Here is a 144179-nt window from a genome sequence, read left to right as displayed (position 1 = left end):
CTGGAATACTCTCTTTCAAATTCTGAAGGTGGAATGGGTAAAATACAAGGAGCGGAAGGCTATTTACAATTTGTACAGAAACCAGATGGCTATTATAAGAGTCGAGGGGCATGAAATGGAAGCAGTGGTTGGGAAGGGAGTGAGACAGAGTTGTAGCCTCTCCCCAATGTTATTCAATCTGAATATTGAGATAGCAGTAAAGGAAACAAAAGAAAAATTTAGAGTAGGAATTAAAATCCGTGAAGAAGATACAAAAAACTTTGAGGTTTGCCGATGACATTGTAATTCTGGCTGAGACAGCAAAGAACCTGGAAGAGCAGTTGAACGGAATGGACAGTGTCTTGAAAGGAGGATATTCATCTTATATCAACAAAAGCAAAACGAGGATAATGGAATGTAGTCGAATTAAATCAGGTGATGCTGAGGGAATTAGATTAGGAAATGAGACGCTTAAAGTAGTAAATGAGTTTTGCTATTTGGGGAGAAAAATAACCGATGATGGTCGAAGTAGAGAGGATATAAAATGTAGACTGGCAATGTCAAGGAAAGCGTTTCTGAAGAAGAGAAATTTGTTAACATCGAGTATAGATTTAAGTGCAGAAAATCGTTTCTGAAAGTATTTCTATGGAGTGTAGCCATGTATGGAAGTGAAACATGGACGATAAATAGTTTTTGAAATGTGGTGCTACAAAAGAATGCTGAAGATTAGATGGGTAGATCACATAACTAATGAGGATGTATTGAATAGAATTGGGGAGAAGAGGAGTTTGTGGCACAACTTGACTAGAAGAAGGGATCAGTTGGTAGGGCATATTCTGAGGCATCAAGGGATCACCAATTTAGTATTGGAGGGCAGCGTGGAGGGTAAAAATCATAAAGGGAGACCAAGAGAGGAATACACTAAACAGATTCAGAAGGATGTAGGTTGCAGTAGGTACTGGGAGATGAAGAAACTTGCACAGGGTAGAGTAGCCTGGAGAGCTGCATCAAACCACTCTCTGGAATGAAGACTACAACAACAACAGGATTCGATACCAGCTTGTATGACAATGATGCATGACATGACATGACAATGATTCTAAGTACTTCAAGCAGTATAATAAACTTCATTAATACACTTGCCACTCACATGACCTTGCTTATCACATAATTTAAAGGCTCTATAATAAAGCTGGAAACTAAACGAAGTCGAATTTACTAGTGACAATGACATTTTCATCAAGTAACTCCAGTGATCGACATAACCGACACAGGTCGTAGAGGCATTAAACGGAGCAGGAGAATATAAACACAAAGGTGAAAGGGGAACTCTATGTCCTATATGGAGATCGTAAGATTTTTGGGACTGTCTCGGACGAGAAGACGGATGACGGTAGATGAAATCGTTGCAGAGGTTACATGTAGTGTTTTCCCCACGAACAGTCGGGTATTAATTACTTGAAACAGGGTTGATTTCAAGAGCTGCCACGGTCGGTTGCCCCGACAGACATCAGAGACTAACATTGTGTAGAGCCACTGTGAACTGGGAAGCGAGTGTCATACTTGGGTGTTCAGTGAGGAGTCTCATTTCTTTACGTGGCTGTGAGACCAAAACCAACATAGACGAAATGATCAGAAGTCACTAGATGCATCGATTCTCGTGACCAACATCTCTCCACCACCTGTAATAGTGATGTGTTGAGCTGTTAGATATGAGCTGTTAGTGATGACAACATTGAATTGGAAATTGTTGAAGGGAGGCTGAATGAACTCCATTATTTGGCGAGAATGGTAAACCCTTCTGTCATACCCATAATGACCTGGATGCCAAATGGCATATTCCATTGAAGTAATCCAAGACCTCACACAAGTTCACACCACAAGCATTTTGAGTTATTTAAGGATCCTTAACTGGCGTGCCCATTCACTCGATTTACCACCCACAGATCACGTCTGGAGTGCGATGGAAAGACATTCATTTTCATACTAGCAATCTGACACAGCGTAGGTTTCAAGCCAAGCTGAAAATTCCTTAACACAGCACTCACAGACTGTTGGTTTCCATCCCATAATGAACACTAGAGCATATTTGTACCTGTGGTTGTCACACGTCATAACGATGTTGTCCGCAGCTCGTAGTCTAGTTGCTAGCATTGATGCCTCTGGATCACGAGGTCCCGGGTTCGATTCCCGGCCGGATTGGGGATTTTCTATGCCCAGGGACTGAGTGTTTGTGTTGTCCTCATCATTTCGTCGTCATCATTCGTGACAGTGGCTAGATTGGGTTGTGTAAAACATTGGACTGTGTAAAAATTGTGACTTTGTACGGGCGCTGGTGACCGTGCAGTTGAGCGCCCCACAAACCAAAACATCATCACAACGATGTTGATGATGGACATTGATTCCAAATGGGATAAATGTTATGTCATTTAATATCCCTTATGTGATGAACATCTCCGGAAATACTGATGAATATCAGGCTTGTGCATCATGGTGTAACGTTTTCTACCCCCATCAGTGAATGCTTAGCGTTATGCACCGCCGCTACTGTCATCTAGGAGGAGACCAGACGAAAACCAGAAAATAAGCAGAGTTGTGTAGCAAACATTATTCTAAAATTTGCTTCTGTGTTGAAAATTATCTTTCATTTTACTCTAGGGATAGCAGTTAAATTGCCAAAATTGAAAAATCGCATGAAATCAGCGGGAGAAAACGCTCTCGATTTCCAAAGTACTACCAGCAGTCCAGCTAGAACAATGACTGTGTGTTGGGAGTTAAAAATAAGGGGTACAGTGGTAGAGTAGCTCGTCATGAGCCGCACATTTCTGGAGTCAGACGACTGAGGTGAGTCAAGAGCGGCGCCAGTGGGCAGTGGATGACTGGAAATGAGCGATCTGCAGTGATGAATCACGCTATACCCTGTAGCAATCCGACGGAAGGATTTAGTTTTGCCTGATGCCTGATAACATCACCCGCCTCGTGTGTAGTGTCAACAGTGAACTACTGTTGGAGGTTCTGTTATGTTATAGACGTACTTTCCGTGCTTGGGGTGAGTAGGAACATGCTAAACGCGGAAAGAACTGAACACATTTTATAGCTTTGTGGATTGCGTATAATAGAGAAACAGTTAGGGAGCGGTGATTATATTAGTATGAGAATATACACTGTCACAGATCAGCATCTGTGAGGCAGTGGTCTGACAATAACATTGGTGAAATGGAATGGCATGCCCAGAGTGACGACATCAAGTCGATGGAAATTTTCGGGTGAGTTAGACATCGACTTATTTCCAGACTCCTCACTATCTTCCCTGGTTCCTGCTCTCGAACAAGAAAGGGCTGCCATTCCTCCATATTCACACGTCTCGATGAAAGTGTCCACAGGGGAATTCATGCCGTCATAGTGGCGAAGGATGGACACACTCCATATTAATGTCCACTAATATTGTATGTGGCCTGATACTATTGTTCATGTACTGTAGCTGGTTGGCTGGATCGGTTCAAAGGTCATAGGAATTCAACAGCATACCACCTCCAATAGGGCTATGACTACTGAGACACTGTGGGGTCAAAACCAAATTTCCAGTTGATGACAGGTTTACATTTTTATGTGGTATAATCATTGGCCGTAACTTTGAAAACTGTGTCGATATTCCACTATTTCTTATTACTAGACATGAAAATTCTGTTATCAAATTCATGCCTCGTACTTCAACTATAATACAGTGAATTTTATCCTTAGTGGATGCTGTTGAACTCCGTGACTGTTCCTTTATAGGGTGTAGAAAAATTTCCGCTATTAATTGCAATAAGAGATTATTTATTCGTCACACAGCCGGTTCTGGGCTTTTGCCCATCCTTAAGTGTTTATACATTCCTGTACATGCTTATATTGCTTCGTCTTTATTGATCTCCAGCAATATAAACACGTACTTGAATGTATAAACTCCTTAGGATGGGCATAAGCCCGAAGTTGGCCGTGTGACGAATAAATAATCTTCTATTGCGACTGATAGCGGAAATTTTTCTACACCGCGTAACAGAGTTTTTGTTACCAGGAGTAATAAGATTCTTATCGCAAAGGCCAACCAAAGAAGGAAAATGGTTCTGGTGGAGAAAGCCATCTTCAGTGATACAGTAAGACGTCTGCCTACGGCTTATATTGGTCTGCAGAGCTGCGCATTTTCTGCCGCAAAAAGAACATGCGTGTTATGTTCTCTGTTGAACTGAAACACTGCATCTGTAGTGACATCTGTTTAACTTGCACGCCATTTCTTCTGGGAATAGAACAGGAAATGAGACTAGTCTCCACACCTGCGACAAACAGCCGTAGACAATAGCACTAGGTAACATCTATAGTGTGTTTGCATTTGTTATATCGAAGATCTATTTTCAGCTTGAGGACTTTATTACTGTCAACAGTTGGCAAGGCCCATAGAAACTGCATCGCATCTAACTTGATTCGCGTCTAATGAGCTGCAGATATCGTTTCGAAAGATGGTTTTGTTTTACACGTGGCTTAACAGAATTATTGAGACAACTGCAAATTCTTCCACGAGTTTGACGTCTACTCGCAGCTATGGCACTTAACTGATGAGCAGACTCAAAAATAGTGAGGGTACGTTTTGAAACATTTGGCTGGATAGATCAACATATTCAGCTGAGAGAATTCTTAAATGATAGACGAAACATCCCGTAGACTCTTTGCATCAAGTAAGGCAAGTTTGGTAGAGAGGTTATATCTCGACGTAAGCCTTAAAATATTTAGATCTTTATCGCCATCGCCTACTTTTGCCGCCCAGCTGTCAACCTTATGGTCTGTACAGCTTTCTAGTTTTAATCCATTGGATCCACCTTCTGTTTCATTTACCAACATATCGTCTTACTCCTGTGAGATTGTAGCTATTCTCTGGTATGGCAATAAGTGAACAGTTTGTTGCGGAACAGACAAGGGCATTACAAACTCCAGAAATCTCTTATACTTCTTAGCAGCTGTGACAGCAAATCATATGCCCGTACTCAGGAAATCAAAGCCATAGAATTTCTGCACAATGCCCATTCTTGAGTGTAGTCATGTGGAGAGGGTAAATGGCGACTTTCTGGAACTTTAAATCTAAGGAAGACAATGCTGACAGTAATCAGACAGGTCTAGACGCTCCAGGATTGTGGTCTCAGCACTTGACTTCCTTATCACGGGCTACATATTCTTTTTTGTGAGAGGCGAAAAAGAAAGCTTGTAAGCTTCAGGCCGGTAATGGAAATGAGCTGTTTTTTCTAGCATTGTCTCTGTCTCTCTTTTCCTTTCCGAATGTTTGATAGACACAAGAAGTCAGGTGTGTGAATGATGTATGATGTTATTGCAGTGATAATTAATAATGCTGTTGTTAGAGGAACGTGACCTAAATTGCACGCCCTCCACTAAAGCGAACCCCCTGGTTCTTGGTTCTGTATTCTCCAAAACTCAAGTGGGACCAATTGTAAATTGTAGTTTAGGCTTTCACCACTCTGCAGTGGAGTGCAAAAGTCACACGTTTCTAATTTTACTTATAAATTAGCCATTACGTGTTTTGACAAAAAAGGTTTTACACTCTCTTGGCTGTTAGTAGGTAAGCCTTTGAAAATAAAAAATTATTTAGTTAACAAAGTATAGGCCACAGTTGCGTAAACTGGCCCCTTGTAGTTCCTTGCCGGCCGCGGTGGTCTAGGGGTTCTGGCGCTGCAGTCCGGAACCGTGGGACTGCTACGGTCGCAGGTTCGAATCCTGCCTCGGGCATGGGTGTGTGTGATGTTCTTAGGTTAGTTAGGTTTAAGTAGTTCTAAGTTCTAGGGGACTTATGACCTAAGATGTTGAGTCCCATAGTGCTCAGAGCCATTTGAACCATTTTTTTGTAGTTCCTTAAAGTGGATCCCTTACTTTTTCATGTTTAAAGTCTGCCTGTATTAGTAAGCTCTCTTATTCTCTTGTAATTCTGTGCAGATTTGAAGAGGATAATAAGGAACATTGATCAAAGAAAGTGTTCTCAAATAACTAAAGTTATTGTTGTAGTTTATAAGAATAAGATGTGTTGGAAAAAGGAAAGTAAACGGTTTAATGTTTCAAAACCACCATTTCTGAGGTTGTCCAACAAAAAGTATGGTATATACGAGGAAGTAGAAAAATCAAAAAGAGGCAGACCTACAATTTCGGGCAAATATTTTGAAGACGAGCTTCTTTAGTACTGTTATAGAAGTGTCTTTCTTAGGGATTACACATAATGAGTTGTGAAGAATGGCCGTACAATTACAACACAGAAATAATATCGAACACCTGAGAAGCATATAGCAAAAGGAGGGGAGTGGGGGGGGGGAGGGGGGGAAGTGACTCCAAGCAGTCCGGAACACGCAGTCACCTAAACGACATTACGCACGACCTAGTTCCGTTAGCGAAATTGAAATATATTTTGATGTTCGGTAATATAACGAAAAAAGGATATGCACCATCGATAGTCAGCAAGGCCACCGATAGATTTGAAAAAAAAAAAATGGCTCTGAGCACTATGCGACTTAACTTCTGAGGTCATCAATCACCTAGAACTTTGAACTAATTAAACCTAACTAACCTAAGGACATCACACACATCCATGCCCGAGGCAGGATTCGAACCTGCGACCGTAGCGGTCGCTCGGGTGCAGACTGTAGAGCCTAGAACCGCACGGCTACTACGGCCGGCGATAGATTTGAACTACACTCATTCTCATAAATTAAGAATAACGCTGAATCATGGTGAAACAACGCTCTGGTGGGCGGTTTGCGAAGTATGACCATGCAGAGCATTTGACCTGCGGTCGTCGCACGATGGCGCTGGCAGCCGTCCACATACGCAGAGGTGTGTTGGTGCATGTCAGAGTGCGGTGCAGCGAGTAAGTGTGTAGACGTTTTCAGACGTGCTAATGGTGACTGTTTGTTGAAAATGGCTCAAAGAACACATGTTAATAACGTTATGAGGGGTAGAATACTAGGGCTACTGGTCAAACACAGCAGGACGTAGCACGGGCCCTCCGTGTGCCACAAAGTGTGATCTCAAGATTATGGTAACGATTCCAGCAGACAGGAAACGTGTCCAGGCGCTACAGTACTGGACGTCCACCGTGTACAACACCACAAGAAGACCAATATCTCACCATCAGTGCCCGCAGACGGCCACAGAGTACTGCAGGTAACCTTACTCGGGACCTTACCGCAGACACTGGAACAGTTGTCTCCAGACACACAGTCTACAGACGACTGAAGAGACATGGTTTATTCGCCCAAAGACCTGCAGGGTGCATTCCACTGACTCCTGGTCATAGGAGAGCCCGTAAAGCAGTACATGGTCACTGGAACAGTGGTCCAAGGTTATGTTCACAGACGAGTCCAGGGATAGACTTAACTGTGATTCTCCCAGGATTTTCATCTGGCGTGAACCAGGAACCAGATACCAACCCCTTAATGTTCTTGAAAGGTACCTGTATGGAGGTTGTGGTTTGATGGTGTGGGGTGGGATTATCATTGGTGCACGTACACTCCTGCATGTCTTTGACAGAGGAACGGTAGCAGGTCAGGTGTAGTGGGACGTCATTTTGCACCAGTATGTCCGCCTTTTCAAGGGTACAGTGGGTCCCACCTCCCTGTTGATGGATGATATCGCACAGTCCCATCGAGCTGCCATCGTGGAGGAATACCTTGAAACAGAAGATATCAGGTGAATGGAGTGGCCTGCCTGTTCTCTAGACCTAAACCCCATCGAGCATGTCTGGGATGCTCTCGCTCGACGTATCGCTACGCGTCTTCAAACGCTTATGACACTTCAGGAGCTCCGACGGGCACTGGCGCAAGAATGGGACGCTATACCCCAGCAGCTGCTCGACCACCTGATCCACAGTATGCCAGCCCGTTGTGCGTTCCGTGTACGTGTGCATGGTGATCATATCTCATTCCCATGTTGATGTCGGGATACATGTGCAGGAAACAGTGGCGTTTGGTAGCACATGTGTTTCGGGGGGGGGGGGGGGGGGGGGGTGTTCTCAACTTATCAACAATACCGTGGACTTACAGATCTGTGTCGTGTGTGTTCCCTATGTGCCTATGATATTAGCACCAGTTTTGTGTAGTGCCACGTTTTGTGGTACCACATTCTGCAATTATTTATCCTTAACTTATGAGCATGAGTGTAGAATCCAGTTAACAGGCAAGCTTTGATACTGTGTTGCTTTTCTGTTGTCTTAGTTGCTTACTTACATGTTCCATGGATCATTTTGCACAATAGATCGTAATGATGGGTAATAAGCCATTTTACATTCACATCGCAAATTACACACGGTTACACCATGAACATTTCTAAGATTTTTTTTTTTTTACCAAACGAAAAGAGATAGATATGAGTTATTAATTCCTAACCACCACCTTTTACACATTACAGTAATAGAAATTCTTCTGTGAAACAGAAGGAGTTGTCAAGGAAAAACTTTCTCAGTTTGTTACCAAATTTTTCTTTACTGCTTGTCAGACCTTTTGTATCAGTTATCACACAACATTATTCCATACGAAATTATTGGCTGAAAATATGGAAAACATGTCATCTACTGATTTGTCTCTCTCCAAGATTTGCAATGATCCTAAGCGCAAATGTGGCTGAACCAAGTTGTTTTAGGAGTTCCAAAAGGTGTTTTTTCCCAATTTAAATTTTCGTCGGTACAAACACCTAAGAATTTTGAAGTTTCTGCTCAACTTTCTATTTCCTCACCTTGTGTTTCACTCATCATTGGTGTAGTATATCTAGATGTACAGAACCGAATATGTTGTGTCTTTTTAAAAACATTTACAGAAAATGAAGCAATGATACTTTTTAGAACTTTGTTTACCATTTCTTCTGTTTCTGTGCATATGCTTGGTTTGATTACAATAGTAGTGTCATCTGCAAAAAGAACAAATTCTGCTTGTTGTATACTAGATGGGAGATCGTTTACACACATGAGGAACAGTAACGGACCTAAGATTGAACCTCGGAGAATCCCAGACATGATTTCTTCCCAGTCTGAATTATGTCCCTGGACTGTATTGCTTAAATTACTGAGTACAACTTTCTGCTTTATTTTGGTCAGATATGACAGTATCCAATAGTTGGCTATACAATCATTCCCATAAACATCAGCTTATCTAGGAGAATAGTGTGATTCATACAGAGAGTGATTCATAGAGAGGTCAGAGAAAATTCCAACAGGCGATATCTTACTATCTAATGGTTGTTAGATCTGTTGAGTGTTTAAAAGGAATTCTCAGTCGAGTAACCCTTCTGAAACCCAAACTGTGATTTGCTAAGGATGCTATTGTTGCTTAAGTGAAATACTATTGTAGAATACATCATCTTCTCAAAAAATTTTGTGAGTAATGTTAGCAGTGAAACAGATCGGTACTTATTGACATTCTCTCACTACCTTTCTTAAAGACGGGTTTAACAATGGCATGTTTCAATCTCTCTGGAAAAATATCTTGAGTTAGTGATGCATTACATATTTCGGATAAATCTGGGCTTATTACATGTGAATAAATTTTCAGTGCTCTATTGGAAACAGCATCAAAACCAGATGAGTTTTTAATTTTTGAGGGAATGTATAATTTTCTTAATTTCAGAAGGAGAAGTTGGTGATACGTTCTTTTGCTCTTGAACTGTATGTCCATATGCTTTATACTATCTTTAAGAAATGATTGTTAGACACATTTGATACCTGTGACTCATTATTTATAGCCCTTTCATTCAGTTCAACGGTGATGTTTTCTTGCTCTGTGGCTGTTTGTCCTAATTCTCGTTTCACTGTATTCCATGTAGCCTTAAGTCTGTTGTCAGAAGTACTGATTTCTGACATTATGTACATGTTCTTCGATTTTTCCAATAACTTTTCTTAGTAACTTCGAGCAGCTTCTGTAGTGTGCAAATACTGCAGGTCCCTACTTGTTGGCCGGCCGCGGTGGCCGAGCGGTTGCAGGCGCTACAGTCTGGAACCGCGCGACCGCTACGGTCGCAGGTTCGAATCCTGCCTTGGGCATGGGTGTGTGTGATGTCCTTAGGTTAGTTAGGTTTAAGTAGTTCTAGGGGACTGATGACCTCAGAAGTTAAGTCCCATAGTGCTCAGAGCCATTTTTGAACCCTACTTGTTCTTGCCAAAAGATACATTTCCCTTTTCCTTTCACAAGATACTTTAATCCGTGCTCCATGATTTTTATGTGGCTATTTAGTGTCCTTTCTGATTAGATTACGTGGCAAATTATTTTCAGATAATGACATGAAACTATCATGGAATAGGTTAAATTTTATGCCAGCATTTGTTTCATTATAATTCACATCATATGTCCTCTCCAGTGAACTATCCTTAAAAACATTTGTTCTGGAGCCATTAATTATTCTAACTGATTTATACTGAGGAGTATCCATACTGTAAGGCGCTATGCTACGTATTTATCCTAACTAAGTGTAGATCGTGATCATAGAGAGCATCTGTTACTCATGAAATTACACAATTTCAGAGACTTTACTGGTCTAATACAGATATTATTTTATGTATCCAGACTGAAGCTGCGAGTGGAAATTTATACCAAAGTCAGGAATCGAACCCAGGTCTGCTCCTTCCGACTATTGTGGCGGCAGTGAGAATTTGGATCAAGAAGGGAGGCGTGCCAGGATAATCCATGCAGTTACCTGAACCGCTGTGACAAGGTGGCTTAGTGGCTAAAGTATCTGCCTAGTAAGCAGCAGACCTCGATTCGATTCCTGCCTTTGGATAAAATCATTTGTTATTGGGTAAACAGTTATTTTCTTATTGTGAGCTTCATCAAAGAAAACATTATCAGTTACCGCCCTACCGTCTTTATCCACTCGTGTTGGAAAATTAATTACTGGGACGAAATTGTAGGATCCCAAAAAAGTTTTACAGGTCATTTTTCCTATGAGAATCTTTTAGAAATTCTACATTGAAGTCACCACAGACCATTAACTGCTCTCTGATGTCTGACAGATAGCACAGCAAAGAATCAGATTCCTCATAAATAGTTCAGAACTACACAGTGGGGTTTATATACAGTTTCTGTTAAAAGTGAACTATTTTTCAGTATTAATTCACAAACACACACTTCTAGGTGCTGATCATTGCAAAATCTACTTGTCTCATTGTTTTTGAATTTGTGTTCTGTCTTAATGTATGTAACAGCTCGTCCTTTTCCCATGTTATTTCTGCATGAGTAAGTTGCAGCACTGTATTCTTTTATATGTAACGTATCCAACCCTGTGGTTATGTGGTGCTCATACAGGTACAGGGTGTCTTTCTTTTCAGAGTTCTGTAAATTTTTCAGACAGACAAGAAGCTCTTCTACCTTATTACTGAATCCTCTAATATTTTGATGAAATATTTTTCTGTTCTTAATTAAGCATTTCGTGGGGCTGTTCTGTTATTTTTACTTCTTTCAAATCAGGGCGCCTGAAACGTGATTCTGACCTAAAAAAGGTCCTCTCCGACACCAGTAACCACAGGGAACTTGCTGTATGTGATGGTGGACCCCTGTATATCACCTGCAAGAAGCTCAGCCAACCTATTTTTCCCTCTCATATTCAGGTGTAGGCCTCATCTCCCAATTGCAACAACATGTACTGCACTCACATGGGATTTCGCATCAGTCAGCAGCGGCCTGCTCAAGTCTGTTCACACAGCTGACGGCGATGTTTACCCATAGGTGGTCATGGCGCTACAGGACTTCCACAAAACTCACATTTGTGTCTGTAGTTGATACTCCTATTTCATCCAAGTCACCTCTAATGTTGGGAATACTGTTGTTAGCCAGGCTGCTCTCTGCTCCACCAATTATAAAACCATGATCCTCTTTGTCGAAACCTTTGCACACATTTCGTATGTCCTCTGTCATCAGCCGGCCGTTGTGGCCGAGCGGTTCTAGGCGCTTCAGGCCGGAACCGCGCTACTGCTACGGTCGCAGGTTCGAATCCTGCCCCGGGCATGGGCGTGTGTTATATCCTTAGGTTAGTTAGGTTTAAGTAGTTCTAAGTTGTAGGGGACTGATGACCTAAGATGTTAAGTCCCATAGTGCTCAGAGCCATTTGAGCCACTCCTCTGTCATCTACCTAAGGCTAGCACTTGCCTTCACAACACTTGTGACCTACCCTGTCCCTGATTTATCCTGTACCATCTGGCCTACACCTCTTCCATAACTACTACCTAGCATCAAGACTCTATTCTTCCTACTCTCTTTCGGTATCGAGCTACATCGAGTTTCTTTGCTAGAAGTCCGCTGCATATTGTAACCTACAGATCAGCGTCTTCTCCTCCTACATCAGTTAACAAGTCGAATTTATTCCATACTCTTATCTCAGCTGCAGAAGAGATGCTATCCGTTCGCCCATTGTTTGTACCTATTACCCAGTCCCCGAGATCTTTGCCCCACTTCAACCTATCTAGTGCGGTCTACGACGTCTTGTCTCGGTTCGCGCGGCTGACCCCCGTCGGTGGTTCGAGTCCTCCCTCAGGCATGGGTGTGTCTGTTGTCCTTAGCATAAGTTAGTTTAAGTAGTGCGTCAGCCTAGGTACCGATGACCTCAGCAGTTTGGTCCCATAGTTCTTACCACAAATTTCCAAATTTTTTCCAGCCTGTCTGGTTCAAATTACGCGCGATCTAATTCAACCCGAAGGACTCAAATCTTTGCCTCCTGCTCAGCGATTCTCTTTTCTTTTTTGCGAAGCCTACAGTTCCATCGGAGAGCCTCGTTGAGTTCGCCATTCAATTCTCCAATGTAGTCACCCCAGTGAAATTCCAACCCACGATCTGCTCATACCATTCCCTCCTAGACTATCCTACCGACAACATCCTCACTTATGGCGCATTGCAACACAGATTACACGCTTAAGAATAGGGTTAAACCACTTACCATATTCTACACAACACGAATTTTTGTTATTTATGAGCAGCAAAAATTAGGCCTACAGGTAAGTGCTTCATGGGTTTGACATAACGTAAAAAGTTATTTATTTCCGCTTACAACAAGAACTTAGCACTCGCTCAACTGCAGTATTAGTTAAATTACCTTAACTACATTAGAATGTACACATTATCGTAAGCAAACTACACGTAAACAAGCGGCTAGTGCGAAAGATTCTAAATCAAACGCATCAAGATTTACGCTACTTTCTGGAAATATGAACTTAACAGTGAATGGACACGCTCAACATAAATTTTTGGGAAAAAAAAGAAAAAACAGAACAGTTAAGCTGGATTCGCTAGTTAATTGTGCCAAAAAGTGAGCAAATATTCTACTACAACCTGACCTTACGATCTTTTCGCTTTTTGTGGACTAATACTTAAAAGAAAGTGATACCTTTCACAGTAAGCTTAAAACACGCACTGATACACGTATTTAATGAGTAATTTGTACTAAACCAACTCTTATTACAACCTACATAATTTTTCTTTAGGAGAGCACAAAGAATCGAGTGTCTCACCTATCGCAGGGCTGCCAACCATGATTAGATTCAATTATTCAAAGATTTTACTTCAGATGTTTTCATTTTGCACTTAGCGTTGTACATCTATATCTACATGACTACCCTGCAATTGAAAATTAAGTGGCTGGCACAGGGTTCATCGAACCGCCTTCAAGCTTTTTCTTTACCGTTCCAGTCTCGAACAGTGCGCGGGAAGAACAAACACTTAATTCTTTCTGTGCGAGCTCTGACTTCTCTTATTTTATTACGATGAAAATTTCTCCTTATGTAGGTGAGCGGCAGCAAAATATTTTCACACAATGAGGAGAAAGTCGGTGACTGAAATATCATGAGAAAATCCTACCGCAAGGAAAAACGCCTTCGTTTTTATAATTGCTACCCCAATCCACGTATCATATCCATGGCACTCGCTACCCTACTTCGCGGTAGTACAAATCGAGCTGCCCTTCTTTGATCTTTTAAGATGTCCTCCGTCTATCCTATCTGATGCAGATCCCACACCTCACAGCACGATAGGATATTCAAGCGTGGTGTAGACAGTTCTTATGCAGATCTGTTGCATTTTTTTCAGTATTCTGCCAATAAATCGCAGTCTTCTATTTTCTTCACCCAGATCTATGTGGTCATCCCAACTTAAGTTATTCGTAATTGTAATCTCTAAGTATTTAGTTGAATGTACAGCGTTTAGATTTGTGTGATTTATCGTGTAACCGAAATTTAGCAGATTCCTTTTGGTCCTCATGTGGATGACAGCACGCTTAATTACTTAGAGACAATTGCCACTGTTCGCACTATACGGATATCTAGTCTAAATCGTTTTGCAATTTGGTTTGACCATCCGATAGCAGTCTAAGACGGAAAATGAGTGCATTATCTTGAAAAAATCAACGACTGTCATTCAGATTGTCTCCTAAATCTTTTATGTAGATTAGGAACAGCAGAGTGCCGGTAACACTTCCTTGGGGAACGCCAGATATTGTTTCGGTTTCACTCTATGACTTTCCGTCAATTACCCACACGTTGTTACCTTTCTGACGGGAAATCATGAATCCAGTCGCACAACAGGGGATAGTCCATAAGCATACAGTTTGATAAGAAGTAGCTTGTGAGGTACTGTGACAAAAGCCTTCTGGATATCTAAAAATATGGAGTCAATTTGACATTCCCTGTCAATAGCATTCATTACTTCCTGCGAATAAAGAGCTAGTTATGTTTCACAAGAACAGTATTTTCTGAATCCGTGTTGGTTGTTTGTCAGTAAATCGTTTTCTTGGAGATAACTCATAATGTAACTATAACTCATAGTACATGTTACAAAATCCTACTGCAAATCGACGTTAGAGGATTACTCCTTTTTCTATTGGTGCGATTTGTGCTACTTTCCAGTCTTTAGGTACGGATCTTTCAACGAGCAATCAATTGTATATAATTGCTTAATATGGAGCTACTGTATCAGCATATTCAGAAAGGAACCTGACTTGTCTACAGTCAGGACCGGTGGCCTTGTCTTTATTAAGTTGTTGATCCTGCTTTGCTACCCCGAGGGTATCTGGAATATTTAATTCGCCTTCTTTGGTGAAGGAATTTCGGAAGACGGTAGTTACTAACTCTGCTTTAGTGACACTGTCGTCAGTAATATCACCATTGTTATCGAACAGTGAAGATATTGGTTGTGTCTTTCCACTGGGGTACTTAACATAGAACCAGGATCTCTCAGTATTTTCTGCCAGATTTCCAGACAGAGAGTTTAGTTGTGGAAACTGTTCGAGCTTCTGTAAAACATCGAAAGTCTTCAGGGTTTTGCATGCTTTTAAATATGGCTTGCTTTTTTCTTTGCTTCTGTAGCGGTATTCTGACATGTTTAGTGTGCCATGAGGGGTCAGTACCCTCTCAAATTAATTTGTTTGGTATACGGAATGGACAGTGTTTTGAAAGGAGGACATAAGATGAACATCAACAAAAGCAAAACGAGGATAATGGAACGTAGTCGAATTAAGTCGGGTGATGCTGAGGGATTTAGATTAGGAAATGAGACACTTAAAGCAGTAAAGGAGTTTTGCTATTTGGGGAGCAAAATAACTGATGATGGTCGAAGTAGAGAGAATATAAAATGTAGACTGTCAATGGCAAGGAAAGCGTTTCTGAAGAAGAGAAATTTGTTAACATCGAGTATAGATTTAAGTGTAAGGAAGTCGTTCCTGAAAGTATTTGTATGGAGTGTAGCCATGTATGGAGTTGAAACATGGACGATAGATACTTTGGACAAGAAGAGAATAGAAGCTTTCGAAATGTGGTGCTACAGAAGAATGCTGAAGATTAGCTGGGTAGATCATATAACTAATGAGGAGGTACTGAATAGAATTGTGGAGAAGTTTGTGGCACAACTTGACTAGAAGAAGGGATCGGTTGGTAGGACATGTTCTGAGGCATCAAGGTATCACCAATTTAGTATTGGAGGGCAGCGTGGAGGGTAAAAATCGTAGAGGGAGACCAAGAGATGAATATACACTAAGCAGATTCAGAGGGATATAGGTTGCTGTAGGTACTGGGAGATGTAAAAGCTTGCACAGGATAGACTAGCATGGAGAGCTGCATCAAACCTGTCTCAGGACTGAAGACCACAACAACAACAACAACAACAACAATGTCTCTCAACAGCCATCGACAGTGTTTCTTTGAACTTAAACAGCTTACATATTCATATTTGAAGGAGTGGAGAGTGCCGCTTAGGAAGGCCTGAAGCGAATTTTTATCTGGTTTTATAAATAGGGTGAAAGGTCTCTGTTGGATTCCTTTCATGTTTAATTTACTAAATCTATTGTCATTTACGGCATAAATTTCTCTTCTACATTTACTGTGGCGTTTCTGACTATCTGGGAGGAGACCGAGTAGTGGAACGTGTTACTTTTACACATAAACAAGAACGATCTGTCACACTACTACACTTTAAAACACAGTTTATATGTAATTCATGTCACACAGTCTCATACGGAACTTACATCCGCTTTCTTTTATATACTGTATATGATAAGATACTGTCATCCCCCTTCCCTTCTGTGTGAGAGCATGAATGAGCAAATGTATTTCTAGTTGCATGCTTGAGGGTAGCAGACAAGCCTATCTGCTAGAGAACAGTAGGACCAACGTCGGAACAGGTAGCTACGCTTTCTAAAAGCAGAGAGGTTTCTATCCTTAGTATGGTCCTGTCCGTCCGTTGCCATGTTGGTATAGGAAGCTGCCCCTCTGGCCACTTCCGTTGGTATTTGTGAGCCACCCCTCAGGAAGGGACCAGGCAGTCGATCGGTGGCGAGCGTCTGAAGTGGTAAGATCTCCGGCTAAGCACGTGTCTGCTAAGTCCGTAGGACAATGGATTTCTTAAGTGCAGCCTAACTGAAAAGTTAATCACCTTTATTTCAGGTTTAGCTCTAAAATATCTAATGTTATCTTAAATTGCAGCGCAGTGTAATTCTCGTGTGAAGTTCAGATTATTTTCCGGTAGTTGCTTTGTCACTACTTTATGAGTAAAGTGGAACCACGTGTTAATCAGTAACTCTAACTAAGATCAATCTTAAATGCGAATGCTTGTGTGATTATAACGTCTCGTCTTGAAAATATTTTTCAACATAGCAACTTTTCTTTATGTTCAACCCACGTGGGGTGTACTTTGCGAGACCAGTACCACGTGCTTATATAAAAGTTTGACCCGTCAGATTAACAGTAAGACGTTAGTAACCAGTTCGAGGTTTTTCTTTTGTAAATTGCTTTTCGATCTAATTTATTTTAATTATCAAAATTATTGTGGAGTTACACTCTTTGTGTAAACCAAGTTGACCACGGGAAGCATGTGGTGTAATCATCAAAGTACCCCTCAGCTATTCTTTTCGCGAAGATTTCACGAAGAGTTAATATGAATTTAGTATACCAGTGTGTGGTAATTACATGACAGACAGGATTGTGCTACGAACGTACTTTCTTTGGGTGAAGATTTGAATCTGTTGGTAGTGGTTAATTTTCTGTTGCATATGTTTCAATGTTCTTTGTGTGTTGTTTTATGAATGCAGTGTTGTATGCAGTTTCCCGAGCTTGCCTCCATATTTGATGTGTTCCGTAAGATTGCAATCTCACATTTTCACAATCCTAAATAAGGCACCAGTTTATTTATGAATCAAATTTAATATGCTGAAATTTCAATGATCAATCTTAAAATAAATTTCCAAATATAAACTGATTTATTTATTTTCATTTAAATTCTCTTATATATATATATATATATATATATATATATATATATATATATATATATATCACCGGTTGTCGTATTGCCAGGAATATCAAACCGGCAAGCCATTTGAGGATAACTCAAGAATGTAACAACACAAAGGGCGTGGAGCCTTTTGACACATACTGTCCAGAGAAACTGGCAGACTTCAACGACGCCTATCAACATTTCCTGACGGATGCCTACTGTCAAGCGACAGTAAATCATGGTTCGATGTTCTCTGGTCGCTAAGGGTGGCACAAAAGAAGAGCCATTAAGTGTCATCCTTGCCCAGGAATATCAACCTGGCGTGTCAAACGAGGATACTGCACGAATTTGACAACACAAACATGGAACCAAATCGAGATGCACGTGACACGGGCCACCAAGAGAAACTTCATGAGAGGGCAGAGTCGGCGGGATCGCACGCAACAGATGGACAAAAATCCCTACTGACAGCTGTGGCGACGAACTCCCCTTCCCCAACCCTTATATTGTGCCTCGGAACAGTGGAACTAGTGAGTGTATCAGTGAACAGTGATTATACGGTTCTTAGTTCAATGCATATACGTGTGTTGCTGTCACAGAAACTTTGACTCGTGTGTTTTGCAGGGGTTCGATTTATTGGTGTTTATTAGACTGACTCTTGTATTTTGCAGGTGTTCTATTTATTGGTGTTTTTTTTAGATGTTGACTATTGTACTGTTTTATTGATCAATGTTTGTTCTTGTGTGATGTATTAGATTTGTGTTATTTTGTTTCGTAAATTCATTCAAGTGGCATTGCTTCGTTTATCAGTCAGATTGCTATTCATTCTCATTGGACTGTGATCGATTAGCCTTTGCATGGGGCATATTTATTGTGAGGAACCCCTTAAGGGTAACAATCACATAAGTATTGTAGTTTCAGTATAATGACACAGTGCTCATTGTTTGCTAACTAATTGAAATATAGTAGAGTGATTAAATTAGTGCCACATAGTTATTTTAATTCTACAAATTATTAGTTTTATAAGATATAGAACTTTTTTGCGATAACCACTTTGTAAAACATGTTTTTTCTCTTATCATTTTTTTTGCTTTTGCGAATTGTGCATTGTAATGTTCTGCTTTATAATACTGATGTTATTTCATGTTCTTTTTTAATTGCTGTGGCACCTTTGCTATTTTCATAAATTCTGCTTGTTAATAAACAGTCATAAATTTTCCTGTGATCAGTTGGCTCTTGCAATGAGCAAATACTGGTGAGCTCCATAAGGGTAACAACCAGAAATTGTTTTCATATTAATGACACAGGAGCCATTGTTTTTACTTGCTGACCGAATTAGGTCTACACTATCTTTTAAATAGGTGTCACAGATTGTTCTTTTTTTCTGTTTGAAATTAGTAGATTTTAAAGATTTGTTGAAATTATTGTGTTTTAGCAAGTAGCTGGTGACCTTTTGCCTTTTCTTTACACTTTTGGTTTAAGTAGGGTGTGAGAAGCCTGTGTGGGAATGTCCTAGCATGGCCAGAAAATTCCCTGTACAGTCTTTTCCCGGAGCGTTGGGGTTATGAAAGGTCTCTGTTGGATTCCTTTCATGTTTAATTTCTTAAATCTATTGTCATTTACGGCATACATTCCTCTTCTACATTTACTGTGGCGTTTCTGACTATCTGGGAGGAGACCGAGTAGTGGAACGTGTTACTTTTACACATAAACAAGAACGATCTGTCACACTACTACACTTTAAAACACAGTTTATATGTAATTCATGTCACACAGTCTCATACGGAACTTACATCCGCTTTCTTTTATATACTGTATATGATAAGATACTGTCATCCCCCTTCCCTTCTGTGTGAGAGCATGAATGAGCAAATGTATTTCTAGTTGCATGCTTGAGGGTAGCAGACAAGCCTGTCTGCTAGAGAACAGTAGGACCAACGTCGGAACAGGTGGCTACGCTTTCTAAAAGCAGAGAGGTTTCTATCCTTAGTATGGTCCTGTCCGTCCGTTGCCATGTTGGTATAGAAAGCTGCCCCTCTGGCCACTTCCGTTGGTATTTGTGAGCCACCCCTCAGGAAGGGACCAGGCAGTCGATCGGTGGCGAGCGTCTGAAGTGGTAAGATCTCCGGCTAAGCGCGTGTCTGCTAAGTCCGTAGGACAATGGATTTCTTAAGTGCAGCCTAACTGAAAAGTTAATCACCTTTATTTCAGGTTTAGCTCTAAAATATCTAATGTTATCTTAAATTGCAGCGCAGTGTAATTCTCGTGTGAAGTTCAGTTTATTTTCCGGTAGTTGCTTTGTCACTACTTTATGAGTAAAGTGGAACCACGTGTTAATCAGTAACTCTAACTAAGATCAATCTTAAATGCGAATGCTTGTGTGATTATAACGTCTCGTCTTGAAAATATTTTTCAACATAGCAACTTTTCTTTATGTTCAACCCACGTGGGGTGTACTTTGCGAGACCAGTACCACGTGCTTATATAACTGTTTGACCCGTCAGGTTAACAGTAAGACGTTAGTAACCAGTTCGAGGTTTTTCTTTTGTAAATTGCTTTTCGATCTAATTTATTTTAATTATCAAAATTATTGTGGAGTTACACTCTTTGTGTAAACCAAGTTGACCACGGGAAGCATGTGGTGTAATCATCAAAGTACCCCTCAGTGATTCTTTTCGCGAAGATTTCACAAAGAGTTAATATGAATTTAGTATACCAGTGTGTGGTAATTACATGACAGACAGGATTGTGCTACGAACGTAATTTCTTTGGGTGAAAATTTGAATCTGTTGGTAGTGGTTAATTTTCTTTTGCATATGTTTCAATGTTCTTTGTGTGTTGTTTTATGAATGCAGTGTTGTATGCAGTCTCCCGATCTTGCCTCCATATTTGATGTATTCCGTAAGATTGCAATCTCACATTTTCACAATCCTAAATAAGGCACCAGTTTATTTATGAATCAAATTTAATATGCTGAAATTTCAATGATCAATCTTAAAATAAATTTCCAAATATAAACTGATTTATTTCTTTTTATTTAAATTCTCTTTTATATATATATATATATATATATATATATATATATATATATATATATATCACCGATTGTCGTATGACTATTAAAAGATTATAATTAATGTTAGTCTGGTTGGGAATTCGGTAAGCTAGACTGGATGCCTGGTGAAACAGTTGCTCAGTAATGCAAGGTTAACTTCCCCAGACAGCTCACAGCTTTTAACCCGCTTTTATTGTCTAGCAGTACCGCTTACGTAGCAAAAATTAAAGTAGCAATCTTACAAGGGTTATTTTGCTTTTATCTTTGGTGAATTTGGACATTACGGTAGTCAGTCGCGCTACAATAAACTCGTGGTCACTAATCCCCGTATCAGTTTGTTATATCATCAAAGAGAGTAGGGAATTAATAAAGGAAATGAATTTCCTGTATGTGTCCGCGATCGTTGTGACACTGAACTTCGTTCTGCAAGCTATAAACCTATTGGTATCTGATGATGACAGTAGCATAAACAGCCTTTTAACTCACTGGCAGATATTTTTTTCTTTTTCTTTATTTTCCTCTTCACACCTGCAGACATTCCACTGTTACCTTGATTTCATTATCGCACGTTAGAAACCTGCGAAGAGACATTAGGAGACAAGGCTCGAAGAAGTTTGATTTTTACTGTTGTCGCTGTTCACTTGTCCCGTGGTTGAGTATTTACCACCAAAATGATTTCGTCCATGTTGTACTTTGTAAGAGGTATGCGCTGTCTACGATATGAGAATCGCTGACCAGAGAGCAGTGTTGACTGCAGTACGAACTGTGGAACTGTAGCAGTAGTTGCTGCTAGTCGCTAGTCTGAGGTTGTCTGCGCTTGTCTGCAGTCTGCTCTGGTCGGGAATCTGGAGATGGAGTATTATTGTATAAGGTAAAGAAGCAGCGTCGCGCATATCTAGTAATGTATCTGAACTGTCATCCAAATGTTTTAAAAATGTCCTAATAATTATTTTGGTAATATAAAGTATTTTTTTTAAAAAAGCATTCATTTCAAAAAAAAAAAATCTGTTGGTTCCTTTTACAAATCACAAATGTATAGGCCAGCATTGCACGAAGCTGTGCCGGAAAAATGTTAAGTAAGAGCAGATATATTCGCCGTTTTTATTGAGGTAAGAATTTTTGCTTTTTATTCAGAATGATCTTACAGGGCCACGACGCAGCTCTCCTGTCGACCAAATTTTACCAGGTTACTGAATTTATTTTTTTGTTATGAGGCTTAGGAATTTTTCTGTTTCGTGCTTACATTAAATGAGAAAAGAATTTTGTGGGTACATTAAATGGGAACCAGTTTTGTTCTGAGGTAACACTAAATTGGAATTACATTCATTATCAATTTAATTTTTGTGGGGAGGTTACAACTTCATACATTATAGTATAAAAAATAAAGAAGAAAGAAAGAAAGTAATTATGTTCTGCAGAATACGAAGCTAGAGGAAACCACATTTCTTTCGTAAGCATGAATTAGGAAAGGAGTTTCAGTGTTCTTCGATATGATTATTGTACCATCATTCCAAAAGTATACAGGGTGTTACAAAAAGGTACGGCCAAACTTTCAGGAAACATTCCTCACACACAAAGAAAGAAAATATGTTATGTGGACATGTGTCCGGAAACGCTTACTTTCCATGTTAGAGCTCATTTTATTACTTCTCTTCAAATCACATTAATCATGGAATGGAAGCACACAGCAACATAACGTACCAGCGTGACTTCAAACACTTTGTTACAGGAAATGTTCAAAATGTCCTCCGTTAGCGAGGATACATGCATCCACCCTCCGTCGCATGGAATCCCTGATGCGCTGATGCAGCCCTGGAGAATGGCGTATTGTGTCACAGCCGTCCACAATACGAGCACGAAGGGTCTCTACATTTGGTACCGGGGTTGCCTAGACAAGAGCTTTCAAATGCCCCCATAAATGAAAGTCAAGAGGGTTGAAGTCGGGAGAGGGTGGAGGCCATGGAATTAGTCCGCCTCTACCAATCCATCGGTCACCGAATCTGTTGTTGAGAAGCGTACGAACACTTCGACTGAAATGTGCAGGAGCTCCATAGCGCATGAACCACATGTTGTGTCGTACTTGTAAAGGCACATGTTCTAGCAGCACAGGTAGAGTATCCCGTATGAAATCATGATTACGTGCTCCATTGAGCGTAGTTGGAAGAACATGGAGCCCAATCAAGACATCACCAACATGCCTGCCCAAACGTTCACAGAAAATCTGTGTTGATGACGTGATTGCACAATTGCGTGCGGATTCTCGTCAGCCCACACATGTTGATTGTGAAAATTTACAATTTGATCACGTTGGAATGAAGCCTCATCCGTAAAGAGAACATTTGCACTGAAATGAGGATTGACACATTGTTGGATGAACCATTCGCAGCAGTGTACCCGTGGAGGCCAATCAGCTGCTGATAGTGCCTGCACACGCTGCACATGGTACGGAAACAACTGGTTCTCCCGTAGCACTCTCCATACAGTGACGTGGTCAACGCTACCTTGTACAGCAGCAACTTCTCTGACGCTGACATTAGGGTTATCGTCAACTGCACGAAGAATTGCCTCGTCCATTGCAGGTGTCCTCGTCGTTCTAGGTCTTCCCCAGTCGCGAGTCATAGGCTGGAATGTTCCGTGCTTCCTAAGCCGCCGATCAATTGCTTCGAACGTCTTCCTGTCGGGACACCTTCGTTCTGGAAATCTGTCTCGATACAAACGTACCGCGTCACGGCTATTGCCCCGTGCTAATCCATACATCAAATGGGCATCTGCCAACTCCGCATTTGTAAACATTGCACTGACTGCAAAACCACGTTCGTGATGAACACTAACGTGTTGATGCTACCTACTGATGTGCTTGATGCTAGTACTGTAGAGCAATGAGTCGCATGTCAACACAAGCACCGAAGTCAACAGTAACTTCCTTCAATTGGGCCAACTGGCGGTGAATCGAGGAAGTACAGTACATACTGACGAAACTAAAATGAGCTCTAACATGGAAATTAAGCGTTTCCGGACACATGTCCACATAACATCTTTTCTTTATTTGTGTGTGAGGAATGTTTCCTGAAAGTTTGGCCGTACCTTTTTGTAACACCCTGCATAGGACGTTTTTCAACACGAGAGGAATACGCTGACGTTCGTATCGCAGAGTGAAATATCTGATAAAGGCTGTACCTGTTTTCCCAACAGAGTTTCTTATTCGTCATCACATATTATTAGTCTTCCTGTTATGCTGCGCTGTGCTTTTCACTGGATATGTTCGCGTGTCTAATAAACAGAGTGGTTGTTCTCTTCGAGCAGGTGGTCCAAATGAGTCACCTTCGCGGGAACAGGTGACAGATGAATGGCGTCACCGTAGAGGAAGACAACAAGTAAGCTTCGGCCTGAGGTTCTGTCGACATCGACGTCATTGGAGAAGGAGCACTAGCTCCTCTGCAGCCCTGCTGAAAAGTCATTCTAGCATTTATGTCAAGTAATTTAGGGAAACATCAGGAAACTAAGATCAGAGTTTCCGGATACAAATATGTCATACGCTTCTGTTTGTTGTCTTATAAGTGCGTTGTTCCCGGTCTACGAAACAGAAGCAGAACAGAAAATAATTTCTAAATAATAATTCTGTACTGTCCAAGCAAACTATTTTATAATACCATAATATTATTGAAACCTCAGTGAAAAGAAAAGAACCAGTGAGTATTACACAGTACGTAACAGCGACACCAAGAGCTTTAAAACATATTAGGTCGTAGTTTAGCTACCTATACAACAACCAGAATCCATAATCATCGTAAAAACAAACATCTGCTAATTTATCCAAAGACTGGAAAGTTGCACAGATCACATCAGTATTCAAGAAAGGTAATAGGAATAATCCACTGAAGTACAGGTTGATACCTCCCCTTAAAAAAATTTATGAATGATTGTGCTGATAAACCCCTTACGTTATTTGTTTTCAAACAGCTGAGCAAAACTGAACGTACTCAGACATTTCTATCTTTACTTATTCTGAACAACACTAAACTGACACACAATATTTTTAGCGCAACGCAATCTGAGTTTCAATAATCCCTACAAAAGAATGGCCCTGACTAACAATAACCTATACCTTTCATGAATCACTTACCTCACAAAAATCTTCGTTACTCGAACTACTGCAATACAGCAAACGCCAATACTGCCAGCTAAATAAAAGATTCTAACTACTGAAGTCACTAACTACTGATAGGCATAGTTAGCAAATGAAAGATTTTGATAGAGAACAAACAATGTATTTACCTTAACAGTGTTCAAAAGTCATTATATATATATATATATATATATATATATATATATATATATATATATATATATATATATATATATCAGTTCATGACATCCAGTCTTACAAATTTACTGTCTCTGATGGACACACGTCCAGATCATCCGCTCTCAAAACTCTGCCATCTCTCTCCCAACATCCACCACTGCTGGCGGCTCACCTCCAACTGCGCAACGCTACGCGCTGTTCACATCCAACTGCCCAACACTACAATAGCGAGTATTACAACAATGCCAACCAGCAACAGACTGCACACTGCACACAGCACAGCCAGTGATTTTCATACAGAGCGCTAGGTGGCGCTACCAATATAAAAACCTAATCAGCCTACTTACAAGGTACATATCATTAACGTCGATATGCAGCAGGATTCTGGAACATACATTGTGTTCGAACATTATGAATTACCTCGAAGAGAACGGTCTATTGTCACAGTTAACAAGGATTTAGAAAACATCGCTCTTGTGAAACACAACTAGCTCTTTACAGAGGAAGTTTTGAGTGCTATTGACAAGGGATTTCAAATTGATTCCGTATTTCTAGACTTCTAAAAGGCTTTTGACATTATGCCGCATAAGCGGCTTGTAGTGAAATTGCGTGCTTATGGAATATCGTGTCAGTTATGTGACTGAATTCGAGATTTCCTGTCAGATCACAGTTCGTAGTAACAGATGTAAAATCATCGAGTAAAACAGAAGTGATTCCTGGTGTTCCCCGAGGTAGTGTTATAGGCCAACTGCTGTTCCTTATCGATATAAACGGTGTAGGAGACAATTTGAGCAGCCGTCTTAGGTTGTTTGCAGATGTTTCTGTCGTTTATCGTCTAGTAAACTCATCAGAAGATCAAAACAAATTGCAAAACGACTTATAAAAAATATATGTATGGTACGAAAATTGACAACTGACCCTAAATAATGAAAAATGTGGGGTCATCCACGTAACTGCTGAAAGAAATCTGTTAAATTTCGGTTACACAATTAATCAGTCTATCTAAAGGCCGCAAATTCAACTAAATACCCAGAAATTACAATTACGAATGATTTAAACTGGAAGGCACACACAGAATTGTTGAGGGAAGGCAAATCAAAGATTGCGTTTTATTAGCAGAACTGTTATAAAATGTAACAGATCTATTAAAGAGACTGCCTGCACTACGCTTGTCTGACCTCTTTTGGAGTACTGCTGCACGATGTGGTATCCTTACCAGTGTATCCTTGTGTTGCTGTCATGCAAAAATTTCCTAATTTCGACATAAATTAAGCTCATGAAAATTTAAAATTTGATCCGGACACCGCTGTTTGGTTCAAATGGTTCTGAGCACTATGCGACTTAACTTCTGAGGTCATCAGTCGCCTAGAACTTAGAACTAATTAAACCTAACTAACCTAAGGACATCACACACATCCATGCCCGAGGCAGGATTCGAACCTGCGACCGTAGCGGTCACGCGGTTCCAGACTGAAGCGTCTAAACCGCACGGCCACACCGGCCGGCCACCGCTGTTTCTGCAGTCAACTGGTTGTTACAGACAGCTGAAAACTTGGCAAAAGGTAATCATTCATTTAAAGTTTATATTTTTTCACATTATATCAAAAATGAAGTTACAGTATTGCAAAGTTGTCAAAAAACAGGAATATAACAAAGTAAAACGCTCTTAAAATAGATCATTCTCGGCCATTGTATCATTGTCGTGTGCAGTGGTTGGCCAGATAAATAGTTCATCAAAAGAACACTTTGAAGTTTTCAGGAATATGAATTACCGTCTTCTTGATGTCTTCCATTTTCTTGATGTTGATTGGAACTTTCCCTGATAGGTAGGCTGGAATACTTGAAGGAAAATCAATATCTACCTTCCGGGAAGCAAGTTTCAGCAGCTGCCAGCTGTGCTTTTGTAATCCGTCAATGAAAGTGTATGCTGCGATTACCCCTTTTTCTTTAGAGTTATAGCGCAACTCTGTCTTTCGAGTGAGCAAACTTGAATTTTCCTTCTTTTGGCACGGTCCTCCCTCGACATTCTCTGGCTAAATGGTTTTTTGTGTAATATTCCTTCCACCAACCATCAAAATATTTTGCGTCAATGGCTTGACGCTGTGAAAGTTGAAACTTCCTGGCAGATTAAAACTGTGTGCCGGACCGAGTCTCGAACTCGGGACCTTTGCCTTTTGCGGGCAAGTGTTCTACCGTCTGAGCTACCCAAGCACGACTCACGCCCCGTCCTCACAGCTTTACTTCTGCCAGTATCTCGTCTCCTACCTTCCAAACTTCACAGAAGCTCTTCTGCGAACCTGTGGCGAAGCCATGTCTCCGCAATATCCTTTCTTGCGGGAGTGCTAGTCCTGCAGGTTCGCAGAAGAGCTTCTGTGCAGTTTGGAAGGTAGGAGACGAGATACTAGCATAAGTAAAGCTGTGAGGACGAGGCGTGAGTCGTGTTTGGGTAGCTCAGACGGTAGAGCACTTGCCCGCGAAAGGCAAAGGTCCCGAGTTCGACTGTCGGTCCGGTACACAGTTTTAATCTGCCAGGAAGTTTCATATCAGCGCACACTCCGCTGCAGAGTGAATATCTCATTCTGGATGTGAAAGTTGTTATTGGACTGAGCACACAATTCTTAATATCCATCAGGTGTATATACCCGATCATTTTTACGTATTATCCTCTTAAAAGTACCAAAATCTCGATCGTTTGGAAGATGTGTGAGCTGTGGCCGGCTCATGCTATGCGCTGGATTAAACCTTCATTGCGATTCTGTCTTTAGTCTCCCGCGGTTATCGCGATTCTGCTGTTTTCCTCTCCTACCGTGGGTGGCAGCAGCGGTGTGTATCAATATTCGCACCTTGCACTATCTTTGAGCTGGCGCCTATAGTTTCCGGCTGGGCGGTGTGCGAGTAGAAGGTCGGTTGACGTGGAGCAGTTAGGAATTCTCGTCGGGGCGTAGTTTGGCCAGGACCCGCTGGCGGTCCCTGCGCGGTGTCGGAGAGTGTGGCGTTGTTCCCATTGCTATGAGGTCCGTGGCTCACCGACCCTGGATACGATAGTTGAGTTTTGATTTAACCTACCAGCAAGTCAAGACTGTTCACATTGTGTCGTTTGAAGTTCGTTGTCGGCTGTTGGGATATTCCCGCGCGCAACAACGTGCTTTTCAAGTTAGAACATTCTAGCCACCCTCCGGTGGAGTTTCACTGTATTTAGTTATTTGAATTGAAGTGCAGCAGAGGAATCTTCTGCCTTGTGACCGTTAACGTTCCGGTTACCTGCCCTGGGCGTTGACGTAAATTTCAGGCAGTGTAGTTTCCTCATCGTATTGTTGCTGTCCAGCACGGTGTGTGGTTTGACAGCTCCGTGTATGATTGTTTGTGAGCGCCAATATCTTCTACGTAGTTCCGTTGTACTCCCTGTTGTGTCCTGCTCGGGTGAAGTGGAAGTTATCTTGTCGGTGGATCCGCTGACTGTCGGTCGGTTGGGTTGTCGTCGGATCGTGAATGGTTGGCCCGACTGCCTGTCTCACCTAAGCGAGCGTTAGTGTTTGAATTACAGGCCGACCCCCGAACATCTGTGCGCCCTAGTGTGGACTGCCTTTTTTTTTTTTTTAATTTGTTCTTGTTGGTGGTACTTGTACGGCTTGTAGCCGGTTTTGTGTTTTAAATTAGACTTGTTTCACTCTTAAGGCCTTCAGCCTAGTTTGAAGTACTGTTTCACGTAAGCCCTTTGGCATATTAAATTTTTTTTGTATTTTTAAGGGTTCGGCCTTCAGCTGATTTGAACTTGTATACTTCAGCCTAACTAAATAACTGTTTTAAGGTACGGCTTGCCTTTTAAATTTCTGATCATGCTTGCGTTTTAAGTTATTGACCTTCAGTCGTTTTTAAATTAAAGTGGCTTTAAGCTGGTAATTAAGTCCAAAAGATTAACGCTGTGTGTTTAATTTTTTTTTTTGTTCTTTTAATGTTTGATCAAACAATAAAGTTGCATGTTCGAGTGTAATTGACAACCCCTTATTTTGGCTCCTTTCCACAATTTACTCTATCTGTCCTGTCCTGAGGGTTAAGCAGGGCATGAATGCCCTCGAACCGGAAAAAAATGAAAAATTTGTTCAAAACGTCCTGTATCTGCAAGAGCAAGGCAGAATCATCTTATCATGGTGTGATTCCGATTCTGTCCGCAGCTGCCATCGGAAAAGTAATACAGATTTTTAACATTTGATGAAATGTTAGTGTCAATGTATTTCAATAGTATGCTGCATATCTCATTGGCTCCTTTGTGGGCTACGCCTTGGTGGTACAATAATATTTCAGATTTCGTAGCTTTTCGGTTTTTTTTAATCCCAAAACAGTGCACTCAAAGTTGCCTCGAGTAAAATATATCCTGAACTGGGATCGTTGAAAGGGGGAGATTTTGCATAAACTCAAATGAAAGTGCGACTGCGTCTTCACATTGTGCTCATAATTTGGTGATGCTTTGAAGTTTATTGTAAAATTTCTTGGCTCGTCTTTTGGAGATAAGTTCAGCAAGAGCAGGTATCTGAGGGTACTTTTCTTTAAAACAAGGAATGTATTTTTTTTAACATCAAGGCGGGCACCAAGATAACTGATATCTTTGGTGCCATAGTGGGTAATCTTGGGGGAATGATGAAATGTGCTCATGTATTTTAGAGCAAACTTCGGCAAAAATCGTGTTCTTCCTGAGATTTTTAGCTCGTTTATCTTGAGGTGATTTATTCTCTATTATGAGATCAGTAAGCCTTCGAACCCTGCCCTCAGTAATGCCACAGAATGAAATAAACGCTTTCTTACATACCCTTTTCCTTATAGTCAGAACTGCTGCTGTTCCTCTAGGCTGTTCATAACGAGGCCTACGGTGCTTAATGGCACGTTTTTCAATCAGTTGTTGTAAGAAAATATCTTGCTCGTCTTTTGATTTCAACTAATTCAAATTAGCAACAAATTCAGATTTTTCATCATCACTAAACTTAGTAAAGCATCGTAATTTACAGTTACAAGCAGCACCCGTTCTAGATGAGATTAGACGCCTCTTCCAGTTGATGTGTTCAACCCCACGAACTTAGAGGTTCTAATGACGTTTCTTCGATGTTTTTCTTCATTTCTCCTCCTCTTCTTAGGAGCTGTTTCACGATAACCTTCACTGCTTATGGTACTCACAGACATATTAACATAGAACAGGAAACGTTATGCACAAACTTGGGACACGTTGAAAACAATCAACAAAACAGAGACTTCGATAAGAGCAGCTGTTTAGACTGCTAAACACATGGCGCGTGCTCGAGAAAAGGCGCAAGACTGGTCATGCGATCTAGCGGTGGGAGCAGAAACCACATCATGTTATTTCTGAGCCCAGCGTTCGAAAAAGATAGCCTGTACCCACGGATCTACTCAAGACTGACGTGGTTTTGCACTCAACACGCATCTTGCCTTTCTAAGCATCTTTTCATCGAGAATGATTTTTCGCCTTTTTGTGACTGAAGTGGTTTCTGCACTAACCAATTCAATTATTTGGTTGTCATACATCTGACGGTAGAAAAAGTTATAGTGATTTACTGTCTTTCTGATGAGTGCTACGTTGGAAAGAACTTTATTAATGCATTACAAACAGTAGACTCCTTTCTACTAACATTATCTTCGATCTGGCTTACACCGTTACGTAGTGGCGGTGGAGGAATGACTGGCTCTACGCCTCTGAATGCGACTATACCTCTCTTTCTTATTCCCATGATCACTATGCAATGAAAGAAAGTCTGCCTCGAACACTTGCTTTTAAATTTACTCTATTCCCTATGTTTTTTAATTCGCACAAAGATTAAGCAGTAATTGAGACAAAAGAGAGATTTTGAAAACTAATTGAAGTTTTTGGCGAATAAGAAAACTTTAAGTTGTTTTCAAAAACATCTGACTGTAAAAATGTTTATTCATAAAATTCGCTATAGCTACGGGGTCATTATCAAGTAGAGTATTTCGACAATTGTGCTTCAAAATGTGTCATAGCTTTAACAAGTATCGAGCAAATAAAAATGTCAGTGCCACCTTCATACGCTGAGCTTTATCATTTTTGTCATCTTTTCGTAAATAACATCAAACTACTACACATGTTCATAACATTAACCGCAAATGAATAAATATTTTACAGACAAGAGCAACCAGGTATCACTGAAAAAAATTATTTGACTGTGAACACCCATGGAATGCCAACAAACCCACGGTTTGCTGATGAGGCTGTAATTCTATCAAAGGCGGCAAACGACTTAGGAGATTATTTGAACAAAGATAGAAAACAGATTACTAGATGACCATCCAGAAATGTAAACCAACGGTAATGGAATCTAATAGAATCAAACTGGAAGATTTTGAGGAAATTAGGTCAGGATATTTAGCCGTGGTAAAAATTGCTGTTTTGAAGAGCGTGCCACAGCGAGTAGTGTGAAGCAGTCGCCCTCCGTTTCTGGCAGTGGCGCTGCTGTGGCAATCGCAGCTTTGGTGTCTCCCTCTGGTGGGAAAGGGGAAAGGTTGCCTGTTCACGTGCATTTAAGGGGCTCTATGAGCTCGCCAGTGGGGATGACATCACCCATGCCTCTTCCTTCCTTCAGAAGACCATCACTGACGCTGTGGAGGCTCATGTCCCCATCAAACTCATCCACCCTCACCATCCTACACTTCCTCCACAGGCCGTCCTTCTTCTGCGCGAATCCCGCAGGCTCTACCGCTCCTTCCTCCGCACTCGTGACCAGGATACTGTCACCCACCACCAGCAATTACAGCGACATGTCTGGAACCTCCCTACAGCAAAGAAACGCTGGGACTGGCGCCAGACATGCACACACCTCAACTCCACCCTCCCTGTCAACTCCTCCAAGTACTGGTCAGCCTTCCACCGCCTTTCTGGTAGCCATCCCACACCGCATTACCCCATCCTCCATGACGATAGGCCCTTTCCTGACATCCTCAGTAAGGCTAACCATTTTGGTTCCCACCTATCCGTGGTCTTCTCCATTCCTGACGATCCCCTTTCTGATTACTCCCTCTTCCCCACCGTCCTTGACCGCACTGACACCTCTGTCCACCCGCTCGCCCCTAGCTTCCAGTACTTGGATCGGTTACCTCCCTCAGACATCAACACTCCCATCACTGCACAAGACATCACACTCCGCTCCAAACGCAACACTGCCCCTGGTCATGATGGCGCCACCTACCGACACCTCAAGGAATCCCCTCCATCTTTTCTGTCTGTCCTTGCTACCCTGTACAATGTCCTCTTCTCCACTGGAATTTACCCCGACCTGTGGAAGACTTCCCGTGTCCTGCTGTTCTGATACCTCTTCCTATCGTCCAATCTGCCTCACCTCCGTGTTCAGTAAGGTCTTCGAGGCCATCCTCTCTCACCGTATTCACCGCCACCTTAACCAGCACTGCCTCTTTCCTCTTACCCAATGTGGCTTCTGGCCTTCCTTCTCCGCCGACGACCAGATCCTTAACTTTACCAATCTTCTTTCCCTCCAACTTAGCTCCCGTTGCTCCACTATCTTTGTTTCCCTTGATCTCCAGAACGCCTATGACTGTGTCTGGCATCCCAGGCTCCTCTTCAAACTCCAGACCTATGCTCTCCCCATCAACTTCGTCCATCTCGTTGCTTCCTTCCTCTCCCATCGTCCCTCCTATGTGACTATCCACAATTCCAACTCACGTACTTTTTATCCCTCTGCCGGCGTGCCCCAAGGTTCTGTCCTTTACCCTCTCTTCTATCTCCTGTACACTGCTGATATGCCCAAATCTTCCCCTCCTGTTCATCTTCTCCAGTTCACTGATGACACCACTTTCCTAGCCCTTTATCCTACCCTTCAACGGTCCGAACGTACCCTCCAAACCCACCTTGACCAATTCACCACATGGTGCAACCAGTGGATCCTCTGTGTTAATCCCTCCAAGAGCCAGGTGATCATCATAGGCTGCACCACCCGCTCCTTCCGCCTCCATGATTTCTACCTCACGATTTATGGCCATCCTATCCACCTCACTCCTACCCTCAAATACCTTGGCCTCACACTCGACCGCCACCTCACCTGGACTCGCCATCTCCTTACCATCCAAAACAAAGCTAACAACCGCCTCCGCCTCTGAAACTCCTGTCCGGCCAGACGTGGGGTCTGCATCCTTCCACCATCCTTCACACCTACAAATCCTTGATCCGCCCTATCCTCTGTTATGCCAGCATAGCTTGGATTTCCACCCCTCCCGGGTTCTATAACGCCCTCCAAACCCTCAAACGCCATGCACTCTGCCTCGCCTTCCGCATCCGCCTTCCGACCCCCATGCGCATCCTCTGCAACCTCATCTCCTTCCCCCACCTTCTCCCTTTCCTTGAACACATCTGCACACTATGTATTGTCCGCCACCTTGATCCCCCTCACCCCCTGGTGTCTCCCTTCCTCTCCACCCCCAACCAGTTGCCGCACCTTTACAGTTGTGTCCCACCCTCTCTCCATCTCCACACCCTTCATCTCCTTTCCCAACGCAACTTCCACCATCTACCCCTCCCGGATGATGAGCTTCACCCTGACATCTACCCTTCCTACCAACTCTAACCCCATCTTCCTGCCTCCTCCTCAGGGCTCCCTCTCCTCCCCCTCCCTCCTCCTGAGCGGCTTCCCCCTCCTACTCCCCCTCCATCTCTTGTGCCTCCTTTCAGTGTCTCTGCACTCCCTCCTGCCCTGTCTTCCCTCTTCGTCTCGCGCCCCACGTGTCTCCTGCCTCTTCGTATACCCACTGATGCCCCTCCTCTCTTCATCCCGCCGCTTCCCCTGCTGCCCCTTGCTCTCCCCTCCTTTTCCATCCTCTCTGTCCTTTCCCTCGGCAGGTCCCGCCTGGCAGTTTTATTCTTCGTCGTGTGTGTTCCAAGTGGGTTTTAAGTGTGTTGTTCTAGAGTGTTTTTACTACTGTGGCCGACTTTTAACGTGTGCATGTCCATTCAGTGTCTTCTCTCAGTTTTGAAGAATCGCCAACTGTGTTTTTTAACTTTCTGGTGACTTTTTTTTAAGTGTCCTCCATGAACGTCTCCGTGTTAGTCTATATTTTTTACCTCCATTTTCTCCCATTATTCTGTTTAAAGTTCCCCTATATCGCCTTATGTATGTACCATATTATTCTTATTTTATGTTCATGTCACTCAGCTGAAGAGCGGCGAATTCTGCCGCTGACAGCCCTCCCCTGCCCATATGGGCAGTCTGGGTCAGTCTCTCATCCCCAGCTTGCTAGTCTGTCTCTCGTCCGCATTTGTTAGACAGTTTCTGTCTGTTGTTCGGAGTGCTAGTATGTCTGTCGTTCGGATCAACCTTTAAAGCCGGCAAAATGAGAGCCTTTTCACCAGTAAGAGAACTCGGTGAGTGGTCGCCAGGTCGGGGCTCAGTTCCTGCATCTGAGTCGGCGCGTTAGACCGCCAGTATGCTCGAGTTTGCTCAGGCAATGGTCATTGGCAGTTGGATCGATCGGTTGGTCGGTCGCGCGCTGAGACACAAGATGACTTGTCCATCTTGAGCGTCGGGGCATGTGAGGTCGCCACGTGAGTCCAGTGGACCGCGGCGTATAGCGAGGTGTAGTGACTTCGCGGTCGACACGAGAGCAACAGGAGTCAACCTCCGACATCAGTCTGGCCGGTGCGAGCTGCGATGCCGTGAGACAGGATATCGGCGCGCCTTCCTGCGTCCGTTGAAGCGGCTGGCAGCGGACGGTTCGGGAGAGCGACTTGGGGGGTGCTGCGCCAGGTTTTCTCGAGAAATCGCAGTTTATTAGACGTTAAGCGATTGGTGATATGTTGTTTGATTTACTCTTGTTAAATTCTACTTGTTTTCTTGGTGAGGTCACCAGCCGTTTTGCTTTGGGGTCGTCCCACCATTCTTCTCCGTTTGCCTACCCGCGGGAAGGTGGTTGTTTATAAATTGAATGGTCCGTTTTTACCTTCTGAAGTAGGGGCGGTTACAGCAACCTGCAGTTCGGGTTGTTCGGTAATCTCCCTATCAATCTACCGTACGTCAGTAGCTGCCTCTGTCAGGTTTGTCGGATTCGGTGTGTTCACGAATTTATTGCTTGGAGTGTAACGGCCTAATACCTGATCTTTGGAAACTTTGATATTATTGCCTATGATCTTGAGAGGCGGTATCTGTGTACTGTAGAGCATCTTAACCACTGTTTGGCCAACCTTGCAGAATTTTATATAAGATTGCATTTCATGGGCTTTTATTTAAATGATCATTTTAGTGTATAATGTTGCCACCCTTTCACTTTTCTTAGAAGTTAAAATCAAGTGGCACCTTCGGTGGCAAGGTTAATATTTTAATTGTTAGTGTTTTGTACCATTTCCATCACTCCTATGGGGGGTGGGGGGGGGGGGGGGTGCATAGTTTGTGTGCTTGTGTAAATTGTTAAAACTCTTAGTTTAAGGTAATCTTGTGTGTTGCAGATTTGCACCAGAGTAGTCTTTCAGAGGCTGTTGTGAGCGGTCGTAACTATGGCCGTGTCAAAGGGAGTGGCAAGGTTCTCTGTCCGAAAGCTCACACAGTCAAAACTTGTTTCTTTCTGCCTCTGAATAAATTGTAACTTTAACATTTAGAGGGTGCTTTCTGATTATTAAATGTGTTTCTTTTAAAAAATGCTTTTAGGCACTATTAAAGTGAATAAAATTCCCATTTGTTAAAAGGAATTTGGTTGCGATTTCATCAGTTACTCCCTGGCAACTACTTCCGTGCTTACATAGTGTGATTAAATGTATTAATGTCCTTGATGAATCGCTAGTAAATAAAATAAATTCTTAAGAATATTCTTTGAAAATAAATCACGGTTCAGATATGAATCATTAAAAGTAATTGTCGAGTTATGTTATGTGAGAAGCAAAATAACTGACTGCTGCCGAAGAAACGAAGATATTAAATACAGTCTGATAATAGCTGGAAAAGCTTTCGTGAGGAAGAGGAATGTGTTAACATTTAATAAACTGAAAGTATTAAGAAATTCAGCTCGAGCATAGCATTATGCGGATGTGAAACTTAAGAACCGACGAGAAATCTGAATCAGCCCGGAGCAAACAGCGGAGGCTGCCATTTGTCAGAACATCTAGTTAGCAGGTCTGGTTAACTTGAGAGTAAATTTTAGCTTCCTACTGGTGCATCCTTTCCAGTTACTTACTATGCTATTATAAGAAGCGGTGAGTAACAAATGATCGGTCACTTACGAAAGACAGATAGACTTTGACACTGTGATATTCTAGTGTACTTTATATGTCATACAGAGAAAAGGTCCCTCAAATTTATAAGTAGTGGTGGAGTATTCCTACGAAAAGCCGGCCGTTGTGGCCGAGCGGTTCTAGACGCTTCAGTCTGGAACCGCGAGACCGCTATGGTCGCAGGTTCGAACCCTACCTCGGGCACGGATGTGTGTGATGTCCTTAGGTTTGTTATTTTTAAGCAGTACTAAGTTCTAGGAGACTGATGACCTCAGATGTTAAGCCCCATAGTGCTCAGAGCCATTTGAACCATTTTCTTCCTACCATTTTTTGGGAGGTCAAAATGGACATCTGATGCGTGGTACTTTTTTTCTTTTTTTTTTAGAGGACCAAACACCCAAACACAAGCAATTTGTAGCTTGTGCGAGTGGTTCTGGGTCATAGTCACTTAAAACTATGCTACGAACGTTATTATAATCTGGGGAAAAAATTGAAGCAAGTCTAGAAGTATGAAAAGGAAATCAGGTATGGGACTACACCAGCGTCGGCACATACCTTTAACTAAATGAGCCATCCCAGTATTAGCAAGGGTCATAGGCTGCACGACGCAGTATAGTATCGGCACAAATCATGGGCTAAATGGGTCAGTCCAATATCGACACGAGCCAGAGGCGAAACGGGTCAGTCCAGTGTCAGTATGATTCATGGGCCAAACGGGCCGGCCTGACATTGGCACAACCCAAGGGCTAAATGGGCCAACCAGGTTCAAATGGTTCAAATGGCTCTGAGCGCTATGGAACTTAACTCCTGAGGTCATCAGTGTCCTAGAACTTAGAACTACTTACATCTAACTAACCTAAGGACATCACACACATCCATGTCCGAGGCAGGATTCGAACCTGCGACCATAGCGGTCGCGCGGTTCCAGACTGTAGCGCCTAGAACCACTCGGCCACTCCGGCCAGCAGCCAACCAGGTTTCCAAATTGTTAACTTAGAAAATGGAGTGCTCTACTGTACTTTCGCACATGACATATGTGGATTTTAATAATACTGTTATAAAGCAGTACGCTCTAGAAAATGTTGTAACAAATACTGAGACAAGAGATGCAGATATACGCAAAAAGTTCACAAATTATTGGCTCAGCATGGACCAGAAATTAATAGCTTCTTGGAAACTAAACCACGACGCCTCTGTATCTATTTTTTTCCGCCAAACACTTTTTTCCTTGAACTGTGCTGTTTGTCATTAATTTATTTAATAAAAACGGTAATGCGACAATGGTGGCAGGTGCTATGGGTTTTAAGCACGACATTAATACCTTCCACTTGCCTATTTCACTACGTGACTCTGCTGGAAACACTTCTCAGGTACATGCAGCAAGTTCCGGAAATTGATTTACTCACTTCAGATACCACACTTATAAAAACATGGTCCAGTCACACTAATGTGACTACCGCCTACGTCCGACAACAGCGTGCAAGAACCACTCACAGATGGTAGGTAGCATCAATAGCAGTTGAGAATACATAAAGCTTGTCGGGGGGGCACACAAAACTGAGCAGTCGTCACCATAACGCGGAAACGGAGCGATTTATATAACATCCAAAAAGGAATGATCATTGGCTTTTGGGTCCAGGGTGGAAACATTTCTGAGCCTGCTAGGTATGTAAACTGTTTGAATGCCTCTGTTGTTGAAGTATACCATGTACGGCGAAATCGGGCTATCCAAAACCGACGCCGAGGTAGCTGTGGTACACCACAGGCCATAGAAGGCAGGGGTGACAACAACTGTGGAGATGTGTATGGGCGAATGGAAGTGCAACTATTAAGCAATCAAGCAGCTGATGACCCAGGTGAACCAAGGGGCTACCAACAGTGTCTTCTCAACGACCATTCAGCGAATGTTGCTGCATATGTAGGTCTGCTGCAGCCGCCTGGTTCGTGCACCATGCCGACCGATGTCGTTGGCGACGAAAGCAGAAATTTACTTGAGAATACTGCAAGTGTACGTCCACTAAGTAGCAACAGGTGGCCTTTAAACAGATGAGAGATGGTAGTTGACGTGCATGGTTTTAAACATCTGAAAGCAAACAGCTTGAACCAATCGTTGGAATGGTCGAGGGTTGAGGAGCGACCGTTATGCTATTGGGAATGTTTTTGTGGCATTCCCTGGTTAATCACTTCATTCTGGGAAGCTCAATGGATCAACACAAGCATGCATCTACCCTTGGGGACTATGTCTATCCGTAGATGCATCTATCAGCAGGACAATGCATGTGTCACATAGCTCACTGTGTATGTGCATGGTTTGAAGAGCACCAGGATGAGTTTACTGTACTCATCTGACCACCAAACTCACCGGATTTAAACTCAGTCTAGAACCTGTGGGATCAACTCGATCGGACTGTTTCCATCGTTGATCCTCATCCGAGAAAACTTTCACAGCTAACCACGGCACTTGAGTCAGCACGGGTCCACATCCCAGTCGGTACCTTCTGGAACCTCCTTGACTCTCCTCCTACATTTCTCACAGAGGTCTGCGCTGCAGAAGGTGGTTATTGAGGCTTTTGAAAAGTGGTCACATTAATGTGACTGGACAGTATGGCAATTAAAGATCGTACTGAGCAGCTGCACCCTTCATCTGACCTCTTCCGCGAGGGTACGAGCAGTGGGGATAATGGTCAGGAGACACTGTGTATGTAGCGTACGACAAGTTGAGAATTTAGGTTGGATGGGAAATGTGGTGGGGTAGCCGAAACGGCTTAGGCGACCACTCACGTAAGCAGAGTCCGAGTCTGGCACAATTTTCTTGCTTGTCGCTGTCCAATTCATTTCAATGCCCAACCGAGTGACGTGGCGTAGTGGTTAGGACACTAGATTCGCTTTCGAGAGGACGACGGTTCGAACTCGCATCCGGATTTCCTGATTTAAGTTTTCCAAGATTTTTCTAAATCTCTCCAGGTAAATGCTGGTACGGTTCCTTTGAACGGGCAAGACCGATTTTTATCCTCATCCGATGGGACCGGTGACAAGGCTGTTTGGTCCCGTCCCCCAAATCCAACCAACCAATCAATGCCCTGTTGTGGCTAATGTAGGAATTTCTGTTTCATCACTTAAGCAAGTGCATGCAGAAGTTTCTTGCGCAAGTTACTTCTACATCTACATCTACATCCATACCCCGCAAGCCACCTGACGGTGTGTGGCGGAGGGTACTTTGAGTATCTCTATCGGTTCTCTCTTTTATTCCAGTCTCGTATTGTTCGTGGAAAGAAAGATTGTCGGTATGCCTCTGTGTGGGCTCTAATCTCCCTGATTTTATCCTCATCGTCTCTTCGCGATATGTACGTAGGAGGGAGCAATATACTGCTTGACTCCTCGGTGAAGGTATGCTCTCGAAACTTCAACAAAAGCCCATACCGAGCTACTGAGCGTCTCTCATGCAGAGTCTTCCACTGGAGTTTATCTATCATCTCCGTAACGCTTTCGCGATTACTAAATGATCCTGTAGCGAAGCGCGCTGCTCTCCGTTGGATCTTCTCTATCTCTTCTATCAAACCTATCTGGTACGGATCCCACACTGGTGAGCAATATTCAAGCAGTGGGCGAACAAATGTACTGTAAGCTACTTCCTTTGTTTTTGGATTGTATTTCCTTAGGATTCTTCCAATGAATCTCAGTCTGGCATCTGCTTTATCGACGATCAACTTAATATGATCATTCCATTTTAAATCACTCTTAATGCCTACTCCCAGATAATTTATGAAATTAGCTGCTTCCAGTTGCTGACTTGCTATATTTTAGCTAAAAGATAAAGGATCTTTCTTTCTATGTATCCGCAGCACATTATACTTGTCTACATTGAGATTTAAATGCCATTTCCTGCACCACGCGTCAATTAGTTGCTGATCCTCCTGCATTTCAGTAAAATTTTCCATTGTTACAACCTCTCGATATACCACAGCATCATCCGCAAAAAGCCTCAGTGAACTTCCGATGTTATCCACAGGATCATTTATGTATATTGTGAATAGCAACGGTCCTACGACACTCCACTGCGGCACACATGAAATCACTCTTACTTCGGAAGACTTCTGTCCATTAAGAATGACATGCTGCGTTCTGTTATCTAAGACTGTGGGGAACTGTATCGAGCGCCTTGCGGAAGTCAAGAAATACCTGGGAACCCGTGTCTATGGCCCTCTGAGTCTCGTGGACGAATAGCGCGAGCTGGGTTTCACACGATCGTCTTTTTCGAAATCCATGCTGGTTCCTAAAGAGTAGATTTCTAGTCTCCAGAAAAACCATTATACTTGAACATAATACGTGTTCCAAAATTCTACAACTGATCAACGTTAGAGATATAGGTCTATAGTTCTGCACATCTGCACGTCCCTTCTTGAAAACGGGGATGACCTGTGCCATTTTCCAATCCTTTGGAACGCTACGCTCTTCTAGAGACCTACGGTACACCGTTGTAAGAAGGGGGGCAAGTTCCTTCGCGTACTCTGTGTAAAATCGAACTGGTATCCCATCAGGTCCAGCGGCCTTTCCTCTTTTGAGCGATTTTAATTGTTTCTCTATCCCTCTGTCGTCTATTCCGATATCTACCATTTTGCCATTTGTGCGACAATCTAGAGAAGGAACTACAGTGCAGTCTTCCTCTGTGAAACAGCTTTGGAAAAAGACATTTAGTATTTCGGCCTTTAGTCTGTCATCCTCTGTTTCAGTACCATTTTGGTCACAGAGTGTCTGCATATTTTGTTTTGAACCACCTACCGCTTTGACATAAGACCAAAATTTCTTACGATTTTCTGCCAAGTCAATACATAGAACTTTACTTTCGAGTTCATTGAACGCCTCTCGCATAGCCCTCCTCACACTATATTTCGCTTCGCGTAATTTTTGTTTGTCTGCAAGGCTTTGGGTATGTTTATGTTTGCTGTGAAGTTCCCTTTGCTTTCGCAGCAGTTTTCTAACTCGGTTGTTATACCACGGTGGCTGTTTTCCATCTCTTACGATCTTGCTTGGCACATACTCATCTAATGCGTATTGTACGATGGTTTTGAACTTTGTCCACTGATCCTCAACACTATCTGTACTTGAGACAAAACTTTTGTGTTGAACCGCCAAGTACTCTGAAATCTGCTTTTTGTCACTTTTGCTAAACAGAAAAATCTTCCTACCTTTTTTTAACATTTCTATTTACGGCTGAAATCATAGATGCAGTAACCGCTTTCTGCGCTGTTCTGCGTTAACTGTTTCAAATAGTTCGGGTCTGTTTGTCACCAGAAGGTCTAATATGTTATCGCCACGAGTCGGTTCTCTGTTTAACTGCTCAAGGTAGTTTTCAGATAATGCACTTAAAAAAATTTCACTGGATTCTTTGTCCCTGCCACCGGTTATAAGCATTTGAGTCTCCCAGTCTATATCCGGCAAATTAAAATCTCCACCCAGAACTATAACATGGTCGGGAAATCTAATCGAAATATTTTCCAAATTTTCCTTCAGGTGCACTGCCGCAACAGCTGCTGAGCCAGGGGGGCCTATCATACATTCAATTACCATGTTTGAGCCTGCTTTAACCGTGACCTTCACCGAAATTATTTCAGATTTAGGTTCTCCGTCGATTTCCTTCGATACTATTGCACTTTCTATCGCTATAAACACTCCTCCCCCTTCACAGTCCAGCCTGTCTCTGTGGTATACATTCCAATTTGAGTTTAGAATTTCATTACTGTTTACATCTGGTTTCATGCAACTTTCTGTCCCTAGTACTATGTGGGCCTTGTGACCGTTTATTAATGAGAGCAGTTCTGGGACCTTTCTATAGACGCTCCTGCAGTTTACTATTAGCACATTAATATTGTTATTCCTTGTTGCTTTTTGCCTACTACTACCCTGTCGCGTCTCAGGAGGCGTCTTGTAGGGCCTAGGGAGAGAATTCTCTAACCTAAAAAACTCACATGTGCACTCGACACGTACTCCGCTACCCTTGTAGCCGCTTCCTGCGTGTAGTGCACGCCTGACCTATTCAGGGGGACCCTACATTTCTCCACCCGATAGCGGAGGTCGAGAAATTTGCACCCCAGATCTCCGCAGAATCGTCTGAGCCTCTGGTTTAAGCCTTCCACTCGGCTCCAAACCAGAGGACCGCGATCGGTTGTGGGAACGATACTAAAAATAGTTGGATCAGATTCCACCCCGCGAGCGAGGCTTTCCGCCCTCACCAACTCCGCCAACCGCCTGTATGAACTGAGGATGACCTCTGAACCTAGACGGCAGGAGTCATTGGTGCCGACTTGAGCAACAACTTGCAGTCGGGTGCACCCAGTGCTCTCTATCGCCGCCGGCAGGGCCTCCTCCACATCTCGGATGAGAAACCCCAGCAAGCAGACAGAGTGAACACTAACTAGCCTTCTTCCTCGACCTTTCCGCTATCACCCTAAGGGGCTCCATCACCCGCCTAACATTGGAGCTCCCAATAACTAATAAACCCCTCCCCCCGTGTGACTGCTCGGACCTTGCTGAAGGAGCGGCCACATGTCCACTCACAGGCAGAGCGGGCGATGCCACACGGCCAGCCTCCACATCGACCTTCCGCCTCGTGCGCCGCGAACGCTGCTGAAGCCGCCAATCCCCTTGGGGAGAGGGTGGCCCAAACGCGCCAGGTACCCGCGAAGATGTCTCGACAGCAGGGACAATGGATGAAGCATGTAACACCTGGGGTGTACCGTGCGACGCACCAGACTCCCCACTGCCGCTACACTCCGAGGCAGCAGCCTGAAGACGGCTGACCGCGGCCATCAACACGTTCAGCTGTTCGCGAACAGTGGCCAGCTCCTCCTGCGTCCGTACACAGCAGTCACACATCCTAAGCATCCTAAGAAATCAGTTTACTGTAGAGAGCTAATCAACTTTTAACTAGACTGCTAATTCACTAAAGGCGGCTGATTGTTGACTAAACTGTGGTTGCTAGACACTTCTTGTAGAAAACAATGAAAATAGCACTACCTGTCTCTGGACTGTATTGAAAACAAACACTAGCACTACTGGCACTATGGTTGACTAAAGGGACTCTCTCTGGCGGTATTCAAAACAAACACGAAATCTATGGAACACTATTACTAGCACTCGACAATTAAAGCTTCCTAAAAGCAAAAACACACGAAAGAAGAAGTGACAAGTAAGAAAAATACAGTTAATACTAAAATTAACGTAGCTCGCTGCACAGCAGACGTGAAGCAGACGGCAGTTACGACGGCACTGACACTACTGGTTAGCACACTAGATTCGCTTTCGGGAGGACGACGGTTCGAACTCGCATCCGGCTATCCTAAGTTAAGTTTTCCATGATTTTTCTAAATCGCTTCAGGCAAATGCCGGGATGGTTCCTTTGAACGGGCAAGGCCGATTTTTATCCTCATCCGATGGGACCGGGGACATGGCTGTTTGGCCCCGTCCCCCAAATCCAACCAACTAATCAATGCCCTGTTGTGGCTAATGTAGGAATTTCTGTTTCATCACCTAAGCAAGTGCATGCAGAAGTTTCTTGCGCAAGTTACTTGTTGGTGGAGATTCATCGTAACGAGCTGGTTCTTTAGTTGGTAGTCTAGATTGGCTGTGTAGAGACGCGCGGGGTAGCCGTGCGGTCTCAGGCGTGTTGCCACGGTCCGCGCGGCTCCCGCCGTCGGAGGTTCGAGTCCTCCCTCGGACATGGGTGTGTGTGTTGTTCTTAGCGTAAGTTACTTTAAGTTAGATTAAATAGTCTGTAAGCTTAGGGACCGATGACCTCTGGAGTTTGGTCCCATAAGGCCTTACCACAATTTAAAAAAGAAAAGTTTTTTTCTGTGTAGGACCACGACACCCGGACTGCAGACACATCCATCGGTACATTCGTTAGTTCAGGGTGAAGCTCTGTTTACGATCGGCCACAGATGCAACAGGACCAGACCACGCTGGCAGACGTGGAGGCGACTCTGCAGCCGTACGTGGGCGGCCTGCGGCTGCTGGGCCAGTGGTCGCTGCCCGGTGGCGGCCGGCGCCTGGCCACGCTGTGCGCCGTGCTGCTGGCACACGGCCTCCTCATAACCACCTCCTGCCTCAACCTCCTCATGGACCCCCCGCGGGACCTGCAGGTGCTCACCGTCAACGCACACTCCACGCTCACCATACGGGGCCTCGCTGTCAAGGTACGCTCAGTCCCAGAAAGTCCGCACTGCTGGAGGTGACACAATTTTCTGAATTCCCGATATATCGACGTATTAATCAACAAATTGAGTGACATCGATACTCGCCGTATGAGTGGACGATTTGGATGGGACATACAATTCAAGGTTTATTTCCCCAAAACAATTAATTGTAATAAATTACACTGTGGCTTACAAATTACAGTGACACAAACAAATCAAGCTGCTTACAATATGAGGTAATAAAAATGTTATATGCCACAGGTGAACTCAGAAACTTTAAAACTGTTTACAATTTGATACATTAACAAATAATCATTGTGCATTGAACTACATACTTTCACCTAATACACTTAAATTTTATAATGTGAAGCACAAATGTATAATTTACAATTAAATTTTCAGTCGAAGTTACTCCTTCCTATACCTTCTTTAAAAGTTATAAAATTTCCAAAAGGTATCTCAATTAAAAATGCCCTAAAACCCTTAACACAACAACACGTACATGACTAGCTCAAATAATAAATATATGTACGGCAAAGCCCAACATCAACAGCGCAGACCACATTCAAACTCTAGCCAACATGGGCCGCTTGCCAGTCAAAACATGTTACGACTGCGGCAGCGGGCAAACTTACATAGGTAATAAAAGAACACAGGCCACCTAACTTATCTTACCAAAATCAGTTTACACGAAGGAACAAGAAAGGGGGGGGGGAATAATAAATACCATACGCAAGTGCACTTGCCAAACCTACTACTAAAATATACAGTATAAAAGGATCTCAATTAATGACAAAATCCGGGATAGGCCCGGCAATATTGCACCTGAGCGCTAGTAGCTAAAATAAGGTTGACAGATACCAAGGTCTGACATCATCTTAGGGCTAAGTGGCACAGCAAATAAATAAGAGTAAAAGAACAAGCAAATGGCAATGCCCAAGAATATAAATAGGATTAAGGACACATGAGGCTAAAATCAATTGTTAGCATCTTGGACATCGTCTTAGGCTTAATTGACACTACAAATAAGTAAAGGTAAAAGAACAGGCAAATGTCAATGCCCAGGAATTTAAATAAAAATAAGCAAGCACAAGGCTAAAAGTAATTGCTAGCAACTTAAAAAGCACACATAAAAATATCAGACTGCTGCCACATCACAAAACAGAACAGGCGCGCGCGCAGTCCCCAGCAAGCCACAAAACCAATAACACACACTCCAGCAACCGAGCCAGCCTGACGACAGTAATTTCAACTCAGAATCATGGCGTGTGAGCACACCGGGTCCACGCAAAACACACGCTACCAAATAATTCCTACCAACAGATACGCTCTCCCCGGGCGGGAAAACGGGGTCGACGACCAGGTACACACCAACAGAAAACTCGACACCTAGACTCCGGGCATAACGGAATCACGCAGCAAATATAAACAACAACTGCAGTAAGGTGAAACGAACCCCGCCACGCAGACCGGACAGAGCAAACACACAGAAAGCCTGTCCTGCAGTCCTTACAACTCCTGGGTGCGGAAACCCAAGCGATATCGGGCACCCTTCTCAGAGGCGGACAACCTCGAACGATCGTGTGCGGGTATCCATCAGTTGTCCACTACAGCACATCACCAACACGCCACACCGCCCAACGGCCAAATCAACGAGGCCCGCCAACAACGAGACCGCACCTCCGTGCCGGGGCGGAAGGCAAAAATACCACCAGCTCGGTGCGAATCCAACTGCCGAGCCGAGCGCGGGCGGCCCCCCGCGAAAAACGCTCCAGAGGGCAGCAGACGCCTCAGCGCCTGCGCAGGCCGAACCAGACGGAAACAGAAATACAAGTCGCTATCGATAGTGCCGGATACACAACGCGCCAGAGAAATGGCACACCGTGCATAATAGATAAAATAATGATGGTTCCGAAATTTAGTTAGATGGTATTTTCGATAAACACTGTCTGATCAAAAGTATCCGGACACGCCTATGTGATGCGCAAGTGGCGCTAGATGACACGAGATGCGGACCCGACAGTAAAAAATTGGCCAGGGGCGTGTAGGAGGCTCACTCTGAGTGTTCTGTACAAACTTAATTACGTACACAGACAGTTAACACACCCCAGAAATTGACAATCTCGGCGATTTTTACCTGTTACCGACGCTTACACTGGCAGGATATCAGTCCTGGGAATTCCAAGTCTTTTGAGAATGTTTTAAGATTAAAGTCGGATAAGAAATGACGAAAAAAATAGCGTTTTGTGTTATATAATTACCACTTCAAAATTTTCCGATATTTTTCCTTTACTTCTACTGTAAATCCTTGATTCTTCGCGTCTGGTCCCGGCGGAGGTTCGAGTCCTCCCTCGGGCACGGGTGTGTGTGTGTGTGTGTGTGTCCCTAGGAAAATTTAGGGTAAGTAGTGTGAAAGCTTAGGGGCTGATGACCTTAGCAGTTAAGTCCCATAAGATTTCACACACGTTTGAACATTTGATTCTTCCCAATTTTCATGATTCTAGGTCAACGGGAGGTACTCGACAGTTTTTGGTGAGAGAGTTTATGAGTATCAAAATATGGTACATAAATGACCATATATTTGATTGCATTGATTTAGAAGCTTAACGTTTTTACACCGTCAAGGGACCATAGACCGTAGTATGTGATATAAATTTCAACTTGATACGTCTACCCGTTTCCCAGAAAAGAGGTTTTAACAGACGGACAGGCAGTCGGATAACAAATGACAAAAAAGCTTTCTTTCGTGTGGTACAATTACAAACCAACGCTTTTGGTTTTTTTCCTTTACTTGTAGTGTGACATCTTGATTACTGCCAAATTTAAAATTCCTCGGTTAACGGGAAGTATCCTACAGGTTTTGACGAATGAGTTCTCTGGCCGTATTTTTTGACTGCATTGACTTAGATGCTTCAGTTTCCACCACAATTAAGGTACCGTAGCTTTTGGTATGTGACATGAAATTCAACTTGGTACGTCAATCAGTTACTGAGAAAAAAATATTTTAACAGGCGGACGCGTAGACCGACTGACAGATAATAAAGTAGATCTGTAAGCCTCCAGTTGAGGTTTCAAATCCTAAAAAGGAGATGGGGAGTATTGTGTTGTCAGTGGAGAACCAGTAACAGCAGAATAGGTCAGTCTGGAGAGAACAGTGTTTTCGAATGAAGGCTAGTAATTTGGATGTTACCTGAGTAACAAATACAGCAGGGACATTTCAGCTCTTCGAAAGCTGCTGAAGCCGAATGCTGGTGGTGTGATTGCGACGTTGGAACGACGAAGGAACAACCGCAGATAAAACGAGGGCAGCCAGATCTCATTTTCTGTCGGACAGGGACCGTCGAGTATTCTGCAGGATGGCTGTCAAAATCGCATGAAATGAGTGGAAGGAATCAGTCGTGAGTTGCAAAGTGCTACTAACAGCGCACCTAGCGTAATGAGTGTACGCAGGGAGTTAAGAACAATGGGGTACAATGATCGAGCAACTCCTCATAAGTCGCACATTTCGGTAGCCAATGATAAATGACGCCCCATCTAGTATAAAGAGCCGCCACTGATCAGTGGATGACAGCAACGAGTGATTTAGGATGAGAAATCACACTACACCGTGCGGCAATGCTATGGATGGGTTTGGATGTGGTGAATGCCTGGATAACATTACTCTCATCGTGTCTAGTGCCATCCATGAAATACGGAGGAGGTCGTGTTATTACATGGGGGTGTTTGTCGTGGTTAGGGTGTATCCCCCTTAATGCGCTTAAGAAAACCCTAAATACAGAAGGATATGAACACATTTCACAGCAGTGTGTGCCAAGTACAGTGGAGGAACAGTTCGGAGCCGATGACTGCTTGTATTTAGCATGAAAATTTCCCTGTCATGAAGCAGCATCTGTAAGTTTGTGAACAATGAGATTTTTCGAACGGGTTAGCATGTCCAGGATGCCGAACGGAACCCAATGGAACACCTTTGTGATGAATCATAACGTTGACTTCACTGCAGGCCACAGTATCATCTCTGATTTTGGCTCTTGAGAAAGAATGTGCAGCCATTCCACCACAGACGTGAAGACAGCTCATTGAAAGTGTCCCCAAGGAGTTCAAGCCGCCACAAAGACGAAGGGTGTACACACCACATATTAACCTTCACTTACAGATGCCCGAAAACTTTCGATCAGATACGGCATTTTCATTTTTATATAAAAACATATTTTAACGTTATTATTGCTCTTATATTAATGAAAATTTCAAGAGTTAGCTGATTGCATTAAACCCACTGTAACACAGATATCTGAGACAGAATAGTTTCTCTACACTGAGACAAGCCACGTGGAGAGGATTTAAAACGCAAATTCACAACAGCTGTAAAACTATTTATGAAAAAGAGAAATATTTATCACCTGATGTAAATTTCAATGTTAGGTATTTGCCTCGAGTGTACTATTATGGAGAAGTGGACCGTGGACGATAAACAATCCACACAAGAAGAGCATAGAAGCTTTTGATCGTGCTGTTACACAACAATACTGAAGGTTAAATGGCTTTAACAAACAACTATGAGGTACCGAATCGAACTGCGCAAAAAATACATTTATAGCACAACTTGACTAAAACCATGGATCGGTTGATAGCACAAGTTCTGAGACATTGAGGGATGGTCATCTTAGCAGTGGAAGGAGATATGGTGAGCGGGGTGATGGAGAGGGGGGGGGGGGGGACTGTTGTGGAAGACCAAGGGTTGACAGTTGTAAAATGGTTCATATAGCCGTACTCTGTGGTGACGAAAGTCATGGGATACCTCCTAATATCGTGTCGGATCTCCTTTTGCCCAGTGTACGGCCACATGATCACCTAGTGCCAGCTGCACACTATCTACGGCACTCCAAAGAGAGTATTATGTTTTTAAGGAGGAAACTATTTCGTGTGGCGGGATTATTTGGAAATCAGCAACATAAACAATGTTCCAATTTCTACTTAATATGTCAGTCCAATGTTGCCTCAAAGTAATTATCTTCAAATGTGATGTCAGTTTTCACACACAAATAAAATATTGTTGAGAACTGACCTACTCTTAAAAATCTGAAAATGTGTATATCGTATCATACTTCAAAACCGAGAAAAATAAGTTTTTGCTCTCTCACAGGACACCCATGGTGCTCTGTTATAAACATGTGTGTGACATCGTTCTTGTTCATATTTCGCGATTTACGCTAACAAATAAAAAATATTTACTGCCAATATTTTTGAGGGACCCGATTTAAAAGAAGGAAATCGATAAGATCCTACACTTTTCTTCTCAGTGATGACGCTGCCATCACTTTTAAAATAGCCTCTCAGCTCAACCAAACTCAAGTACTGTTTTCGTAAAACAGTGTCGGGTACACATATTTGAGATTTTTCCCCTATCTCTTCACAATCCGCTTTGCGGCTCAGAGCTACAGGTGCTGCCAAGTGATACTTCTATTGAACCAGGGTTCACAGTACTGGAAAAAGGCGCCCCCATTTTCTTGGTAGTGTTCAGTCCGAACACTTTTGCGATGTGAGATTACGTCTGAAGAAACTGTCATTGTATCCACACCAATCTCTCCCTACGTTATCATCGTCATATAACACGAAGGTGACACTACATTATACACGCATCCATTATACTCAACTACAGAATAACAGATAGGTGAAGCGTTAGATGTGAACGAACAGTTGTGACTCACTCTCGTTGCACATTTGACACACCACCTCTTAAATATGGGTAATCGTTATTTTTTTGATGTTCAGTAGTATAAACAACATTCCCTTATTGATACGAGATGACAAAATACGTAAATAATATATGCACATTTATACTGTGACGCTGGTCACTAACCAACACCATTAGTGATAAAAAAGGACACACAGACCGCTGCGTGTCATGCATTTCATAAAATACATAGCAGCTGTTTGCAGTCACTTCAGAAACTGTTGATAGAAAATTAAGAGGCATTGGAGAAACTGTTTCACGAAAATGTCCGATAATCAGCTTTCGATATAATATGAATATGACCTCCGACTTCTTATAGTTTAAGACCAAGGTTTGGTGCACATGTATATGTGGACTGAGCTTTGTTTTTAACTTGTGCAATGTCCTTGTAGAAGTCATGCAAGAATGAATAGCACCCAGTACGTAGTCGTCGACGGCGAGTGTTCATCAGAGACAAGGGTTTCGTCAAGGGTGCTCCATGAAAGCGTGATAGAACCGCTTCTAATCCCTATACATACGAATGACGCCACGGACAGGGTGAGCAGCAATGTAAGGCTGTTTCCAAATAACGCTGTGGTTCATGGGAAGGAATCATCGTTGAGTGGCTGTAGGAATATACAGCCTGAGTTAAAGCGTGTGAGTAAGCAAAAATAGTCCTGTACGTTCGAAAACAGCAGTAATAGGGTGCATCTTTACACGGCCACTTCGATAAAATATCTAGGCGTACGTTCCAAAGCGATATGACATTCAAGTCCAAATGCCTCATGTACTATGGGACTGAACATCTGAGGTCATCAGTCCCCTAGACTTAGAATTACTTAAACCTGACTAACCTAAGGACATCAGACATACCCATGCCCGATGCAGGATTCAAACCTGCGACCGTAGCAGCAGCGCGGTTTCGGACTGGAGGGTCTAGAACCGCTCGGCCACATCGGCCGGCAACATGACACGGAGTGAGCCTGTCAGGTTGGTAGTAGGGAAGGCGAATGCTCGACTTCGTTTTGCAGGGAGAATATTGGGAAAGTGTAGCTCATCCACAAAGGAGACGGCGTATAGAAGGCTAGTGCGATCCATTCTTGAGTACTGTTCGAATGTTTTGGATTCCCACCAGGTCGGATTAAACTAGGACATCGAAGTAGCTCAAAAGCAGGCTGGTAGCTTTGTACCGATAGGTTCTGTCAGTAGGCAAGTAATACGCAGATGACATATGAACTCAAATGGGAATGCCTGGAGAGAGGACGTTGCTTTCCGCAGGCCACTACGCGCAGATTTAGAGAACCTGCATTTGAAGCCGAGTGCAGAACGGTTCTACTGTTGAGATGGGTCGTTCGCGAACTAACAGATCCTAAGGAACAGTTCATAAAGATCAACGGAACGAGCGATGAACCAATTCTAAGGAACGGTCTTTCATAGTTCACTTCGGCCGCGGGAACGGGAAACAGTCGGTCTCGTTCCCGCAACGGTACGCCGGTCGTTCTCGTTCCAGCCTCGGTCCCGTTCCCATTTCTCTCGGTCTCGTTCGGCCGGACTCGTCCTTCTTCGCGTGGCCACTCGTCTCACTTCCACTGTTGACTGCTCATAGTTAATTCAGTATAGAGTTGTTCGTTTTGTCCGCTGCGCACACCCGTTCTAGATCTGTTTCATACCTTTTTTGAACTCTGAACTTCTGGTTCTTTTCGTATTCTATTGAGCGTGCATGACGGGTAATTAAAATGTATTTTATAATTACGCAAATTACATAAAATTACGTGATATGCATTACATACATCTTTCCAGGTAACAAAACGTCGTATCAGCTTACTTAACTATTTCGATAAACAGCAGAGGAGGAGGAGGAGATTAGTGTTTAACGTCCCGGCGACAACGAGGTCATTAGAGACGGAGCGCAAGCTCGGGTTAGGGAAGGATGGGGAAGGAAATCGGCCGTGCCCTTTCAAAGGAACCATCCCGGCATTTGCCTGAAGCGATTTAGGGAAATCACGGAAAACCTAAATCAGGATGGCCGGAGACGGAATTGAACCGTCGTCCTCCCGAATGCGAGTCCAGTGTGCTAACCACTGCGCCACCTCGCTCGGTGATAAACAGCAGAAGAAATACTTGTAAAAAGGCAATATTTTTTAATTACACATGCAAAGGAAGTCGGCACGGCACACACTAGTGACCATTTTCCGAATTGTTTTGGTCCAAGGTCAAAGAGTATGTTCATTGTTACGGAAGACAGATCGACTTACAACCGAATGAAGTCCGCGTTCCATAACCGAGTGTCTGGTGTCGCATTTTGTAAAGAGAATATGATAACTCGTACAATATTATTTCAGTGGTACAGGGTAACGCACGAAAAATCAGCCCCGAGTACTAGACCTCATCGTCGCCTACCAATTGTCATCTATTGTTTCGAAGTTGTTGTTTGCATTAGCTTATTTTTTATTTATTCACTGCCTAATTATTACATGCTTATCTATTCTGCTCCGAGCGGTCAACAAATCCTGCGTAATTGGCGAGCAGTCTGTACTCGGGGCCGTTTTTTCGTTCGTCACCTTATATTATTTCACTGCGATCAGCCACAGAACGCTGCAGTTGGCTAAACGAGAGGTTTTGCAGAATCACGAAAATTACAAGAGTGTGAGAATTCTGTTACGAATAAAAATACTGTACTCCAGAGCGGAGGCAAGTGCCCCCTCTTGGCACCTTCCATCTTCAGTCACCTATGCTACTAATTTTCAGTTTTTCATAAGAACCGCATACCAAGCACAAATGAACGGTGAACGAGTAAAAATGGTTCCCAAAAAAAGAGCGATCATCAGTGAACTAGTTCCCAAGGAATAACGAATGGTTCAAATGGTTTAAGCACTATGGGACTTAACATCTGAGGTCATCAGCCCCCTAGGGTTAGAACTATTTAAACCTAACTAATCTAAGGACAGCACACATCCATGCCCGAGGCAGGATTCGAACCTGCGACCGTAGCAACAGCGCGGTTCCAGACTAAAGCGCCTAAAACCGCTCGGCCACAGCTGCCGGCTAGGATGAACGAGTTTGCCCATCTACTGGCGCCACTGTAGTTTTCGCCTAGGGACAAGTCTAGTGGCTAGCGTTGCTTTCCCTGGATCACGGAGTCCCAGGTTCGATTCCCGGCCGGATTGGGAATTTTCTCTGACCAGGAACTGAGTGCTTGTGTTGTCCTCATCATTTCATCCTCATCATCATCATTCTTGACGGTGGCTAAATTGGAATGCGTAAAAATTAGACTGGGTAAAAACTGGGACTTCGTACGAGAGCTGATGACCGCGCAGTTGAGCGCCCCACAAACCCGTCATCATCGTCGTCGCGTAAGGACCATGAAGATAATACGCGAGAAATTAGGCGTCCTACGGAAGCTTTCAGACAGTCGTTTTTTGCTCGCTCTATTTGCGAGTGGAATACGAGCGGAAATGACTAGTCGTGGTACAAGGTATTCCCCGCCACACACGTACTATGTTTTGCGGACTATGTATGTAGATGTACAATAAAACAGGTACTAGTGACTAGTGAGTGCAGTTTGTACGTGGATTTCCGGCAGGTGGTGTCGTTCTCGCTGGACGGGGCGCGCCTGCGAAAACTGCTGCAGCTCCTGGGGGAGGCGCGCGCAGCCTTCCCGGACTCGGCGGCGAGGCGGCGCCGCTACGGCGACATCGGGTTCCGCCTCTACATCTTCCTGCAGGTGCCCCACCACTACCTACAGCAGTGCTTCCCAATCACACCACCGAGCGAGATCAGATACTACACAGCTTGTTACAGTCTTCAGTTCGAAGAGTGGTTTGATGCAGCTCCCCATGAAAGGCATTCCTGTGCCAGTCTCTTCGTCTATGAATAAGTACTCTAACTTACATCTGCTTGAACCTGAATACGTTATGCTCTGTTATGTTAACCGGGGACCTAGAAACGACGGAGAGGCTCCGTCCCCGCCGCAGCCGCAGTGCTCCGCAACCCCACCCCTCCGCCGCCCCACACCGAACCCAGGGTTATTGTGCGATTCGGCCCCCTGGGTCCCCCCCAGGGAACGTCTCACACCAGACGAATGTAACCCCTATGTTTACGTGGTAGAGTAATGGTGGTGTACGCGAACATGGAGAACTTGTTTGCGCAGCAATCGCCGACATAGTGTAGCTGAGGCGGAATAAGGGGAACCAGCCAGCCTTCGCCGAGGCAAATGGAAAACCGCCTAAAAACCATCCACAGACTGGCCGACTCACCGGACCTCGACACTAATCCGCCGGGCGGATTCGTGCCGGGGACCGGCGCTCCTTCCCGCCCGGAAAGCCGAGCGTTAGACCGCACGGCCAACCGGGCGGACGAACCTGAATACTGTACTCAAGCCTCCGTCCCTCACTTCATCACTGAACTGACGGTTCCTTGATGCCTCTGGATGCCTACTGTCAGCTAATCCTTCTTTTAGTTGGGCCGTAAATTTCTTTTCTCCTAAATCGACTCAATACCTCCTCACTAATTATTCGATCTACCCATCTAATATTCAGCATTCGTCTACAGCACCACATTTCAAAAGAGTCTCCTGTCTGGGCTCTTTAGGGTCAACGTTTGACTCCCATACAAGGATACACTCTGCTGTGTTTAACAAATACACTTCGCGTCCAACATGAAGGTGGCAGGAAGAGCACCCCCTACCATAGAAAGTAGTTGCTGCACTGAGTTGGCTTGCTAATCACGCCACAGTGCACGTCACAGTGCGAAATGGAACTACAACAAAACAATTTTGGGTACACAGATAAAAATATACAAATGACAATGCTTTGCAGGAAGATTATGTACGGTGTGTACCTTCAGTATGCTGGTGATGATGAGGCGTGGCAACGTGATTAACGTTCTCAAAACTAGTCTGCTCTCGAATACAGTAAATGTTGACTAACGTCAATGTAGTACGTAGGTTGGAACTTAATTAGTGGCAACACTGCTGTGGAGACCCTATGCAGTGGAATCTACTATTTGAAGATGGTATCCGGTCTTCCGAACATCTCCGAAAGAACAGATACCATCTTCATATAGTTAAGGCTAAGCGGCCATTGACCTTCTTCTTCTGTGCGGATGCAAACGTATTGCCCGAACTGTAACGGGACTCGGTAAGGTTATCTGCCGCGAGTAATGAGTGTAACAGGCAGGGGCACTACGAATGTAGTGTGTGGACATAAAGTTGGGAATGTGGGTCTCACGGACAGCGTGCAAGGGATAAGTCCCTGCAGTCGCACTATCCTCTGTGCCCTCTGTGGCGCAGATGGATAGACCGTCTGCCATGTAAGCAGGAGATACCGGGTTCGAGTCCCGGTCGGGGCACAAATTTTCGACTGTCCCCGTCGATGTATATCAATGCCTGTCGACAGCGTAGGGTCTTGATTTCATTATCACTGAATCTACTATTGTCGCTGATAGCACACGTTATTGACATACCTACATTACCCCCGAGCAAATGGACTTGCCCGTCCCACGTCACCGGCGTGCGCACCATCGAGGGAAGCACAGTCACAGTGTCACTATGTTTTCGAAACACGGAGTTGGATCAAGATTCAATGTGCCAGACGTCGTACAGCACGGCAGTGTCATCAGGGTCTTCAAGAGGCGTGCGGGAATCGGCATTGGCGTACAGAACGGTGGCGCGTTGGGTAAAAGCCGTCAACGAAGGTCGGCAAACTGTGGCAGACATGCATCGAGCAGGTCGTCCTAGCGTCTCTGAAGAAGAAGTGCATGCCGTTGCCGCGTTAGCGGACACTGATCGACGCCATACGATTCGTGAGCTTGCCCACGAAACCGGATTAGCGCATACGACTGTGCTTCGCATCCTTAAGGAACGCCTGGGCATACGAAAATTTGCATCACGATGCTTTCCGGATGACTTGATGGAAATGCAGAAATGGATGCATTGCGACGCTGCTCAGACTCGCCTGGAGCGCTATGAGCGCGAAGGAGAGTCTTTCTTTCGCCGTGTCATAACACTGGATAAGACATGGGCGACATCGTACGAGCCAAAACTGAAACGCCAGTTCAACGAGTGGTGTCATTATGGGTCGCCACGAAAGTCGAAAGTGCGTCAGAGCCCCAATATGCTGAAAGTTATTGTGTTTCTCGTGTACGACTGTGATGGTGTCCATCCTAACGCAATACGTTCCTCCACGGCAGACCTTCAATGGACAGTATTACTGTTCGTTTTTGGAGCGTCACCTGCGACCAGCTTTGCGAAAGAAGCGGCGACACTTTCTGCTCAACCCACTCATCATTTTGCACCACAATGTGCGGTCGCATACAGCGCAATCTGTGCCTGCTCTGTTCTGTCGATGGGACTGGGAAGTACTGTATCATCCATCATTTATGTCATTGTGACTGATTTGAATCCGAAGATGAAGGAACCACTTCGTGACATTCGCTTCTGAAATGTTCCAGAGATTCGACAGGCAGTAGACTGCTCCATTCGCACCATCAACAGAACAGGCTCTGTTAGCGGTATACTTACGCCTTCCACATCGTTGGCAACGGGATCTACACGACGCTGGTGACTACTTTGGAGGATAGTAACAGGTGCAAACATGTAACTCTTTTATATCCGTTGTGAATAAATGGTTGCCACTATTTAAGTTCCAACCCTCGTATGTCCAGTCTGGCTCTGCTGGCAGTGACAGTGTGTATGTCACCGTGGCATGCGAAAGAGACTGCGACACTGTGAGACTATGTACATGAAACGTATTCGCAGTTGCGAATACGAATAGTCATCAGCTTTATAAGCGAATAAAAATGAAAATTAGTGCCGAACCAGGACTCGAACTCAGATTTCTCGCTTTACGCGAACGGTCGCCTCAACCGCTTTGGCTGTTTGTGTACCATTCACGGCCAGACCCAAACTTCCATACGTCGACGTTCATGTGTCACAACCTGCACTCGCACACACATTATGTAATTCCCGTACAGGAGACAACACTTTAATTGGAAGTATCTTTCCGGTATCGGCGGATAAATACGATATTGCAGTGCCTTTGTGGTTAAGAACAACACGCTTGTCCGAAGGAACGTTGCGTCGTACAGCACTGCAATATCGTGTTGTGAGACACTGGGGATCCTCTGCAACGCCTGACTGAGTAGAGCCACTTGTTCGTTTCATTTGCGAACTATTTGTCTGACGTCACGTGCGATCAAGATATAGTCCCTGTTAGGTGAGCCCTCTGTGACGTCAGAGCACAACTATTGCAGATTGATAGAGCTATTTTAATGACGTATGGTCCGTTACGTGCGCCCTCTAAGGCGTCTGACCATAACTATAAGAGGCAGTCAAATGAAAGCGAGATAAATGGAAAAAAAGTAAGTAAACTCTGTATTATTTCTTAAGTAATCGCCATAAATGCTAATAAATTCATCTCACTGTAAGATAAGACGGTCAATGCCTTCATGGAAAATCGTTTTCAGTTGCCTACGGATCATGATTGTACCCAGGTGTGCACCTCTTCGTCCGAAGCAAATTGACGGCCACGAATGTCTTTCTCCCTCCCCCCCCCCCTCTCGTTTTCCGCTCCTCCCCCTTTTTCCCCCTAATCTGTCCAGGTCCCCCCTCCATCTGCCATTGGCTGTGGTGTGTCATCTTCGTGCCGACTTTTTAGTGCAGTGTTTCCAGTGAGTGTTAAGTGTTGTGCGTCGTTTCCGAAGAGTTGCGAACGAAAATCATACTGTCGCTGGGAGTGATTTTTATATCTCTTGCGAACAGAACCCAAACTGTCGCCGTGTTTTCTAATTTTCTGTCTACTATTTTATTTGTCTGCTTCCTGTGTATTTTATTAGCATCGCCAACCATTTGTTTTATGTTTTAACTTTCCACAATTTTCCGCCGTTTTACAATTTAAGTCACAGTTTCATCGCCTGCTTTTATGGTTTCTTATCTTCTTCTTGTGTTGTAAAAATTCTGTAGGCTGAAGATCAGCGTACTAAGATGCTGTCAGCCCACCGCCTCCGGGGGAAATCGAAATTCAGTAAGGAAAAAAATTGTTTCTTAAGGGATCCAAAAATACGGGAATCGCATGAGGAGACACCGGCCCTGTGTAGAGGATGTGTAAGGGTTTCCCAGAGAAACTTTTGCACCGTACTCGAAACAACCTATGTGCGTGCAGCAGAAACATTTTTGCATGAGGGCGTTGACTGCCTTGTCTCACAGATAATAAATAGTTACTTGCTTTTCTTCCATCTGTCTCATTTTCATTTGACTGGTCCTTATATGTGACACCACATTGGTGACTAGTCTTGCTGTGTGGCGTCCTCTGTGTGTACAGTTGTGTACCGTCTCTACCGGTCGGCACAGCACACTCCAAACTAATATCTTCAGAAAAGACCTCCTAACACTTCAATTTATTTTCGATCTTAATATATTTCTCTTTTTCAGAATGTCCGTACAACCTGGGAGGTCTAGGACTCTGAGATTTTTCGTAACATCATCTGGCAGACAGGAATTCTTCAGTAGCTCCATGCTTTTTCTGCTGTACATCAAAGTTCCGGTCTGTCCGAGCTCCTAGACCTCCCAGGTTGTATGGACTACCGAAGATCCATCCACAAGGGTAATGTTCCTTTGAGACCTATGGTCAGTGAAATTGGTTCTCCTTCCTACAAGCTGGCCAAATACCTAACAAAGTTGATGACTCCTATAGTCGGCCGGTGTGAACATCACATCAAAAACTCCCAGATGCTCATTGAGAAAATCAAACAGATTAGAGTTGGTCCAAATGACATTCTAGTCTGCGCGGATGTGGTATCGCTATTCACCAAAGTTCCTGTGGAGGACACTTTGAAAATGCTGGCGGATCTTTTTCTTCCAGAAACTATAAAGTCTTTCCGACATGTGATGACGATCACCTTCTTCTTGTATGGTAATAAATTTTGTGGAATGACGGACTGTATGGCGATGGGCTCTCCTTTGTCTCCATCACTGGTTAAAATTTTTTTGAGGAACGTGCATTAGATTCGGCTCCCTTCCGTCCATCCTTATTTTATCGTTATGTTGACGATACATTTATGATCTGGCCACACGGCGCAGAAGCTCTCGAACAATTAATGGAACACATGAACAGCATACATTCGAACATCCAATTCACTGTCGAGATGGAGAAGGAAGGAAGGCTGCCATTCTTAGACGTATTAGTACAACGACAGGCGGACGGGAGTCTCGGCCACTCTGTGTACCGTAAGCTGACGAATACCGATTTATACCTTAATGCACAGAGTTTCCACCACCTTGTTCAGAAGAGAGACGTTTTGAACACGTTGGTACATAGAGCAAAAACTGTTTCTGACGAGGACCACTTGAAGTCCGAAATTAACCATCTGAAGTACTTGTTCCGAAATAATGGGTATGGTGCACGCGATATAAAGGCAGCGTTCTCCAAGAAAAGGAAACGTGAAAATGCTGCACACTCACAGGATGAAACACCGATTGCAGTTCTTCCTTTTTGTGGCGCTATATCCAGCAAAATCGGAAGAGTCCTGGGTAGACGGAGTATAAGACCGATTTTTCGTCCTCCTAAGAAAATTAAGGAGATGATGATCACTGTTAAGGACAGTCTCGACCTCAGGGTCCCTGGATTTTACAATATCCGCTGCGAGTGTGGAAGCAAGTATATTGCTCAGACCATTCTTACCGTTTCCGACCGTTGTGCAGAACACCAACGGCATATTAAAAATAGAGAACTGGAGAAATCGGCAATTGCGAAGCACAGCCTCACTAACAATCATAAAATACTGTTCTATGAAACAAAAATTTTGCCCCAGGCCTCCACATACTGGGATTCTGTTATTAAGGACGCTGTTGAAATAAGAATGAGCGAGAAGAATTTTAACCGTGATAGCGAATACTGTCTGAGCGGTGCATGGAAACGAGCGCTCGATGCAGAGAAGCAGCTGAGGCATTCCCTCCAAGGTTTACGTTCCAACGGAATTGGTGGCGCCACCAGCGCACATATTGACACCGTCTGCGACAGCAATACGTAATCGCCGACCAATCACAAGCCGACCAATCAGAAGCCATCCACGGGCTATATAATGGCCACAACAGGAGCAGTGAAGACAGTCAGCCGCTGCTGACGATGACGATGGAGGCTATCATCGAAAGCTTGAGATTTTATCCCGAATTGACGCGGCAAGAAAACCGAAAATGTTTTACATACATACCTCTGCTGTCACAAATGGTTGCTGTACACTACCGGCCATTAAAATTGATACACCTCGAAGATGACGTGCTACAGACGCGACATTTAACCGACAGGAAGAAGATGCTGTGATATGCAAATGATTAGCTTTTCAGAGCATTCACACAAGGCTGGAGCCGGTGGCGACGCCTACAACGTGCTGACATGAGGAAAGTTGCCAACCGATTTCTCATACACAAACAACAGTTGACCGACGTTGCCTCGTGAAACGTTGTTGTGATGCCTCGTGTAAGGAGGAGAAATGCGTACCATCACGTTTCCGACTTTGATAAAGATCGGATTGTAGCCTATCACGATTGCGGGTTATCGTATCGTGATATTGCTGCTTGCGTTGGTCGAGATCCAACGACTGTTAGCAGAATATGGAATCGGTGGATTCAGGAAGGTAATACGCAACGCCATGCTGGGTCCCAACGGCCTCGTATCACTAGCAGTCGAGATGACAGGTATCTTATCCGCATGGCTGTAACGGATCGTGCAGCCACGTCTCGATCCCTGAGTCAACAGCTGGGGACGTTTGCAAGACAACAAACATCTGCACGAACAGTTCGACGACGTTTGCAGCAGCATGGACTATCAGCTCGGAGACCATGGCTGCGGTTACCCTTGACGCTGCATCACAGACAGGAGCGCCTGCGATGGTGTACTCAACGACAAACCTGGGTGCATGAATGGCAAAACGTCATTTTTTCTGATGAGTCCAGGTTCTGTTTACAGCATCATGATGGTCGCATCCGTGTTTGGCGACATCGCGGTGAACGTACATTGGAAGCGTGTATTCGTCATCGCTATACTGGCGTATCACCCGTCGTGATGGTATAGGGTGCCATTGGTTACACGTCTCGGTCACCTCTTGATCGCATTGACGGCACTTTAAACAGTGGACGTTACATTTCAGATGTGTTACGACCCGTGGCTCTACCTGTCATTCGATCCCTGCGAAGCCCTACATTTCAGCAGGATAATGCACGACGGCATGTTGCAGGTCCTGTACGGGCCTTTCTGGACTCAGAAAATGTTCGACTGCTGCCCTGGCCAGCACATTCTCCAGATCTCTCACCAATTGAAAAAGTATGGTCAATGGTGGCCGAGCAACTGGCTCGTCACAATACGCCAGTCAGTACTCCTCATGAACTGTGGTATCGTGTTGAAGCTGCATGGGCAGTTGTACCTGTACACGCCATCCAAGCTCTATTTGATTCAATGACCAGGCGTGTCGTTATTATGGTCAGAGGTGTTTGTTCTCGGTAGTGATTTCTCAGGATCTATGCACCCAAATTGCGTGAAAATGTAATCACCTGTCAGTTCTAGTATAATATATTTGTCCAATGAATACCCGTTTATCATCTGCATTTCCTCTTGGTGGCCAGTAGTGTAAATAGCATAGGTGTCTAAAGAAGTTCATACAAGCTGCACGGTGCATCACAACGTCAGCATGGATACGCTACCACGTCTTGGTAGAGTCATAAACCTTTCCAGTTACAGGTTTTGTCTGTGTTACAATTGAACGACACCTATACGTATATGTACATGGAAAACTGTAAGATTTCTTCACATATGATACACAGTATCGTCATTTCACCAGCTCAGCTACACTACCGTGTCGAGACAAAGTCATAAATTTTTCCAGCTTTACTGTATTTGTCTGTGTCTAACTTGAACAGCCCTTATATGTATGTGTAAAAACTGTAAGTTATTAGGTCTGATGTAAGAGAGATGTCGAATGTTGAAATCTGGACAGGATAAACGAAAGAATAAACAAATAAAAAATGTAGTTTTACGCAGGTAATAGGTTGGTAACACTGCTGTGTGTCGGCAGGTGTCGCACGTGGTTTGCTACATCTCGTGGGGCGTGGCGCCGCTACTCAGCTCTGCTGTGGCCCCAGCGACCAATGGCAGCTCCTACGAGAACCGGGGCCTCCCCGTGGCCGCGTGGTTACCGGGAGTGGACGTGAGGGCCTCCCCCACCTACGAGGTAGTCTACGGCCTGCAGCTGTTGTTCACCACCCTGACCACGCAGTCCACAGTGTTTCTGGACAGCACCCTGCTGGCACTCATGCTGCACCTCACTGCAGAGCTGGAGGTCCTCAACGACAACATGGCTGCAGTCCAAGTATCTGCTGAGGTGGCAATAAACAGTTATCGACACGGCAATGATGGTGACACCAAAACAAGTAAAATGAACAGACAGATCAAAACAAGTGGAGATGGCAGCACAGAGGAGCAGATGTATGAGAAGATAGTGGAAAATGTCAGACACCATCAAATAACTATAGCGTGAGTACTACAGGTAACTGCACCAAGCTGCACTATTAGTCATGGCTCCTATTCAGATGATACGATATGCCATACGACACGTCGTAATAAAGGTCTTGTGACGTGATGTTTATCCATACGACATCCGTGTTCCCATTGGAGCGATACAACAAGAACAAGACTGCACAATTCATGTTTCTTCCTTAGCTGCAATCAGAAGCTCTTCTGAAGATAGCGTTGTTGTAGTTTACCATTACTTCAAGCTCAGGAAACTGAAATAAAAGGAAGTACGGGGTTCACCCGCACAGTGCTGTAAATACCAAATATAGCTCGCCTGTGATTTCTCATGAGCTCTCTCAACACAAACACAATTTCCATTAATTATTAGTTCTACTTAATGAGTCTAGATAGTTTACACTTTTTGGTGAAAGTAGTATTAGCTACTCCGATAAAGTAGGGCTGTGTCAGACTTTTCGACTTGATATTTTTCCTGCTGAGTAGCTACTTGTTACGAGAAAGTAAGTCAGTGCAAGTGTTTCAGTGACGTTAAAAATGCCACTATAAAAAGTTTAGTTTTAGTAGGACCACCTAGTATGGTAGTTAATGCAATATCGTAAATGTATAAATAATGGATACAAACTAATACATTTGAGATAGAATTTCCACGGCTCATCAGTAGATCAAGCTGGTATACGATTCGGTTTTAGATGTGTTCAGAAGAAACATTACTGGGTTTGAAGTGAAATCAAACACCGCTGATTGTTTAGCAGTGAACTCTGCACAAGTGCTGATGTCCTTCCAGACTGTAAGCACATGTGAAGGTCTACGGTTCTTTGGTTTGAATCGACAGCGTAAGAAGAAAAGTAACACAAGACATCTCCGCATAGCAGACAACAGCTTCATGCATGGCGACCTCATCACAAGCAAGAGTATGCATCACGCAGTTTATTTGAGATTGAAAAGAGAGGTGTCTTTCCTTCCGGAATTAAAAACAATTTCATTATTTTAGCTACATTTCGTGTACATCAGTGTATGACCGCAAACCGCAAAGTCTCTAGCTGCCACATTTTTCACTGCAAAGTTTTCAGAATATGCGCAGTGATATACTTAATTTCGAAGTATCACAATAACTGTGGGCAGTTCATAATCAAGCTGTGATACGATAGTATAGGGTGCAAAAGAATTAATTTCTTTTACTGAATAGTTTCCTTGGAATCGAATGAGAAAGACTGCATAGCGGAGAGCACATGCTGACCTAAAAACGGAAGTTTTTAATTTTTTACACAAAAAATGATTTACTGAGAAACCAGAGAGAGATACCGGTGCAGCTTTGCTTTATTTACATAAAGCAGTTTTTTTTTCAAGCACATCAGATGACTTGAAATTTAGCTTTCCTCCCCCCTGTGTCGTAAGACACTGTTGTGTGAAGTAACCGGCATTCTGTGTTGCGCCGGGCGATACAACAGAGGTATGGGTGGATGTGATATGGCTGTCATCCATAGTGTGAATCAGTTAACTCGATTCCACTACGTTCCCATGCGCCCTACCAGTGTGGGTCGTTTCTGCGTCGTATCACAAGTCGCATGTCGTATCGTCTCAGTGAGAACCGAGCTTTCGAAATAGTGCACTGCAAAATAACAATACCGAACAAAAAATTTAGTCACCTCCAGAAGACGACATGCTAATGCCGTGTATTACCGTCTCTGACCTAGCTAATGACTTCAATTCGAAGAGAAAATGAGTCCATTAGTCTCTTCGAGTATGCCACTTCCAGCAGAACCTGCTCATTGATGATTAGATCCGACATAGCTGTTAATCTGTGGAGATGTTGATTGTTACGTTTTATTCGGTGTTCCTACTAGCGATAGAAATTTGCTATACGATGACGACTGCCTGATTTAGCAGGTTAGTAGAGCTTCGATAGGTTGCCTGAGTAAAACCAGGAATGTAAGCATGCCGCCCTTCTGTTGCCATCTTGGAAAACGGCAGTAAGGATAATGAAGATACAGAAGAAACGGCAATACTTGGCATCCGAGAATGTTAAAATAAACACCCTGGTTCACGTTCATAGCAATTTAAACGAGTAGGACATCAAGTCATCAAACGAAAGAAAGCAAAAAGAAAAACATCACAGAACCACCTCTTGCGTAAGCTATACTCCCCACAGACTGCCCGTTAAAAGCCTCATTGGCCTTCGGTGCATTCGCCACCTTCCATCAGCTGAAAAGTAGCAAAATCGCGACTTGTCGAACCACAGTAGATGCCTCCAGTCATATACCAAATCTTTTCCGTGTTGGTTATTCACTAAAGACGTACAGGCTTATGTCCTGTGTGAGTAATCACGCATGTCGAATTGCCCGACTGCAAACTCCACAGCATGCAATTCCCTTCGCAACGTTCTGTGGGAAATTGGTTGAGATGGACCTGTATTCACAGGCAGCATTAATCCGTGTTTAGTTTGAAATCAACTGTCACTGACATTGCGATACACTCGGCTCTGGTACTAGTAGATCACGACCTTTTCTTACGCCATGTTATTTGACCGAGTGGTACATCATTCCTTGCAGACAAGTTCTGCAGTCCTCGTTGACACACTAACTAATCGGGCTCCTTTCTGTTAATAATAGCAAATGTCCCATTTTACTGCAAGTTACATACAAAAGACAGACAAATACACTCATTTCACTGCCGTGATCTACTCCACGATGGAAGGTCAAATGACCACAACGTACCGGCTCTTCGCCGTCCACACCGCTCAAAACCGACTTACATGGTATTTTAAAGGTTAGGCTAATATTTTGTCCGGTGAAGTCATATACAGGGTGGTCCATTGATAGTGACGGGGCCAAATATCTCACGAAATAAGCATCAAACGAAAAAACTACAAAGAACGAAACTCGTCTAGCTTGAAGGGGGCAACCAGATGGCTCTATGGTTGGCCTGCTAGATGGCGCTGCCATGGGTCAAACGGATGTCAACTGCGTTTTTTAAAAAATAGGAACCCCCATTTTTATTGCGTATTCGTGTACTACGCAAAAAAATATTAATGTTTTAGTTGGACCACTTTTTTCGCTTTGTGATAGATGGTGCTGTAATAATCACAAACCTATAAGTACGTGGTATCACGTATGCTATGTATGCTGCTCGGTATTCTGGACGACATCATCCACGTGTCCGGACCGTTCGCCAGATAGTTACGTTATTTAAGGAAACAGGAAGTGTTCAGCCACATGTGAAACGTCAACCACGACCTGCAACAATAATGCCCAAGTAGGTGTTTTAGCTGCTGTCGCGGCTAATCCGCACATCAGTAGCAGACAAATTGCGCGAAAATCGGGAATCTCATAAACGTCGGTGTTGAGAAAGCTACATCAACATCCATTGCACCCGTACCGTATTTCTATGCACCAGGAATTGCATGGCGACGACTCTGAACGTCATGTACAGTTCTGCCACTGGGCACAAGAGAAATTACGGGACGATGACAGATTTTTTGGACGCGTTCTATTTAGCGACGAAGCGTCATTCACCAACAGCGGTAACGTAAACCAGCATGATATGCACTATTGGGCAACGGAAAATCCACTATGGCTGCGACAAGTGGAGCATCAGCGACCTTGGCGGCTTAATGTTTGGTGCGGCACTATGGGAGGAAGGATAATTGGCCTCCATTTTATCGATGCCAATCTAAATGGTGCAATGTATGCTGATTTCCTACGTAATATTCTACCTATGTTACTACAAGATGTTTCACTGCGTGACAGAATGGCGATGTACTTCCAACATGATGGATGTCCGGCACATAGCTCGCGTGCGGTTGAAGCAGTATTGAATAGCACATTTCATGACAGGTGGATTGATCGTCGAAGCACCATACCATGTCCCGCACGTTCACCGGATTTGACGTCCCCGGATTTCTTTCTGTGGGGAAAGTTGGAGCATATTTGCCATCGTGATCCACCGACAACGCCTGACAACATGCGTCAGCGCATTGTCGATGCATGTGCGAACGTTACGGAAGGCGAACTACTCGCTGTTGAGAGGAATGTCGTTACACGTATTGCCAAATGCATTGAGGTTGACGGACATCATTTTGAGCATTTATTGTATTAATGTGGTATTTACAGGTAATCAAGCTGTAACAGCATGCGTTCTCAGAAATGGTAAGTTCACAAAGGTACATGAATCACATTGGAACAACCGAAGTAAAATGTTCAAACGTACCTACGTTATGTATTTTAATTTAAATAACCTACCTGTTATCAACTATTCGTCTAAAATTGTGAGCCATATGTTTGTGACTATTACACCACCATCTATCACAAAGCGAAAAAATTGGTCCAACTAAAACATTAATATTTCTTAACGTAGTACACGAATATGTAATAAAAAATGGGGGTTCCTATTTTTTAAAAACGCAGTTGACATCCGTTTGACCTACGTCAGCGCCAACTAGAGGGGGCAACCATAGCGCCATCTGGTTTCCCCCTTCAAGCTAGACGAGTTTCGTTCTTTGTAGCTTTTTCGTTTGATGCTTATTTCATGAGATATATCAATGGACCACTCTGAATAGAGAGAAAGAGAGAGAGAGTGAAAGAGACAGACAGAGAGAGGTAACAAAAGTCATGTGATGGCGATGTGCACATATACAGATGACAGTAGTTCCGCGCCGGCGGCGGTGGTCTAGCGGTTCTAGGCGCGCAGTCCGGAACCGCGCGACTGCTACGGTCGCAGGTTCGAATCCTGCCTCGGGCATGGATGTGTGTGATGTCCTTAGGTTAGTTAGGTTTAAGTAGTTCTCAGTTCTAGGGGACTGATGACCACAGTAGTTAAGTCCCATAGTGCTCAGAGCCATTTGAACCATAGCCAGTAGTTCCGCGTTCACAAGGTATAAAAGGACAATACATTGGCAGAGCTGTTTTCGTGCTCAGTAAATTCATATGATAAGGTTTACGGCGTGATTATAGCACCACGACGCGAATTAAAAGACTTTGTACGTAGAACATTCCGTTTCAGACTCCATTAGGTTATTCGATATTGTGAGATCCACAGTGTGAAAATTGTGACCACAATACCAAATTTCAGGCATTACCTCTCTCCAAGGATAATGCAGTGGCCAACAGCCTTCACTTAACGACCAATAGCAGTGGCGTTTGCGTGAAGTTTTCAGTGTTAACAGGCAAGCAACACTGCATGATATAAAGGCAGATACCAATGTGGGACGTACGACGAACGAACCCTTTCGGAGAGTGCGGCTAAATTTGTCGTTAATGGGCCGTGGCAGACGCAAGTGCCATTACTAACAGCAGAGCCTCTCCTGGGCTCGTGACGATATCAGTTGGATCCTAACAATTGGAAAACCGCGACCTGATCAGGTGGGTCCCGATTTTAGTTGGTAAGAGCTGATGCTAGGGCTCTAGCGTGGCACAGATCCCACGAAGCCATAGACCCAAGTTGTCAACAAGGCACTGTGCGAGTTGGTGGTGACATCAGAATGGTGTGGACTGTATTTACATGGTCCTCTGCCCCAACTGGACCGATCACTGACTAGAAATACTTATGTCCGGCTAATTGGAGACCATTTACAAAACAACGTTGGAATTTTTACGAATGACAATGGGCCATTTCACCGGCCGACAATTGTTCGCGATTAGTTTGAAGAACATTCTCGATAATTCGAGCGAATGATTTGGCCACCCATATCGCCCGACGTGGATCCTGTCGAACCGAGATGTCAGCTCGTGCACAAAATCCTGGATCGGCAACACTTTCACAGTTATGGACGGCTATAGAGGGAGCATGGCTCAATGTTTGCGCACGGGACTTCCAACGACTTGTTGAGTCCATGACACTCCCAGTTGCTGCAGTACGCCCGGAAAAAGGAGGCCCGACACGATATTAGGAGATATCGCACAACTATTGTCACCCATGTGTCATGTTAATAAAACAGCATCATTGAATCGTTTCGGTCACTCACACCACTAAAAATATCTAGGTTCACTGACAAGTGGCGCAAATGCATTACATCACAGGCTCACCAGGTCTTTATACGCAAATACTGTACTTCTTTAGGGGAAATTACCTACCTCAGCCCAAATACCATCCAACAAACTGTGATTAAAACTGATACCTTATCACTTGTTTGACGAAATTAAAAACCCTACGAATGTCACCTACGGAATGTGGACGTACGTGGGGGAATTTACTAGGACGTAAGTGTATATGATAGAATACTGAGTTTAGGAGGAGTAATATAAAACGGAAATCATAGAAGCACACAAAAATTAGAATATTCAAATCAGATTTTTGAGAAAGTTGTGTATAGTGAACATTCAGAGAAAAGGTTTGTGCAATACAGTATAATAGGAATCGGATGTCGGACAGCAGTCATGCAGTCGAACGAATGAGGATATATACGAGGTGTCTTTCTTAAGATACATTAGGCGCAGATTCTCTGGTGATACGGCTGATATATGCATTTTTGATTTTATGATGTGCAGTTAAAGTTAACTCATACCAACCGTGTTTCCTATGATACTCAATGTAAGCAGTAGACGTCGGTTTGCTTACACAAAAAATTATTCTTTAAACACTTACTAGAACGGTACCAGATTATTCATGTGCGATGTTCGATTTGACGATGTGTTTTAACAAGGACAGCAAAACTCGAAGAACAACCAGTTCTCCAGCAGCAACGGAGTTGCGTTGCGACCCTCTACTTACTTGACCAGAATGTCTACTGTTCCTGCCAGTGAACTTCACTAATTCCCTTATATCTAACTTCGACCTCTCCATTTTTCTTTTTAAGTTCTCTTACCAAACTGTCTGATTACTCCTCGAACGCCAGATTTGTTTTTCTCGATGACGGCATCCTCTTGAATAGCCCCCGCTCAGAGATAAGAATAGTGGCTTCGTTTCCAGAATGCTTTACCTAAGAGGATTCAATCATTACAGTGGAGTTACATATCCTCGGGATATATTAAAATAGAAGACGAATAGGTAACTTTCTAAAAATAGAAATGGAGGGCAGCAGAGGATCACATTGGTAAAATGACAAGGCCTAGTAGATATTAATGGATAACGTAGGTGAGATTGAATTTGCTTGACGACCGGAAAAAATACGCAAATGCAACAAATGAAGCAGGAAAAACGGATTACATACATCTAAAACACGAAATTCACAGGAAGCACAAAATGGGAAACAGGAATGGCTGGAGGACATACGCAAAGCTGTAGCAACATACATGACTTGGGGAAAGACAGACGCCACCTACAGCAAAGATAAAGAGACCTTTGGAGAAAAGAGAAGCAAGCGTACCAGCACCAAGCGCTCAGATGGCAAGTCAGAATTAAGCAAAAAAGTGAAAGCTGAATGGTGAAAGGGATATACTGGATGGTTATAACTAAACTTTCCTTTCTTCAACCAGTGTAGACGGAAAACTATTTCCGGTATGGATACCCAACTTTATAGGAATGATGTTCGGGCTATATGCCGCAGGATTTGCGTTTTTAGTAGTGTTAGTGTCATGACTTGCCATTAGACACCGGTACTGGTTCGGTGATATGTGGTTGAAACGCATGCATCATTGTGCATTACAGTTGCAGACAGTCAACAGGGGGGAGGGGCTCTACAAGGTGGAGAGGCCTCTCGTAAATAAGGCTGTTTAATAAAAAAAAAAACAGTAATAGCGCAGCTGCTCGTCACGATTATCGACCCATTAAAGGAATATGGAGAGGTCCTCTTTCAGCACCGGAGAGAAAAAAAAAAAAAACGTGATTCGGAGTTTCGAATTAACTGGTGATTTGGGGAACTGTTATTGGCAAAGGTCGATGGCTCATTGTGCCACGAATTGTTGAAGAAATTACTGTTGCCATGGCTCAGAATGATGGCCGCAATGTGCTATCCTGAAGCAGTGCAAGAGCTGTGTCATGCCTGTTGAACGTTCCATGCCCCCCCCCCCCCCCCCGTTCGAAAATCGCTGCGACAGCTGTAAAATGGAATTTTTAGTGTAGTTTCAGGCTGTTGTAAATGCAGGTGGTTGTCAAACTATGTGACGTAAAGTTCATATAAGCGGAACAACTCTGAGAACAATGCTATAGACAGAGAAGGGGAAATACGTAAATATGAGATGGGAGCCTTGATACTGCGAGAAAATTTGACAGAATACTCAAAGACCTATACGGAAATAAGGCCCCTGACGTGGAGGAGTGGAGGACATATCTTCAGAATGCGCTTGTGACAGCCAAAATGGTTCAAATGGCTCTAAGCACTAGGTCTGAGGTCATCAGTCCCCTAGACTTAGAACTGCTTAAACCTAACTAACTTAAGGACACCACACACATCCATGCTCGAGGCAGGATTCGAACCTGCGACCGTAGCAGCAGCGCGGTTCCGGACTGAAGCGCCTAGAACCGCTCGGCCACAGCGGCCTGCAGCTTGGGACAGCCAGTCATGACGAAACTGTTCTACCCGGTGTGAATTATACAAAATGAACTAGAATTCCATCGACAATGATTCGGAGCTTGTTCATAAACATTTTCTGAATATTTTTATATAAGGGAGCTGGGGTCTCCTGTGTCTCATTACATAGTGATAATGCAATTAAGATTTATTCTGCTTCGTTAACAGAATTCTCTTTGTTTCTGCGAAAATACTTTTAAAACAGTGGAAAAGCCTGTAATACGCAATCAGCAAAACACAGTAGCACAAATGGATACGATTATTGATGGGTGCTTATGTACAGATGCAAAACCACTGTGATGTGGCTGCAGTCACTGCGGGAACAGATAAGCATAGTGTCGCCGTACGGCTTTTCCATCGTATTCAGTGAACGCGTACACGAGGCGCATATCGATCAACCCCTCATCACTTATTTACATGCTACTGTGTGTCATTGTTAAAATACAGTTAACACTGTCAGAAATACGAAGCCGAGACAGAAGCGAGTGGTACTGAACGCAAGTTGGCTTTACTGTTGTACGTGAATGGGTCAAGTTTGTTACCAAACAAGACACACAGCGCATATCTTCGACACTTGCAGTGTTGTGCAGAGATTTTCAGTGCAATACCAATATAAGCGATAAGAAATCAAACGAAATGTTATTAAAGATAGCATTAAGAGTAAATGATACGTTGGAGCAGATTTGTGCAGTGTTGCAAAACTTTTTAACAAGCATTTCACAACTGTTACTACAAAGGCTCGATTGTCAGATTCAGTAGTAGATGCTGCCATGGAGTACCTCAGCCCAATCATTACAAACAATTTCACTTATATAAATATGATCCTCACTACACCAGTAGAAGTAATGTCCACCATAAAATCTTTAAAATCAAAAAATTCTAGTGGTTAAGATAAAATATCTACAAAGTTAATTAAAGAGTGTGCTTCTGAGTTCAGTAACTATTTAAGTAACCAGTCGTTTATAAGTGGGACATTTCCTAAACGGTTAAAATATCCCGAGGTTAAGCCTTTGTTTAAGAAAGAAGATAAGGAAATACCGCCAAATTTCTGTACAGTTTTACTTTTTCGAGTATTTTAGAAAATTGTAGAAAGGTGACGTATAATCGGATTCTTATCCATCTGACGACAAATAAATTATTGTCAAAGTCGCTGTTCGAATTTCTAAAGGGTTCTGATACTGGGAAGGCTTTATACACATATTGTGAGAATGTACCGGGTGGTTATGATAAAACTGACGGTGTTCCCAGTGCTGGAGTGCAGGCTTTACACCTCCCAGGACGCTGAAACAACTACATCTACATTTACATAGTCCGCAAGCCAACGAACGTTGCGTGGCGGAGGTACCCTGTATCACTACTAGTCACTTTCTTTTCTGTTCCACTCGCATACAGAGCGAGGGAAAAACGACTATCTGTAAGCCTCCGTGTGAGCCTTAATTTCTCGTATCTTATCTTCGTGGTCTTTACGCACAGTGTATGTTGACGGCATTAAAATCGTTCAGCAGTCAGCTTCAAATGCCGGTTCTTCAAATTTTCTTAATAGTGATTCTCTAAAAGAAAGTCTCCTTCCATCCAGGGATTCCCATTTGAGTTCTCGAAGCATATCCGTAACACTTACGCGTTGTTCGAACGTACAGGTAACAAATCTAGCAGGCCGCGTCTGAATTACTTCGATGTCCTCATTCAATCCGACCTGGTACAGATCCCGTAACACTAGAGCAGTACTCACACCAGCGTCCTATATGCGGTCTGCTTTACAATATACCGCACCTTCATAAGACTCTTCCAATAAACTGAAGTCGACTATTCCCCTTCCCTACCGCACTTCTCACACGTTCGTTCCATTTCATATCGCTTTGTAACGCTACGCCTAGAAATTTCAACGACTTGACTGTGTCAGGCAAGACACTAGTAATATTGTAACCGAACATTACAGGTTTGTTCTTCCTATTCATCCGCATTAACTTACATTTTTCCACATTTAGAGCTAGGTGCCACTCAACACACAAAACAGAAATTTTGTCTAAGGCATCTTCTATCTTCCTACAGTCACTAAACTTCGACACCCTACCGAACACTACGGCATCATCAGCAAACAACCGCAGATCGTTGCCCATCCTGTCCGCCAAACCATTTACGTATACAGGGTGTCCCAGCTATCTTGTCCACCCAAAATATCTCTGGAACAATAACAGCTATTGGAAAACGACTTTCACCGGTATCAATGTAGGGCTGGGGCCCATGAATGTACATATTTGGAAACATTCTAAAACGAAAGCATATGTGTTTTTTAACACAAACTTATGTTTTTTTAAATGGACCTCCTATATTTTTTCTTCAGCAATCCATAGCATGACAAAGCACATACACAATGGCGTTGATTGCATCGCAATATTCCCATTACATCCCGAGATATTAAGACGCGAAGTTGACGCTTGAAACACCCGACATGCGCTGCTAGCGCACGTCCTGAGGCTCAGGCGTGAACCCCATGCTGTCCGTAATCGCGATGTGATTGACATACGTAATCACACTTCCATACTTATCAAGAGGTCCGAAACGAATAATACGCTCTGCTGCCATCCTGCATTAACGTCGTACATTCCAGCAGGTATTTATCCCATAGGCTAGGGGTGATGCGGTTCTGTAACATATCTGTGTACCGCAACGTTAGTCACGAAGCTAACTTCGCTTATCGATAATCCGTTACTAAAAAGGTAATGCCGTTCAACGTCAAAACTTTAATTCACTATAGATCTAGCGCAGGTGACAGTTAATCATTCACTCGTAATTGTAAAATTCATGTTGATGGTTTTAGTGAAACGAGCAAGTGGACTAAAAGTTTTACCGTTGTTTCGGACCTCTTGCAAGTATGGAGGTGTGATTACACATGTCAATCACATCGCGATTACGGGCAGCATGGGGTTCACGCCTGAGCCTCAGGATGTGCGCTAGCAGCGCATGTCGGGTGTTTCAAGCGTCAACTTTGCGTCTTAATATCTCGGGATGTAATGGGAATATTGCAATGCAATCAACGCCAGTGTGTATGTGCTTTGTCATGCTATGGATTGCCGAAGAAAAAATATAGGAGGTCCATTTAAAAAAACATAAGTTTGTGTTAAAAAACACACATGCTTTCGTTTTAGAATGTTTTCAAATATGTACATTCATGGGCCCCAGCCCTACATTGATACCGGTGAAAGTCGTTTTCCAATAGCTGTTATTGTTCCAGAGATATTTTGGGTGGACAAGATAGCTGGGACACCCTGTATAGAGAACGACAACGGTCCTATCACATTTTCCTGGGTCACTCTTGACGATACCCTTGCCTCTGGTGAGTTCTCGCCGTAGAGAACATACTGGGTTCTGTTACTTAAGAAGTCTTCGAGCCACTCATTGTCTGTGAACTTATTCCATTTGCTCGTACGTTCGTTAACAGACTGCAATTAAACATCGTGTCAAATGCTTTCCGGAAAGCTAGAAATATAGACTCTGCTTGTTGTCCTTCTGTGGTTCACCGCGAGACACCACACTTGCTAGGTGGTAGCCTTTAAATCGACCGCGGTCCGTTAGTATACGTCGGACCCGCGTGTCGCCACTATCAGTGATTGCAGACCGAGCGCCGCCACACGGCAGGTCTAGAGAGACTTCCTAGCACTCGCCCCAGTTGTACAACCGACTTGGCTAGCGATGGTCCACTGACAAACTACGCTCTCATTTGCCGAGACGATAGTTAACATAGCCTTCAGCTACGTAATTTGCTACGACCTAGCAAGGCGCCATTACCAGTTACTATTGATGCTGTAAAACATGTACCGTCAAGAGCGATGTTCACCAATTATGGATTAAAGTTAAGTATTCCAGAAGCTACGTACTATTTTTGTTAGTCTCATTTACCTGTCCTGTTCCAGACCTCACGCCAGCCTGCGTGAGCTTAAACGCGTGCCTATCGGCTTCCTCATAGTGGCTTGGCTGTCTTGCCAAGCCACAACACCTTCATCCATAGTTCGCAGCACATCATGTGAGAAAAGGGCAAGCTGAGTTTCGCTCGAGCGATCCTTTCTAGAACCATGCTGACTAGTGGACATAAGCTTCTCATTCTCAAGAAATTATAACTGAGAACATGTTCAATGATTCTGCAGCAAACCGAAGTTACGGATATCGGTCTGTAATTCTGCGAGCCCGTTTCTTTACCTCTCTTATATACTAGAGTCACCTGCGCTTTTTTCCAGTCGCTTGGGACTTTTCGCTGGGCGAGAGATTCACGATAAATGCAAGCTAGGTAAGGGGCCAATGCTGTAGAGTACTAACTGTAAAATCGAATTCGGATTCCATCCGGACCTAGTGATTTAGTTGTTTTCAAATCTTTCAGTTGTTTCTCTACGCCAGGTATGTTTATTACTATGCCGTGTTTACGAGAATGTGTCTGGTGGTCAAATGACGGTATGTTTGTACGATTGTCCTGTGTGAATGATTTCTTGAACATGAAATTTAAAACTTCGGCTTTCGTTTTGCTATCTTCAGCTGCCACAACAGACTGGTCAACAACGGACCGAATGGAAGCCTTAGACCCGCTGAGGGAATTTTCTCGAGTTCTTTGCCAGGTCTTTTGCTAAGGTGTGACGGTGGTAGTTGTATGCTTCGCGCATCAATTCTTTCAGAGACGCACGAATCTCTACTAACCATTACCTGTCGTGTTTGTGCGTTGTCTTTTGAACTGAGAGTGCAACAGCCTCTGCCTCCTCAGCATCTCCCAAATTTAGTTATTAACCCATGGTGGTTCTTTTCCATCCTTTATCCACTTACCAGACACATAACTCTCCAGACCATGAATTACAATTTTCTTAAACTTTGCTCATAATTCCTCTACGTCCATGTTACTGGCAGTAAGTTATGTCAATTCACTGTCTAAGTGAGATGCTAACAACTATTTCTCCGCTTTATCTAGCAGAAACACTCTCCTGGCTTTCTCGACTGATTCATTAACTTTCGTAATCATAGTTGCTATAATGACCAAATAATCGATAATTCCCGTTTTTGTAAGGACATTGTCGATACATTCGGCCTACATGTAGCTCCGATATCTAAGATATTTCCACATCGTGTGATCTGCCGAGCTGTATGCTCAAGACAGTTTTCAGAACACGTGTTCAAAAGTATTTCGCGTGATTGTCTGTATGTACCCCCTGCAATGAATCCATAGACATCCCAATCTGTACTCGGTAGGTTAAAGTCGCCTTCAACTAGTACTGCATGATCTGGATATTTCGGCGCTACTGACCGTAGACTTCCTTTGAATGACTCTAGAACTGTCACAGCGGAGTCAGGCGGCAGGTAAAACCATACAACAACTAATTTGTTTTCAATTAGACCTGCTATACGCTACCAGACAACTTCACTGTCACCTTCGACTTCGTCTTCAATAGAGACAATATTTTTGTCAATTTTGACATTCGAAGTGTCGTTACTCTGAACCTCGTCTTACTTGCTCCGTATCGATACTACCGTCAAGCCTAAAAAACCCTCATGTGCACTGCACTACACTACGCTACCAGTAGATTTGTTCATTAATAGATGCGCTCGTGGAGTATGCTGAAAAAAATAATACTTCCACTGGCTGTCACGAGGTGAAAATATGGCGCTGAAAGCAGTCAGAATGTGAAATGTTTCCTATCTTGACTGCAGTATGCTGTTTGTCGCTTGACAACGCGTTCTAATTTCTTTTGTGAAGTGACTGTTGGCGCAAAAGGTTAGGAAGGTTGAAATTTTTCGCACGAAATGCAATGGCTGTTGACGAGAAAGACCGTGCACTGCTGGTAAAGTCGTTTTACCAAAAGATCTTCAATAGCACAGAAACAGCTGCAAAGAGACCCCATCTCAACGAAAGGGCTAACGAATATGATGAAGAAATTTGAAGAAACAGGTGAATGAAGTGATGCAGCAGGGAGAGGGAGGCGCTCCATTCCCATGGCAGTTGTCGATGACGCTGTTTGTAGCTGTAGCCGACAGCGCAGCACATGCCTCAAAAACTGCAGCCAGTACTGGAGCTGCGTTACGGGAATTGTCTCTCCAATGGTGTCCCTGCAAGATTCAGAACGTAAACCAAATGAAGCGCTGAGATAGTCTACAACGCTGTGCCTTTGCCCTTTGTTTTTTAGCACGCATGGGAATGGATGACATGTGGCCGGGAATATTCTTGAATAAACGAGCCACGTTTTACTTTGAACAATGCCGTGAATGTACAGAACTGTCACATGTGAGGTTCCACTCCGCCACATGTTGTGCAGGAACATCTATTGAATTCAGCTTACGTGACTATGTGGTGTGTTTTCACAAGCTTCTTCATCCTCGCTCCGCTTTTCTTCGATGAGATGGCACCTCACCAGCTTGTTAGGTCTACAGTGACGTATGCACGTTGTAAGGACCTCTTTGTGCAACGTCTGCACGTTGTAAGGATCTTCTTGTGCAACACGTGATTCCAGTTTTCCAAGAAGGCAGCTGGGTCCACGCAATAATTTACAAGCAAGATGAAGCTACACCACATGTAGCTTGTGAAGTGAAAGATTTGTTTCGAGGATCCTTCAGTAACGACTACGTCTTCCCTAGGCGATTTGAAGATGGGTGGTCTTCCAGATCACCAAACCAAATCCTTGTGACTTCTGGTTGTGGGTATGTCTGAAAGATCACGTCTATCAGGGATGTATCCGGACACTTACCGACCTGAAGGACAGCAAACGATGACATAGCCCTCTTACTACACCAGATATGCAGCGAGCAACTGTCGACTATTCCGTATTACGGACGCAGCATGTTGCTGAGTCAGGAGACCATATTCAACACATGTTGCAGCTCGTGACAATATCCTAACAAACGTGACAGAATCATCGTTCTCCGGCACCAAAACCAAATTTAGATTGCTTACGGCAGCATGATTTCCCCTGGTGGCAGAAAGTGGAACTATCATTTTTTCAGCGTACTACGCGAGAGCACCAATTAATGAACAGACCTACGATGTTTCAGCGTCCTGTGATGTACACCGTCAGCAACGCAGCACTCGGAACACCACCAGTTTAATTGTAAACACCCGGTACTTATTCATTAGACAGTAAATAATAAGCAACTGGTATATCTTGCGATTTGAAAAAAAGAAGTTGATTGTGTAATGGTAATATATTTTTAAGTAAATTAGAATTTTACAGTGTAACAGGAAATGCTGCCAAATAGTTCAAATCCTATATCTCTGGCCGGAAACAAGGCTGTTATTCGCAAAGGGACATGTATTAAGCTATCGATCATCATCCAAATGGAAATTAATTAAATGTGGCGTACCATGAAATTTCATCGTAGGGCCTTTACTTTTTCTTATCGATTACCTTTCATCTCAAACATTACAAGATGCCAAGTCTGTTTTGTTTGCAGGTGACACAAACAATGCAATAACTAGAAAATCAACTGTAATCTCAGAAATATCTGTTAATCAAATCTTCTTTGTCACTGAACTTCAAATAACAGTCTGCATGCAGTCCAGAACTTGGAAGAGGCTTCCTGCCAGTATACACGTACAATATGACGACACATAGACAGAAGAATTTGATAGCGTTAAACCATTGGGAAAAACAGCCTAATAATAAATTCCACTGGCAGGAGTATTCTAAAGAAATCCAAACAAATCTCTATTTGCAATGCGAACTCTCTCATACATAGACGATATAAAAATAAAAAAGCTAACATAATTGCTCACTTTCATTCCAAAATGTCATACAGGATAATTTTTGAGGTAACTCATCAAGTCAAGCTAAAGTTAATCACGTCCAAATAGGCGTAATAAGAATTATTTCTTGTGTGAACTGAAGGACGTCTCGCCAAGGACTGTTTAGGTAACTAGGGCTACTAGCTACTGATCTACAACTAGTTTACTTAATTAAATTCAAAACATCTCTTTTTCAAACCAACAACTCATTTCATGGAATAAAAACTAGAAATAAGAATAACCTTCACAAAGATTCAAAGTCACTTTGGTCCAGAAAGAAATCTGTTATTCACGGACACATATTTTCAATAACTTGCCAGCAGCCATAAAATGTTTAGCCACAAATAAATTTCATTTTAACAGAAGCCTAAAGGATTTATTAGTGGCCATCTCCTTCTACTCCACTGACGAAATTTTTCACTAGAACCAACTTATGTATATATGTTACTAATAATAATTAAGTGAGTATTAGTGGAATATGACCCGTACAAATTCACTACAGTAAAGCTATGATTGTAAATAAGTGTGATAAAACGATATTTCTAGTTGGTAATGCACGCCTACATAGAGCCTAAGAATTATGATCACAAATCCAGTGCAGTAATGCAATGACTGTAAATAAGTGTTATAAAAAGATATTTCTATTTGACGATGCACAGCTACACTGTGTGACAAAAGTATTCGGACACCTGGCTAAAAATGATTTACAAGTTCGTGGCGCCCTCCATCGGTGATGCTGGAATTCGATATGGTGTTGATGATAGCTTCCACTTTCGTCGGCAAACGTTCAATCAGCTGCTGGAAGGTTTCGTGGGGAATGGCAGCCCATTCCTCACGAAGGGCTTCACTGAGGAGGGGTATCGATGTCGGTCGAAGTCGGCGTTCCAAAACTTCGCAAAGGTGTTCTATAGGATTCAGGTCAGGACTCTGCGCAGGCCAGGCCATTACAGGGATGTTATTGTCGTGTAACCACTCCGCTACAGGCCGCGTGTTATAGACAGGTGCTCGATCGTGTTGAAAGATGCAATCTCCATTCCCGAATTTCTCGTCAACAGTAGGAAGTATGAAGGTGCTTAAAACATCAGTGTAGACCTGTGCTGTGATAGTGCCAAGCAAAACAAGGGGTGCAAACCCCCTCCATGAAAAACACGACCAAACAATGACACCACCGCCTCCGGATTTTGCCCCCAGGGGCTCAGCATTCATTTGCTGAGTACGGGCTTGGCGACCCCGGGGTCCTGAGCTGGGGACTGGTCAGCACCGCGAGTCTCGTGTCACCGTAACCCACGGACATGCTTCAGCGACCACCGTATGGTGCGGCGGTGGAATGTTGTGTGCTGCGGGGAATGGTAATCTTGGCTTGACCGCCTGGATTGCGAGGAAGGCCAGCCTCTATAAATACCCCTCAATCATACGGTGTGCTCCGCGCCTGTGAGATGCATGGCTGTTGGGGTGGAACAGTCGCAAGCGGGCAACCTCTGGGGCACCTGCCACACCCCAGTTGTATAAGGCTTACTCAGGCACGCGAGGCTCTGTCTGAGCAGACCTTTAGTTCCCTAGCTGCTCGTGGGACCGCAATGGACCCTTCGACCTCTACATTTCCCCCTACCAGTGGATTGGGTGGGCCACTGGTAGGAAAACACACCCCATCGAAAAAGCGACTTCGTGCTGCGAGTCCTCCAGCCCTGGCGTTGCTAGAGATTTATCAGACTGTCGTAACAGAGCACATGCTGATAATCAGAATGTGTTTTTGATTATTAAACGAAAGGAGGGTAGCTTTGAGAGGGTTTCTCCCTTTTACATCCACAAGGGTCTTGAGGGAATTGCAGGAACACTGCAATCTGTGAAGCGACTGCGGAATGGGACTCTGTTAGTTGAGACTTCTAGTTCCCGTCAAGTCACTTCTCTTCGGAAAGCAACCTGTCTCGGAGAGTACGCTATCGAGACCGAGCTCCACTCCACTCTGAACTATAGTAAGGGTGTTGTGACATGTAGGGACTTGGTGGATATCCCCACAGACGAGTTAAAATCTGAGTGGGCTGACGAAGATATTGTTGACGTGCAGCATATTATGAAGCGAGTCGATGGGGACCTAGTCAAATCCGACTCGTTTATTTTCACGTTCAGTTGCCCAAGACTCCCAGAACATGTTAAAGCGGGGTTCTTACGTTTGCCAGTACGGCCATATTTCCCCAACCCAATGCGCTGTTTTAAATGTCAGCGCTTTGGGCATACTACGTTGGGCTGCAATGGGATAGCCACTTGTGGTAAATGAGGTCAGCCTGCCCATGAAGGAGCCGATTGTTCATCGCCTGTGAAATGCGTGAATTGCTCTGGGAGTCACCCTGTCTGGAGCCAGGTCTGCCCCATCTATCTCGAAGAACGGAAGATACAGGAGATTAAAACATCTAAGCGCATCCCCTATGGTGAGGCCAAGAAGCTCTTTATGGCCATGCAACCTCCTGTATTTACAACATCTTTCGCTTCCGCTCTGAAAAAACCGCTACAAATGGCCAGTGTTGCTACGCAAACGAAGGTTGCTAGTGTTAGCACTAATACCTGCGTTTGCCAGTGCACTTGTGCTGCTGCGGTTGTTTTGAAACCTGCGGCTCTCCCCGCTACGTCGGACAAGGCCGTGGTTGCTGACATTGGGGTACTTCCTGCCTCTCCCCAATATGGCGCCTTCTGCCCAGGCCAGTAAAGCTCCAACTGTTGACAAGGCTCTGCATTCTAAGCCCCCCAAGACAAAGACGCCGAAGGTGAAGGTTTTGCCACCTGAGGAGACTAGTCAGGGTCGGTCCGATGACGAGGCCATCGTACTATCTGACATCTCCCGTGGGTCGTCGTCAGAGCTGATGGACATTGATGTCGACCGGGGGCGATCTTCTCGCCCCAGGAATCAATCTCCAGCCAGTACGGGCTCTCCTCCAAAGCACAGAGGCAGGGTGAAAGTTCAGCCACCCTGATCACTGGCTCCCATATTACAATGGAACCTGAATGGGTTCAGGACGCATGTGACCGAATTACAACTCCTTGTACGAGAGTGCCCTATTTCGGGCCACTGATGCTCCTTCTTTACGGGGCTATACCGTATATCGAAAAGATGATCTGACGGGGGAATGGGCAAAGGGTGGTGTTGCGGTTTTTGTCCGTGACATGCACCCATCATCTGAGCTCCCTCTCGTTACAGACTTGCAAGCAGTTGCAGTTGACCTTCTTGTGGGTCGGAGGCTCACAGTCTGTTCAGTTTACTTACCACCTCAGGATGTGATAGACTCTGCGGCTCTCACAGACCTTATTAGCCAACTCCCCCGCCCATTTCTTCTTCTGGGGAACTTCAATGCTCATAATGTCTTATGGGGCTCTCCGACTACTTGCCCCAGGGGTCGCATTCTGGAAAGCCTCATGATGTCTGAAGAACTGTGCATCCTCAACTCTGGTGCTCCCACTCTTTTCTGTACTGCTTCTGGGTAGTCATCGGCTATTGACCTTTCCTTTTGCTCTCCAGCACTCGCGGCTTCTGCTCTGTGGGAGGTTGCTGCTGACCTCCATTCTAGTGACCATTTCTCCCTTTGGATTCGCCTCCTGGATGAGGCTGAGGCATTACCAGTGCCGCCCCGGTGGCACTTCTGCAGAGCTGACTCGACACTTTTCAGTCAACTGGCTGTTTTGGAACACCGTGCCAGCATCCACAAATGGGTAGACCATGTTACAGCCGTGATCTCCCATGCTGCTGAACTGTCAATCCCACGGTCATCCGGTCATCCCAAGAGGCGTCCTGTCCCTTCGTGGACCACTGAGTGCTGCTCAGCCATCCGAGCCCGCCGTGTAGCTCTGCGCCGCTTCAAGTGCCGTCCCTCAGCTGACAATCTTGCGGCCTTTCGGGTGGCAAGGGCCAAAGCGCGGCGAGTGATTAAAGATAGCAAACGACGGTCACGGCAATCGTTCTTGACCCCATATCCCGCTCCACTAGTTCTACGAAAGTATGGGAAGCCATCAGGAGGATTTCCGGGAAACTCAGCCAACTACTTGTCACGGCATTGCTGCATCAAGGATGTCTCCTCACGGCGCCGAGAGGCATTGCCCAGACACTCGCCATGCATTTTGCCGAATCTACCGCCACTATTAACTGTGATTCAGATTTCTGCCACTACCGCACTGCCATCGAGAGGGGTCACTTGGACTTCCGGTCTCCAAATTCTGAACCCTACAACTGCCCCTTCACAATGTGAGAACTGGATTCGGCGCTGGGTGTTGCGTGATGTCCTTAGGTTAGTTAGGTTTAAGTAGTTCTACGTTCTAGGGGACTGATGACCATAGATGTTAAGTCCCATAGTGCTCAGAGCCATTTGATTCGGCGCTGTCTGTGGCTCATGATACTGCGCCTGGCCATGATCAAATCCGGAACAGTATGCTGCAGCACTTGTTGCTGCCTTCCAAGGAAGTTCTCCTGAATTGTTTTAATATGATATGGTTATCCGGCACGTACCCTGACTCGTGGAGGGAGGCGATTTTGATTCCCCTCCTCAAACCAGTAGTTATCGAAGTATTGCTTTGACGAGCTGTGTCGGGAAGACGTTGGAACGCATGGTCAACCGTCGCCTTGTTTGGCTGCTCGAGACCAGGCAGCTCCTTAGCCCCTCTCAGTGCGGCTTTCGGAGATGTCGTTCCACTATAGACAACTTGACCCTGCTTGAGGCGGCCATCCAGCAGGCCTTCCTACGTAACCAGCATTGTCTAGGTGTATTCTTTGACATTAATAAGGCGTATGACACTACTTGGCGCCGCCTTATCCTCAATCAGCTCCATGAGTGGGGCTTTCGTGGCTGTCTCCCCATCTTCATTCGGTCCTTTCTTTCCCACCGCCTCTTTCGATATCGGATTGGTGGTGTGCTATCTGATTTGTACGTGCAGGAGAATGGTGTTCCTCAAGTAAGCGTTTTAAGTGTCACCCTCTTTGCCGTCGCCATTAACAATATCACGTCCACTATCCGGAGTCCTGCCCAGTGCTCCTTGTTTGTGGACGATTTTGCTGTTTTCTGTTCTTCCTCCAGTCTTGTCAGTGCTAGTCGGCGGTTGCAGCTTACGATAAAGCGCTTAGAGGCATGGACTGCATAGACGGATTTTACCTTTTCTGCAGACAAATGTGTGTGTGTTCATTTTAATCGTTCTCGACGTCTTTTTATCTCTCCGGAATTGCGTCTGAGGGACACCGTTCTTCCTTTTAGAGACACTGTGAGGTTCCTGGGCCTCACTTTTGATTCCAAGTTGTCGTGGTTGCCTCACCTTAAAGACCTCAAGGTGCGGGCCCTGAAGGCACTGAATATTTTTAAGTGTCTGAGCCATCGGTCCTGGGGAGCAAATCTGGCGCGTCTGCTGCAGTTTTATAGAGCTTTCGTCCGATCACGTCTTGACTATGGTTGCACCGTGTATGGGTCAGCAAGGCCTTCGTATCTGAAGATTCTTGACGCAGTACATCATGAGGGTATCAGGCTGGCCACTGGTGCCTTCCGCACCAGTCCCATCCCCAGCCTGTGTGCTGAGGCAGGAGAACCGCCGCTCGCCATCCGGCGGAAACTCCTCATGGTGCGCCGGTTGTGTCAATTCCTTGCCTATCCTCCCTCCCCTGCGTACCCTACCGTTGCCCTACCGCCTATGGAACGTGTCTTTTCCAGTCGTCCCAGGGCAACGAGACCATTTGGGATTCGTGCCAAGCCTTTGCTTGAGTCCCTTGGTGTGGAGCGTGTGGCCCCCCAACGACAAGGTTTTACCCGCCTGCCTCCCTGGTTGCTCCAGAGGCCCAGCGTCCTTTTAGACTCGTCAGAGTACCGGAGGAGCTGCACTCCTGCGTTTGTTTTTACCTCCTTATTTTCCGATATTTTACGCCAGCATCTCGACCATGTACCAGTATTTACGGATGGCTCTAAACAGGGGGACTCTGTTGGTTGTGCTGTTGTTTTCCCTCATCGAGTCGTCAAGTTAAGACTTCCTGCGGCGTTTACCATCTTTGATGCCGAATTGTTTGCGATCTTGCGGGCATTGGAGCAGATGAGATGTGTTCCCAGTCTTAAGTTCCTCATCTGTTCTGACTCCCTGAGTGCCCTTCAGACCATGCAACGCTTGTACCCAGCGGATACGGTCGTCCAGAACATCCATGATGCCCTACTCCACCTGCAACGGCAGGGGGTTTCTTTCTGCTGGGTGCCAGGGCACGTGGGTATTAGGGGAAACGAACTGGCGGATGTGGCTGCCAAAGATGCATGTTCCCTCCCTCACGTTGTTGAATGTGCCGTCCCCCTCCACGCTGTTACCTCCCTCCTGCGTTTTCGTGTTATGCGTCAATGGGAAGAGGAGTGGTTGGCAGTCGGTGACAATAAGCTGCGTCTGGTCAAGGCCACCACTCGGCCATGGCGTACGTCCTACCAGTCATGCAGGCGGGATGAGGTTCTCCTCACTCGCCTCCGCATCGGGCACAGTCTCTTAACACATGGTTTTTTACTCCGGCGGGAGGACCCCCAAATCTGCAGTGCTTGTGGCGTCCAGATTACTGTCCGCCACATTTTACTTGACTGTCTTTTATTCTCTGACCAGAGGGCGGTGGTTTCTTTGCCACCGGATTTGCTCTCTATTTTGCAAGACGACGCAACGACTGTGGTTAAGGTCTTACGGTTTTGTGTCCTGTCCAATTTGTTGCCTCGGAGTTTAGGGAGAGGGTTTTAATGTGCTGCTGGGTGACTGGCTGACCCAGGTTTTAGGTAAGAGGTCCGCCAGTCACGAATACCTCCTTGTTTCCCTTCGGTTTCTGTCCTCCTTTCCTTGTGTTTCATTTCCTTTTTTAGTGCGTTTCTTCTCCTCTTGCTTTGCCTCTGTCTGTGAGGATTTGGAACTGCATCAGGTCTGTGTCTTTTAGCCGTTCTCCTTGTTCGCTGTCCGTCTTAGTCCATTCACCGCATGTGTTCCTGTTTTTATGCGTTTGGGCGCTGATGACCACGCTGTTTAGCGCCCGTAAACCTCAAACACACACACACACACACACACACACGTCTCCGAATTTTACTTTTGGCACTACACACGCTGGCAGATGACGTTCATAGGGCATCCGCCATACTCACACCCTGGCATCGGATCGCCACATTGTGTACCGTGATTCATCACTCCACACAACGTTTCTCCACTGCTCAATGGTGCAATGTTTACGCTTCTTACACCAAGCGAGGCGTCGCTAGGCATTTACCGGCGTGATGTGTGACTTATAAGCAGCCGCTCGACCATGAAATCCAAGTTTTCTCACCTCCCGTCTAACTGTCATAGACTTGCAGTGGATCCTGATGCAGTTAAAAATTCCTGTGTGATGGTCTGGGTAGATGTCTGCCCATTACACAGTACGATCCTTTTCAACTGTCGACGGTCTCTGTCAGTCAACAGACGAAGTCAGCATGTCCCTTCACGTTTCAACTTCACTATCACATCAAAACAATGGACATAGGGATGTTTTGGAGTGTGGAAATCTCACGTACAGACGTATGACACAAGTGACACCCAATCACCTGACCACGTTCGAAGTCCGTGAGTTCCGCGGAGAGCCACATTCTGCTCTCTCACGATGTATAATGACTACTGAGGTCGCTGATATGGAGTACCTGGCTGTAGATGGCAGCACAAAGCACCTAATATGAAAAACGCGTGTTTTGGGGGGCGTCCGGGTACTTTTAATCGCATAGTGTACATATAGCCTAAAAATAATCGTATGCACTTCAGTATATTAAACATTTATATGTTTTGTGACAAGTTATTTATTAACTCTTTAAATTAAAACATGTTTAAGATTTCTTTTCACTTATTCCAAATCCATGAGGACTATTGCAGTCTTTGAAAGGTATTTCGTTTTTCTGACTTGTTCTGAATCCTGGAGGGTCTCCTCACTGTAGGTTTATAGAAACGAAAATAACATCTAATCTAATCCAATCTTTAACGAGCCACCAGAGATCCATTATACCAAAATACACATAAATTATCCCCGAAAAGCCTCAGAAATTTTGCCGGCCGCTGTGGTCGAGCGGTTCTAGGCGCTTCAGTCCGGAAATGCGCTGTTGCTACGGTCGCAGGTTCGAATCCTGCCTAGGGCATGGATGTGTATGATGTCCTTAGGTTTGTTAGGTTTAAGTAGTTCTAAGTCTAGGGGACTGATGACCTCAGATGTTAAGTCCCATAGCGCTTAGAGCCATTTGAACGTCAGAAATTTTATTGGTAGAGTTCTGGTTCACTCTGTATATGAGACAGAGTAAACTTCTCGGGGAAGTTCAATTTGAGTTCCAGAGAAATATAGGAACACATAGGTCAATGTTGACCCTACGTATTATCTGAAAAGATTGTTTGATAATAGGCAAACCTACATTTATATACCATTTGTAGATTTAGAGAAAGTTTTTGAGGATATTGACTTGAATACACTCTTGGAAACTTTAAAGGTAACAGGGATAAAGTACGGGTAACGAGAGATTCTTCACAATTTGCACAGAAGCCAGACTGCAATCATAAGAGTCGAATGACATAAAAATGAAGCGGCAGTTGAAATGGGAGTGAGCCTCAGTAGTAGCGTATCCCAGAAGCTATTCAGTCTGTAGATTGAGAAAGTAATAAAGAAAACTGAGAAGAAATTTCGAACGGGGATTAAAATTCAAGGACAAGAAATAAAATAAAACAACTTTGAAGTTTGCCGATGACACTGTAACTCTGTCAGAGAGGCCAAAGGACCTGAAACAGCTGTTGAACAGAATGGAGACTGTCTTGAAAAGAGACTGTAAGATGAACATCAATAAAAGTAAAACGAGGATAATTGAATATAATCGATTTAAACGAGGCGATCTTGAGGGAACTAGTTTGTGAAATGAGACAGTAAAAATAGTTATGAGTTTTGTTATCTGGGCAATAAAATAACTGATGATGGCTGAAGGAGAGAGGACCTAAGATGCAAACGAGAAATAGCAAGAAAAAGGACTTCTGAAAAAGAGGAATTTATTAACATCAGACGTAAATTTAAATGTTAGGAAGTCATATCTGGAGATATTTTTATGGAGTGTAGCCTTGTACGGAAGTGAAACATGGACAATAAGCAGTCCAGACAAGAAGAGAATAGAAGCTTTTGAAAAGTGGTGCTGCAGAAGATGGATAGATTGAATGACTAATGAGGAGGTATTCAAATGAACTGAGGAGAAAAGAAATATATGGCACAACTTGACTAAAAGAAAGTATCGGTTGATAGGACATGTCCTGAGGCATCAAGAAAAAGTCAGTTTGCTAATGTAGGGAAGTACGTGTGTGGAGAGGCGAGGCGGGGGGTTAAAATTGTAGAGGGAGACCAAGAGATAATACAGTAAGCATTGATCGAGGTTTTAATAGTTATTAAGAGATGGTGGGCTTGTACAGGACACATTATCTTGGAGGGCAGCATCAAACCAGTTTTCAGACTGAAGACCACAAGAACAACTCCATCAAGAAATATTAGGGCTGTTGTTGCCCCTTGCTTTCAGTAGTTTGCTGGACTAAGATATTAAGGTTATGTTTTTTCATTTTACAAGTCTGTCATCTATTTTGCACCTACGCTACGGCTATCCGTAACATCGAGGCAAGGGAGCTGTCACTACAGCGGCAAGGTGAATGGTTTGTGGAGACAAAGAAATAGTTAAATTAAAAATTATTACATTCTTACAGTAATAATATCAGTTTATAGTTACACCGCACCTGTGCTTACCTTGTATGGTATAGGCTTACACTGCCGTTTTTGAGGTTAGTGAGACCTATACAAGCAGAAGTGTTAACTACTGTAACTGTTCTGCAAATAAATTGCCTTACTAATAGCTACGATGAATTATTGGTATGAAATATCATATTTCACCTTAGTAAACTCATATTTCCTTGAACATGTGCTCAAATTGGCGTAAACACATAATACGTAAGTTCTCTAACACAAAACAATATTTCTTAGTAATCATCTAATCGGAGGAGTGTGTGTCATACATGTAGTGCTTATGTCTATAATTTTTATGAAAGAGTGTGCTCAATTGTTCCTTATTATACGAATGTTTGATAGTAGTTTCGTTTTGCTCTGCAGATGTATCAGTCTGTTGGAAGAGCTGATGAGTCGGGCTGTTTTCGTTCTTCTTCTCTGCAATGTGCTTTGCATCTGCCTGCACATCTTCTCGACAATTGTGGTAAGAACTACGTCCACTTTTGTTGCAGATGTTATTAGTTGTAAGGCCCGTTACCTCTCACGTACTCACCCCTAGATGTTAATGAGGTGAATATAGTGAACCTACCAGAAAATGAGAGGGCAAGAGAGATTTCAGTAAATTCAGCCAGATAAGGATTGTTTTCGTCGTTCAAGCTTTGTTTTATTACAAGAAACAGATCTTACAAAATTAGCTCCTATTCAGTTGTACCACGTCTATAGATAAACTCGCAGATTCAGCAGGTGCCACTACGCCAAGGCGTTCACTTATCAAAAATTAAAATCCTTATATGAACACGTAATGGCATTTTTCTTCTCTTCTCATGATTACGCAGTTAACAAGATGTTATTGCTGATATCTGCGTTAAGGTCATAAGGGTATGGTGCAAGGTATAATTTTGCGTCAAACGTTTCGTCTCCCATCGATGGAGACGTCATCAGAGGCTTTAACGACTTATAAAGCCGCTAAAGTCTCAAACTCGGTTCAGCAAGTCGAACTGTTTATATCTATCCACGCAACAGTCGATTTGTGACGTTCAGTGGATGCATATAAACAGTTCAGCTTTCTGAACTACCGAGCGAGGTTGCGCAGTGGTTAGCACACTGGACTCGCGTTCGGGAGGATGACGGTTCAATCCCGTCTCCGGCCATCCTGATTTAGTTTTTCCGTGATTTCCCTAAATCGTTTCAGGCAAATGCCGGGATGGTTCCTTTGAAAGGGCACGGCCGATTTCCTTCCCAATCCTTCCCTAACCCGAGCTTGCGCTCCGTCTCTAATGACCTCGTTGTCGACGGGACGTTAAAAGCTAACCACCACCACCACTTTCTGAACTACTTGGAGACTGTAACTGCTTTCCGAGTCGTTAAAGTAGGTAATGATGTCTACTGCATAGAAACACGAAACGTTAGGCAGAGAATTAAGCCTTGGTGCACGACCGTATGCCCATAAAACATCAGCAATAACGCAAATTCCTGTCGTGATAGCCTGCATTTTATGATGATAATAAAATGTTTTACAACCTATGAAGTGCATAGGCATTGAACTTGCGTTTCTGAAATTTTTGCAATTTCAGTTGCTACAAGAAACTATGGATCCGGTGGAGACCATCAAACTACTGACTGGTTTCTCTCTCTTCGCCTATCAGACAGCGTTATTCTGCCTCGTCGGGCAGAGGATCATAGATCAGGTGAGTGAAATGAAGGCCGATCGCACAGAAGCACTTGCTGACATTTCAGAGAGATGAGACTAGTCAGGAAATAATTCTATTACATGCTCCTATATATGGCAGAGGATACAATCAAGGTATACTGTCGCACCATAGAACAGTCAGAGGTGTTAGTTGGTCTCAGCTTAAGAACCTGTAAACGTTTAACCGAATAATGTGACTCGTATCATGAGCAAATATGTATTCGACACTGAATGTGGCCAATGCAATCGCACATTTCTTGCTGTTCTAATTACGGTTACTCGTCAAGATGACTAACGTAGATGCCGCGAACGATATCTCAAATGTACTTTCGTATGACAGTCACGGCGCAACGCGCAACGGAACTATATATTTAATTGCATTGAAAACTATGGTGTCCTTACATACTAATGTAGTGTATGAACTCTAGGACACACACAGTTATCATATTATCGAAACACAAAGTGATTTCTTTTATTTTGAAAGAAAGACTAGTGTTTGAAAGTTGAATATAATCATAAAATGACAGCATACAACATTTCCTGTACATTATATCAGAAGGGTGATGGAACAAGTTAAAATTTAAGCACAAGGCATTCGGCATGAAACAGTCTCCAAAATATGTCCCGGGGAAAGTTCTGAAATCGATAACACAGTTTTCAAAATCGAAAGATTGGGAGACTCATGTTATCAAAAATGGTGTACATTATATCAGAAGGGTGATGGAACAAGTTAAAATTTAAGCACAAGGCATTCGGCATGAAACAGTCTCCAAAATATGTCCCGGGGAAAGTTCTGAAATCGATAACACAGTTTTCAAAATCGAAAGATTGGGAGACTCATGTTATCAAAAATGGTGCAAAAATACAAGTATTTAGTTAGTTCATTGATCAGTATGGATTGCAAATATGTAAAGGATGTATTTTCAGGAAGACACAATGCAAAACTTGCAAAGAAGTCAACGTTACCATCTGACGATGGGCGCAGGCCTGAAACTAACAATCGTGCAATAAAATCATTTCAGAAAAACTTGTGGTTGATTGCAGTGTTTCCTACAATGTGCGGTGTTCTGTACCCAAAATGGATAAAAGAACACCGAAGTACTGAACTCAGTCTTCCGAAATTGTTCCACCGCGGAAGGTCGTAACGCATCCCTCCTTTCAATCATCATACGAACGTCGAAATAGCAGATATTGAGATAAACGACTGCGGAACAGGAAATCACCTACAATCGTTTAGTAGTGGAAAGCCATCACGACCAGACAATATACCTGTAAGATTCTAGAAAGATCATGCGAAAGAACTTGCTCCCCCTCTAGCATCAGTTTATCGTAGATCGCTGGAACAACGGAAAGTACCTAGTGACTGCAAAAATCGCAGGTCATTCCCGTTTTCAAGAAGGGCAGTAGGTCAGATGCACACAACTGTAGGCTTATATCGTTGACGCCAATCTATTGTAGAAATATGGTACATTTTATAGGCTAAAGAATTGTGACGTTTTTGGAGAACGAAAATCTCCTCTATAAAAATCAACATGGATGCCGCAAACATTTTGTGAAACTCGACTCTCTCTGTTCCCCCGCAAGATCCATAGCGCTTTAGACAAAGGTACTCAGGTTGAAGGCGTATTCCGTGTCTTCAGCAAGGCATTTGACATCGGCCCGCGCTGCCGTTTAGTGAAAAAACACGACCTTATCGAGTATCAGACCAGATTTGCAACTGGATTCAAGGCTTCCTAGCAGACAGAACTCAACACGTCGCTCTTAACAGAACAAAATCGACGGATGTGAAGATAATTTCCGTTGCACAACATGAAGTCTTACAGGACTGGTACAGTTTACAGTGAATATAAATGCTCTACCAGAAAGCATCCCACGCTCTTTAAGAGTGTTCGCAGATGATACGATTGTCTACAACAAAGTAGCAACGCCAGAAGACAGTATCAAATTGGAGAATGGCCTGCAAAGGGCTGATGAATGGTGCAGGCTCTAGCAGCTGATCCTGAACGTAAATAAATATGACGTCCTGCGCATACATAGGGAAAGAAATCTACTGCTGCAGCACAACCACACTACTGATGACAAACTGCTGGAAACAGTGTCTACCATAAAATACCTAAAAATAAATATCTAGAGCGACCTTAAGTGGCATGACCAAATAAAGCAAATAGTAGGGAAAGCAGATGCCGCACCGAGATTGATAGGAAAAATCTTATGGAATTGTAACTCACACACGAAGAAACTGGTTTAGAAGACGCTCGTTCGACCAAGTCTAGAGTACTGTTCAGCAATCTGGTACCCTTACCAGGCAGTACTGGTAGAGTAGATCCAAAGAAGAGCGGCGCTTCCCGTCACGGGATCGTTTACTCGTCGCGAGAGCGTTACCGAGATGCTCAATAAACTCCATTAGCAGACGTTACACGAGAGGCGTTGTATGTCACTAAGAGGTTTACGATTGAAATTTCAAGAGAACACTTTCGTGGAAGAGTCGGACAACGTATTACTTCCCCCCACATACGTCTCGCGTAATGACCATGTCGAGAAAATTCGAGAAATCAAGCTAAGAGAGGCCTACCGACAGTCATTCTTCCTACGCACCATTTTCGAGTGGAATAGAATAGGGGTACCAGAAGTACCTTCCGCCACACACAGTTAAATAACTTATGGAATTTATTACAGATAAATTTGTTGAAAATGTATGACTACCAGAAAAATTCTTCCACAATACCAAAACGGATGGTATAGCAAACGATTATCGATATCTGTCATACATTCCTGATAATGCCACGCCATACAGTCTGTATGACAGAGAACCACCTGTATGAATATCAAGAGCTCACCAAAGAAGCAGAAACGTGGAAGGAATATATAGAGGGGGATGCTCTTGAGGGAAATGTTATGGAAATGGAAGAGGTGTTAGAAGAAGATGAGAAGGGAGATATGATACTGCGTGAAGAGTTTGACAAAGCACTGAATGACCGAAGTCGAAACAAGGCCCCGGGAGTAGACAACATTCCGCTAGAGCTACTGAAAGCCTTGGGAGGGCCAATCATAGGTAAACTCTTCCATCTGGTGAGCAAGGTATACGAGAGAGGCGCAATACCCTCAGACTTCAATATAATAATCATCCCAGTTCCAAACAAAGCAGGTGCTGAGAGGTGTCAAAACTACCGAACCATCAGTTTAATAAGTCACAGCTGCAAAATACTCACACGAATCATTTACAGAAGAGTAGAAAAACTGGGAGAAGCCAACTTCGGGAAACATCAGTTTTGATTCCGGAAAAATACAGAAACACGCGAGGCAATACTGACCCTACGACTTATCTTAAAAGCTAGTTATGGAAAGACAAACCTACGTTTATAGTATAGCCATTGTAGACTTAGCCAAAGCTTTTGACAATGTTGACTGGAATACTCTCTTTCAAATTCTAAAAGATTGCAGGGGTAAAGTACAGGGACCGAAAGGCTATTTAAAATTTGTACAGAAACCAGATGGCAGTTTTAAGAGTCGTGGGGCACAAAAGGAAAGCAGTGGCTGAGAAGGAAGTGAGACAGGGTGGCAGCCTATCCCCGATGTTATTCAGTCTCTATATTGAGCAACCATCAAAGGAAACAACAGAAAAAATTGGAGTAGAAATTAAAGTCCAGGGAGAAGAAATAAGAACTTCAAGGTTTTCCGATGACACTGCAATTTTTCAGAGACAGCAAAGGACTTGGAAGAGCAGTTGAACGGAATGGTCAGTATCTTTAAAGGAGGATATAAGATAAACATCAACAAAAGCAAAACGAGGATAATGGAATGTAGTCGAAATAAATTAGGTGATGCTGAGAGAATTAAATTAGGAAATGAGACACTTAAAGCAGTAAATGAGTTTCGCTATTTGGGAAGCAAAATAACCGATGACTGTTAAAGCAGGGAGGATATAAAATGTAAATTGTCAATGGCAAGAAAAGTGTTTCTGAAGAAGAGAAATTTGCTAACGTCGAGTATTGATTTGAGTGTCAGGAAGTCCTCTCTGAAATTATTTTTATGGATTGTAACCATGTATGGAAGTGAAACATGGACGATAAATAGTTCAGACAAGCAGAGAATAGAAGCTTTCGAAATGTGGTGCTACAGAAGAATGCTGAAGATTAGATGGGTAGATCACATAACTACTGAGGAGGTATTGAACATAATAGGGGAGAAGAGATTTTGTGGTACACCATGAAAAAAAGAAGGGATCGGTTGGTAGGACACATTCTGAGACGTCTAGGGATCACCTATTTAGTACTGGAGGGAAGCGGGTGGCGTGAAAGTGGTAGAGGGAGACCAAGAGATGAATACAATAAGCAGATACAGAGAGATGTAGGTTGCAGTAGGTACTGGGAGATGATGAAGCTTGCACAGGATTGAGTAGCATGGAGAGCTGCATCAAACCAGTGAAATATCAAATATGTCAAATATGTGTGAGTCCCTAAGGGACCAAACTGCTGAGGCAACGTCGCGTCTTAACCACAACCAAGTCCGAATCAGAAAACATGATCGTCAATGAAGTGCAACATTTAGTGCTGAAAGGACATTTATTACGAACACTGGCGTACAGCCCGAACAATAGAACTGCACCCCTGCATGAAAAGCTCTGCTATTTTAACAAACATCGAACGTTCTAGAATATACCAAAGTAATAAATTTCAAGAACTTCCCAGAACTGATGAAGGCTAGTTAAAAAATAGTTATTTGGTGATTAGGTGTGAACTGGTCACCCACATCACTCCGGCCAGCGGTGTTAACTGCTGTGCCACACTCAACGGTGTACAGCTCGCGGGAATATTTCTGAGATATAGTTTGTAACGCATTTCCACCATGCCGGTAGGGATGGGTCTTTTTTCTGCAGACCGATAGTTTCCTATGGGAGAATCAGCAAACAACGAACTCGGGATCTCGTGAAACGTAGCTCTCTAACCAGAAGTAGTATACACCGTCGACCGTGACCAAGCTGATACCGTGTTCCTCGACATCCGAAAGGCGGTCGATACAGTCCAGCTTTATCGCCTATCGAACAAAATGCGATGTTCGAATGTGCGTGAATTCCGAAGGGACGAAACTGCTGTGGTCATCGGTCCCTAAACTTAAACACTACTTAAACTAACTTACGCTAAGGACAACACATATACCCATGCCCGAGAGAGGAATCGAACCTCCGGCGAGAGGGGCCGCGCAATTCGTGACATAGCGCCTCTAACCGCGCGGCCACTCCGCGCGGCCAAAATGCTAGCTTACGGAACATCAGAACAGATTGTGACAGTACTGTAAACAGCTCTTAACAAACAGAACACCACGTTTCATCCTCAACGGAGAGACATCGTCTGGCGTAAATATATCGTCCGGTACATCCCCAAGGCAGTATTATAGGACCATAACAGTTCCCGATACCTATATAATGGAGCGCCAAAGAAATTGGTATAGAGATATGGAAACAGGCAGAATACGCCTAATAAAACAAGTGTCTGGCGCAGTTGTTAGATCAGTTACTGCTGCTGCAATGAAGGGTTATCAACATTTAAGTTAGTTTGAACGTGGTGTTATAGTCGACGCACAAGCGATGGGACAAAAGCATCACCGAGGTAGCGATGAAGAGGGGATTTTCCCGTACGACCATTTCACGAGTGTACTGTGGATATCAGGAATCCGGTGAAACATCAAATCTCCAACATCGCCGCGGCGGGAAAAAGATCCTGCAAGAACGGGACTAACGACCACTGATGAGAATCATTCAATGTGACAGAAGTGCAACCCTTCCGCAAATTGCTGCAGATTTCAATGCTGGACCATCAACAAGTGTCAGCGTGCTAACCATTCAACGAAACAATATGGGCTTTCGGAGCCGAAGGCTCACTCGTGTACCCTTGATGACTGAACGACACAAAGCTTTACACCTCGCCTGAGTCCTTCAGCACCGACATTAGACTGTTGATGACTGGAAACATGTTGCCTGGTCGAACGATCTCGTTTCAAATTAGACCGAACGGATAGAAGTGTCCGGGTATGGAGACAACCTCATGAATCTATGGACCTGCATGGCAGCAGGAGATTGTTCAAGCTGGTGGAGGCTCTGTAATGGTGTGTGGTAATGGTGTGGCACGTGTGCAGTTGAAGTGAGATGAGACTGCTGATACGTCTAGATACGACTCTGACAGGTAAAACGTTCGTAAGCATCCTGTCTCATCACCTGAATCCATTCATGTCCATTGTGCAGCCCGACGGACTTCGGCATTTCCAGCAGGACAATGGGACACTTGCACACATCCAGAACTGCTACAGAGTGGCTTCTGGAACACACCTCTGAGCTTAAAAGCTTCCGCTGGCCACCAAGCTCCCAAGACATGAACATTATTGAGCATATCTGGGATGCCTTGCAACGTGCTCTTCAGAAGAGATCTCCAAACCCTCGTATTTTTACAGATGTACGGACAGCCCTGCAATAGTCATTGTGTCAGTTCCCTCCAGCACTACTTCAGATATTAGTCGAGTTCATGCCACGACGTGTTGCGGTACTTCTGCGTACGCGCGAGGTCCCTACACGATATTAGGCAGGTGTGCCAGTTTCTTTGGCTCTTCAGTGTAGATTAATGTCCTACGGATAACTTAGGACAATTCCATGAGACTGTTCGCAAAAGTTGCTGCTGTGTATAGAAAAGCTGCAACCCTAGAAAACTGTAGCGAAATGCAAGAAGACCTGTGCAAGAATTGGCATTTGACTCTCAGAATAAACAACGTAAGTAAATGTAACACATAGCATACAGATGGTCGGAAATGCCCTTCATTGTTTCATTACACGATTGCGGAACAAGCACTGGGAAAAGCCACATCAGTTAAATGTCTGGGAGTCTGTATAGACTACGGAGTAATTTGATATAAAACCACATAAAAGTTATGGTATGAAACGCAGGCTACAGACAGGTAATCGGGAAGAATCTTCAGAAAATGAAGTCTACCCACAGAACAGGCAGTTTACAAGGTTCTTGTTCGACCAACACTTTCGTATTGCCTCTGACTCTGGGGTCCTCACAGAGTCGGATTGATAGGTCAAACATAGAAGATCCAAAGAAAAGCAGCGCGGTTCGTCACAGGTTCGTTTAGTAACTGCAAAAGCCTCAGGGGGATGCTCACCCAACTTCAAAGACAGACGCTAAAGGGGAGGGGTAGTGCATCACAATGTGGATTGCTGTTAAAATTTCGACAGTGTACGTGCATGTTGCTTCCTCCTACATATTTCTCGCAAAAATACTCCGAAGTTAAAATTAGAGATTACCACGCACTATTCGCGATTGGAACACGAAATCGTGAAGTGATAATGGAATACGAAGAACTCTCTGCAGACACCGAAAGGTGATCTGTGGAATATACCTGTGCAGTATCTGATGGAAAGTATCCGGGCACACATTAGTGGACACTAATAGGGGTGTCTGTCCACACTTCACTTTTATGGTGGGTTGGACTGTACTGGGGACACTTTCAGTGAGGTAACTGAGTGTGGAGGAATGGCAACCTATTCTTCCCAAGAGCCGCAACCAGAGAAGGTTGAATGCGACGGTCTGGAGCGAAGCCGACAATGTAGCTCATCTCAAAGTTCTTCCATTGAGTTCAGGTCGGGACTCTGGGCAGGCTAGTTCATTTCAGCAAAGTTTATTGCCCACAAACCATTGCCTCACACATGCCCCTTTAAGACGAGTTGGAATCGCATGATGAAACAATCATCTCCTAACTGTTCCTCTACTGTACGCAGTACACAACGGTGTAAAATTTGTTCATGTCTGTCCACATTTGGCCTTTTCTAAAATTCTCTGAGAAAAAAACATAACCTAGTCACGAGAAACAACCACATACCTCTGCACCTCACTGTTGCACTACAAATGGTGGGAGACTCAAGCTCATCCATCGCCATGCCATAGGTTACAGCATCACTGCAAATCAGCCGTTTCCAGTCATCCACTTTAAGTGACTTCGCTCTTTACACAATCTCAAGCGTCTCTAACCACTGATTGCAGTAACGTATGGCTTATGAGGAGTTATACGATCATTGACCCTATTGTTTATAACTTACCACACACAGTCATTGTGCTAGCGGGATACTGGTAGCACTTCCGAATTCACGAATGATTCAATCCGCTGATTTCATGTGATTTTTTACAACCACGCTCCGCAATGCTCAATGACCCCTGCCCGTCGGTATATGAGGTCTGCCTGGTCTTGAGTTAACCATGGTTGTTCCTTCGCGTTTCCACTTCGCAATCACGTCACCAACATTCGACTTGGACAGCTACAGAAGGTGTGAAACTTTCTTGGTGGATTTGCTACTCAGACTGAAATCCAATGACTAGTCCATCTTCAGAGTCTCTTAGCTCTTCTGACTGACCCATTCGACTGTTATTGCTTCCCTACCGACAACACTACACTCCTGCTTCTTTTGGCACTGCCGGTGACACCTAGCCGCCAACTTCGCATTACATTTGATCACGTAGTGTAGATGTCAGCAGTAGTCTGAAGAGTAATTGCGTGATGTAGAGGTCAGCGTGAAGACTAATTTTATGTGAATTACCTACTGTGGGATAGACTGCGTAGTCGCAGAGACAGATGCGAACTCAGTGCAATTTTTGGATGGTCCGAACCGTCTTGCACACCAAATGGAAGAGTTTTCCAACAAATAATTGAGAAAATTGGATGAAATAGCTGTCAGTTGCCATACAGGGTAGGATGATTCCCCCAAGCAAGACAGTAGTACGACAGTTAAAAATTTTCCAGTGCACTGTGAATATTCTGCTGCAGTTTCAGGGCTCATTCCGGCTCCGCTCAATATTCAGAGAGCTTCTCGAGATGACACGAAAACTTGCAATGATCCTGCTTGGCGGCCATACCGAAGCCAGGTTTTCTGTTAGTTGTAGGATGAAAGAATAAGAATTCCTTTTGGTGGATAATATTGCCCCTCTACATTGAGCTAGCCGCGCGTGGTAGCCGCGCTGTCTCAGGCGTCCTGTCACGGTCCATGCGGCTCCCTCCCCCCCTCCCCCCCCTTCCCCGTCGGAGGTTCGAGTCCTCCCTCGGGCATGGGTGTGTGGTGTGTGTTGTCCTTAGCGTAAGTTAGTTTAACTTAGATTAAGAGCAATATCTCAGGATTGGGATCCACTAAAGCAACGAAGATACAGTGATGGAAATAAAAGAAAGATTCAGAAGTCGAAGTAAAATTCAGGTTGACAGAATAGCAATGATATGACCTGCTGGTTACATTGTTACACTGAGTAACAGTAAGCAAGGTTACAGAACTTGCTAAATGGAACGAATGTCAGGTAAGCAGGGGCTAAACCAAAACCAAAAATGAGACTGGGGAGAAATTTAACATTTAGCTTGGGGACCACGAAGTTGACGAAATGAAAGAATTCTGTTATGCTGGAAGCATAAATGCGCATAACGGACGGAGCAAGGAGAATATAAGAAGCAGACTAGCGCAGGAAAAAAAGGGAATTTCCTGCTAAAAAAATCAAACATGGCCTTAATTGAGAAAGAAATTTCTGAAAATTTGTATACGTACTTTGGGGAAATCGGAAAGAACAGAATCGAACGTGGTGCGGTAGAAGGACGTTGATGATTAGATGATCTGATAAAAAAAGAAATCAGGAGATCCTCTGCATAACCAATGAAAAAAGGGATACGTAGAAAACACTGACAACATAGCATGATAGGACGTGTGCTAAAACATCAGAGAATAGCTTCCATGGCACTAGAGGGATTTGCAGATGGTAGAAACTGTAGAGGAGGACAGAGGCTGGTATGTTGTTGTTTTGGTCTTCAGTCTGAAGACTGGTTTGATGCAGCTCTCCGTGCTGCTCTATACTGTGCAAGCCTCTTCATCTCCAAATAAGTACTGTAATCTACATCCTTCTCAATCTGCTTAATGTGTTCATCTCTTGGCCTCCCTCTAGGAATTTTGCCCCCATACTTACCTCCAATACTAAGTTTATGATCCCTTGGTCTCTCAGAATGTGCCCTATCAACCGAACCCTTCTTCTAGGCAGGTAGAGCCACGAATTTCTTTTCTCCCAAATTCTTTTCATTTTCTCATTAGTTACGTATTCTGCCCATGTTCAGTATTCTTCTGTAGCATAACATTTCAAAAGCTTCTATCCCCTTCTTGTCTAAGCTGTTTATCGACCACGTTTCACGTCCGTACATGGCTACACTACAGACAAATATGTTTAAAAAAAAAAGGATTTCCTAACACTTAGGTCTACATTCGATGTTAACAAATCTCTCGGAAACGCTGCCATTGCCAGTCTACATTTTATATCCTATCTGCTTCGGCCTCATTAGTTATTTTGCTGTCCCAAGAGCACAGCTCATCTGCGACTTTCACTGTCTTGTTTCCTAATCTAATTCACTCACCGTCGCCTGATTTAACTCCATTATATTCCATTATCCTTGTTTTTCTTTTCCTGACGTTCATCTTACATCAGCCTTTCAAGACGCTGTCCATTCCACTTATCTGGTTCAAATGGCTTTGAGCACTATGGGACTTTCATCAGTCCCCTAGAACTTAGAACTACTTAAACCTAACTAACCTAAGGACATCACGCACATGCATGCCCGAGGCAGGATTCGAACCTGTGACCGTAGCATTCGCGCAGTTCCGGACTGAAGCGCCTAGAACCGCTCGGCCACTGCGGCCGGCCCCACTTGTCTGCTCTTTCAAATGCTTTGCTATCTCTGACAGAATTATGATGTTGTCGGCAAATCTGAAAGTTCCGATTTCTTCTTCCTAAACTTTCATTTCTACTCAAATTTTTCTTTGGTTTCCTTTACTTCCTGTTCAGTGCACAGATTGAATATCATTGGGGACAGGTTAAAATCCTGTCTCATTTTCTTCTCAACTACTGCTTACATTTTATATCATTCCAATCTTAGAACAGCTATCTGGTTTCTATACAAGTTGTGCGTAGCCGTTCCCTGCTACCATAAAAATTTCAAAACGAGTATCCCAGTCAACATTGTCAAAAACTCTCTCCAAGTATACAAATGCTATAAAAGTAGTTTTACCTTAACGTAACGTGTATTTTAAGGTAAGTTGTAGTGTTAGTATTGCCTCGCGTGTTCCTCCATTTCTCCTAAATCCAAACTGATCTTCCCCGAGGTCGGTTTCTACCAGTTTTTCTGTTATTCTGTAAAGAATTCGTGTTATTATTTTGCAACCATGACTTATTAAACTGATAGTGTGGTAATGTCACAACTGTCGCAACTGCTTTCTTTGGAAAAGGTTTTATTACTTCTTGACGTCGGAGGGTATTTCATCTGTTTCATACGTCTCGCACACCAAATGGAAGAGTTTTCCAACAAATAATTGAGGAGACTCGACGTAAGTGTTACTCTGAGATGAAGCGGTTGGCAAGCCAGAGAAAGTCCTAGCGAGTGGTATAAAACCAGTCAGCTGAGGACGCCAGCTCCCATCCCCTACTCAAAAAAAAACAGCCAGAATGTCCAGAATTACACTCCATCAGAAACATACAAAGACTCTTCCAAATGAAACAACAAATGTTCTGTGATGTAAAATACTATCGGCCGATGGTAAAGCATCTGTGCCCAGATGGACTATCAGACCAATTGTGTGATTGGATTGAAGGGTTCCTAGATAACAGAACACAGCATGTCATTCTCAATGGAGAAAAGTCTTCCGAAGTAAGAGTGATTTCAGGTGTGCCGCAGAGGAGTGTCGTAGGACCGTTGCTATTCACAAGATCAATAAATGACCTTGTGGATAACATAGGAAGTTCACTGAGGCTTTTTGCGGATGATGCTTTAGTATATCGAGAGGTTGTAACAATGGAAAATTGTACCGAAATGCAGGAGGATCTGCAACGAATTGACGCATGGTGCAGGGAATGGCAATTGAATCTCAATGTAGACAAGTGTAATGTGCTGCGAATACATAGAAAGAAAGATCCCTTATCATTTAGCTACAATATAGCAGGTCAGCAACTGGTAGCAGTTAATTCCATAAATTATCTGGGAGTACGCATTAGGTGTCATTTAAAATGGAATGATCATATAAATTTGATCGTCGGTAAGGCAGATGCCAGACTGAGATTCATTGGAAGAATCCTAAGAAAATGCAATCCAAACACAAAGGAAGTAGGTTACAGTACACTTGTTCGTCCACTGCTTGAATACTGCTCACCGGCGTGGGATCCGTACCAGACAGGGATGATAGAAGAGATAGAGAAGATCCAACGGAGAGCAGCGCGCTTCGTTACAGGATCATTTAGTAATCTCGAAAGCGTTACGGAGATGATAGATAAACTCCAGTGCAAGACTCTGCAAGGGAGACGCTCAGTAGCTAGGTACGGGCTTTTGTTGAAGTTTCGAGAACATACCTTCACCGAGGAGTCAAGCAGTATATTGCTCCCTCCTACGTATATCTCGCGAAGAGACCATGAGGATAAAATCAGAGAGATTAGAGCCCACACAGAGGCATACCGACAATCTTTCTTTCCACGAACAATACGAGACTGGAATAGAAGGGAGAACCGATAGAGGTACTCAAAGTACCCTTCGCCACAAACCGTTAGGTGGCTTGCGGAGTATGGATGTAGATGTAGAAGCGTTCATCTTGCTGAGCATGACAGATGCGTCCCTACAGCAGAACAGGTGAGAGTTCATACTGTTTTGTCCAAGCTCTAAAGTTCACTCGTTTGGGTTGCTGTGCAGAGCGAGCGCCTGGTGCACTCGGCCTTCAGCTGTGGCTGGCCGGACGGCGACGGGCGCTGCAAGCAGCTGCTGCTCGTCTTCTGCCTGCGTTCTTGCAGAGCCGCCAGCCTCAAGGTCGGCCTGCTCTACCCGCTGTCCAAGGACATGGTCATCCAGGTCAGTAGGCGTGCGCGCTGTCGCTGTTATACAGGGTCCGGCATAAAAAACTCCCCGATTGCAAAGTAACGTGCAGCGGACAGTAGAAGGAGCAGAGTGGTGGGGGGCGCGTCGTTAAGTAGCTGCCTACGTGCCGTTTTCAGTGTACGCCATGGCGTGGTCTGGTGAACATCGTGCCTTCGTAGTGGAAGATTTTATTCAAAATGGCGAATCGCCTATTAATACTCAACGTGCTTTTCGCGTTCGCTTTGCGCTCGGACGACGGGACCCTGTTCCCGATAAGAAAACAATTTATTCTTGGGTTGCTAACTTTCGTGAGACAGGTTCCGCATTAAAAAGGAAACCACCTGGACGACCACGGACTGCAACAGGCCCCGGAAATGTTGATGCAGTTAGAGCTTCAGTTCAACAATCTCCTTGACGATCCGCTAAAAAGCATGCGGCAGCATTATGGATATCTGATCGAAGTGTGAGAAGAATCTTGCATCGAGATCTTAAAATGCATCCTTACAAAATTGTAACTACGCAGGAACTGAGTGAACGAGACTGTGGTGTCCGTGTAAGTTTGTGCCAAGACCTTCTTCGGAACATTCGTCCCAACGATATTGTGATTTTTTCTGATGAAGCACACTTTCACCTTGCCGGAACAGTGAACAGCCAAAATTGCAGGTACTGGTGTGAACACAATCCCCAAGAACTTCATCAACGACCACTTCATAGCCCTAAAGTAACAGTATGGTGTGCTGTTTACAATTCCGGAGTGATCGGTCCTTACTTTTTCGAAGAAAATGACAGGAATTTAACCGTCAACAGTGAACGCTATTGTGCCATGCTCCGCGACTTTCTCCAACCGCAACTAAGGGAGCTTTTTGGTGAAATAGAGAACGTGTGGTTCCAGCAAGATGGTGCTACTGCCCACACAGCGCGGCAGTCACTGGCATTGGTGAAGGAAATGTTTCCTGGACATGTGATCTCGTTGCGTGGAGACATTGGCTGGCCCCCACGATCGCCGGACTTAACGCCCTGTGATTTCTTTCTTTGGGGCTATTTAAAAGCAAAAGTTTATGAACAACGTCCACAATCTTTACGAGCCCTGAAAGAAGCAATTACACAAGAGGTTGAAGCTATTCCACCTGAAATGACTCAAAGAGTAATGAATAACTTCAGGAAAAGACTCAAACAGTGTGTCGACAGTGCAGGAAGCCATTTAAGGGATGTTTTATTTAAAAAGAGTATTTTCTAAAATGGCATAATATGTACTTTTATTTAGTATAAATAAAATTGTTCTACCTTATTTGGTTTTGTTTTTATTAGCTTTCCTTAAAGGGGAGGTTTTTCTGCCGGGTGCTCGCGAAACCTAAGCTCATCGGGCGTAAAGAGCAACCTTGTTGCTTCACACTGAGGCGGCAAAAGTCTCGAGATATCTCCTAATATCGTGTCATATCTTCTTTTTCCCGGCATAGTGTAGGAGCTCGAAGTGGCATGGACTCAGCAAATCGTTGGAAGTACCCTGCACACATACTGAGCCATGCTGCTTCATAGCTGTCCATAACTGCGAAAGTGTTGCCAGTGCAGGAGTTTGTGCACAAACGGCTCTTTCGGTTATGTCACATAAACATTCAAGTGGGGTTCACGTCGGGCGACCTGGGTGGCCACACGATTCGCTCAAACTGTCCAGAATGTTCTTCAAACCAGTCGCGGAGAATTGTGGCCTGGTGACACGACGCATTGTCATCCATAAAAATTCCATCGTTGTCTGGGAAATGAAGTACATGAATAGCTACAAATGGTCTCCACACATCCGAAGATAACCATTTCCAGTTAATAATCGGTTCCAGTCCACACCATTATAGAGCCACCGCCAGCTTGCCAGCTTGTTGACAACCAGGGCCCATGGCTTCATGGGGTCTGCGCCACATAATCAATTCTTACCAACTGAAGTCGGGACTCATCTGACCAGGCCACGGTTTACCAATTATCTAGATTCTAGGGTCCAACCAATATGGTCACGAGTTCAGGAACAGCGCTGCAGGATATTTCGTGCTGATAGCAACGACAGTCTCGTCGGCCGTCTGCTCCCATAGCCCATTAACGCCTAATTTCGCCGCACTGTCCTAACGGATACGTTCGTCGTACATCTCAGATTGATATCTGCGGATATTTCAAGCGGTGTTGCTTGTCTGTTAGCACTGACGACTGTAGGTAAACGCTGCTCCTCTCGATCGCTAAGTGAAGGCCGTCGATCACTGCCTTGTTCGTGGTGTGAGGTAATGCCTGAAATGTGGTATTCTCGGAACACTCTTGATATTGTGGCTCTCAGAATGTTGAATTTCTTCATGATTTCCGTAATGGAATGTCCTCTGCCTGTAGCTCCAACTACCAATCTGCACCCAAAGTCTGCTGGTTCCCGTCGTGTGGCCATAATCACCTAGGAAAATGGTTCAAATGGCTCAGAGCAATATGGGACTTAACTTCTGAGGTCATCAGTCACCTGGAACTTAGAACTACTTAAACCGAACTAACCTAAAGACATCACACACATCCATGCCCGAGGCAGGATTCGAATCTGCGACCGTAGCGGTCGCGCGGTTCCAGACTGTAGCGCCTAGAACCGCTCGGCCACTCTGGCCGGCCGGCCCCTGGTGGCCGAGCGGTTCTAGGGGCCTCAGTCTGGAACCGCGCGACCGCTACGGTCGCAGGTTCGAATCCTGCCTCGGGCATGGATGTTTGTGATGTCCTTAGGTTAGTTAGGTTTAAGTAGTTCCAAGTTCTAGGTGACTGATGACCTGAGACGTTAAGTCCCATAGTGCTCAGAGCCATTTGAACCACTCCTGCCGGCTCACCTAGGAAACTTTTTCACATGAGTGCAAATGACAGCTCTGCCAATGTATAACCCTTTTATACTTTTATACCTTCTGTACTCAATATTACTTCCATCTGTATATATCCATATCTCTACCCCTTGACTTTAGTCGCCTCAGAGGACATCAGTGGTCGCGCAACCTTTCTAAGACCATAACCGCTGATTGCAATGTGTTATGACGTATTGACGAATTTCTTTCTTTTAATTAGTCGTTATTTACAAAATGAATAGAGTCTGTTTAAATTATTCTAAAATTTTTTGTTATATGTGTGGTGAAGCGATACTCAAGTCCCAAAGGGGAAACCCTGCTCCATTAGTGAAAACATGCTATGAACTTTATTTTGAGGTGATGTGATTTTGAGTGTAAAGTGGAGGACCAAACAAGAGCTTGGGCCCCACATATCTGCTGCTTATCGTGTCCCTGGCTTCTCACTGCATGGCAGAACGGCCCACGCCGTTATTATTTGGAAGGAGTCGGAATATCACTCCTCTGACTGTTGTTTATGCTTCATAAACGTTAAAGTGACAACGCCAAAATCAAAACATACAGTGGTGTACCCCAAACTGCAATATGCAGTGAGACCAGTTCCACACTGCGAAGAACCGCCCATACCAAAGCCAACAGAACACGTGACATTTGATTGAAGACAATTCAGATTCTGATGGAAGCAGGAAATAAAAATAAACAGAGTTTGGTGACGCAGCTTATGAACAAATCTGTTCGCTTGAGCCTTGTTTATCGACTTAAGAATATGTAAACCATCTCATACGAGATTTAAAGTTATCCGAAAAGAGTTTGAAATGCTTGGTTCCCGGCTAAAAAAACGGAATATTCTTCAAAAGAACACAAATGTATGTCTTATCATAACAGCCATTCTCAATTTAAAGACTGTTTTTCTGAAGATATTGCCTTACTGTTTTGTATTGGCATTTCTTCTCTTATGGACACATTTCGTATTGAGCATAATCGAACAAAATGGCTCTTGTTCATTGACTCCTTTAAAGTCAATGCAGCTTCTGCTGAGCGATAACGAATTCCCATCATGCCTGTGGCTCACTCTGCTAATACGAAGGAAAAATAAGATAACTTTAAATTTATATCGGAAAAGCTTGAGTATGTAGTGTATGAACGGAATATGTGAGGTGCTTTGAAAGTAACTACAATTCTTTTTGGTCTGCATCTTGGTTACAGAAAGTTCTGTTGTTTTTTGTGTCAGTGGGATAATAGGGACAGAAAAAACCATTACGTTATAGGCGAATGGTCAACGTGCGAATCATTCACTCCCGGACAGAAAAATCTGAAGTATGATGCATTGTGTAATCCTAAAAACAGTTGCCTAACTCGGTTACACATCAAATTAGTAGTAATGATGAACTTAGCCAAAGCCTTGAACAATACCTTGGTTTCATGTACTTAAAACAGATGTTTCCTAAAATTTGTGAAGCAAAAATTAAAGAAGGAATATTTGAGGCTCCACAAATACGATCACTGATTGAGGAAGAAAAATCTGAGGAACTATTGAATCCACCGGAGAAAACAGCTTGGGAAGCATTCAAAAAATTACTCATATTTTAATGGGAAATAAAAAGGCGGAAAACTGTCTTGATATTGTCAATAACCTTATAACATCTTATAAAAATTTGAGTTGTAATATTACCTTACTGCTCCAGGCGCAACTACAATTCTTCCCGAAAAATCTGGGCGCAGTGAACGATGAGCGAGGAAACACTATTATCAGGAGATTTCAGCTATGGAAATGAGGTATCAAGCCAAATTGAAGCCTTATATTCTGGGTTATTATTGTTAATACCATTAGGAGAGGTGTTCCATAGGTGAAATATAGCGTAAAATCATAGTTTTTTACTTTCTAGATGGGTCAAAATGTATAAATATTGTGTAGTTAAGATTGTAAAAAAAATTAAACAGTACCAAATTATAACCGCCTGTCTCTCGAAAACCTTGAGTAATGGGGAAAAACTGATACATGAATCCAGGAGAAAAATTGCTATCAGAATCACATATTTTTCTTTCTAAGACAAAAAAGTTCCTTTTTTGTTCTTCAGAGCAGTTCTACATTTACATCTGCACATATACGCCGCTAACCACCAAGTGGTGTGTGGCGGAGGGCAGAATTCGCGCCACAGTCATATTTCCCCCCCTCTGTTCCACTGAACGCCTCAATACGAGCTCTAATTTCCCTTATCTTTGAATGGAGATCATTGCGCGATTTGAAAGTTGGTGGCAATAATATGTGCTCTACATCCTCGATGAAGATCGGATTTCGGAATTTAGTGAGCAGCCCCTTCCGTTTAGCACGTCGTCTATCTGCAAGTGTGTCGCACTTCAAACTTTCTATGAGGTTTGTAACGCTCTCGCGGTGGCTAAATGTACCAGTCACAAATCTTTGGACCTTCTTAATCTCTTGAATCAGACCTAACCGGTAAGGGTCCCACACAGACGAACAATACTCTAAGACTGGACGAACTAACGTGTTGTAAGCTACACTCCTGGAAATTGAAATAAGAACACCGTGAATTCATTGTCCCAGGAAGGGGAAACTTTATTGACACATTCCTGGGGTCAGATACATCACATGATCACACTGACAGAACCACAGGCACATAGACACAGGCAACAGAGCATGCACAATGTCGGCACTAGTACAGTGTATATCCACCTTTCGCAGCAATGCAGGCTGCTATTCTCCCATGGAGACGATCGTAGAGATGCTGGATGTAGTCCTGTGGAACGGCTTGCCATGCCATTTCCACCTGGCGCCTCAGTTGGACCAGCGTTCGTGCTGGACGTGCAGACCGCGTGAGACGACGCTTCATCCAGTCCCAAACATGCTCAATGGGGGACAGATCCGGAGATCTTGCTGGCCAGGGTAGTTGACTTACACCTTCTAGAGCACGTTGGGTGGCACGGGATACATGCGGACGTGCATTGTCCTGTTGGAACAGCAAGTTCCCTTGCCGGTCTAGGAATGGTAGAACGATGGGTTCGATGACGGTTTGGATGTACCGTGCACTGTTCAGTGTCCCCTCGACGATCACCAGTGGTGTACGGCCAGTGTAGGAGATCGCTCCCCACACCATGATGCCGGGTGTTGGCCCTGTGTGCCTCGGTCGTATGCAGTCCTGATTGTGGCGCTCACCTGCACGGCGCCAAACACGCATACGACCATCATTGGCACCAAGGCAGAAGCGACTCTCATCGCTGAAGACGACACGTCTCCATTCGTTCCTCCATTCACGCCTGTCGCGACACCACTGGAGGCGGGCTGCACGATGTTGGGGCATGAGCGGAAGACGGCCTAACGGTGTGCGGGACCGTAGCCCAGCTTCATGGAGACGGTCCTCGCCGATACCCCAGGAGCAACAGTGACCCTAATTTGCTGGGAAGTGGCGGTGCGGTCCCCTACGGTACTGCGTAGGATCCTACGGTCTTGGCGTGCATCCGTTCATCGCTGCGGTCCGGTCCCAGGTCGACGGGCACGTGCACCTTCCGCCGACCACTGGCGACAACATCGATGTACTGTGGAGACCTCACGCCCCACGTGTTGAGCAATTCGGCGGTACGTCCACCCGGCCTCCCGCATGCCCACTATACGCCCTCGCTCAAAGTCCGTCAACTGCACATACGGTTCACGTCCACGCTGTCGCGGCATGCTACCAGTGTTAAAGACTGCGATGGAGCTCCGTATGCCACGGCAAACTGGCTGACACTGACGGCGGCGGTGCACAAATGCTGCGCAGCTAGCGCCATTCGACGGCCAACACCGCGGTTCCTGGTGTGTCCGCTGTGCCGTGCGTGTGATCATTGCTTGTACAGCCCTCTCGCAGTGTCCGGAGCAAGTATGGTGGGTCTGACACACCGGTGTCAATGTGTTCTTTTTTCCATTTCCAGGAGTGTATTTCCTTTGTTGAAGGACTGCATCGCTTCAGGTTCTACCAATAAAGTGCAATCTAGAGTTTGCCTTACCCGTTACTTGTGTAATCTGATCATTCTATTTGAGATCATTTCGAAAAGTCACACCCAGATACTTGATGGATGTTACCGCTACCACAGACTGGGCATTTATTTTGTGCTCGTACATTAATGGGGATTTTCTCCTTGTTATACCCAGTAGGTTACACTTACTGATATTGAGAGATAACTGCCAGTCATTACACCACACATTAATTTTCTGCAAATCCTCATTGATTTGTTCACAACTTTCGTGTGATACTATTTTCCTGTAGACTACAGTATCATCGGCAAACGGTCTAATGCCACTGTCAATACCATCAACCAGATGGTTTATGTAAATCGTACAAAGTAGCGGACCTATTACGCTGCCCTGGGGCACGCCTGAAGTTACGCTTGCTTCTGTTGAAGTCACCCCTTTCAGGACGACATACTGCTCCCTGTCTGTTACAAAACTTTCTATCCAACCGCATATGTCATCGGATAGACCGTAAGCGCGCACTTTTTGGAGCAAGCGAAACTGCAGAGTTAATCCGCGACACTTTATTTAAGATTATGACAAGAGCTTTGTGCCCTCAGCAGATAAGCCTCTAACTTGAAAGAATTCTGCTGTTATTCCAGGTATACTGAGCAGCTGTGTGGTCGAACAATATGAATACTTCATGGCATGATTTTATTTTCTAGGTGCTGCACACTTCGTACACGCTGTTCAATTTCCTGTACCACACGGAGCGTGCGAGAGCGTCACTGGATTGAGCACAACGGCAACCTACTGCTGGCGTGGATCGCACGAGAGTGATTCTATATAACTACAGCAGTTGTCACCTTGGAATAAAAGTTACTTTCCCGCTGAGCATTCCATTGATCGACTCTGTGGAACAACGGCGACATTTCCTAATTAAAAATAACCCTCTGTTTCCTTTCTGTTTACAGTTTTTTACACTGTTAGTACAAACATTTCTCTAAGCAAAGATACTGCTTAATGATAAAAATTACATACATCTCTCGTTGTCATCTCTCTATCGAAATTATCTTTGCGGAAACTACAAAATGTTGGCTCTTACTTCAGGAAACTTAGTGGAAGTGTATCACCTGGGACAACAATAAATACTGCTTACATCCTTGAACTCATAGTTGTTTACTTACAGTGATCGTAACCAGTCATACAATCCTACTTGATCATAATGCAGGTAGGTTCAATATTCACGACAGCGTTCCTTCCTTCATTCATTCATCGTGTTCCGCAGAAACCACCAAGGATGAATTCCAGAGATGTCGAACGAGTTAAAGTATGCATTACTATAAGGCGAACACATCGCAGAAACTTTATAGAGTATTACGTTTCTGCGATGTGTTCGCCTTATAGTAATGCATACTTTGACTCGTTCGACATCTCTTACAATAAGCTATCACAACACAGTTTAATGCTGTTAAGGCTTGTGTCATCTGAATTAAATCGAGTAGATTAGCAAGAGAGCTGCTACTTTGAAAAACATCTGATATCTTCTTAGTTTCAATGATATTACTTTGTTTTACAGCTGTGGGCTTTCAATTCATAGAAAAATGAGTGGTGAGTGGCCCTCAACTACGTACACACAGACTCAAGAGTTGAAATATTTAAAGTATTGCCTGGTTTCGTTGTCTAGGAGCTGGGATACGTGCAGGGTGTTTCAAAAATGACCGGTGTATTTGAAACGGCAATAAAAACTAAACGAGCAGCGATAGAAATACACCGTTTGTTGCAATATGCTTGGGACAACAGTACATTTTCAGGCAGACAAACTTTCGAAATTACAGTAGTTACAATTGTCAACAACAGATGGCGCTGCGGTCTGGGAAACTCTATAGTACGATATTTTCCACATATCCACCATGCGTAGCAGTAATATGGCGTAGTCTCTGAATGAAATTACCTGAAACCTTTGACAACGTGTCTGGCAGAATGGCTTCACATGCAGATGAGATGTACTGCTTCAGCTGTTCAATTGTTTCTGGATTCTGGCGGTACACCTGGTCTTTCAAGTGTCCCCACAGAAAGAAGTCACAGGGGTTCATGTCTGGCGAATAGGGAGGCCAATCCACGCCGCCTCCTGTATGTTTCGGATAGCCCAAAGCAATCACACGATCATCGAAATATTCATTCAGGAAATTAAAGACGTCGGCCTTGCGATGTGGCCGGGCACCATCTTGCATAAACCACGAGGTGTTCGCAGTGTCGTCTAAGGCAGTTTGTACCGCCACAAATTCACGAAGAATGTCCAGATAGCATGATGCAGTAATCGTTTCGGATCTGAAAAATGGGCCAATGATTCCTTTGGAAGAAATGGCGGCCCAGACCAGTACTTTTTGAGGATGCAGGGACGATGGGACTGCAACATGGGGCTTTTCGGTTCCCCATATGCGCCAGTTCTGTTTATTGACGAAGCCGTCCAGGTAAAAATAAGCTTCGTCAGTAAACCAAATGCTGCCCACATGCATATCGCCGTCATCAATCCTGTGCACTATATCGTTAGCAAATGTCTCTCGTGCAGCAATGGTAGCGGCGCTGAGGGGTTGCCGCGTTTGAATTTTGTATGGATAGAGGTGTAAACTCTGGCGCATGAGACGATACGTGGACGTTGGCGTCATTTGGACCGCAGCTGCAACATGGCGAACAGAAACCCGAGGCCGCTGTTGGATCACCTGCTGCACTAGCTGCGCGTTGCCCTCTGTGGTTGCCGTACGCGGTCGCCCTACCTTTCCAGCACGTTCATCCGTCACGTTCCCAGTCCGTTGAAATTTTTCAAACAGATCCTTTATTGTATCGCTTTTCGGTCCTTTGGTTACATTAAACCTCCGTTGAAAACTTCGTCTTGTTGCAACAACACTGTGCGGTGGAACTCCAACACCAGAAAAATCCTCTGTTCTAAGGAATAAACCATGTTGTCTACAGCACACTTGCACGTTGTGAACAGCACACGCTTACAGCAGAAAGACAACGTACAGAATGGCGCACCCACAGACTGCGTTGTCTTCTATATCTTTCACATCACTTGCAGCGCCATCTGTTGTTGAAAATTGTAACTACTGTAATTTCGAAAGTTTGTCCGCCTGAAAATGTACTGTTGTCCCAAGCATATTGCAACAAACGGTGTATTTCTATCGCTGCTCGTTTAGTTTTTATTGCAGTTTCAAATATACCGGTCATTTTTGAAACACCCTGTAGTTGCTGCATTACAAGCCAAATACTGCTGAGTCTACAGTATATAATTTGAATATACACATGAATCGAATGGTCAAAGGTTCTTATCACTCGGCAATTGCGAATTTTTAATGCAACATAGTAATTTACAAATGAAAGATTGCAGTTAAAAAAATCTGCAGGTACTATCTTAATGACATTAAATGATCAGTACGATAGTAGAAGTGCTTTTGAGAATGCAATATATTTCTGAAAAACGCTTGTTGGTGTCGATGGTCCAGCAAATAAATAAAATATAAGTTGAATAACAAGGAAACAATAGATTCCTACTGCACATAATTAGTCATGAACGACAACATAGCTCGCGAGATATTCACTTCTAAACGCATACTACATCTTCACTGTAGAAACAACGGAAATCTCACAAGTTCAAAAGTCGGCACTCCAAAGTATTTCTATTTCCCGCGAACACGCAAACTGCTCCACACTCTCCAAGTCTCTCCCGCGACCGTGCGTCCGTCGCGCCACACTGTCCAGCACTCCACCGTGTCCTCTCTCGTACCGTCCCTCACTCCACACCCTTCAGAACAGCCCTGTCCTCTCTCGAAACGATCCTCCTCCCCCACTCCCATACAGTCTCTCCACGTGTTCTTTTTGGAAAGATCGCTGTGATTGGCTAGAGCGCTCCCGCCCTGTCTCCATGCCAAAGCACACTCACATACATAATGAAACACATTCTAAATTCTGGATTTACATTTAAATAACTTGAAATTAAATAAATATTTCTATGGCTGGACATAAACACGCTCTAACACACATTATTAAATACATAAACAAATTAAATAAACATATATCATAGGAATAGATACAAAGTAGGCACATAGCCTAATTTCTCTGTGCTTTTTAAACATAGCAAATATTTGACCAATTTATTCATGAATACTATATATCGGATATGAACAAAGACATGGACAAATAAATATATTTATAAGCATGCTGCTACCGTTTCTTCACGTAACTGTGGAGTACTTATGGCCTGACGCAATCAGTAGTAATCGGACACATTGACCTCCAATAAATCATGTACTATTCAAGTTACATGCCTGTAATTCATATCAATTTAGGTTTACACTAATATCTTTCTAAAGACGCGTCGATCGACAAAATCGGACGAACCATTTAGATTTTGGAAATTCGTTGCTGAGTGTTACTTGTATAATTTACAGTCAGATACTAAACTTTAAATTAATAAAGATATTGAAAATCTGATTACACCATCAGTATCGTCCTGCAAATAATGGTAATGTACATGTTTCTTTTTGAGGTATCATGATTACTCTGGCTATTATTAATTTCTACATGAACTGTGAAATACCTGCCATTATGGTTTCACAAAGTCCGCCATCTCTGGCACGCCCGGCATGTCTCCTTCATCGACACAGCGTCACCATGGAATTTCCAGCTACGTGGCCTGGCCGTTGTGTAGCATCACGTGGTTGCTAACGAGCCACAGCATGCCGAGTGGCCCAAGTGGGGGCTGCCAACTCTGAATATTTTCAGGGCGCCACAACTCGCCCATTACCTCTCACAGCTAGCCTTTATCCTTCACTGATTAAAATGAAAAATAGTGTGGGAAATTTTTAAACTCATGCCAGGATACGGGCAAAATGCAAAAGAGACTGCTTGCAAGGCATGTGTGAGTCCCAGCTGAGAATATCGCTCGATCCTGTGGTATCCAACTGTCTACATAAGGTAAGTTTAACATGGGATGTTGAGCACATACAAAGAAGAGCAACAAGATTTGTGACGCATTTGTTTAACACATAAATATCACGGAAATGGTAAAGAACCTAAACTGACAGATGCTTGAAGACGAAATCCCGTTACCTAGCGAAAGTATACTTACAAAGTTCAGTAGGTTGAACCAATGTACAGATGGGTCTACATCAATAGAGCAACAGCGTAAATACGGCCGTCTCACTAGCAGCTTGCGTCAGGAATGAACCCTTTTATTCTTATTGTCATCGCTACCAATATAGATTTGGTGCGACCTGCATGGCGCAATAAGAACGTTTACGACACATGTACGTTTATGCGTCTCCTAATTAACCTTTATAATGGAGTCGAGATGGAGTACAACCTCCTTGGATGCTTAGGGCCGAAGCTGGCAACAGAGAAAGATATTTGGCAGGGATGGTGACCTGCCAAAGAAGGAAAACGATATGAACTCTTTGAACAGATTTATTTACCATTAGACATAGTTATATACGAGCTGTCCCCTAATACATAATGCATGAGTTACACCTGACACCAACTTTTAACTGTCAAAAACCGTTCCACTATGTTTCTGTCCTACTACACATGGGCTTCCTACCATCAAGAAACAAGAGCCACCTGGCTTCTTGTTCTAATCACTACTGAATGCAGTAGAGACCAGACAGTGAGCGAGTACTACTCCGATGTTGAGGGTTGCACACAGTATAAAGCAAGGTGTCACTGTTACGTCAATGCTATCCTGGTTTCTCACCTTGCCATTACAGTTCCACGAGTGTGGAGAGTCTGAAAATGGCGGCTGCTTCCAACTTGTCAACTCATTCCCTTATTAAAATGTGCAACAGTGTGTCATCAGTTGCGAGTTTTGAACAACACCTACACTTCTATTGTTGCCACGTGTGTACACATACAGACACCCATTTGTGTAAGTATAAGAGGTCAATAAGAAAAACAATGAACTGAATTTTTTATCTACTGAAGTCTTAATTTTCTTCAACCAACAATATTGTCCCCTTCAAAGTAGATCCCTTCGGCAGCAATACACCAGTGGAGTCCTTGATCCCAGTCTTGGTAGCAGCGCTGAAAGGCTTCAACTGGTAGCGACATTAACATGTTGGTCACATTCTACTGAATATTCTACAGAGATGGTTAACACATTTTTCAATTTCGAGAGAAGAAAAAATTCACAAAGCCTCAGATCAGCTGAATAGGGCGGCTCTGGAACACAGGAACGATGCCTTTTGATTTGAGGTCAAAAATTCCGTGATTAAAGTGGCCGTGAGCCATGGGGCGTTGTAATGATGCAGCTTCCACTTCTCTGTAATGTCAGATCTCACTCAATTCACCCTTTTCCTGAGCCTTTCAAGGGCATCTTCATAAACCTCTTGGTAGACGGTTTGTCCTAGAGGAACAAATTCCTTATGATCGTTACCCCTACTGCAGTCAGAAAAGAAAATCAGTATTGTTTTGATTTTTTTATCTGCTCATTCAAGCTTTTTTTCGGTCGAGGAGATGTGTCACTCTTCACTTTGTCGCCTTGTCTCAGGATCGTATTCATATATACAGGATTCATCACCTTGATCACACGACTGAACCATTAGTGGTTACTGGAAGTCCTCTCAAGAAGATCAACGCACGCGTTTATTCATTTTACCTTCTGCTCAAATGTGCGGTTTTTCGAAACGGTTCGCAAGTGCAAAACAAAATTTTATGTACAGTGGAAGGGTTTAAGTTTAACAGGCCATCTAGTATCTTTATTGTTAAATGCCGGTGTGATCTCGCAAGAACACGCACGTGTTCGACGTTTCCGTCGGTTTTTGAAGTTGAAGGTCTATCTGAGTGAGGTTCATCTTCAATGTGTTCTCGGCCTTCCAGAAATGATTTGTGCCAGCCAAACATTTGTGCTCTCGATAAGGAATGTTTCTCAGAGGCCTTTTCCAAATTTCAGAAGTCACACTCGCGGATTTCCCATGTTTAACAGAAAATTGGCTGGCATAATTTTGCACTAAATTCCGCTGTTCCATTTTCGTAACACACAAAAAAAAACACGGCTTCACTGATGGCGCCCTCAAGAATCAAGTAATAGTTGTACAGAGCTGAAAGTCGAACTGACTATCTGGAAGGAATGAACACATCAGTCTACACTAGTAGAACGGCACAGCTTTCCTAGATCGCTCACAATGTTGTCACTCTCACAACTTTTCTCACGGACCTCATGTATATGTATGGTTATGTATGTATGTTTACACACACACACACACACACAGAGAGAGAGAGAGAGAGAGAGAGAGAGAGAGAGAGAGAGAGAGAGACAGAGAGAGAGAGAGAGAGAGAGAGAGAGAGAGAGAGAGACAGAGAGAGAGAGAGAGAGAAGAGCAAAGAAACTGGTACATCTGCCTAATACCATGTATGGCCTCGGCGAGCATGCAGAAGTGCTGCATCACGACGTGGCATGGATTCGACTAATGTCTGAAGTAGTGCTGGAGGGCATTGACACCATGAATCCTACAGGGATCTCTATAAATTTGTAAGAGTACGAGAGGGTGGAGGTCTCTTCTGAACAGCACGTTGGAAGGCATCGCAGATATTCTCAATAATGTTCATATCTGGGGAGTTTTGTGGCCAGCGGTAGTGTTTAAACTCCGAAGAGTGCTCTGTAGCAATTCTGAATATGTGAGGTGTTGTATTGTCCTGTTGGAATTTCTCAAGAACATCGGAATGCACAATGGACGCGAATGGATGCAGGTGATCAGACAGGATGCTTATGTACGAGTCACCTGTCAGAGTCGTATCTAGACGTATCAGGGGTCTCATATCACTCCCACTGCACACGTCCCACACCATTACAGAGACTCCACCAGTTTGAACAGTCCACTGATGACATGCAGGGTCCATGGATTCATGACGTTGTCTCCATACCCGTACACGTCCATCCTCTCGACACAGTTTGAATACAGACTCGTCCGGCCAGGCAACGTGTTTCGAGTCATCAACAATCCAATGTCGGTGTTGACGGGCCCAGGCGAGGGCTATGTGTCGCGCAGTTATCAACGGTAGACGAGTGGGCCTTCGGCTCCGAATGCCCATATCGATGATGTTCCGTTGAATAGTTCACACGCTGAGAGTATAGACCATCCGTTTTACGTTCATACGTCGACACTTAAGAACCTGATCTGCTGCCCAAGTGAATATAATCATTAATGACTTGCTTATGCCACTCATGCTAGGAGATAGTAACCAATCTAAAAACATACTACTCATAATAACTACTATTATTAGTCTGAAAATGAAGTAGATACTGATGTAATATTGTTCAGTGCACTGTGCTCAGTCATCAACAAAAATATATGCGCTTATAGCCCTAACACCCAATATATACAACGATCCACCCTAAATCCGCATTGGTAGTGCTAAGGATCTGTGGCCGGTCCACTTGCCTGGCACAGTAGTAGTCAGTATTCAGAGCTATGACAGGAACAATCATCCGAAGCAAAAAAAAAAAAAAAAAAAAAAAAAAAAAAATGTGCTAAAAAAAGAATATCTTAAGATCTCTGAACACTTCGGCATCTTTGATACAACAACACAAATCTCTTCTATCGCAAACTTTTTCCTTTCCATACTTTGAGAGGCGGTAGTAAACTTTAGCCCACTTTTACTAAACTTTTTTCCTTGCTGTGGTTCGTAGTAAAAGCAAAGAACTTTTAATAGAAGAGATTTGTTTCGCATTACCGAAGATAAAGAAGTGCTCATAACGTTTAAGGTATGCATTTTACAGCCCATATTTACCAAACTTTTTCCTTTGACTGATACTTCCTGTGCCATCACTGAATTTTGACCATTCCTCCAGAGACATCCTGTATAAACAGATCTTCCTTGTAACTCAGTCTATCAGTTAGTGAAAATCATATCAAAATCCCTGCTGTGGCTTCTGAGATTCACCTTTACTCATGGACACAAAAACACAGCAGGGGACTTCTTTAATTCTTAATATTTATTAATAGGAAGAATATAAGAATGTCGGCGGATGACGAAATCTGGAACCACTAACTTCAACTACGAACGAAGAGAGTGAGTAAGGAATGGCGCAAATCCTCACCACCCAAACCAGAAGCGCTAAGGCAATACTGACCCTCTTTGGCGAGCCGAGAAATCATCTCCAGTCTCCATACGGCCTGTGCGTCCGTTACGCCTTCCACAGATCTAAACTGTATGAGATTTTCGAGTGCAGCTTACAAAACACTCTTTCGATCAGTGCTTGAATACTGTTCGTCAGTCTGGGATCTGTACCAGATAGGACTGATAGAGAAAATAGAGAAGATCCAAAGAAGGGCAGCACGTTTCCTCATAGGTTCATTTAGTGGGCGCGAAGGCGTCACGGAGATGCTCAGTCAGCTACAGTGACAGACGCTGCAGGAGAGGCTTTCTGCATCACGGTACGGTCTACTGTCAAAGTTCCAGGAGGACATCCAAAGAAGAGCAGCACGTTTCGTCACAGGTTCATTTAATGAGCGCGAAAGCGTCACGGAGATGCTCAGTCAGCTCCAGTGACGGACACTGCAGGAGAGGCTTTCTGCATCACAGTACGGTGTACTGTCAAAGTTCCGTGAGCGTACGTTCCTAGAAGACTCAATAAATATAGTTTCCTGCTACGTATATCTCGCGAAAACACTATGGCGACTAAATTAGAGAGCCACAAGCCCACGCGGCGGCTTACCATCAATCGTTCTTCCCGCAAACCACACGCAACTGGAACAGGAAAAGGGAGCAGCGACACTGGTACACGAAGTACTCTTTACTACACACCATAAACTTAGTTGTGGTGTATAGATGCAGATGTACATGTAGCTGCAGTATCTGGATATATAGAAAAAGTATCTAGGGGCGACGAATTCATTTCTTATGATGTACGTCACGCGAGGTCAGATTACTTGTGTGGACACACTAGCGAACTATTTCCAGCTGGAATTCGAGCACCCTGATAGCGCTGCCGAACTTGCATTGAGACTAGGGAGGATTGATTGTCAGGTGATGATATTCCCTCTTTCCGTGTGTGCACAGTACCTAAGTTAAAAAAGATGATATTTCCTCATTTCGTGTGTGGACAATACGTAAGTTAAAAAACATATACAGTTTTCATTTGGCTTGCCACTTTGCATTATTTCAGACTTTGTCTAATTAAATTTTGGTGCAATTTAGAAATTGTTTGATTAAGGTGTCCCCCTGAATGTTTAAGTTAATTTGCGGTAGAGACAACTAATGCAATGTCATCAACCATTAGTTGTTCAAGTACGTTCCATAACCCAAAATTCTTCTTTCTCCCAGTTTAGAAACCTGAAAATGACGACTAGAACCGCTGAGGAAATAGTGCGTTGTAGGAACCGTCCAACTGTCTGTTCGGAATAAACCACTATCCTAATGAAGTGTAATGAAATCTACAGCACTTGAATACCATTCACCAGTATACTATCTGCAGTGTATTTAACTGAGAGACTATAATTTGTATGAGATTTGTTAAAATTACGAGGGGACTTCAAAAAGTAAGTTACGCGTGACGCTAAGAAGAGGCGTGCACTGTGAGGAAAATGTTCTGGGTTTCCTCAGACGCATATCTGCTGTGGCGCGGTTAACAGTTCCTCCAGAGTGCGGGAGTGAAATGACACGGCAATTGGAAACATACTCGGAAATTCTCGAAACGTGTCATGTTAATCATGAGAAAATACGAAGCAACTGCAGTGTTCCATTATTTAAACCCTGAATGACATAGTTTAAGGATTTCCATAAATATCGATTATGATGAATTAAATTAAGAAATTGCGTTTCTTAAATGAGTATCTTGTTCGCAAATATGATGGCTGCTTTCATAACAACACATTGAAATGTTTGTTCGCCCAGTCGCAAATAGTTTTCGTAGTTGTGTCCCGGTAATGCAGTTCTCGAAGTAAATTCTATAGAACGCTTCGTCCCTCTCTTCTCCCTATTCACTGTTTCACCCATAGTTGTTCCCATTTATCTTTCTCTTAAAGCCACAAAAATTGCAGTGAATGCTGTTTCATTATATACGAGTAACTATTTGGCATTCTTTCCCGAGCAAACATGACGAGAAATTTTACGGTAGTGTAATAGCTGAAATGAAGCAGTTTGTTCAAAGAACTTAGTCAAAATCTGTGTTAAAGATCGTGAGCCGTGCGTGGTTCGTTTTCTCGCCATCATGTGTTTTACACCCTGTGCTTAACGTATTTCCACCTCACAACGTTAATTTAAATTGCTACTGTCACTGAGTTGCTGCTTTGCCTGACCGTGACCGGCGCTAGCAGCGCGTATCGATATATCCCCTCTCGTAGTATCTTTGCTCGACTGCTATTACTTCCCGCTCGTTCTCTGTCGTAAGCCAGTTCGTCGGAGTTCGAGTCGCGATTTCGGGGCTGCCAGTCGGTTGGAACGCTTCTGGAACGCAGTCCGGACCTGCCAGTCGGGGAGTTGCAATGCTGTACTAGTGCAGTCGGATTGGAGCAGTGACGTCTGCGTCGAGATGGTTCACCCGACCATTGCCGCCATGCATCACTTGAGCCGGGCCGCGGTCTTGGTGGCGGCCTTCTGCCTTTAAAAGACTATGGTAATACATTTTAAAATTTTGAAACTTAATTGTGGCCTTCAGCCGTGAAAGAGTTGCATTTGGTAAAGGTTCGGCTATGTGCCGCTTTTGTTGTAAATATGTTATTAAATTACAATAAATTACAATTAGAAGGTGAAACTGACCCTAACCGTATTTGACCCTTTCCACACTCCTAGTTACCTGTTCTGCCCAGCGGGTCTGGAGGGCGTTTCAGATCGTTTGCAGTGTAATACGGGTGTTACCTCTCTGCCTCTGAGGTAAGCGGCCGATTTACTTAGCTCTTGGCAGAATTCACCAACGTCAGTTAAAATAGCAACTCTTACAAATATTACTGTTTCGTAAGTATTTTTTTGTTACTGAGTAGAAAGACTGCACTCGTAAGAAGCTCTTCGCGTTAGTTCACTTTTTTCTATTCAAGTGTTAGTTGCTGGATGCATGTCATTGTAAAACTAGAATGAGAAGCGCTGGCCGCACGAATACTTGATTCGAACCGCATGCGGCCCGCAGGCCACAGTTTGATGACAACTTTTCTAAACGCACTGGCATGAGCAGAGCGCTGGTTGTAAGGTGGACGATATAAGCGACTAAGATCTCGGGTATATCGTTCGTACACTTCGTATACGAGGCCATATAGGTACTGCATGTTTCACACACCACCGCGTCAGAAATGTACCTCGATTACAAACAGCTGGCCGCGGTGGCCGAGCGGTTCTAGGTGCTTCAGTCCGGAACAGCGCCACTGCAACGGTCGCAGGCTCGAATCCATCCTCGGGCATGGATGTGTGTGACGTCCTTAGGTTAGTTAGGTTTAAGTAGTTCTAAGTTCTAAGGGCCTGCCGTCCTCAGATGTTAAGTCCTATAGTGTTCAGAGCCATTTGAACCATTTTTTGATGAGAATCAATGGCTACAGCCAGAAATCCCCTGGGTTTAAAAATGGTTCAAATGGCTCAAAGCACCATCGGACTTAACAGCTGAAGTCATCAGTCCTCTAGACTTAGAACTACTTAAACCTAACTAACCTAAGGACATCACACACATCCACGCCCGAGGCAGGATTCGAACCTGCGACCGTTGCAACGGTGCTGTTCCGGACTGAAGCACCTAGAGCCGCTCAGTCACAGAGGCCGGCCTGTGGGCTGTAAGTGTTAGTGACATGGGTCGCTATTGACCATTGCAGATTGCACAGTGGATTGGCGGAATTCAGTTCGGAGAATCTCTCGCCATTTCAGTGCTGCTCAGCAACTGGTGAGCAGTCACGCTAACCAAAATAGCCTCTTCGGCGCGGGGTACAGCCACCATCAACGTAAACGAGTACCTCTGCTCTCCGTGCATCACAGGGCACAGCAATTTGCACTGGGTGCTCAGAGCCAGGATTAAAGGTAGTCGAGACAGTGGGATCGCGGTAGACATCGGCACATGCTGTTGCCCTTCCGTTCGCTGAAACTACGGAATTCCTGGAGTCCATGCTTAATAGGAAACTTTCTTTGTCCTCCCACGTGCCTGGCCTGGCCGCAAGCCGTACCCGGTTAGTGTCCTGAATGTCCTAAGCGGCATTTCCTGAAGAGTGGATCGGACCACCCTCCTCCGTTTATACTGATCTCCTGTCCGTTCGAAACTAGACTATGGGTGTTTAGTTTATTCATCTACACGTCCGTCCATCTAACGTCGCCTTAACACAATCCACCATTGTGGAATACGGTTGGCCACTGGCACCTTTTACACCTGCACAGTTGAGTGTCCCTACGCAGAAGCTGCCGAACTGCAACTCTCATACCGGCGTGACGTCGTTCTTAGCAGATACGCATACCGTTTTTCGTCCATGTCCGACCGCCCATCCAATGCCCCATTTTTCGACGGCTCCCTTGATCGCCTGTATGGGGCGCGCCCTTCTTCTCTGCCAACTCCTGTAGTTCGCTTTCGGCTACTGCTCCGACAGCTTAGCTTCACACTACCTTCCACTTTCCTAATGGGTGTGAACCCTTCACCGCCTTGGCTTCGTGCGGCCGCCCCTGTTCATCTTGGACGTCATTCGTTTCCCAAGGACACTACTCCGGATCCGACCTATCATTTAAGTTTCTCGACCTTCCCACACAACTTAGTAATAGCACCTTCACATACGTTGATAACTCACGGTGCCGTGGTGTCTGCTGTGCTTTTGTCATTGGCACCGACCAATTTCAGTATCGGCTTGCAGAACACTGCTCGACTTTTAGAGCAGGTCTCTCCACCCTCTATCAGGTCGCCCAGTACATTCGGCGACACAGGTATTTTTATTGCGAAATATGCTCCGATTATCCCAGCGCCCTTCAGAGCCTCTGTGTGTTGTACACAACTCATCCCCTTCTGTAACAGATTCAAGAGAGCTTGCATTACTCGCCACTGAGGGAGCCACCGCGATGTTCATGTGGGTTCGTGGTCACGTCCGTCTGACGGGAAATGACGCTGCTGATGTTGCTGTCAAGGCTGCAGTCCTCATACCTCGGCATGCTAGCTCTTCCATTCCTTCGGATGATCTCTGGGAGTGTCACTATGACATCACCACTGGTCTTCTCTGCACGGGACCAAGCTCCGGGGAATTAAACCTCTCCCAGCCGTTAGGCCAACCTCCTTTCAGCCCTCTCGACGCGAGAAGATCATTTTAGTTAATTTGTGTGTTGGACACTGTCTTTTTAGCCATCGCCATTTGTTAAGTGGAGATCTCCCAAAATATTGTGCTCCTAGCCATCAGCCTTTGATGGTTCGCCATTTCCTGACACCAGTGCCCTTTTTTAACGCTTACATTTAGTGTACGTTTCCCGTCTGAGTTATTGGGCGTTTTGGTGTACGACTCGTAGGCTATCGATCGCATTTATTTTACTCTTGATCCGTCGTAGCAATATGGCGAAGGACATTTCATCTTTGTTTAGAGACCTCCCATGTGTGTACGGCGCATTTTGTGGACCTTTCTCCAAGAGGAAGTCCTTGTTCTTGGCTCTCTTTCCTTAGGTTAGGGTATAGGTGCTTCTAATTTTACTTACTCGTGTTCTAAGGCTATGACATGGGCGTTTATGACCTCACTAGGTTTTGCGCCCTAAAGATCTACGTCGAAAACTGCAGCAGACGATTAATCCTATTTGCCAACAGGACACCGTTCAGTCAACTGGTGAAACTACCCTAGAGCGAGTGAGTGATATTTACACTGTTGAATATTAAAACTGCAACACAACGAAGATAGCACGCAATAAAAACGTCGAATTGCTATCAAGTGTAGGTAGGAATAACGTAAACTACACTATCTGATCAAAAGTAGCAGGATCTGTAGTGCGGAATTGAAAACTAGATGTCACGAGAGGCAGACCCGTCCATATAAAAGGTGGTGGGGAGTGCTGTGTTATTAGTACAGAATCAGCGCCAACTCATGGCCTTGTGGAGTGGGGTGCTATTGCTTACAACCACAAATCACAGTTTGATTCGTGTTCAGGACACTTTGACCAGTGCGACCTACATGAATGACATCCTGCGACCTGTAGCCATACCCTTTCTGTACAACGCCCCGGACGCCATCTTTTAGCAAGACAGTGCACGATCACATGTTGCTGCACGAACACTTGCCTTTTTGCTGTCACAACGTGTCAGCCTTTTACCCTGGCACGCCAGATCACCAGACTTATCGCCAGCCGAAAATGTGTGGGATATGGAGAAACGACACGTGCGGCGCTGTGACACAATGCCAACCACCACATATGAACTTTGCAACTAAGTGAATGCAGTACGGATGGCTATACCACAGTACGCCAATCGCGCCTTACACGCGTCGATGCCATCACATATGAAACAAGTTATCAGGGCCCATGGCGAACCCTGTGCCTACTAACAAGGGAACCTCCCCATCGCACCCCCCTCAGATTTAGTTATAAGTTGGCACAGTGGACAGGCCTTGAAAAACTGAACATAGATCAATCTACAAAACAGGAAGAAGTTGTGTGGAACCGTGAAAAAAAATAGTAAAATATGCAAACTGAGTAGTCCATGCAAGATAGGCAACATCAAGGAGACTGTGAGCTTAGGAGCGCCGTGGTCCCGTGGTTAGCGTGAGTAGCTACACAACAAGAAGTCCTTGGTTCAAGTCTTCCCTCGACTGAAAATTTTACTTTCTTTATTTTCGCAAAGTTATGATCTGTCCGTTCGTTCATTGACGTCTCTGTTCACTGCAATAAGTTTAGTGTCTGTGTTTTGCGACCGCACCGCAAAACCGTGCGATTAGTAGACGAAATGGGAACCGAAAACATATGATCGCAAGGTCATAGTTCAACCGATTCCTCCACGGGAAAACACATCTGATATATTCTATACGACACTGGTGACGGCATGTGCGTCAATTGACAGGAATATGTTGTCGACCCACCTAACTTGTTCACTTAGCGAATGGGTAAAAAGATTCTTCTACCTTGCCCGATTTAGGTTTTCTTGTGGATGTGATAATCACTCCCAAAAAAGTGACGAAAACATAAGAGTTTGTCACATAAACTGAAAATGAAAAATTAAACTTTTCACTCCAGGGAAAACTTGAACCTAGGACCTCTCGTTCCGTAGCTGCTCTCGCTAACCACGGGACCACGGCGCTCCTTGACTCCGAGTGTCCTTGATGTTGCCCATCTTCGCATGGACTACTCAGTTTGTATACTTTACTAATTTTTTTCATAGTTACACACAACTTGTTCCTGTTTTCTCGATTGATCTGTGTTCAGTTTTTCAAGGCCTATCCACTGTGCCAACTTATAATTAAATCTGAGGGGGGGTGCGATAGGGAGGTTCCCTTGTAAGCAACAGGACACGTGCTGAACCGAGGTGACTGAAATGCCAATCATTTCTGCAGAGCATACTAATGTGCATGTCCTGTGAATATGGACGTCCAATCTCTAGTCATTCTTGTTGTCTTGTTTTATCTGAACAGGAGTGTAATATATATGAGGTTCAATGGTCGAGCAGCTCACCACAAGTCACAGACTTATGTAGTCAACGCTAAACGTCACTAGAGTTCGTGGAAAGAGTGACCACTGCACAGCGGATGACAAGGAACGAGTGATGTGGAGTGATGAATCACGCTATTCCCTGCAGCAGTCCGATAGCAGGTTTTTGGTTCGTTGAATGCCTGGATAACGTTGCTTGCCACCGTGTGTAGTGCTAACACCGAAGTAAGGAGGAAGTGATGTTACGGTGTGGAGTGGTTTTCGTGGTTAAGAAAACGCTAAATACGGAAGGACATGAACAGATTTTACTTCGTTGTGTACTCCTCACACTAAAGGAACAGTTAGCAGAGGTTGATTGTTTATATTAGCATAACAATGAACCCAGTCATAATCAGCATCTGCGAGGCATTGGTCTGCGGACAATAACATTGCAGAAATGGACTGATCTTCGCAGAGTTCCGACCTGTACCCTGTGAAACAGCTTTGGCTTGAGGTAGAATGTTGACCTTGCTGCAGACCCCAGCGTCCAACAACTTCTATGGTTTCGGCTATTCGCGAAAAATGGGCTGACATTCCTCCACAGACGTACAGACATCTCACATAAAGTGTCCGCAGCATAGTTCAAACCATCATAGAGGCGAAGTTTGGACACACCAAATATTAACGTTTTCTAATAGGCGTCCGACGTACGAGCGGTAAGGTGTTATCATTATCACATGTCCGGGTATTTTTGATCAGATAGTGTACATTCTGTACACAAAAAAATTTCACGCAGCGCGTTTTTCATTCTGATATTGTATTTGAAAGTTGTTTGTTTTTGAGAAAATCGTGTTATGACTCGCGTAAGATGGAGAAACGTCCACAAGCATGTGCTGGACTTCGATGGAGTTTGGCTATCAAGACTGGGGTTTGTCGTTCAGCTATATTGCTCATGACGTTGGTTGTGATGCAATGGCTGTAATAAGAACATCGAATAGATGATAGATGGGGTCAGGAGGGCCATACTAAAAACGCCTTGCGGAATCTAATCGATCCAGAACAACTAACGCCCAGAAGGACGGGTATATTACTTGCTCGGTTCCGTCATGGTAATACAGCCATCTTTTATTCAAATAGCGTCAGAAACATCTTTTGCCACGCAGAGTGGCCGCGCGGTTAGAGGCGCCATGTCACTAATCGTGCGGCCCCTCCCGACGGAGGTTCGAGTCCTCCCTCAGGCATGGGTGTGAGTGTTGTCCTCAGCGTTAAGTTAGTTTAAGTAGTATGTAAGTCTAGGGACCGATTATCTCAGCAGTTTGGGCCCTTAGGAATTCAGACACATTTGAACATCTGAAACATCTTTTCTCCCCAATTTGATTTAGTAACGCCTTATGAGTTACCTTAGTTACCAATATCATAATCAGAATTCGCCAGTAGTCGCACATTTTAAAAGTTTCTTTTTCTTCTTGCTTCTGCACCTTATCATCCACGTCTCACTTCTGTAAATGCTACAAACCAAAAAAATAACTTCGAAGGCAAATTCCAGACACTTAAATTTATAGGTATTAACAAATATTTATATTTCAAAGTGCTCATCTCGCTATTGCCCATCTGCATTTTATATTATATTTATTTACTAGTGGAGAAACCCGGCATTGCACGGGTATTTATTTTCCCAATCTCCTATTACTCCATCTTATCCTCTCCCCTCTCTCTGTCCATCTCCTCATCCCCCTCATCATGTGTTCATCTCCTTCTTCCCCATCTCTCTGTCTGTCTCTTCCCCCTCCCGGTCTCTATCCGTCTCCTCCGCTTATTTTTGTCCATCCATCTCCTCCTCTCTGCTCTCTCTGTCCTTCTCCATCCCTCTTTGTCCATCACCTAACCTTTCCTTTCTGTTTCTGTTGTCTCCTCTCCCCAATCTCTGCCCAACTCTTCCTCTTCCCTTTCTCGGTCCATTTCCTCCGCCCCCTCTGTCTGTTCATCTCCTCCTGCCTCATCTCTCTGCCTATCATTTCCTCCCACCGTCTCTGCCTATCTCCCCTTTCCTTTCTCTATCCATCTCCTCCTCTCCCCTCTCTTTGTCCATTTCCACCTTCCCTGTCTCTGTCCATCTGCTCCTCCCCCTCTCTGTTCCTATCTCCTCTTTCCTCCTTGCTGATGGTCCATCTTCTCATCCTTCCGTCTCTCTCCACATTATTATACTCATAACAGGCTGGTGGTTCTTACCCCAACAGAATTTGTTTCCAGATTGTAACTTACATGTTTACCAAATTTGATTGCAATCGTTCCAGGGATATATGCCAGATATATTTTAAACATACTTAACATATTTCACATGTATTTGTACACATATTTCACCTGTATCTCTAGCGAATTTCGCCCTGCAGTTTCATTTTCACGCAGCTCAATGCTTATGAAGTCGTATCACGGCAGGTACATCCACTGATGTATGTGGGTACTGCCTGCGAAATGTGTTGTGAACAGAATAATCAGTAAAGAAGTAATAAATTAAAATGACACGCGTGATGCAGCAATTTCTCACCCATTTCGATGTTTATGGTGACATATCTCTTCAACTACGCGTCGTAAAATAATATTTTGCCTACGTACATTCAGCGCCATATGCGGAGGCTGTTTGCAAAATTTATTGTGAATAGAATAAGTAGCAAAGAAGTATTAAATTAGAATGTCATGCTCGATATGGCAGTTTCTCACGCTTCTCAGTATTCGACGTCATACATTCTAATCTATGAGTCGTACAATGACATATTTCTGTAGGTACCTTCAGTGGCATACGTGGATACCGCCTGCGATAAGTGTCGATAATAAAGTTAGTAGCAAAGAAGCAACAAATTAAAACGTCATACAAGCTCCGGTAGTTTCTCACGCACTCAGTGTTTACGACGTCGTATCTCCAGAACTGAGTGTCGTACAGGGATGTAATTTTTCTGGTAAGTTCAGTGGAATATCCGAACAAAGTCTGCAAGACGTGTCACAAATACAGCTAGTGGTAAAGAAGAAATAAATTAAAATGTTTGGCTTCGTGTGATAGTTTTACTACATGAACATCGGAAATGTAATGGCGATCGTCAGTGAAAAAAAGTTTCGTTAAGTTTTGAAACTATGTGTAAAGTTGATTGTAAGTCTGAGAGCGCTCTCGTTATCAATTACTGGATAACTAAAGTATGGGTTTCCTCGCGTCGTGGGCTACACTGAGTTTTCGTCTCCCGACCCCCCCCCCCCCCCCCCCCCCGACCCCCCGCCCACCCGTTTGACAAGTGGGTGATTGTGGTTCTTACCCCACAGCGATTATTTCCAGACAATAAATGATATGTGTACCAAGTTTGGTTGAAACTGGTCTAGTAGTTTAGGAGTAGATACTGAACAGACATACATCCATACATACGGACATCCATTTTGTAATTTGTATGATTGATTTATTTAAAATGATCTGATTAAGGTCATCAGTCCCTCACATCGGACCAGGGTTTCGCACATGGTTTCCAGAAAATATGAGTTTTAATATGATAGACAGTTTTAGAATGATCTGAATGTCTAAAGTGGCAGTGTGAGTAAATAATAGTGACTATGAACTAATAAAGCCAATACTGCCAGGACTTGTACAACGCATATGTTTTCTGAGACAGCGAGTTCTGGACAAAGGAAATTTAAGAAGCCTGCATCGGCTAAGAATCCAGGGGAATGAGGAAGATCAGATTGGAAAGAGAGTTGTACAAGAGTAATAAATACATACAGTGACAATAGTAATCCTTATTGTCCTTTAGTATGTATGTCATTGTCTTCTAAAGCTGTGCATATGATGATACGATCAAACAGTGGAACATCGCAGATATAACGAAAACAGGCATTCATAACCAGCTCCAGGCTCTGTCAACTTACCCGAGAAAGACTTTTCGGGATAACATGGCTGTAATGAATAACTGGAAGTATAAGTGTTCGTCTCCCCCATGAACCTGGGACATTGCTGTTGGTGGCGAGGCTTGCGTGCCTCAGCGATGCAGATAGCCGTCCGGAAGGTGCAGCCACAACGGAGGGGTATCTGTTAAGAGGCCAGACAAACGTGTGGTTCCTGAAGAGGGGCTGCAGCCTTTTCAGTAGTTGCAGGGGCAACAGTCTGGATGACAGGCTGATTTGGCCTTGTAACATCAACCAGAACGGTCTTGCTGTGCTGGTACTGCGAACGGCGGAAACCAAGGGCGAACTACAGTCTAATTTTTTCTTTTCCACCTTTACTGTATGGTTAAAGGATGATGGCATCCATGGGGGCGAATTATTCCGGAGGTAAAATAGTCCCCCATTCGGACCTCCGGGCGGGGACTACTCAGGATGATGTCGTTGTCAGGAGAAATAAAACTGGCGTTCTTCGGGTAGGGACGTGGAATGCCAGATGCCTTAATCGAGCATGTAGGTTTAGAAAATTTAAAAACGAAAACGGATATGTTAAGTTGGATATCGTGGGAGTTAGTGAAGTTCGGTGGCAGGAGAAACAGGACTCTTGGTCAGGTGAGTACAGGGTTATAAATACAAAATCAAACAAGGATAATGCAGGCGTAGGTTTAATTAATGAATAAAAAAAACAGGAACGCTGGTAAGCTGCTATGAACAACATAGTGTACGCATTATCGTAGTCAAGAATGACACGAAGTCCACACGCACCACAGTATAACAAGATTACATGCCAACTATCTCCACAGATGGTGAAGAGATTGAAGACATGTATGACGAGATAAAAGAAATTATTCAGGTAGTTAAGGGAGACGAAACTTTAAGTCATGGGCGACTGGAATCCGATAGTAGGAAAAGGAAAAGAAGCAAAAATAGTACGTGAAAATACTGGGGGAAAGAAATGAAAGAGGAAGCCACCCGATAGAATATTGCTCAGAGAACAAACATAATCTTGTTTTAAGAATCATGAAAGAAGGTTGCATACCTGTAAGAGGCCTGGAGACATCGGAATATTTCAGATTGATTATATAACGGTAAGACAAGAGATTTCGGAACCAGATTCTAAATTGTAAGACATTTATTGGTTATGAAGTGTAGACTAAAACTGAAGAAACTGCAAAAAGGTAGGAATTAAAGGAGATGGGACATGAATAAACTGAAAGAACCAGAGGTTGTACAGAGTTTCAGAGGGAGCATTAAGGAACTATTGACAAGAACAGGGGAAAGGAATACAGTAGAAGATGAATGGGTAGCTTTGAGGAATGAAGTAGTGAAGGCAGCAGAGGATCAAGTAGGTAAAAAGACGAGAGCCATTAGAAATCCTTTGGTAAAACAAGAATGTCGAATTTAATTGATGAAAGGAGAAAATATAAAAAATCAATAAATAAATTAGGTGAAAGGGAATACAAACGTCTAGAAAATGAGACTGATAGGAAGTGAAAAATGGCTAAGCAGTGGTGGCTAGAGGACAAATGTAAGGGTTTAGAAGCATATATTATTAGGGGAAAGGTAGGTGCCTGCCACAGGAACATTAAAGAGACTTTTGGAGAAAATGGTACCACGTGTATGAATATCAAGAGCTCAAACAGAAAACCAGTCGTAAGCAAAGACGGTAAAGCAGAAAGGTGGAAAGAGTATACTGAGGGACTACACAAGGGAGATGTACTTGAGGGCAATATTACCAAAATGGAAGGGGACGTAGATGAAGATAAGATGGATGATACGATACTGAGTGGAGAATTGGACAGACCACTAAAGACCTAAGTCGAAAGAAGGCCACGGCAGTAGACAACATTTCATTAGATCTTCTGACAGCTTTGGGAGAGCCAGCCATGACGAAACTCTTCCATCTGTTGAGCGAGATGTATTAGACAGGCGAAATACCCTCTGACTTCAAGAAGAAAATAAATGCTGACAGGTGTGAAAATTACAGAAATATCAGTTTAATAAGTTACGTTTGCAAAATACTAACAGGAATTCTGTACGGACAAATGGAAAAACAGGTAGAAGCCGACCTTGGGGAAGATCAGTTTGGATTCCGGATAAATGATAAGCACGCGAGGCAATACTGGCCCTACGACTTCTCATAGAAGACAGGTTGAGGAAAGACAAACCTACGTTTATAGCATTTGTAGACTTAGAGAAGGGAGTGGTTGTAGCCTATCCCCGAAGTCATTCAGCCTGTATATTGAGCAAGCAGTACAGGAAACAGAAGAAAATTTGGAGAAGGAATTAAAGGCCAGGAAGCAGAAATAAAAGCTTCGAGGTTTGTCGATGATATTGTAATTTTCTCAGAGACAGCAAAGGACCTCGTAGACCAGCTGAAAGGAATGGACGGTGCCTTGAAAGGCGAATATACCATAAAATGAACTTCAACAAAAGCAAAACGAAGATCATGGAATGTAGTCGAATTAAATCAGGTGATGCTGAAGAAATGAGACACTTAAATCAGTAGATGAATTTTCCTATTTGGGCAGTAAAATAGCTGAAGATAGTCGAAGTAGAGAGGGTGTAAAATGTAGACTGGCAATAGCAAGAAATACGTTTCCGAAGAAATTTGTTGACATCGAGTATAGATTTAAGTGTTAGAAAGTCTCTTCTGATAGTATTTGTATCGAGCGTAGTCATGTATAGAGATGTAACGTGGGCGATTATCGGTTTAGACGAGAAGAGAATAGAAGATTTTGAAATGTGGTGCTACAGAAAATTGCTGAAGATAGATGGGTAGATCAGGTAACTAATGAGGAGATACGGAATAGAATTGGGGAGAAAAGAAATTTGTGGCAAAAACTGACTAGAAGAAGGGATCCGTTGGTAGGACACATTCTGAGACCTCAAGAAATTACAAATTAAGTACTGGCCGGAACCGTGAGGGGTAAAAATCGCAGAGGGACACCAAAAGACGAATACAGTAAACAGATTCAGAAGAATGTGGTTTGCAGTAGTTACTCAGAGATGGAGAGGCTTGCACAGATAGAGCAGAGCTGCATCAAACCACTCTTTGGACTGAAGAACACAACAACAACAACAGCCTGGGATCCTGCAATTGAGAGTTGCAGCAAATGCTTTAGATAGTATTTTTCGTGTCTCTAGTCGTTTACCCACATAAAGTAATAAATGAGTGTTGCGTTTGTTTCAGATGTGGTTGGAGGTAATGTGAAGTATCAGTTTAGTTCTTCGTCTGGGACAGTGGCTTCAGTTGCAGCTTTTATTTTGACTATAATAAGACTACGCAGGTTTTTCCATAGTACAGATGGTCTATTTCTGTTGTCGTTAAACGTATGGGCATGCTTGAGTTTTGCATTTCTCATAGCTTGGCTGACCGTGTTCCGCTTCTGCTTGTAACTAATATATTTTCAGTTGGGGTGGGGGGTTAGGGGGAGGGGAAGGAGGCATAGTTGGTACATCCGACGTGCAACGTCACCAAGATTCATGTGTTGTTTTAGTTCTTCAGGTAGCCTAGGTGCAGGTTTCCTTCTTACTTTTCCAGTCTTTGGGGTGAGGCGTATTTGCAATATAGTTGAGTAAGTTTGTTAGTAAATCCCTTTATATCCGAAAATGGAATAAAAGACGTCCCTCGGACTTTTTATTGTGCTTCAGTTGCAAGTTTTATATCCTCTTTACGTCTTTTGTCTGTTATTTTGCTGCATAAATGCATACAAAATGTTCAAATGTGTTTGAATTCCTAAGGGACCAAACTGCTGAGGTCATCGGTCCCTAGACTTACACACTACTTAAACTAACTTACGCTAAGAACAACACACACACCCACGCCCGAGGGAGGATTCGAACCTCCAGCGGGAAGGCCTGCGCAGTCCGTGAGATAGCGCCTCAAACCGCGCGGCCACTCCGCGCCTCTAAATGTATACCTTCAGTGTCTCATGTTCTAATCTAATTTCGTCAGCACCACATATCACATCACCTTCATTATACTTTTATTAGTATGCATCTCATAATCTAAGAGAGGCGAGTGACTCTCTCACTGTTCTCCATATCCAGGGTACAATTTAATGTTGATTTTTCACCCAACACATCAGATTTGTGAGACGAGAGAAAGTTGTCAGCATGAGCACACACTGATGGAAGCGTGTACGTTGTTAATGCATGTGGGACTTTATGGTGGCTCTCCTTCGAATAGTACTTTTCTGGAGTTAAGGGTAAGCAGGCAATTTGGTCATTTAACACTAAATCTTGCAGTGGACTTTTGGGGCTTGAAAGTCACGTGTAGCTATTAGGGAAAGGAACATCGCAAAACATTTACTGGAGACAGAATGCTGGGCCCAACAATTTCTCGCTCCGGTGTGCAGACAATGTGTTCAGTCGAAGAGGCGATGAAACGGCCTACCAGGACCACCTGTTAGGTGCCTCTTGCCACAACAGGGACAGGGGGCGTGACAGAAATCTAAGTCGCCTGGCCAACGTGTTATAACAGTTTCATAAACGCCCTTTGTGACAGCAATAAAAATTCGCAATTTCCCATGTTCACCATGGACCAGATGCCATCAGGGAAGACATCGGGTGGTGCCATCCCTCGGCCTGCAAAGTTTTTTGGGAAGCCTCAGGCCTTCCAAATAATTGTAGAAGGGATGTAATATTTATGGCGACTCTGATATGATCTACGTTGGGACATAAAAGCACTTCTCTTTCTTGAGCCAGGGCCCTTCGTCGGACTTGCAGTAAGATTCAGTCCGTCCAGACAATGATCTCCATGATAAAGCTGTTGTTCACTTTAGAGCTATATGGAAAATCAAATAGCACGCTGCCTAAAGTGGCTGTGCTAAAAAGTAAGTTGGGAGCACAACATCTCCTCTGCGTGGGAATTTGTGAGACAGGTACTGGTCGCTTCTCCTGAAAATAGAAGAATATTGTTAACTTTGATTAGGATTGGTTGATGAGTAGAGAAGACGAGTTAGAGGTGAGACATAGAGCTCATGGAGTCTTGTGATTGGCATGAAACCCTTGTGAAGCGGTTGTGAGAGTGCTTTAGTAGAGTTTGATGGAAAGTGAGGAGAGGAGAAACTGGTCTTCTGATTCAGACTCTGCTCTGGAGTGGGCTCTGGTTGTGGCGTTAGCTGTGTTATTCAGTGGTTTGGTATTTAGCTAATTTGTAAATGAAAATGATAATCTTATTTTATTACATTGAGTAATTACTAAGTAATTTTTCTCCCGGCTAAAGATTTGGTCAAGTTGCTCAAGAACTCCAAGTTAACGTCGTGTTAAAGTGTTGTCTGTAAGTTGTGCAAGTGTCACTAAATCACAGTTCATACAACAGTTTCTATACAACTATTGATTATGATGGAAGCAGTTATCTTCAGCAAAATGATCATTAAAACCACCGAATATAAGCCGCGCACAACACTGACGTATGTTACCTGAAACAATATTCTTCGCAACTCGTGCTTAATTAATTTCGGCTCCATACATCAGCTACAAAAGTTTGTTATAAGGATCGTGCTATAAGCACTGTTTTTAAAGAACCAATCTGATTCGAATTATTTTCATTAAAATGAGTTCGGGACCACCGGTGCACATTTATTTTTACACATTTGTATTACGTTCCGCATTTATGTCTGCAGAGTCGCGTAATTTGAATTTGCCGCTGAGATAATTGTTAAGATGGCGGCAGACAATTGATAGAGACTTTCTATTGTTAGAGCAAATAAGATAAGTATTTGAAATGCTTATTAAACCTTACTTTCGTATTGTGCACTATTTAGACTTCATCAAGCAAACATTTGATTTTTTTCTAGGGAAAACACAGACAAAAACGCGATCATCAATGGCTGCACTCCTTGCATTGGAAAGAAATAATTAACACAGATAATGCTTACTGAGAGAGGAATTAAAGTTACAAATAATTATTCACTCATATTTATAATAATAATGGGCTCTATTCTCAAGTAATAATTAACAAATAATTACGATATCTTAACAGACCTCAGTTTGATGTGCATCCGCAACCTACAAAAGCCAACCAACAAAAGGTAAAATCAAAGGAAGACAAACGCAGACCATATAAGGAATTTACAATTATCATTGTCTTTGTATGATACACATCGATATGTCCCATTACATCATAAAATATTATATAAATAATTTATATTTATTTCACTGTTTTTCATATGTCGGATAGATAATGTTTGTAACTGTTAGAGGCATAATTTCCTCTCGTCGCACTGTAGCTAAAATTTATTTCGTGAATGTTACATGGTCTTGACTCCTGTTATGAGTGGGGTGCACTTGGGACACTCGTCCTTAGCATGACTTCGCACTAGCACTAGTCTTGACTGGGGAACCTGTGGTGAGGACTTAGCTGTATGAACAGTTTAGACCTCAGTCACCTCGGTCAACTCGCTGTGCCCAGGGCAGTCTTACTCGTGACAGGTCTGCCACTTTGACGTTTGATCTTCTTGTGCACACTTCCTCATAAGTAAATCGAATTGCTCCATGGTAGGATTGGCGAACGGGTGTGTCATATACTGGAATCTGCCGAGATTTCAGGACTCCATTACAGAATAATTGCGATCCGTCCAACAGATCGCTAGCCGCGACTTTGTGCATTTCATGCCCCGTTAGGGAATTACAGGCGCCGCACATCGCTACTCTGGAGACGCTGGGACCACGACTGTCACCTGAGACACCGTCACACATCGAGGAAACGGGTATTGTATTGTTGCTCTGGCTTGTTAGGACAAACAGGATCACAATCTCGCTACCTGTTCTCAGCTGCACCAGCGTAGTATAGTATATAAATCCATCAAAGTCTTTTCAGTGTTAGATAATTTCAGATTGCGTTATCCATGTTTTGAGCCAGAGTAAATAGTTCAACCAGACAAGCCATAGTCTTTGCCAACCAGCCGCCATTCACAGTGCTATCTGTTCGTTGTGCTGCCCTCAGATCATATTTTATGTTTGTCCTCTCGCTTAACACGTATCTTTTTGTCCTATTTTATAATCAAAGAAATTGTGCCCAACTGTTATAAAAGGTCAATTCTGTGTTGACACGTGTAACCGCCCTGTTAAATTGTTGGAAGCTTAGTCAGCCGGTGTCGTAATTTCGAAATGAGAGTTGTTATGGTGGTCGCGTAATAAGTATTTTGCGTGAAGCGCCGTTGAGACACAAGCAAAGTTCAATTGTGGAAACTAAGCCACTGGATATTACAAGTAACGTTATTATAGAATACGCCCGGCTGACTCCACAAAATAAGAGGGCAATTACATTCGCGAGTAAGTGGTTCAAAGTAAGAATACCGTAAAGGAAATGGGTCATAAATCTGTTTCCGTCGGTACCCACTCAGTTGTATGCGAACGTACGATCGGGATAGAGGCACGTACGTTCTAAGTACTATCATTCCCTGTGGCCTAGATAAAAAGAATTGTGATTAAATTGCATTTATTCATGTAAGAAGGAAAATCATCGGACTTCCAAATTAAATGAAAAGAAAAACTGCAGGTTTTGAATGTCGCGCCAAATACATCGAAATTGACATTGGCGACCACGAAGGGTTAGAGATGAACACATTCACGTACCTCTATTGTTGAACAGTGCCGTCGTGAATATCGACGTGTCCATCTAAATTCTCCGTATAAAATTAAAATAATAATAATCTCCCAGAGATACAGGAGCTGGGATCCGTGGTATCGTAAATCACAAAATCATATTGGCCATTAATTGCTTTCATTGTATAACACCATTTCACTTTAAAATTACACAACACGTCTTATCACCAGGACAGAAGAACAACGAAAGGTAACTAATACTAAAACTAATAAACGAACAGCGTAAAACTTCTTTTGTCAGTGAGTGATAAATACTTTTCAAGTGGATCTTTGGTGTGAGAGTCGAATAATTATCTATACATTTATCAATAAGAAAAATTTATTAAGTTCCTTTGCATACGTCAATCACCCATCAACAATTGATTAAATTAATGACATGGCCATCATTTTTAATAGTATTTCAGCATTCAAGTTCATTTGGATTCTGATAAATGTGATAACCTTTAATGCAGGATGTCAACAATAAACACAGTTAGAGGCAAAATGAATTTAGCATACGCATGGGGCAAGTAGTCATATGAAAGGTTCACAAGTTACAGCGATTACTGTCAGGGTGGTAACTCAGAGTCGCCTTCCAAAACATATCCCAAGTCCAGTGTAGTTCAGCAAATCTCTTTTTAAAGCGCTATGCATTTCGATCGAGTGACCTTCCGAATCTTTTGCTGTCTGTGACAAACACAATATCGTTGGCAAAGCTTAAAGCTCTTTTTAGTTCTCTTTGAATTTGAATTCTCTTTCTAAATTTCGCATTGTTTCTTTTGTTACATACAGGTTGAACAATATAGTAATAACAAACAAAATTTATTCGTTAAAAAAGTTACAATATAATAGTGCCACTGGGCAGCAAAATTTAAGACACTAGCCTCCAATAAAATCTTGCTAAAATAATTTCTCAAACTCTTTCTCAAAGTTCTTTCCAGAAAACAACCGAATATAATGCATCAAAAATCATTTTTTTGCGTGAGATGCCTCAGAGACCTAAGTCTGCACCACACTTTTCCAATTTATTTTCTCATTTATTAATTCAGCAAATTTCGGCGTAGCTGGAAAAGTAAATTAAGAATAAGATTTAGAGGAGAAGACGTAATGGTCGTTCAGTAGTCGCAATAGTGAGACGAAAGACAATGACTTACAATTTTTTGCTTCCGAGATTTGAAGAACTTTTGAGGAACACTCATGAAAACCACCTGAAAAGACAAAGCATTACATCTTTATTACAGTTTTTCCAATTGAAAACACAGTAACGTATAACAAAATAACTAGTACTTCGTTATAATGTAGTGCAAGTGAAATATCATTTTAATGCATACCACAAGCCTCGATCTTTGTTTTTTCTAGACCAAAAATAACACTGAACTGTTTGGGTGCGGGAGAGAGGCTGCATTCAGAAAATGTGAAAGAGTTTTCTATGTCTTGGCTCGTTTGACTACGGATTTTCAGCACGTCACAAACGAGAAAAGTAATTGTACTGGCGTTTGGAGCATTGCTTGTAGTCATTCCTAGCAAGTAGTTTGAGGAGTGGAAATTTCAATTGTTCTATGTGCCATTTTTTCACTAAACGGATTTACAGTGCTAGTGTGTTCTCGGAACTTTGTTGCATGTCCCTAGAATTGTCTCAAGTGCCAAACATGGAGAAATTGCTTCAAACTTTCGTCGTTAGATGACGTTTGGTCTTTATGCCTAGCAGTGCTTGCCTGTGGGGTTCCAAGTGCCATGCGTCAAGGTTCTCCTCATTAGATAATGTATGTTTATTGATGTTTCTGGCAAACCTAGGATGGTTTGAAGGGAAAGTAGACGTAGCATACCTTTATGAGCTGCGACAGAGATTTTGCAATTATAGCGAAAAGAAGAAATGTAAGCAAGATCAGGTAAGTTATTAATTAAGTTAGTAATAACGCAAATTATTATCGTTGAGATTGTTAGATAATAACTAATCAGTATCATTCTTAATGCCTCCATTGTTTTATCATTATTATTAGTGTTACTGTTATTATTATTGTCGATTATTATTTCTTCTGCAAATAATTTTTATTGTGATTGTTATGTAATATTTTGTGTATGTTTTGTTCGTGGTCAGACGTAAGAAAAGGCCTTAAGGCCCTAATCTAGTCAGATTAAATAAGTAGTAAAAAAAACAAATTTACACAAAAGTGTTGAGTCAGCTAAAGTTATCAACCTATTCCATGTAATTCTAGTGTACACAACCGACATTTTTGACTTTAAAGATGCTGTTGGAACATTGTTGTGTTGTCATTGCTGGCATGTAAGGTCTCCTTAAGGTTATACGGGATGTCCTATGCTTACAATGTTAAACTTAGCCAAAACTTAGGAACATTTTCTCATGATGTATTGGGACTATATTCTTGATTTTTCACTGATCGGGAATATGTAATGCTTTTCTACTAAATTAATCATTTTGGTAAAATAAATTTTGGTTTTTACATTCTTTATTTTTTTAGAAATTTTAAAGAAGTTATACATTTTAACAAGTATTTTAAATTGCGAATCCTTTATTACAAAATAACCTCACAAATTCTTTAATTCAGTTATATTATAAGGCCTTGAAGAGTAACTCCTGAATATCTCATCTTGTTACTATAAACAGACTCTGAGAAAATGTACCTTATATGCAAAAGAATTAAAGTTATGGGCAATTACCTTCAAAGATTTTACTTCATTGCATGCCTGCTCAATAGCTACTGCATTATCTGTAGATCTGAGCCGTTCCTTGTCTAAACAAAGCATAGCTGCTTTTGCTCGTAATCCTATGCAGAGCCCCATCTTCTGCTAAACTTTGCTCTTTGGTATATTACCCTGATTGAATAATGAAACAGCATCATAAACGACAAAATGACGTGTATTTATGACCAAAAAACGCAGTTTTAAGTAGTCTGCTCCATATCACATGGTTCACACACATAGATTTTGAGTCTGACTGTGATGACATTTCTTTATTAGACCACTATCTACATAGCACTATCTAGCACTATCTAATAGCATTATCTACTAGCAGATTAAGTCTTAAGTCTGTAAATAGTGGAAGTTTAAATTTAAATCTTGTACATAATTTGACTGTTCTTAACTAGGATCACTGAAATGAATAATTTACTTTTTTGACAATACTTGGTTGTAATAGCCAAGTAACTAGCTACTGTGTGAATGAAGGATTTAATGAAAGCAGATGTAAGTATTAAACTTGTAAATATTAGAAGTTTAATTTTAATTCATGTTCATAATTTTACTGTTTATTGACTGAGGATCATTAAAATTAAAAAGACTCAAGTTTTTCTAATTTCATGTTTGTAATGTGTTTACCTAACATGTTCCACACCCAGGAGGATCCCCTCTTTTGTGGGTATATGGAATGAATAATTAATCTAATCTAATCTACAAAGTCTCGGAATATTGGTTTCATTTCGTCCATTGTGGCAGGTTGCAAATGACGAGGGTGATTGTATTATTGCTTAGTAACCTTACCTATATTGAACATACACCAACTATCTTCTCCTTGTGGACATAGCCCCTGTTGGGGATTCTCATTGCTTGAAGCTGTGTAAAGAAACATATCCTAAACGGCTCTTCTCATTAATTCTGCAACTGCTGTATTCTGTCTAATTCTTAGAACATAGCGGTTCTGCCATAGCGCCACCTGTCAGTCTGTTTTTCCTAGCTACAAATTTTTCCATCTCACAGATTCTTACCCTTCGTGCTAGCCTTGAGGCATCGAAGTCTTGATTTCATCCTTTTCTGAACGAAGGCAACACTTTCTGACTTGCAAATTTTCCTCAGTCTCTTTGAATCTCAAGGATAATTTATGTAGCTAACATTGTACCATTTTACTGAGCGTTTATGCATACTTCTTACTACAGCAACTTCCATACCACCACTTGAATAATAAAATTTGCTATGCAGTCTTCTTCGTGTTTATTTTTCATTTCATCCTTGCATTTGAAATGCTTGGAAAGTATTGTCACATCAACAACCTTGCCAGTGTCCACACTTGTAGCTGTAACAACACCGTTCAGAGACATATGACGTCTCCTCTGCCAGCTTCCATCAAAGGCTATGGACAAGTCCTTGTTATTATTTTCAACAACAGCTTCCTCAGTAATATCATACATATTTTCCTCTGCTTTATCTTCAACAGTAGAGCCTACTGCAATGGCGCGACTGTCAAATTTTGAGGATGGAGCAGGTAAATTCATCACACCACATAATACAACATAACATGCACCTGCAACTCTGCCCTGTACACTGTAGTCCATAAACCAGTCTAATGTTTATATCATATAGTTTACCCATATCAGGTGTAACATGTGACAAATTGAAAAAATAACACTATGTTTGCAATGATTGCGCATCAACTCTAATTCACAGGCAAGTCCTATAAGTATGTTTGTTCTCAGTGAAACACCACATTTTCCACACTCTTTGCAGCACACACTGTTCTCAAAAACATCTCATAAAAGAGGCACATTAGTTACCTCGTAATTTGTAGTTCCAGCATTTAGTTTCTTCTATTGTTCTTCATTCCGGCTAGCTTTCTTTTTGAAGGACTTGCAGGTTTAGAGGCAGCAGCATCACTACCAGTGTAGAAGTTAGACGCTACTGTTAAGTCAAATACTGACGTAGACGATGAATCACGAATTCTGAGAACCCTTTATTTTCTTGCGCCAATGTAGACGATTTTTAGATACATTCGACCTATGTTTTGGCACTTTGAAGGGAAGAAATCTCAGTGACTTCACAACAAACACACGAGTTTTCTTACAAATGAAACAATAAAAATGGCCCAAATCTATTGTCAACTATCTTGCAGTGCAATCAACACAGAAGATAACTCGCTTGTGCTCAGTTGTATGTCCGACAACGCAGGTTATATCAGGCATGTTTCGTGCCTCATAAACACGGCGTGGAACATTGTGTGCGCCAATTTTTAAAAACGATTTAAATTACTTCTAAGAACGTAGTCTCAATATTTTTTATACAATTTTTAACAAGAGACTCTAAATATTTCGAAAATCCATTTTCCCAAAAACTGATTTTCTTATCGAAAAACTCAATATGTATACCATTAATACATCACAAAATAAATATTAGATATTCTTACTCTGAAACAAAAGAATGTAAATATCTCAGTGTAATTCAGTGATGGAAGACCATGGCTGATGCATGCTACGCTGTACTTCATCTGAAAGACCAGCCAAGTTTATCACTCGCAAAACAAAAAGACATGTTAATGACGCCATTTCTTCCTCAACAGCACAGGGAGTTCTACTGTAAATTTTGCAACATATGCTCCCAAGAATGGAATTGTGTATGAAACATAAGTCAATAGTAAGTGATTTTTTCTTGAGTTTAATTTTGTTCTGCTCTTGTAAGAAATTCAAAAGACATGATAAATGGTTTTTGTTGACTATTTGTCTACTGCTCAAAAAGTTACTGATCTATTTCTGTACATGTTTTATCATGAACAAACCGTCGTGTCTCAGTATTAATAAAGATTTGAAACAAAATCTTTCTTAATGCCATTTAGAACCAGGTATTTCCTGGTATGGCACCTAGATCATTCTTAATAAATTATTTGATTTCTAATTTGCCTCATTAGTTTTTGGAATACTGATGTCAGCAGCGTTATTCGGTGGTATCAGCGATTTGTACATTAACACCCTTGAAGGTGCATCGTCTAAGGCTTACTTGATTTTCCAGCCCTTGTGGTTAAAATCTATACATGTTGGTCTCTGATCGTCATTGTGTTAATTCAAGTTTAAAATTTGATACCACAGGCTTTACCAAAAGAACTATTAGTGAGAGCGCTTTGAAAAAACTGAGACCATAAATATTTGCATGACACACTTCTAAATCTCTGAGAGAAAGGTAATGTTGCTGCATCATACAGATCTCCACCTACCCTTAGTATCTAACACTGACCCAAAAAAATGTTCAAGCGATCAGCTTCTGGGTTACCCTTTGTAATCAACACAACATGTATAATTGAGGTTATATTACAGTCTTGTTACAAAAAAATTTTAGGAACATGTGGCAAAAGTACCATCAATTCTTTACAAACGT

The 144179-nt window shown here is 43.4% G+C and overlaps 1 protein-coding gene across 1 annotated transcript; it reads left to right on the top strand.

Moving 5' to 3' along the window:
- The first annotated feature begins 44266 nt into the window (after nucleotides 1-44266).
- On the top strand, nucleotides 44267-110839 carry LOC124545674 (odorant receptor coreceptor-like). Its single transcript, XM_047124620.1, has 6 exons — nucleotides 44267-44521; nucleotides 53815-53955; nucleotides 62295-62726; nucleotides 90244-90357; nucleotides 103095-103250; nucleotides 110768-110839. The coding sequence occupies exons 1-6, from the start codon at nucleotides 44267-44269 to the stop codon at nucleotides 110837-110839; spliced, it is 1170 nt and encodes a 389-aa protein (XP_046980576.1).
- Nucleotides 110840-144179: the final 33340 nt, after the last annotated feature.

Source organism: Schistocerca americana, chromosome 8, assembly GCF_021461395.2.
Source record: "Schistocerca americana isolate TAMUIC-IGC-003095 chromosome 8, iqSchAmer2.1, whole genome shotgun sequence".
In the NCBI taxonomy this organism is placed as follows: Eukaryota; Metazoa; Arthropoda; class Insecta; order Orthoptera; family Acrididae; genus Schistocerca; species Schistocerca americana.
This window is presented reverse-complemented; position numbering and strand designations above follow the sequence as displayed.

Bases quoted from the DNA above. Each gene is read 5' to 3' on its own strand.
- LOC124545674 (XM_047124620.1), top strand. From the start codon at position 44,267: ATGCAACAGGACCAGACCACGCTGGCAGACGTGGAGGCGACTCTGCAG. The intron at 44,522-53,814 runs GTACGCTCAGTC...GATTTCCGGCAG, and splicing joins TACGGGGCCTCGCTGTCAAG to GTGGTGTCGTTCTCGCTGGA. The intron at 62,727-90,243 runs GTCAGACACCAT...TTGCAATTTCAG, and splicing joins ATGAGAAGATAGTGGAAAAT to TTGCTACAAGAAACTATGGA.